Source organism: Passer domesticus, chromosome 16 (genome assembly GCF_036417665.1).
Source record: "Passer domesticus isolate bPasDom1 chromosome 16, bPasDom1.hap1, whole genome shotgun sequence".
In the NCBI taxonomy this organism is placed as follows: Eukaryota; Metazoa; Chordata; class Aves; order Passeriformes; family Passeridae; genus Passer; species Passer domesticus.
The window spans coordinates 2,684,139-2,826,820 of record NC_087489.1 but is presented as its reverse complement, the minus strand read 5'-3'; the positions used below and the strand labels follow the sequence as shown (position 1 = coordinate 2,826,820).

The following is a 142,682-nucleotide window of genomic DNA, read 5'->3' as shown; positions in this document are numbered from 1 at the left end:
CTGGATCCAATCTGAGCCTGGAACAGCACAGCAGCCTTTGCCCCCTGCATTCCCAGAGGAGCAGCTTTCTCCTGCCCTGCATTGCCAGAGGGAGAGCAGGCCCATCTCCAGCAGCCCTGGGGCTGCAGAGGAAAACTGCAGCCTTGTGCAGGATCCCTGCTCCAGCAGAAGCACAGCTGGCACTGCAGGAGGGCTGAGCCCCCATGGGATGGGACTGTGCCACCACCCTGACCCACAGGGGGACAGCGCCTCTGCTGACTCTGGCAGGGTTGTTTTGTATTACTGCATTTGTATTTTTAATTTTCCTAGTAAAGAACTGTTATTCGTACTCCCATATCTTTTCCTGGGAGCCCCTTAATTTCAAAATTATAAAAATTCAGAGGAAGGGGGTTTGCATTTTCCATTTAACGGGAGTCTCCTGCCTTCCTTAGCAGACACCTGTCTATTTAAACCAAGACAAGAAGAAAAGGAATTTTTTTGGCACACATCCATTTTTCTGTAGCTCATAATTCCCCTTCAGAAGGCACCGATGTCAGGAGATGCACAAGTTTGGAGGAGTTTTTAAAAGGGTACAGAAACTTACAGAATTTATAACTGAGTTATAAATTTCCAATACTCAGGGACACTCAGATTTAACTTGAAAGCTGCAGCTTCTGCTTCTGACCTTATCTAAGGTCCATGTGTGTGGAGGTGGGTCCTTTAAAGCAGGAATACCTGGGATAAATGATGCTGCCTCTTCCAAAAGCCTTCCCTTCACATCCTCCTGCCCAGAGTGATGGTGGCACTTGGGAGAACTTGGCAAACAAAGCTGAGTCCACATCATGCCCCAGGGATGCCAATGCCACTCTGCTGAGCTGCCCTGACCTGGCTCATCTGAGCCCAGGCAGGACTTGAGGCAGCAGCTGCCAGCTCCTGGGGTGATGGATGGAGCCTGAGGGACACGTGGATTGTCACAGCTTCCTTCCACCACTGTTTTGGGAGGGCTGCTGAGGTTACACTGAGCTGCATTCAGGAGCTGCCCACACAGAAAGGAGCCTCCTCGAAATCTGCAGCCTGGTTTGGTCATTCCATGGTTGTCTGTTGAAGAATTATTTTTTTCGTGTCAAGTAGAGATGCTGGAGATGGGAATGGCAAAATCTTGGATCTGGGGCTGCTTCATAAGGCTCTTGAGATAATTGAAATGTTGGTCTACAAAAAATAGCAGGGAATGAGCAATGGGAAATAGGATAACCAAATTATTATCTCCAGGTTCAGGATGCTGTTTGACTCATTGAAGACTAGAGAGATGGAAAGAGGTTTCAAAAAACCCCAAAAAAGCCAAAAATCCTATGATAAATGGCTTTCAATGAATGATCCCACCTCTTTGTAGAGCTTTTCTTTGCTATTTTAGAAGATGGAAATCATATATTGGGATTAATTTAACCACTGAGTCAGGTTTGGTGACTTAAATCACTGGCTCCCCCCTCCTCTATCATTTCTGCAAACTCAATTCTTCTTTTTCTGTTCGTGAATCATCCCTGGTTTCCAGAATTCCATCCCTCACTCTCAGCTGTTGAATGAACAGAGTGAATGGATGTGTTTTCTCCTCTGCACTGACTCACTGCTCTTTTTTCAGGAAAGGCAGCCTGACCATAAGGCTTGAGCTGCTGGCAGGGGGGTTTAAAGAGGAGCTGAGCCTGTGCAGTGGGTCACTGAGGCCTGTGCCCAGCTGATGTGCACACACCCTGTTCCTCCTGTTCCAGCTGCAGGGATTTCACCAGAGCCACCCCGGCAGCTCTCTGGGGTTGCAGTGATGCTTTCAGCCATTAATGCCACTCCATGGAGAGCTTGGCTGTAAATTTCTGTTATTTTCCACTTCACAGGTAGGGAACTAAGACCAAGGGAGAGTTTCTGACACACAGGAGGGCTGGGTAACCCCAAATATCATGGCAGGATGTTTGGGCACCAACTGAGCCCTGTGTTCTGGCACAGCTGGGGGATGTTCGTGCCTGACCCCACAAAGAGCTTGGCATGGATGTGCAGGGATTTGTGTTGGGGACTGAGATGGGGACAGGGACACACAGAAAGCTCTGCTGCTGTTCAGGAGGAGGGCTGGCAGTCCCCTTGGCTTGAAACTCCAATCTCCCCATGCCCAGGGGCACCAGGAAGGCTGCACTGGATGGCTGAGGAAATATATGGAGATGTTTGTTGGCTCAGAAAATCACAGAAACCCCAAATCCTACTCCTATTTGCTAAGACTCTTGTCTATAGGCTCTGCCTAAACTGGGAACACTTCCCAGTGTGCTGGGAATGTGCATGTGAGGCTCCTTTTGTGCTGCTGTGAGGAGAACAACTCCAAAATTAACATAAAGGTGTACATTTAATTGTGATATGTATATAGAAATATTAGAGACATATAGATTATAGAGCTGATATAGATATTTATATAGGTGTAGATTATATAGATGTAGATACACATACAGCTACTGAAAAAGATATAGATAAAGATATAGATATATAGATATAGATATAGCTATAGCTATAGCTATAGCTATAGATATAGATACAGATATAGATTAAATACAGATACAGATAGAAAAGCCTCCCTCCAGGGTTGCTGGGCATGTTTCCCCCCCATGGAGAGCCCCTGTCTCCAAACACCTCAGCAGGAATCCTCCTTTCATTCCTCAAACCCGGTGGCTTTCAGCACCAGAGGGAGGAGCTGGGCACATCCATCCCTGGAATATCCTTTCCTCCCTGGCATGGAAAGCTCTGTCACAGTAGCAGAGGTTACTGCCAAGTGCCAGCCCCTGGGTTCCTGGGATCACTCCATGATGCCAGCTCTAATATTTAATGAAGGGTAACTCGTTTGCCTCTTATTGCAGAGATAAGTTGAAAAATGCAGGTTGTGGGTATTGAAAGGGTCCAGAGCGCTGGAGGCAAATAAACAGATTTTAACCATTTTTTATTTTAAACCTCATGGTTTTTTTAAAGCCAGCTCCACCCTACAGCCCTGCCCTGAACATGGCTGGGTGTCCAGTTCATCTCTGCATCACTCCACAGCTGTGCTGGGATAACTCTGCTGAAGCCCCCAGGCCTACATGGCTTTAAATCATGGAGTCCTGGAATTGCTAAGGCTGGAAAAGACCTTTAAGTTCATCCAGTCCAACCATAAACCCAGTAGCACCACGTTTACCACTAACCCACGTCAAGTGCTGCATCCTCAAGTTTTTCAAGCACCTCCAGGGATGGGGACTCCACCACTGCCCTGGGCTGGACACCCCTTTCCATGAAGAAATATTCCCTAGTATCCAGTCTAAACCTCCCCTGCAACAACTCAAGGCCATTTCTTCTTGTGCTGTCCCTGTTCCCCGGGAGCAGAGCCCAATTCCCCCGGCTGTCCCCTCCTGTCAGGAGCTGTGCAGAGCCACAAGGTCCCCCCTGAGCCTCCTTTTCTCCAGGCTGAGCTCCTTTCCAAATCCCTCAACCAGACCCTTCCCCAGCTCTGTTCCCATCTCTGGACACTCCAGCCCTCAGAGCAGCATTTCTTTCTGCCCTGTAAACCCTCTTCCCTTTTATTCCATCCTGGATGGCTTTTCCCAGCTTCTGCCAGCCCTCAAATATCCCAGAAAATAACTTCTCCACAGTATCCCTCCAGATGCTCTCTGGGTCCCCCTTTATGCAATTTCAGAGGGCTGGAGAGCTTGCCATGCTACATTGCCCTCAGAAATGGAATTCTCCTAAAACACAGCTTTGAGCAGCACGTACAGCAGTGCCTGGAATTATGCTAAGCACTGCTCATCAGAATTATTATATTAACTGGAAAGGGGGAGCACACACAATTTAACAGGGGAGAAAGAGAAACAAATCTAAGAAGAAAAATCGGTGTTTTACAGAGAGAAGAAGGCCAGGAAAGCAGTGACTGTAAAAGCTTTGCTGCAATTAAGGGTCCTTTTATTGTGGGGATTTAAAAGCTTTTGCTTTTCAGGGTACACATTATGGAAGGCAATCCAGGGATCTGCTGGGCACAAGGGTGTTGGCAGATGCCCAGGCACCAGGGCTGACAGCAAAACCTGGCTTTTATTACAGCAGGCTTTGGTAGACCTCAGAGCTATGTCAGACATCAGCAGGACAATTACTGGCTGCAGCCTGCCTGAGGAAGAGGCATGAGTGGCAGCAGGAGAAGGATCTGCTGGATTAGGGATTTCTCCTTCTCCCAGCCACCTGAGGTTGGGCTCAGCTTTGTCCAGGGATGAGTTTATCCTGGACTCAGCTTTGTCCTGGGCACAGTTCTCTCCTGGGCTCAGCTTTGTCCTGGGCACATTTCTGTCCTGGGCACAGTTCTGTCCTGGGCACATTTCTGTCCTGGGCACAGTTCTGTTCTGTGCTCAGCTTTGTCCTGGGCACAGTTCTGTCCTGGGCACAGTTCTGTCCTGGGCACTCTGTCACCCTTGGGGCTGCTCCTGGCACAGACCAAAGCTGTCCCAGCTCTGCTGCCAGGGGTGCCCGTGCAAGAGAAGCCTCACTAAAACATCCCCGGCCAGGGGGCAGGAATGGCATTAAAATATTTATCTGCAAAGAGTTAGTGACTCCTGTGGCTGTTCGTTCAGCAGGGGAGAGGTGTGCTGGGATCAAAACATAGAGAAAGGGAATCAGGAATCCTTGCCTGGTTCTCCCCTCAGCTCGTTCCTTTGCAGTGGGAAATGGCATTTAACCATCTAAGAACTTTTCTTTCTCATCTGGAAACAGAAACAGATATGCAAATATGTATGTAGAGACAAATGCAAGCGTGTGTGAGCACAGGCATCTCTGGATGTGTTTATGAGCATATTTTACAGAGTGTTGGGAGTCAAATAATGAACATTTTGGAGTGTTTGCAGCTCTGTTGCTGACAGCAGCTGAAGCAATGCAAAGCATCATTCAATGTTTCAGAGCTGCTCCTGCAGTACATGCAAGGAATTCAACTGGGGGAAACAGAGTAACACATTGTGTTATGTTGTATTGTGAGGAAACTTCATTTGTTTGATGGTTTTGCTTTGAATATAAAAAAGACCAGTAAAGGAAATGTTTTGTTATTACTGCAGAGCATATTGGCTGAGATCTCAGAAGCAGTGGGAGGTTTATTTATCATGGACCAGCTGCAGGAAGAGTTAATATGGACATAAACCTCCCCAGACCCAAAGCAGACTTGAGGAAAGAGTCCCAAAAAGACTCTGAGAAGACAATACTAACTCATAAAGTATTGGTTTCTTATTATATTGATTATATTGCCATGATAAAATATAAATTTGGTGTATCCAGCAATGACAGTTTTACTGCCTTATTGTGCTGATTATTACAGAAAACATAAATTGGGTCATAATTCTGAAGAGTCATTGAAAGCCTGAGCCATGTGCAGCTCTGAGTTATTCATTTGAAATGAGGCTTAGGAGGCCTTCAGGAGAAGATCAATACATCAGTGAGTGTGTTGGTACACACACACCCTGGGTTATCTCCACTGCTCACCTGGACAGCCCTGTCTCACCCAGACCCACGGGCAGCTCGTGCTCCTGATCTCCCCCGCCCCATGGGTGCCTTAACACCTCTGCTGCAGGGGAATGCTGAGGGAATTGGGGTGTCCAGCCTGCAGAAGAGAAGGTTTTGGGGTCACCTGATTCATTTCCTGAAGGGAAGCTATCAGAAGGATGGGGAGTCACTTGGGACAAGGGGTTGGTGTGCCAGGATACAGGGAATGGCTTCAAACTGCCAGAGGGCAGGGATGGATGAGATACTAGGAAGGGATTGTTCCCTGTGAGGGTGGGCAGGCCCTGGCACAGGGTGCCCAGAGCAGCTGGGGCTGCCCCTGGATCCCCAGCAGTGCCCAAGGCCAGGCTGGACAGGGCTGGGAGCACCCTGGGAAAGAGGAAGATGTCCCTGCCATGGCAGGGGGTGGAATTAGATGATTTTTAAGGTTTTTTCCAACCCAAACCATTCTGTGATTCCATGATTGATGAGCAACTGAGGGCAGCAGCCCAGTGCTGTTTGCAGAGGTGATTAATCACAATAATCAGCATTTATCTCCCCTCACTTTTGATACAATCTCAGAATTTGGTAAAATGTGCCCCACGAGCTGAAGGGACTGAGGAGAGCACAGGGCCCAGGCCTGTCACAGAGCACTGGCACCTCACACCTCCAGCTGTGAATCCTGGCGTGTGCCCTGGAGTGTCCCTGGATCCCACCTGAGAAATCCATGCTGGAGAGGGAAAGCCATCCTGCTCAGTCCATGGCTGGGCAGACATGACCCCGTCCCTCTGAGGAGCAGCCTTGCACAGAGCATTTTGGCCTCCTTTCCCTAAGTGCTAAGCAAACAACCACTCATCTCCTCCACGGGCTGGTTTCACAGAATTCCTGGGAAAAGCCATCCCAGCTCAGGTCCCAGCCAGCCCAGGGCCCTTCTGTGCATCTCCAGAGTGTGGCCAGTTGAGATGCTCTGCCATAAGGCCAAGCTACAAGCCCGCCACAACTTGGCCCAGCCTGTTTGATTTTCCCAGAAGCCAGAGCTGGTTTTGAGAACACAACATTGCCAGGAACATCTCCCAGTCCTGCCCTCCCAGGGGAGCAGGGGCTGTGGGTCATGTTCTTCTCCCAGCAGCCACCCAAGGGGCAATGCCAACAGCCTGGTGTTCAGTCTCACAAATCCCAGCATGGTTTGGGTGGAAAAGACCTTAAAGCTCATCCCATGCCACCCCCTCGCATAGGCAGGGACATCTTCACTGTCCCAGGTTGCTCCAAGTCCTGCCCAACCTGGACAATATCCCTTGGGAGGTTTGATTGCAGTGAATAATTGGTCACTTTGAGCCTCAGAAAGAATGTAATTGTCTCCAAGTGCAAATACAATAAATCTGGTGAAGTTAAAGGTACCACGAGATCAGGTAAGAGCTTCTCAAGCTGAAATGGAATATGGAGTCCTCTCTCTTCCATTGTATTTTATCAATTAACCTTCAGCAAGCACAAAGGTTTCCCTGGATCTGGTGCTCCTGCTGGCATCTGGAGGAAAAGATACAAACTGTACAGAATTCTCTTTTTTGAGGAGAACACCTTTAATAACCAAAAATGTTTCTGCACTTGGAATAATGAGAGTGGCTTTTCTCTTTCAAATGCTAAATTATTTCAAGCTGAGCTGTTGGGAACCATTAATAATTCAAGGAACTCTGCTTTCGGTAAGAACAACATCTGTTGGAAGGTGTTAAGGCATAGGAATAACCTGACTTTCAAAGTTATTTTACCATTTCTTTATTCTCTTTGTGAGGATAAAAAGGGCTACTTTGGTAAATTATAGGAAGGAGCTGCTAAAGTTCCACTTGTGAAACAAGGAGGGCTGGATGTCTGCAGTGCCAGGGGCACCAGCTCTGCTCTGCTTTGCCTTCCTTCCCCGGAGCACCAGCTTCTCAGAGATGTGGCCTTCATCCTCTTCTCATCTGCAGACCCCAAAATGTTCCTCACGATTATTTTTTATTTTTATCAGCCCCTCATGATTATTTTTAACAAATGTATTATTTATCAGCTTTTTGACATGAGACCTCATTTCCCAGCTCCTTTTCCCTCGCTCTTTAGAAGTTGTTCACAGATTATTAGCAGACCACAATCATCTTAGAGGGTGGCTGAGGTCAGGAAAGAGCTTTGAGACTCTCAAGTTCAACCATCAACCCACCACCACCATGTTCACTGCTAACCCATGTCCCCAAGTGCCACATCCACAAGTTTTTTGGTCACTTCCAGTGATTCCATCACTTCCCTGGACAGCCTGACCCAATGCTTTCCATGAAAACATTTTCCTAATGTCCAATCTAAACCTCTCCTGGTGCAGCTTGAGCCATTTCCTCAGAATGAAGGAAAAGACTTCCCCAGTTCTTCTTGCCAAAGAGGAATGAGAGAGATGAAAAACATGCATGGATCTCTGGAGGGCAACCCATCCCGTAAGTGTAGGATCCTATGGATCACACTGTGGAGGTGCCACCCTCTGGCTCTTTCACAGACACTTGGGAGAAGTTAGATGACTTAATGAGACCCAAAACCTAATTTGTGAGGGTAAACCTGAGAAATGTTTTGTCCTCCTTCCAGAAATGAGTCAAATAACCAATGTACTTAAAAGATTAACAGAATTTAGAAGGCAGACCAACGTGCAGATTGGTATTTCAAGGTCTCCACATGTGTGGAGATGGGAATTTGAGGCAGCTTATTGACAAAGCTGCTTTTCCCAGACTCAGTCCACAGGCAGGGTTGGAATTCTGTGTCTCTGCAAAGTTCAGCTTTGGAATTTTGTGTGGTATTTATGTTCAACCAGAACTTTCCTCATCCTGTAAAATTCCTCTGCCAGCCCAGCTGAAGTAGGAGCAGTCGTAGTGACTTTTCTCGTGGGTTACATAGAGATGTTGCAACCCAGGTAGGAGTCTCCCAAAACAGAGCTGTGATGTTACATCTCTCCCTATTCCCTCACCAAATATTCCTCCCAATTTCCATGACTTTCCAAAGTCTTTCTTGAATTCTCAGCTCTTGGAAAGAGTGCATATCAGAGAAGGGGGTTAATTTTTTCACTGTTGAAAACTGAATGAAGAGACTCCAGAATCAAAGAGGAAATTTTCATTATCAATCTATCCCTTGCAGCTGGGAAGGCATCTCTGATCCACTGTCCAGCCCAGATTAAGGAAGTGATCCCTTGGTGGCCTGCAGGTGAAATTGTTTTTTAAAAACATGTCCTGGCATTGTTGAGGACCCATCTCAAATTCTGTGGCCAGTTTTTAAGTACTCATGACAGGAAGGAAATTGAGGGGCTGGAGTGTCCAGGGAAGAGAAGGGAGCTGGGAAGGGAATGGAGCACCAGGAGGGGCTGAGGGAGCTGGGAAAGGGCTCAGCCTGGAGAAAAGGAGGCTCAGGGGGCCCTTGTGGCTCTGCACAGCTCCTGACAGGAGGGGACAGCCGGGGGGTCGGGCTGTGCTCCAGGGAACAGGGACAGGAGGAGAGGGAACGGCCCCAGGCTGGGCCAGGGGAGGGTCAGGTTGGATATTAGGGAACATTTCTTACTGGAAAGGGTTATACAGCCTTGGCACAGCTGCTCAGGGCATGGTGGAGTCCCCACCCCTGGAGTGATTTAAAAGCTGTGTGGATGTGGCACTTGGGGACATGGGTCAGTGGTGGCCTTGGCAGTGCTGGGTTAACAATTGAACTTAGTCATCCTGGAGGTCTGTCCCAACCTAAACCACTCTTGGGTTCTGTGATTCTATGATTTCCAAATAATTTTGTCCTTTCTTAGGAAAATCCATCCCAGTTCTCTGCAAATGATAGCTGTTCTGCTGGAAATCAAAGGGCCAGCTTTTTTGTGCTTGAGCCTCCTTAATCCCAGTTTCAGAAATGTGGTGTTTGTCTAGGCCAAGTAAGTTTAAAGGCTAAGCCAAGTCCAAGCTTCTGCAGCCTCCAAATTTGGGGATGGAGTTTGATTGGAAGGGTTTGGATCTGAGCTCAGATTAAAGTCCCGTGCTGTGGTGATTTGACAGCAACATTACACAGCTCATGTTATTCATGGAACCTCATTAATTTAAGCTTAGGGTTTAAGAAGCTGCTGGAAGGGGAGTTGTTGTAGGGGTCATTCCTGTGTTAAACTTGTCAATGTGAAGGGCTCCTGTGAGAGGAGATCTGAAGGAGATGTTAAAAAAGCACACTGAGCAGCTAAGGCAGCCATCCATGCTCCATGCTGGGCTTCTCTTTATACTTCTGTGCAATCCTCAGCTGGGATAAATATTGATAATTCTGGGGTGCTGTGGGCATTGTGAACAATCTAATAGGGTTTAGAGCACCTCATTCTGGTGCTGATGGAGCTGCTAATTCAGGAGGCTGCTCATTGCTTGTGACACTTGGTGTCAGCAGAGGTGGCTGTTCAGCCACGGGGATGGCAGGGGACTCTTGTCATGTCTTATGGCTCTGCCCACCTCCTAGAGAGGAAGCCAAGCGAATTACCTCAGAGAAAATAAAATCTTGGAAAGAAATTAAGGTTTAAAGCACCTCAAAAAAGTTTCTGGTGGATGAGAGGCTGCAAAAGCACAACCTTTAAAGGAAACACTACGGGACAGACATATCCCTCATTACAAGGAGACTTTCCTTCCAGCCCAGAATCCACTGATGTATAAAACCCTGGTGGAGAGTTGGGAGATCACTTTGGGAAAGGCTGAGATGTGTCCCCTGCTTGTGGTATAAACACCCTTGAAGCACCTGTGGGCCCTCATGGCACCAGGGAGAGAAATCCCTGCACTGGCATTGAAGCATCATAAAGGTCTTCCATGTGGACTGAAGGAAATTCTTCTAAGGCTGAAATTATCAAAGGATGGAAGAGATCCCTGCTCCTCGGTCCTGCCCTCCTCAAAATGGGGAGGGCAGAGAGGACCCAAAGTGCTGAAGGGCTGCAAGTCCCACCACCCCTGAGCAGGGGAAGAGCCACTCCTGAGCTGCTGAGCTCCAGGCCCATTGAGCTCCTGCTAGTGAGGTTTGGTTACTGAGGCTTTTGGGAAGTGTCCTTCTCCACCAGAAACCTGGAAGGATGAAGGATTGGCTTTTGTTGAACAAAATATATTTGTGCAACAAAAAACTGTTAAGAGCAGATCTTTCCTGTGTTCTCCCTCCTGTTTTACTGGTCTACATTCCATCTTCCCAGTTTATAATCTCCTATATTTAAAGCCTGTTCTAAACCCTCAAGTTTTATGTTGGACTGAAGAATCAGCTCGTCTGTCATACCCTGCACTTCCTTACCTTCCCCTTTCCCTCTTATTTTGTAGGACTCTGGAGCAATAACCAAGTCAAGAAGTAAGTTAGCCAATAAAAACCTTTTGGAGGATGAGCATTGATTTTCCTGAAACAATTTGGAACTCATTAGCATTTTCTGTTGCAGTGTTACATCACCCTTTCTATCAGGTGAGCTGCCTTGGACTGTTTTTTAAGAGGTTCTGTCCAGAGAGCATGTGGACTGTGGGGTGAAATCCAAAGTAAAATTCCCAAGTAAAGCCTAGCAGTGGAGTTATGAGTGATAGAAATTAAAGGCACAGGGACAGCCCTTCTTGATGCTCTGCAGATGAAAGTTGCTGAGAGCTCTGTCTTGTACCATACCAAGGTGTCCTGGTGCAGTTCCCAGTCTCTATCACCACCAGGAATCCTGGCAGAGGCAGCCTTTGGCCATGGGCTGTGCCTTTCCAGCACCTTCCTCACAGCCCCTGGGAGCTGGCAGAGCAGGAATATGAAGTGTGGGATGGGAGGGGAGCTCAGACACAGCCTGAGAGACAGGCAGTAATCCTGGGAATTCCATCCATGCAGGCACAGCCACCTGGACTTCTCCATGCCTGCTGGAGGGGACAGGGCCTTCAGAAACAGCAGGGAACCACCTTTGCCTGCAGCACCCGAGTCCTGTTTTCATTTCACAGGATTCAGTGGCTGAGAAAGAGGGGAATCTCCTTTCATCAGCCTGGCTCAGTGCCTTAGGTTGGAAATGGAGCTCTGCATTCTATTTTCCATCAGTCAGAGCTGGGGCAGTTCTCTGCTGTTCATGGGCAGTTTTCTTCATCTCTCCCACAGCCAATCCTCCCTCCAGCAGATCTCTGCTGTCCATGGCCAGGGAGTGTCCCTGCAGGGCTGATCAAATTCCAGCATCCCATGGGGAGATGCTGCGCCCAGGGCAGGAGCCAAGCATTCCTACCTGGATCCAATCTGAGCCTGGAACAGCACAGCAGCCTTTGCCCCCTGCATTCCCAGAGGAGCAGCTTTCTCCTGCCCTGCATTCCCAGAGGAAGAGCAGGCCCATCTCCAGCAGCCCTGGAGCTGCAGAGGAAAACTGCAGCCTTGTGCAGGATCCCTGCTCCAGCAGAAGCACAGCTGGCACTGCAGGAGGGCTGAGTCCCCATGGGATGGGACTGTGCCACCACCCTGACACACAGGGGGACAGGACATGTTCTGACTCTGGCAGGGTTGTTTTGTATTACTGCATTTGTATTTTTAATTTTCCTAGTAAAGAACTATTATTCCTCCTCACATATATTTGCCTGAGAACCTTTTCATTTCAGAATTATAATAATTCAGAGGGAGGGTGTTTACATTTTCCATTTCAAGGGAAGCTCCTGCCTTTCTCAGCAGACACCTGTCTTTTCAAACCAAGACAGTCAGACATAGCAAAAAGGCAAAGATTAATGCCATTAAAACATAAGCAATTGGTACTTAAATGCAACATGGCAGATTTACTCTGAGCACATTCCAAAGTGTGGAGTTTTAACAGTGGTAATAAAGCATTAAGGAGACATTGAAGCTTGAATGAACAGCAGAGAAACAGTTGTGTGTGGTGGGAGCAGGAATGAATCCCATTCCATGTGCAGCCTGTATGGAAATGGCCTTTGAGCCTAACGGGAGAAGGAACCATTTATTCCCTGGGAGCTCTTATAACAACTCCAACTGCTGAGCAATTTAAAACCTATGCATTTTTATAAGTGTCCATTTTTTACATTGGATGAAAAGAACCCTTTGGCATTGGTTAAATGATAAATAAGGCAAACAGGGGGATGCACCGCCAGCATACCTGTGGGACAGCGGGGAGGCACCAGAAACACTGCAATATACAGTCAGTTTGCCTTAGGAGTAGGAACACACCTGTGGCAAGGTGATTTCATGGGAAAAGTCCCTCACCAGCAGGCCTGGAGCTGTACAGCCCTGTGGGAAAGCCTGGCAAGCCAGGGAAGTGCAGTGATGTGGGGAGGGGTCTGCAGAAGGGGAGAGGGGCACTTGCAGGAGGGCACATCCCTGAGCTGGGTGCCCAGCCGGTGGCTCCTTCCTGCTGGAATTGTGTGCTTGGATTCACTGTGATCTCAATGCCTTTTCCCCCTCCCTGCCTGGTGCAATCAAAGCACATAAATAAGAAGAGCAAAAACTCTTTACACCTCCTGGTTGCAATGCAGATTCCATCACCTCTTCCCTGCTTCCTAATCCACCTCCCAGGAACTCATTCCAGCACTCAGAACCCCCCAGGAGCTGAGCTCTCTCCTGCTGCACAGGCTGTGAGTGGCCCTGATTCACATAGGGGTGTGTGTGCCCACCCTAGGGGTGTGTGTGCCCACTCCAGGGGTGTGTGTGCCCACTCCAGGGGTGTGTGTGCCCACTCTAGAGACATGTGTACCCACCCTAGGGATGTGTGTGCCCACTCCAGGGGTGTGTGTGCCCTCCTGGATGCTGCTCCTTCCCTCCTGTGTGCCCCAGCCTGCAGCTCATCCAGCCCGGCTAGAACAAGATGCCATCACCCATTTTCCTGGTGTGGGACTTCAAAGTCCATGGGAACACCAGCAGAGAGCTGGGCCCCTTCTCCCAGACCCCAAAGTAGTGCTGGAGCTGGGGGCTCAAAGGCAGCACAGTCACATCTTTGCTGGTGTGAGAAACACTTTGGTTATCACACTGAACACTCACCTTCACCATTTTAAAAGATAATTGGGTTAGGTGGAATATTGGGAAGAATTCCTTCCTCGTCAGGGTGGGCATGCCCTGGCACAGGTGCCCAGAGCAGCTGTGGCTGCCCCTGGATCCCTGGCAGTGCCCAAGGCCAGGCTGGACAGGGCTTGGAGCAGCCTGGGGCAGTGGAAGGTGTCCCTGCCCATGGCAGGGATGGCACTGGGCTTTAAGGTCCCATCCAACCCAAACCACTCTGGGATTCTGTGATATTTGTGTGACACAAAGCGCATGAGAGACAACACAGACACGCTTGAAGCTGAGAAGCCAGCTCAGCTATCAGGGCTGAGTAGTACATGGATGGATATTTTCCAGAGAGATACACACAGCAAAGGCAGAATTTAATCCAATTTTATGACCCAAAAAAATGACAAGAGAAAATTCAGATACTTTTAAAAATTTCAGCCAAGAAGCACTGAGGAAGCAAGATAAGCACCTCTGAATAAGCCCTCTCTTGGTATCATGTTTGCACTTACCACAGGTGGTGAGCAGCCCTGGAACACTTCAGAACTCAGATTTTTTATACCCAGAGTTCAGTAAATACAACCTTCAACCTGGAATTTTAATTTTTGGTCATTCCCAAAAAGGTTGACTTTGAATGGCTGAAAAGCTTCACAGAGGAGGTGCTTTAAGAATTGACAAATATATAGAAAAAATAAAGAGGGGTTTTTGTTTGGGGGTTTTTTTTAATTTTTTTTTTTTTAATTTTTAAGGCTTTTCCATCAATCTGCCAGGGTGTGAGCAAGCTGTCAGTGCTGTCTGCATGGCCAACCCAGAGGTGCTCCATCACTTGTCCCCAAGCCAGTCCTGCTATCCTCAGGGGTGCTCTGTCCTGCCAGGGACTCCTGGATGAGGAATGGGGTAGGCTGTGACTCCCAGAACTGTTTTGGCCCCAGTCACCCACTGTCCTGTCCCCTTTAGGTGGGGGACACTACCTGGGGACCAGTGGCAGCAGCCATGGGGCAGCCTGGGCTGTGCTGCTCCCCAGGGCCACCAGGCTGGGCAGGGAGCAAACACCTCCCAAGGGCCAGAGGGGCTCAGGGAGATATTCCTGTGCCAGGAATGTTCCTCCTCTCCCCTGTGGGAAGTGAAGGAGTCCCAGCCCATCACAGGCTGTGCTCTGCCCCAGCCCAGGCTGAGGGGCCAGCAGGAGCTCAGCACATTTTGGGCTTTCTGCTGCACCTCCAGAGGGAGGTTCTGTGGCAGCAGCTCTCTGGTCACAGAGAGAAACACAACTTTCCCAGAACAATGCCTGGGAAAGGCTGGGAGAAGATCAGAGAGAAGAGTGAGAAACAATTCTTATCTTAACCTGCTGCACCTGATGTTGTGCACACGTGGAATGTGTTATGGAGATTTGTTCACCAAAGGGTGGTTTCTTAATTAGCCAGTGGTGATGGTGTTTTAATTAAAGGACCAGTTAGGTCAACCTGTATCGTAACTGTTTGTAAAAGCAATGGGTTTCTTAATAATGATATATAATATCATTATATCTTTATATATAATAAAGAGGTAGATCAGCCTTTGTGAATCATGGAGCCAATGCTAATTATTACCCATCTGGGGCCCATTGCAGTGACAGAGCTTCTGCTGCTCCCACCCCTGCAGCCCCTGGGGATGCCCTGCCAGCCTGTGTGGTGAGCTGCAGCCCATCAGGAGCCTCCAGGGGTGCATTTGTGCTCCGTGGGTGCTCTCTCTGTTGTTTGTCAGCACCTAAAGGTTGTTCCATTCTAAATGTAAAATAAAGACAGACAAATTGCTCTGCTGGTCTCAGCCTGACTAACAAGGACTTTAAAAATTTATTTACTCCTTTTGAGTTGCCCAGTTGCACTATTTAAAGTTTAATCTCTGTCCTCACTGGCTGTACAAACTGCTCCTCCTCATTCCCTCTGTCCCAGTGTGGTGGACAATCCTGGAGACACCCAGTGAGGCAGAACAGGACCCCCCAACACCTGGGAATGCTGAAGGTTCTGCCCAGCCTTTGCCAGGACTGTGTTTGCACCTTGTTGTCCTGAGGATCCCTCAGATCCACTGGGGTGCCCAGCCTGGAGAACAGAAACTCCAGGGAGAGCTCAGAGCCTAAAGGGGCTCCAGGGGGCTCCAGGAGAGCTGGAGAGGGACTGGGGACAAGGGATTGAGGGACAGGGTAAGGGGGAATGGCCTGAAGCTGAAAGAGAGTTAGTTTAGACAGGATATTGGGAAGGAATTCTCCCCTGTGTGGGAGCTGAGGCCCTGGCACAGGGTGCCCAGAGCAGCTGGGGCTGCTCCTGGATCCCTGGCAGTGCCCAAGGCCAGGCTGGACAGGGCTTGGAGCAACCTGGGGTAGTGGAAGGTGTCCCTGCCATGGCAGGGGGGTGCATCCTCTTTAAGGTCTCTTCCAACCAAACCATCCAGTGAGCCTTTGCTTCTCTGATCCCTTCCTCTTCCCATCTTTTTGTTTTCCCATCTAATTTCACACTCTCCCTCTCCCACTGCCAGTGTGTCCCTTCAGACCTGACTGGGTCTGGCTGTGGGCACTGGCACTGGGGAATCTCATACAGACCAAGACTGATAAAAGCAACATCATTCACTGAAATGCAGAATAATGTTAATTAGCCACTGCAGTACCTGGTACAAGTAAGGGTGTTCCTGTGAAAGTCAAGCCCTGGTGCAGTACCAGAGGTACCCAGATTCTGACACCCAGGGGTGTCAAAATACCTCATTCCAACATCAAATGCATGCATTTTGCTGCTTAAAATAGACATTCTAGGCAGGCACTCTGCACATTTGAAAAGACACAGCTCATCCTCCTTCTCCTTCCCTGAGCTGGGAGTCCGTGGGGAGATTGTTTCATCCACACCAGCAACTTCCAGAGCCTGGGGATTCAAGGAATGTCCTGAGCTGGGAGGAATCACCCAGCCCAGCCCCAGCCCTGCACAGACCCCCCAACAACCCCACCCTGGGCACCCCTGGCAGCGCTGTCCCAACGCTCCTGGAGCTCTGGCAGCCTCGGGACTGTGCCCATTCCAATCCTACAGGAATGCCACTCCTGCCCTCTGAGCCAGGCAAGGCTCCTGGGCTCTCTTCCCCAGGGTTGCACCCTTCAACCTCAGCCCATCTCTTTCTTTTCCTGCTCTCATTCTGCTGGAGACAAGGGTGGTTTCTCCTTTAACTCGTTCTCCAGCTTCCCTAGGGAATCTTGGGAATCAGTTAAAAATCTTGAAAAAAAAATTGAAAAACTTGAAAAAATTTTGCTGAGAAAGTGCAAAAACTGGGGGAAAGGAAAGGAAAGAGGGTTTGTCCAGGTCTGAAAAGGAGGGAAAGCAAGGTTCTGCTAGATTTTAGTAATCAGAAATTAATTCCTTATTTGTCCTGTGGAACCTGGAGGAAACCCTTGTGGATGCAAGGGAGAAGCAGGCAGGAAAAGCAGCCTCAATGTGAGGGATGAGTGACTGCATTTAAAAAATACAATTTAAAATTCCTTCATGTTCCCTGCGTGCTGTGCAGCCCCGGGGCTGAGCAGAGTTGGGAGCCCAAACTCACAGGGGATTTCAGCATCCTCCAGCTTGGCTTCATTCCCAATCAGAGCAGAACAAGAAGCCTTTGAAATGATCTGCTGTGACAAGGGCACATCACTGTTGTTTGTTCCCATTTTGCTGTGATGTTTTGCTGGGAATTCAAGATTCCCTGGGTGTGGTGCTGAGCCAGGAACTGGCTGGGAGAAGGTGCTGCAGGAGCAGGAAGAGAAAGAGATGGGCTGAGGCTGGAGGGTGCAACCCTGGGGAACAGAGCCCAGGAGCCTTGCCTGGCTCAGAGGGCAGGAGTGGCATTCCTGTAGGATTGGAATGGGCACGGCCCCGAGGCTGCCAGAGCTCCAGGAGCGTTGGGACAGCGCTGCCAGGGGTGCCCAGGGTGGGGTTGTTGGGGGGTCTGTGCAGGGCTGGGGCTGGGCTGGGTGATCCTGGGGGTCCCTTCCAGCCCAGGACATTCCCTGAATCCCCAGGCTCTGGAAGTTGCTGGTGTGGATGAAACAATCTCCCCACGGACTCCCAGCTCAGGGAAGGAGAAGGAGGATGAGCTGTGTCTTTTCAAATGTGCAGAGTGCCTGCCTAGAATGTCTATTTTAAGCAGCAAAATGCATGCATTTGATGTTGGAATGAGTTATTTTGACACCCCTGCAGCTGGAATCCATTCCCACAAATTAAGAGGAACATGGAAAAATCTGGAACAAGCATGAGGGCTGCAAGGCTGAACAGCTCCTGCAGGTGTGGGGCTGCTCCTGCTCTGGGAGCTGGGCTGTGGCTTGTGCTGGATTTTAGGAATTGCTCCCCAGTTTTTCTGTGTGGGCTCAGGTGTGAGTTTGGCTCCCAGCACCTCCACTGCTCCCATCAGCTCCCTGCAGGGAAGGCTGAGAGCCCAGCAGTGCTGGCTGCAGGATTCATTATTCAGGCTGGATTTGCTTTGAGGGAAGGGCAGCAAGGGCAGCTGAAGGCTTTGAACTTTGTTTTTACCTGGATCCTGCAGTTCCCCCCAGGACCCAAGGCAGCTGCTCTAATGGAACTCTGAACAACTTCTTCCAGCACAGCTTTCCTTGGGTCTCACGGTTTGCATGAGGGATGTGGCTGTCCAGGATTCAGCTGGGGAGAAAAGCAGCTTCTCTCACAAGCCCCTTGCAGGGACCAAAAGAAAACATTTAGGTCTCAAGCCAGTTTTTTAGTGGAAAATAAAGTGTTTTCAGTGCTTTTCCGCTCGAAGCAGAAACCCCAGATGGTGAAGTTCTCCATCTTTCATAACAAGTTTTCATCACCTACACCTTTCTGCAGAGCATCCACAATCTCACTGGGCATCACCACCCTCTTATGTGGTAAAAACTGAATTTTTCAGGTAAGAAATTGAGATGTGATGGATTAGCCATCAACCTCCTCTCCTCTCTGCAGGCTGCTCCCTGGCAGGGTGTTGGAGGCAGATGGAATCCCTGGGAACAGAGGGAGCTGGGAGGCTCAGGGAGCATGTGCAGGTCTGTCCCACACTGCCCATGGAGGTAATTCAGCAGCAGACACTGAACAGACCCAAGGGATGCACTAAACGCAGATTGGGATATCTAATTATGAGCAGTTGCTTACTGGAAGCAGGATTTAAAGCAGAGAATGTTTAGTGCCTTTAAATATTTTAGAGAAATCCACAATATTTGCCATTAAAGACATTCTTATGTGATCCAGTGTCACTTGCACTGCTTAAGAGATCCATTATGCAATATACACTCTAGCACCAAAACACATCTTTGACATGTTTGAAGTGGCACTGGAGACAATTTCTGTGTTAGTCATGAAAGGATTATGGCAAAATTCTCACATTTTTTATTAAAAAAGAAAAGAAAAGCTAGTTATTGAATCTTGTTAGAGTGTCATCATTAAATAATCATGATGAAATTCTCAGCTGGAATGAAATAGAAAATATTTATGGTAATGGTAAAAAGAGAAAAGCAACTCCTTAGGCATCTAAATCATCCTTCTCCAGGGACTTCTACTCATCTTTAATTACTGGGGATGTAGGATTCGTCCCTTCTTTTCATTTTGGGTTTGTCATGATCCAGAGCTGGAACTACATTCAATTAGTCATTGCTTATGTTTGGGAACAAGCCTGTGAGCATCTCCTTGGGAAGAGACCAAGCTGCAGAGCACACCATTTCCCACTGGCTTCATCTGAAGGGCAGCAGAGCCTTTGGGCAGGGAATGGGGCCCTGCAGCCATCCCCACACCCCGGGCAAGCTGGGAGTGCTCCCATGGGACAGCCAGGAGCAGCTCATTCCCTGCACAAACCAGGGAATGGGACAGATGAGGCTGCAAGAGCTGGAGAGTTGGAGCAGAGGAGCCCCAGGACTGGAACTGGCTCACTGGGGAAGAAAGTCCCAGCTGGGTCCCTCTGCACAGCTCAGAGGGGTCTGGAGGATCCCTGCTCAGGATTGCAGCTGGAAGGGAGGGCACAAGGACCAAGGTGCCACAGCAGAGATCCCCTCAGTGAAACCAAGGATTAGCCTGATGCAGAGAGGAACAAAACACTGTAAAATGAAAACTGGCTTTCTCTGGGTGTTTTCTGCCCTTTGCAGGTCATTTATCCTCGGTAGGTGTGGTCTGAGCCCAACCCCCGGGGCGGTGAGGGCTGTGATGGCAGGAGGGTGCCAGAAGCATTCAGGTGTGTAAATCTCTGGCAGTACACACAGAAATACCTTCAAAACTATTGCTCTGGAAAACCCGGCTGCCAGTCACACATTCCCCAGAGAGGTACAAGTACAGGGACATTTTTTCCAGGAGAGGAGCTGGCAGTGCTGCCTGTGCCCTCCCTCCCCAGGCAGGCTCCCTGTGGTACCCCACACATTATTTCCAATACAGAGCCATTAACATGCTACTGAAGAATTCCCTGGACCTGCTATTTTTTCGTGCTTCTGTCACTCTTTGAGTTTGAATCAAAAGGGGAACACAAAGTCCTTTGTTTCTCCCTCCCCTGAGACCAAGGGATGGCAATTATCCTTCAAACACAGCAGAAACTTTCTGAAAACTCTGGGGGGAAACTGGCTAATGAATCCAACTTCAGCAGCAGCACAGAACTCGCACACAACTCCTCTTCAGATCACATCATGTCAGCCCTGAGCACAGGAAAGCTTGGCCATTTGGCTGGGTCCCCTCTGGGACAGAGAAATTAAATGAGTGAAAACAGATGCTCCAAAGTTATTCTGAAACTGGGAGATGTCAAGTACCTTGTAATTCTCTCACTGAAGCCACATGAATTTAACATTGTGAGCAAGAAATCTCTCCTAGGGATGAGTGTCCTTCTAGGGAAATTTAGGGTAATAAAATTCAGTGTGTGATCTTAGGGCAATATTTGGTTTGATGCACTTTTACACTCACAGGCTCGCCAGCACCAAGACGCATTTATCCAAGTGCAGGGACCAAGGTGACACATGTGACACAGAGAACAAGGAGTTCTGGTTCTCTGGGTGCCTCTGAAACTGCCTTGAACCGGCATCAAAAAATGTGGGCACGACATCTCTCCTAATCCTCCTACAGTGCAGGTTTCAGTGTGTGTCTTGGTTTGAAAGGACAGGTGTCTGCTAAGGAAGGCAGAAGCCTCCCGTGAAGTGGAAAATGTAAACCCCCCTCCCTCCAAATTGTCATAATTTTGAAATAAAGGGGCTCTCAGTCAATGATATGGGAGGAGGAATAACAGCTCTTTATTAGGAAATTAAAAGTACAAATGCAAGAGTAAAAAAAAAACAAAAAAAACCACCAAAACAAAAACAACAACAACAACCAAAAAAAAAAAAACCCAAACAAAAAAACCCCAACCAACCAACCAACCAACCAAAAAAACCCCCAAAAAACCCAAAAAACAAAACAAAAAAAACACAAACAAAAAAAAACCCAACAAAACACCACAAAAACACTGCCAGAGTCAGCAGAGGCGCTGTCCCCCTGTGGGTCAGGGTGGTGGCACAGTCCCATCCCATGGGGGCTCAGCCCTCCTGCAGTGCCAGCTGTGCTTCTGCTGGAGCAGGGATCCTGCACAAGGCTGCAGTTTTCCTCTGCAGCTCCAGGGCTGCTGGAGATGGGCCTGCTCTCCCTCTGGCAGTGCAGGGCAGGAGAAAGCTGCTCCTCTGGGAATGCAGGGGGCAAAGGCTGCTGTGCTGTTCCAGGCTCAGATTGGATCCAGGTAGGAATGCTTGGCTCCTGCCCTGGGCGCAGCATCTCCCCATGGGATGCTGGAATTTGATCAGCCCTGCAGGGACACTCCCTGGCCATGGACAGCAGAGATCTGCTGGAGGGAGGATTGGCTGTGGGAGAGATGAAGAAAACTGCCCCATGAACAGCAGAGAACTGCCCAGCTCTGACAGATGGGGACAGAGTGCACAGCCCAGCCACATCTTACAACCCAGGACAGGGACCCATCTGCTCCAGCTGGGATCTGGAAGTGCTGCTCCAGGGAAACCAGGGGGTGCTGAATTCACCCAGGTTAGGTTCAGTCCCTGGAGCATCTCAGCTGCAGCACCAGCCCTGTCTGCAGGGAACCACAAAACTGCTGGTGCCAAACCCCTCAGAGCAGCTCCCTGTGCTGCAGGATGTCCCTGCACAGCCAGGGGACACCCCTGAGAGCCAGGAGCTGCCAGGGCAGGAGGATGGGAAGGACACCTGGCCATCAGGGAGCTGGGCTGGAGCCACCTCCTCATTTCACACAAGCTCTGAAGAGCCATCAGCCAGTGATGCCTGCCCATGGCACTGACCTGGACAGGCTGGGGCCTGGAACTGAAACACTCCACAGCCCTTGGCCAGCCCTCTTCCACCCCCTCTCTTTATTGTGCTCCTTCATCAAGTCCCACACCACTCCTATCCACGAGCTGGGATGTGCTTTGTGTTCAAACCACAGTAACTGCTGAGACACGCTGCTGCCACTGCAAAGCCAGAACACTTTATTGTTCTGGAATAAATTAGGGATTTCTGGGAGCCATTTAAATATTTACAGCACTTTGCATCCTTTACCACAATCCCTGTTGTCTCTCTGTGACCTTTCCCAGACCTTGCAGGAGAAAATTAATTAGTTTTCTGCATTTTGCATCACTCCAATTACACTCACCTTGCTCCTCACTCATTATAATTTTGCTTTGAGAAACTTGACTTATTAAAATGACTCCCTCATAGAGTTTGAAGTGTGGTTGTTTGCTGCCTTAGAGTGTGGATGCTCACTCGTGTTTCTGTTACTGGAAATGCAGATGAAGAGCAGCCTGGAACTGGCAATAACAACAAGGTTTGTCATTTATGTGGCATTGAGGCTTAAAATTGAAGGCTGTGAGGACCCTTCTCCACCAGGCCCTACACAAGTACCCAAAGCACTCAGTCTGCAATGGGTAAATGCTGCCTTATTAATACAATTTTGCAGAGTCACAAAGGAGACAAGAGATTAGTGATGCTTTTGCCAGTCCTGAGCATCCAAAAATCACAAATCAGTTCATTCTCCCCTTCAAATGATAAGTGATTTAAAAATTAAAATACGCTTTGGGTCCTTCTTAGCATCCATTGGCAGTTAGGTTTTTAGGTTTTTATTTGCCTACTCTCCTCCTAAGCTCCATTTCAAGCATTCTGTGCAATGACAGACAGTAAAATATTACCAAAATGAAAACTGAGACATTCACTTGACTCCGGGTGATGTGACTTCAAACAGAGTGATAAGTAGAGAAAGACTGCAGAGTAATAACTCCCTTGCCTGTGAGTGTGGAAGGAGCCAGGAGTTAAATCTCTCCAGTTACATTCTAGTGCAGGGGCTCTGTATTCAATGCCCAAATCTTTCAGAGTGAAGAAAATTCATAAAAATATCTTTATTTCCTGTCATTCTTTTTATCCCCTGGCTCAGCACAGCTCTAACTTGTATCACCAGGGTCTGACACACAACAGCAAAATCTCTCCCCATGTTCAGAGCTGACTCTCTCCAGAAGGAGACTGTTCCTCAGATAAATACCCTGACAGGATTTGGGATTCCCCACTGTGAGCCAGGCACCGTGCTGGGCCCATTTTGGTAAAGCTGAAAAAGAAACCAGAGCTGGACTTGGCTCTGCAGCTCGTGCCTGAGATGCCTCTTCACTTCAACTTCAGAACAAAGCAGGAAATAATAATTTCCTTTTGGTTCTTGATTAAGGATCTTTAATTCCACGTGGCATATGGCTACATCAAAGAGCCTTTTCAGCTTTGGATAAACAAACAACAGTCACAAAACCACTTTAGAAGTTGGTCCTTGGAGCAGGCACAAGAAGTAGCTTCCCTTGCAGTGTGACTGTAACCTGTCCATGTCTGTTAACGACTCCAGGCTCATCAGCTGGAGCAGCAGCTCTGTCCATTGGGACAACCTCTCGTTCCAGGCTGCTTCAGGGAACAATATTGTAGTGGTTTTGGTTTGTTCATTTGAGATTTTGCCAATTTTGAGATTTTTTGGTTAATGTACCAATGAGTGTGATGGGTTTTAGTGTTGGTTAGTTATTAGTGGATTAATTTTTGCTGTGAGGTAGGATTAGGAGAAAGGCAAAGTAGGTTTAAAACTTTAAAAGGGTATAAAGAAAGGTTCATTAATAGTAACTAAAGAAAGAGTAATAAGCATCAGAATGAAACCTTTAGAATACTTCTCATCCTTGTTGGCATATACGACTTCCCAATAGTTCAACAGACTAGCAATTACACAGAAGTTTTTACATCACTTCCCTAAACATGTCCCATACAAAACCAGCACAAACACCACCAGCAGAACCGTGGAAGGTTCAGACACAGCCAGTGGCATTGATAGAGCACAGCCTGGCTGATCTCCTGGGCAAGAATCGCTGTCACCAGGCTGGGTTTGGTGGTGGATGATGGCACTGGGAGTCCAGCATGGCTTGGGCTGGAAAGGACCCACGGGCAGGGACACCTTCCACTGTCCCAGGGTGCTCCAAGCCCTGCCCAGCCTGGCCTTGGGCACTGCCAGGGATCCAGGGACAGCCACAGCTGCTCTGGGCACCTCAGTGAACCTTTGGGAAGAAATAACCCAGTGTTGCTTTAGGAACAGGGGCCTCCATCCAAACAGAGCCTCTGCTCATTGAAATGGCTGTATCCTCCTTTTTCTCTCACATCTAACAAATTAGAATAAAGTTTCTCCCTGCCTGTTAATGTTTTCCAGTTCTTTAAAGATCTGACACATTTGAAGTTGAAAGTCCTGTTGAGATGAAAGGCCCATTCCATGACAAGTGGTATCTACAGAAGACAAAAGCAAGGAGGGAGGCTTTGGGGGTTCTTGCTAACAGCCTAAAAAGAGAGTTTGCACTGGCTGCAAAGCACCAGTCTGTCTGACTGTTGATTATTTATGTTGGTTCCTCACCAGAGAAGTGGGAAAACAAACGAAAGTGGAGCCAGGCACAGTGTCTGGGTGGAGAAGGGATGGATCAGCCTGGAAGCAGTCTGTCCATCCCAGCCCATGTGGCTCCAGCACATCCGTGGGTCTGAGGGGTCAAGCTCTGGGCTTGAGGAAGAAGGGCCACCTTGGAACTTTAGATTCAGTGTGACAAATGCTGTGACAGCAACTCTGTTACACACCTAAGCCAAGCAATAATCTCATTTCAGTTTCTATACATTCCCTTCTCTGCCACTAATATGAATACTATAATAAAAATGGCATTTTAAAAGCTTTTTTTTAATAAATATTCAAATTTTGAATTCTTCTAGCCCAGAAACAAAATTATTTTGTTTCTGAAAATCACTGTGAATATCTTTGGGAGCTTCTGCTTTCCCTTCTCAGCCACACTTGGGCCTTCCAGCAGTTCCAACGGGGTGTCTGGAGGAAAGGCTCACGTTGAGCTTGGGGCAGTGGCTGCTCCCAGGGCCCAGCCAGGTCTGCAGTCTCTTCCCCACTGCTGCTGGTCTGGGTGCCAAGGACAGCTCCAGGCTGGCACAGCTGGAACCTGGGCTCAGCTCAGTGGGTACCACCCTGTCTCATCACAAGATTTACAAGGAGAAGTAAATGAGTGGGAATCTTGGCATCTCCCTATGTCTGTCTTCTCTAATTACTGTAAGAATATTTGCCATTTAAAACACCAAGTACCTCTTTCAAAAACAGTTGCTTCAAGCTAACATCAGGAATAAATGAAACTGCATTGGCAAAATTCCATCTGCTCCCTAAACCTGCTGTGGCACAATCAGCACCCCATTGCTCTGTCCCCTCTCCAAGCCACTCATGCTCATCGTGGTGGCCATTGCCACCTTTGCCCAGGCCACTTTGGCTCAGCTGCAGCAGCCATTGCCCTCAATCAGAATTTTGGGTGTGGCAACGCTTGCTGGTGCTCAGAGTGCCCCAGGCAGCTGCAGTTTGTGGGGATGAGCCCCAGTGGGGAAGGGGGCACAAGGCAGGCTCCCCCAGCCCTGCCCAGAGCCCGCACTCCTGTGTGGCATGGGCTCACACCCCTGTGCCCACGGGGTGGACAGAGCGATGGAGAGAGGCCTGAGGGAGGAGCAGGAACCCCCTGAGGTTTCTCCTTTGTCAGCTGAAATCACCCAGGATCAGCAGGAGAGCCGGGCTGTCTCCAAGGACAGGACCCTGAGCAGCCAGGGTCACTCTCGGCAGCTTTCACAGGCTGGCTCTAGCCACACCAAAAAACCTCTGGTGACTTTTCCACCTCACCTGTGCTTCCAGCCCTCAGGATGGGCCTCCTGCAGCAGCACCAGCTGGAGCAGCCATCCCACCCTGCCTGTCCTGCTCCCTCCCGGGTCCCCTCTGCAGGGCTTTCCACTGCTCCCAGTGCTGAGCTCACATCTGCTGCTCTTGTTTCTCCTGGTGCTGGTGTCTCTCATACACAGGAGCTGACAGGTGAGGCCAAGCCATCCCTTCTGGCCTCCCAGGAGTCGGGTGAGGACCAACCCTCCTCCCTGGGAGAAAGACCTTCCTTCCTTCCTTCCTTCCTTCCTTCCTTCCTTCCTTCCTTCCTTCCTTCCTTCCTTCCTTCCTTCCTTCCTTCCTTCCTTCCTTCCTTCCTTCCTTCCTTCCTTCCTTCCTTCCTTCCTTCCTTCCTTCCTTCCTTCCTTCCTTCCTTCCTTCCTTCCTTCCTTCCTTCCTTCCTTCCTTCCTTCCTTCCTTCCTTCCTTCCTTCCTTCCTTCCTTCCTTCCTTCCTTCCTTCCTTCCTTCCTTCCTTCCTTCCTTCCTTCCTTCCTTCCTTCCTTCCTTCCTTCCTTCCTTCCTTCCTTCCTTCCTTCCTTCCTTCCTTCCTTCCTTCCTTCCTTCCTTCCTTCCTTCCTTCCTTCCTTCCTTCCTTCCTTCCTTCCTTCCTTCCTTCCTTCCTTCCTTCCTTCCTTCCTTCCTTCCTTCCTTCCTTCCTTCCTTCCTTCCTTCCTTCCTTCCTTCCTTCCTTCCTTCCTTCCTTCCTTCCTTCCTTCCTTCCTTCCTTCCTTCCTTCCTTCCTTCCTTCCTTCCTTCCTTCCTTCCTTCCTTCCTTCCTTCCTTCCTTCCTTCCTTCCTTCCTTCCTTCCTTCCTTCCTTCCTTCCTTCCTTCCTTCCTTCCTTCCTTCCTTCCTTCCTTCCTTCCTTCCTTCCTTCCTTCCTTCCTTCCTTCCTTCCTTCCCTCCCTCCCTCCCTCCCTCCCTCCCTCCTTCCCTCCCTCCCTCCCTCCCAGGGGCTGTTATGAGGTTTTCATTGCATGGCAGTCATGGGTTCCCCCTGGTGTCCCTGCTCACAGTCACCACTAAAAGAGGTTCTGATGGAGCCAGGGCAAAAAGTGTTTCCTGAGCTCCCTGTGCTGGGAGGGATGTGTGTGAAACCCTGTGCTACAAGGAAAGGAAGAGAGATCAAGATAAAGGCCAGCTGCCTGGGGAGAGGCTCCAAATTGATCTGCTCTTCAGCAGAGGACAATTAATTGTCAGGGCCCCAGAGGCCTCTGTATCACATCATCTCACTCCTGCTGTTTGTGGCAGAAACAGCTCAGGGAGCAGAAGCTGCTGCCTGGAAAGGCTCAGCTGCTGCTTGGGAGTGCTTAAAATGTAAGGGCTGCTCACTTAAAGGTCGTGGTGATGGTGGTGGTGGTGAGGGGAGACCTCCCCAGGGTCTGCAGCTTCCCCCTGAGGGGCCATGGAGGGACAGCCCTGATCTCTGGGACAGGGACAGGAGCCAGGGAATGGCTGGAGCTGTGCCAGGGAGGGTCAGGCTGGAGATCAGGGAAAGGTTCTTCCTTCCCCAGAGGTGCTGGCACTGCCCAGGCTCCCCAGGGAATGGGCACGGCCCCGAGGCTGCCAGAGCTCCAGGAGCGTTGGGACAGCGCTGCCAGGGGTGCCCAGGGTGGGGTTGGTGGGGGGTCTGTGCAGGGCTGGGGCTGGGCTGGGTGATCCTGGGGGTCCTTTCCAGCCCAGGATATTCTTTAATTCTGTGATTTTCTCACTGGTGCACAAACAGGCACTGGGGACTTTGGGAGTCCTCTGCAGAAGAGCAAAATTTTAACCTGTCCACAGTTGCCTTTCTGCTGTTTACCCAGACACTGGAACAGTGAAATTGAGCAGAAAAGGAACATTCCTCGGTGCCCCAGAATGGGGAGATCATCCCAAACCCTCATCTCTGGACCCCCTCTGCCACAGTCAGTGCCCCGAGCAGTGGGTGCAGAGGTTGTCACAACCTTTCCCTGCCTCAGCCATCCTTGTCTGTGCTCCATGAGGGAAAAATCCTGTCCTGGGCCTGCTCATGTGTCACTAAGCCTAAACACAAGCTCAGTGCGACCAGGATTTGCTGGGTGAGGACTCAGAAGGGCCCACGCTCGTGCTGAAGGCAATAACCACAGGAACCCTGTGCTTTAGGGTCAGGGTGTGCATCACCAAAGTGTCCTGTGCCCATAATGGAAAGGCTGGTAAAAGAAAGGAGAAGCTGTGCAAAATTATTGTTAGCCCATTACAGCAGCCCCTGAGAAGCTGTCTCACTTACTTTTGTGCATGGATTAAATATATTGTTAATTAAAAAATGCAATTATCCTGAAAATACCAACTTAGAGCCATGCTCTCCTCCACTTGGAATCCTGCACTTGCAGGGGAGGACTCTGGGCTAAGACACTCTCCAGAAATATTTAGCTCCAGAACCTGTTTTTTCAGCCACTTAAGATTCCATGAATTGTTAATGAGCATTTAAATGCAATAATAAAGGATGTATCTACACCATTACAGAGGGGAAAAAAAGTGATTTGGCTCTGCAAAACTGGTGCCAGGAAATAGTTCAAGGCCTGGTTATTTTGTGGGCAAATAAATGATTGTCAAGATGAGCTGGAAAGAGCAATTTCAAAGCAAATAAGAGAAATATACAGCAGCTCATGTACAGTAACTGTGGCATCAAAATTACAGCCATAAATAAGAGACAAAAGGAATAGCTGGGAGAGGCAGATGGATGGAACTGGGGAGAAAGCTCTGCAAATGGCATTTTCTGCTGCATGCAGAAGGCATTAAAGCTCCTGATGAGCTCCCCACCTCCACAGGCTGGCACAGCATTCCAGGCATCCCATTAAATGTGGGATTAGGTTTTGGATAGATACCCTATCAATTAGAAAATATCAGGTCTGTCCTTTGTCCTGACCGAGGCCTGTGGTGATAAATCTCTGCCAGGGTGGGTGGGAGAATGACACAAGCTCCAGCTTTTCCTGATGAACTGCAGCCTTGCTCTGGCTCTGCCGAGGGACTCCTGTTTCCATGGGATTTTTGCTTCCCGAGGCAGCTGGGGCCAGGCAGCTCCAGGGCCCGGGGGTTAACAGCCTAATAAAGTGGTTTTTAATCAGTGTAAAGCAAACAGAACAACTGCAGGGTGTCAACTGGTGTTTTTATGTGCCCTCGGACGAGCAGGCTGTGTGGGGAGGGGGAGAGTGAGGGAGAAATGCCAGCTGGAAGCAGAGAGCAGGCAATTCCAGCTGCTGGGGGAAGTGGGAGCTGGCAGGGCAGGGCAGAGGGGATCACTGAAACCTCTGGAAACACAGGGGGTCTTTGCACATGTGCCATCCCAGGGTATCACCTCCTTCCTGGCATCAAAGTGTCATGGGAAGAGCTGGTATCTCAGTGTTCTCCTCCTTATGGAGAGTGGAGACCAGTTAATATGGATATCAATCAAAGGGGTGAAAGCTGAAAACAACCGGAAAAAAAGCTCAAGTTGAGGGGGTTTCCACAAAGATTTTATTGAAGTATCTTTAAAAATAAATAACCCAAGATACCAAAATGTAGCATTCACATTCTCCAGAAAAATTCCTTCACCCAGGATTTTTCTCCTGGGAAGCTGAGAAGCCTCTGAAAAAGGAAAACAATTCTGATCTCATTTGCTTCTCCTGTGTTGTGCTCATGTGGAATGTGTTTGGAGATTGTTTAACCACAGGTGATTGTTTCATTGGGTTCTGCTGTGAGTTGTTTTCACTCTTTGGCCAATCAGGGCCAAGCTGTGTCAGGACTCTGGAGAGAGTCACCAGTTTTCATTATTATCTTTTTAGCCTTCTGTAAATATCCTTTCTGTATTCTTTAGTATAGTGTTCTTTAATATAACATAGTATCATAAAGTAATAAATTAGCCTTCTGAGAACATGGACTCAGATGCATCATTCCTCCCTGCCACGAGGGTCCCCACAAATACAATCCCAAAAGCCTTTTGTCCCCCCTCCTTCCCAAAGTGCAGAGCAGGCTGGGACAGTGCATCCGGATTTCCAGTTTTAGGAGGCCCCTGGCAGCCCCGCTCAGCTCTGCTTTGAACAATCCCCACATCACACAGATTTTCAGGAATGGCTCCAGGAGCCCCCCTGAGTCTCTGCCATCCATCAGCAAATCAGGTCAGGGAACTACCAAATTTCAGGGAATTCTGCCCTTGTTTACCTGACCAGGTTTCTAAGCAGAAGTTTGGACATTTATTTTTGCATCGGCCTCCTTTCCTTCTGGATTCCTGGATAATGCTTCAGCTTCCCAGGTGCTGGCAGGGGACAGCAGCCAGGTGACATCAGGTGACACACACTGATGGGAGCTGATGGCTGCACCCTCCTCCCACCTGGGACATTTCCAGCTGGGAACTGGCAGCTCTCTTCAGAGGAAAGCAGCACTGTGATACCTCCCCCGGAATAATCACCTCTCCCCCTGTGAATAGCAGCTTTTAACCCTTCCCTTCCCTTTGTGCCCCTGCTGCTCTGCCTTTGAGCCACACCTGGGGAGGGCCAGGCATGCCAGAACAATCTGGATTTTCCAAACTGCCACACTGAGTAAATTGCTGATCACTTCAAAAAGCTCAAGTGTCTGAGTGCAAGCCAGTGCAAGAGGGATGTTTTTCAGAACAATTTCAACAAAACAAGGGCATTGTAAAAGAAACATAGTGGGGATGTTTTGCAAGCCATTCAGAGTTATCAGTTCTCAGGTGTTATCAGCAGAGTTCAGCTTTGCTGTGCATCCACCCTGGCCCCTGACACTGACAGAAAACACAGCCTAAATAGGTTATAAAAATAAAATTAAGGGCTTTATTGGGAAGCAAGGAGTAGCACTATAATTAAAGCATTTTGTGGCATATAAAGCCCTGGCACAGGGTGCCCAGAGAAGCTGTGGCTGCTCCTGGATCCTTGGAAGTGTCCAAGGCCAGGCTGGATGGGGTCTGGAGCACCCTGGATTACTGGAAGGTGTCCCTGCCTATGGCAGGGGATGGGATGAGGTGATCTTGAAGGTCCCATCCAACCCAATCCATTCTGTGATTCCATGATACACTGAATTTCAGTGTAGGAGGTGCAGAACTGACAATGGGGAAAACATTTATAGAAGTTTGGACTTCATGTTCTTGAAGGTCTTTTCCAACCCTGGTGAATTCTGTGACTCAGTTTTCAGCAGGAGGGTGGTGTGGTTTCAGAACAGGTCAGCACAGAAGAAATATCCATCCCGGGAGGGCTGCAAGGTTTAGCTAAATAAAATCAGAACCAATCTAACGTCGGTCAGGTCGGATGTCACAGGGGGTCATGCTTAAAACGTGGCTGAAACATTTTCTTTTGTGTGTTTTCAGAAGCGCAGAAGGTCTCTCCCTCTGAGGTGGCTGAATTGCAGTGCTGAGCCCCTGCACAGGATTCACTCCAGCTTTATTCTTCCCATTTGTCAGCCACTTCTCACTTTTGTTCTTTCAGCTGGAGAGCTGGGAACTGCACAGCATAATCAGTGATCTTTAGCCTGTCAGCAGCAAACAAGGGCTCTGAAATCCTCGGGAAGCCTCTTTTGAAAGCCATGATTATGCACTGACCTCCTCATTTACTGCATGTGCCCTAATTCTTGGCAGTTTCTCCAAGTTTGTCAGGAAATCGATGATCATTTGCATTGAGAAACTCTTTCTCACAGCAAAGCTCGCCGTGGCTGCTGCCTGAGCTGTGTTTAGGACTGACCCTCGGGGTATTTGCTGCTCAGATCTCACAATGCTGCACCATCCTGGCATGATTAGGAGGGCTCTTGAGTGATGTGGCAATTTCTAGTGCAGGATTTAGGGGCTGCATTCTACAGGGTAGGGACCCATGGAGTGCCACCCCCTCCTGCCTCCCATTTCTCTTTAAGCTGGCGATGCTCCACTAATTCAGCCACATGTGGGGAAAGAGTTTTTCCTTTTCCCCCTTTTTTTCCCTATTCCCCTTTTTTCCTCACATTTTCCTTTTTTTCTCTTCCCCCCCCCATTTTTTCTTTTTTCTCTTTCTTTCCATTTTCCCTTTTTTCCTTCTTTCTTTCTTTCTTTTTTTTTTTTTTTTCATTCTGTGGACTGATCAAAAACTCTTCACCCACTCAGGCATTGGTTGTTCTCCAGCATATTCAGATTCCATGCAAACATTGAGCCTTTTTGGTTTAATGGTGCAGTTAAACAGCACAGTGGGTTGTACTCCCTACTCCCCATCAGAATAAGGAAAAACGTCCTATTTTTTCCCTGTCCGTTCCACCATTGGAACATGTTCTAGTTTCCCTGTGCTGGTGGCCGGATTATTAACATGTTATTAAACAGCCCATTTCCCCCCAGATTTATCCGATATTCTGAAAGGGGAAAAGAGAAGGTGCTGCATGGGACTAAGAGGAATGAGGGATTTGTCTTTCCAAACAAGCTGTGGGTCTGCTGGTAGATAAAACCAGCACTGGGAGATTAAAGAAACAATGGGAAGGATTCCACTGACTGATGAATGGAAAAAGATATTTGCTTTTACAAATAAACTGTAGATTGCTGATAAATGAAACTGGACATTGAAAGATTAAAGAAACATTGGGGAAAAACCCTAAATTCCATAAGAATCAACAATCAAAAGGGAGGGTTATACATTAGAGGAGAATCTCTGGTATCAGGTGTTTTGGGAAGTCTGAACCTCTCAAGTACCTCAGCCAATGGGGAAAGAGAGAAGGGAAATGTGTCTGGGAAATTGGGATAAACAGGGGGCTGCATCCTCCAAAACTTGGAGAGAGCCCAGGGGAATGCCCCATGGCCTCTCCCTTTATTGGAATAAAGTCAAAGGACTCCTCTGTCTCCTTTTTGGACATAAACCTCTGGTGTTTGTGGATTAATTTTCCTGACAGGACTGTGCTGCAGAGAATCACAGAATCATTAAGGTTGGAAAAGGACTTCAGTCATTAACCCAGCACTCCCTCTCTCAATTCCTGCCTTTCCCAATGGCTTTGGAGCTCACTGGCTCTGTGTAGGGAAGTTGGAGGAGGATGAGTGTGGGCTGGGAGGAGGCAGCAGTGCAAAGACAGCAATCCTTGGGAAAACTGCTCCTTTTCCTGGCTGGGCTCCAGCTGGAAGCTCCCCCAGCCCCAGCAGCTCCCCCAGGGGTTCCTGCTGGTTTGGTCTCTGTTGGAAGAAGAAACATGACTTGCTAGAGAAGGTCCTTCCTCCTCCTCCTCCTCCTCACCTGACAGCCACCACAAACACCTGATTATTCACAACCCAGAGAGCCTGCAGCTCCATGGAGTTTCTCCACCTGCTTTATACTTCCAAGAATATCCTGCACTCCCTAAACGCCACCACCCACCCTGCTCCTGCTGGAATCACCTCATTATTTTCCAGAAAAGCTTCATAACCACGTCCAAACAAAGCAAAAAAATCCTGGCATGACAACCTACCACCAAAAAAACCATTTTCCTGGGATCCTTCTCTTGTTCTTCTACTGTCTGGGAGGAGAGGCACTGACAGCAAGCACAACTGGGAATAAAGCTGTATTTTTATGAAGCAAAGTGCCTTTGAGTTTATTTAAGCATCATGGGTGTTCCACAGGTTGCCAGTGAGCCCCTGCATGTTGACTTCAAGACTGGAATGATGTCTGGAACCACACATGAGCCTCCAAATGGAGCTTGCTGGCATTCTGTGAGTTGCTCCATTATGCTGGCTGGCCAGGCAATAGCTGTGGCTATTGGAGTTTTTGCTGGAATGACAAGACTGGAGGGTGTTTGAGGGTTTTCTGAAGCAAATCATTGCTCATATTCCGTTCTTTCGCCCATTCCCTGTTTTGCACTCCCAGGCCTTTTACAGCCTATAAAGAAGTTGCCAAGGTACCCTTGGGGAGACAAGTCCATGGTCTCAAGCCATCAGTTTGCTGTGCTATCATTGATATTCTTCTCACCTGAATTCGGGATCAGCTTCATGAATTTGTTATCACACACCTACAGGATTAGGGAGACCTCTGGTCTCCTTCTGAATTCCCCACTCCACTTCCCTGTGTCTGTTGGATTAATGAAATGGACAGCGTTTTATGGATGAATTATCAGATCCAGCAATCTGGGAGCAAAGAGGGAGTGAAAAAATAACAGATTAGTCAGTGAGTGATATTGGGCAAGGCAAATATTGAACCAATTTCTCCTTTATTACAGATACAGGGTAACAAGTTAATAAGAGAAGCAGCAGAATGTGGGTAATGGCCATCACACTGCTGGGATGAATTATATGAGAGTATAAAATCTTATATGCACTGCATACATTTTTTAAAGTTATATTGAGCTGTACTGGAAAACATGGGGAAATGCCTGGTGGAATTTAAGTATTAGGAGTCAGTGGCACTTTTGTCTTGTCTGCAGCTACTAAAACTACTCTGTTCATTGGCTTGTGCAGGACAGTCCCTCTATTCCCTAAAGGGGAAGCTCACACCTCCAGGAGTCACAACCCAAAACACAAGATGGGTTTTGGGAGCCCTTACTGAATTTTGAGGGATAACCATCTTAAGCACAGCACCTGCACATCCCTCCTGCCTCCTGGGGCCAGAATCAGAGCTCAGATGTGAAACACATGTGAGGATGTCTGCAAAAACATTTGGGTTTTCACCTCAAGGAGGGAAAAAACAAAAAATATTTTACTGTACAATACAGGAGAACACAGATTGATGCATTTTCATTGCAATCCTTGCTCTGAATTTAAGGCAGGGAGGAAGACGGGTTTGGTATCATTTGAATTCTCCTCTGTTTCTAAGCACTCCAGGCACTGATGAGACTTAATTATCTCCTGAACAATTTTAGTAAAAAAAAATTAAGACAACTAAAACTAATAAAATATTAATAACAGGTTTTTGCTCATAGGCTGGGGCTGACCTTTTGCTGACATCAGTTAATGTCTCGCTGATATTGAAATACCAGGTGAGTCTCATCTCTTTGAAGCTGGAGCTGCCTCCTGGGCAATGCCAGCCTCAGTGGAGCAGTGAGCAGAGACTCTTGCTAACCCTTAATTATAAGATCTCCCATTGGCAAAAAAAACTGTCTGGATCGTTGGTGACACGTTATAAAACACACTCCAGCTTCATGAGACACACGAAACTTTGATCTGTTTGCAGGTGGTCATTTGCATCTGAAATGTCCGTGGTGAATTTTACTCCTTTCTCTTCTCGCCCCTTGCCTGGCTGAGAGCAGCACTGACAACTCCAACCACTCGAAAATGAAAATCAGGGTATGGGTCTAAAAAGCACAAGCAGAGTGGCTGGAAAATCACCGTGCTTCTAAAAATAGGGCAGGTGGGGGCTGTTGGGCTTGCTGTGTGAGGCCCAGCAGGATGGAGGTGACTAATGGGCGCTCATTTGCATGGAGAGGCTCAAAGCTCAGCTTTAATCACATCACCTCCCCGGCTGCAGTCTGCTTCTCTGAGCAGCTCTGCACCGTGCCAGGGCTGTGCAGGGGCACCAAACTCCTGATCACACACAGGATGGGTGACCCTTGGGTAAGGTACGCCCAGCCCAGGAGCCCTCCTGAATGGCTGCTGGCCACCAGCTCTGACCAGCCCCTGGGGAGAGGAATGACACTTCTGTCTTTACAAACAAGCTGTGGGTCTGCTGGTAGATAAAACCAGCACTGGGAGATTAAAGAAACAATGGGAAGGATTCCACTGACTGATGAATGGAAAAAGATACTTGCTTTTACAAATAAACTGTAGGTTTGCTGATAAATGAAATTAAACATTGAAAGATGAAAGAAACAATGGGGAAAACCCCTAAATTCCATAAGAATTAACAATCAAAAGGGAGGGTTATACATTAGAGGGGAATCTCTGGTATCAGGTGTTTTGGGAAGTCTGAACCTCTCAAGTACCTCAGCCAATGGGGAAAGAGAGAAGGGAAATGTGTCTGGGAAATTGGGATAAACAGGGGGCTGCATCCTCCAAAACTTGGAGAGAGCCCAGGGGAATGCCCCATGGCCTCTCCCTTTATTGGAATAAAGTCAAAGGACTCCTCTGTCTCCTTTTTGGACATAAACCTCTGGTGTTTGTGGATTAATCTTCCTGACACTGGAAAGCCCAGAGGGAAGGAGCAGAGGTGACTCGTGACCAAAATTTCCACAGAGGCTCTGGTCCCTGGTCCATATCTGGCCCAACCTGCTCCACTGCTCCACCAATGTCCCTGTGAGATGTTGTCACCTGTGGGTGTGAAACCTCTAAGAAAGGTGACAGGGCAATGGAGCTGGGAAGGGGCTGCAGCCCCAGGAGTGGCTGAGGGGCTGGGAAAGGGGCTCAGCCTGGAGCAAAGGAGGCTCAGGGGGGACCTTGTGGCTCTGCACAGCTCCTGACAGGAGGGGACAGCCGGGGGGATCAGGGTCTGCTCCAGGCAACCAGTGAAAGGACCTCAAGCTGTGCCAGGGGAGGTTCAGGTTGGACATCAGGAAGAATTTCTTCCCTGGAAGGGTGCTGAGGGCTTGGCAGGGGCTGCCCAGGGAGGTTTGGAGTCCCTGTCCCTGGAGGTGTCCAAGGAAGGGCTGGAGGAGGCACTGAGGGCTCTGGGCTGGGGACAAGGTAGGGACCAGGCACAGCCTGGACTCGATGGTCCTGGAGCTGCACCTGAGGGTCTGTCCCTTGTGAAGCTCTCAGTGAGCAGCTCGTGGCTCAGCCTTGTAGGACTGGTCCTGGCAGACCCCAGGGGAGCTGGGCATGGCAGCAGGGCTGCTGGAGCAACAAAGGGCACAGCCTTGACCAGGTGAGCACATTGCTGCCAGAGAGGTGCCAATCCCATCTCCCAGCAGGGAGGGGTGTCCACGGTTTATGATTCTGTGAACAGTTGGACCCGTGGGCACAGGAAGACCCAGGGCTGGGCATGGCCAGGTTCTGTCTGGCCCTCAGGGGCTGGGGCTGGTGCCAGGCCAGGACCCAAATCTCTGACAGAGTCAGGGAAATGCTCAGTGATTCTTTTACCAAGTGCAGAGATTTGCAGCACAGAAAAAGAACATTGCACAAATTGTCCACAAACAACCCCTGTGCTCCAAAACCTCCAGCAGGGGCTGAGAACAAATCTTTGATGCCCTCAGGGGCGAGACATTAAACACAGAGGTCACGGGTGAATGGTAGCAGTGCTGCTGTGGCTTTCCTCTCATGTCTGTCACCAGAGCCAGCCCAGACAGCAGCCAGCTGTCCCCAGGGTCCCAGGCAGCTGTCAGGGCTGAGGGAACACAGCACACTGACACACGTGCTACCAGAATTTTGCAAGCTCAATCAGCTCCTGGCTGAACAGGACGCCTGGAAGACTTTGTGGAGGTTTCTCCAGGTCAGGTGCACAAGTGTGAAAAGCAGTGCTGGTACAACTCTGTCGGAACCCAGGACATTCCTCTGACTGCCCCAGAGGACTCGAGACCTCTGGCAAGGGGCTCAGAGACCTTGGCACCTGTGCCTTTGCTTTTAGTCCATGGAAAAAATTACCAACTTGTTGTGAAGATTTACAAGCCACAAGAGTTTGAGTAGAATGATAGTTAATTTGTCACAGGGTGAAAAAGCAGAATTTTGGGGGTTTTAGAATGGGGGTTCAAGAGGCAAGATGGAGGAATCTGGGCATGTCCCGTCCTTCTTCTTCCCCTCCATCTTCTGCTGTGATGGTGACACTTCTTGATTGGTTTAAAGTAGAGACAGACTGTCCAACATAGGTGATAGGTATTGGAAAATTATTGTAAATAAAGTACACACAATTTTTAGCATAAAATGTTAACACTGCCCCAAGGGCAGGCACTGTCTCACAGCCAGACCTGCTGGACAGATCTCAGCAGGTCAGAGAAAGAATGTAATAGATAAGGAAAAATAAACAACCTTGAAAAGCAGAACCGATGCATCTCGACTTCTTCTGTCGTGGGGCTGGGAAAAAAGCAACTTTCTAACACCTCAGGGATTATCTCAACCACAGAAACCTGAGACAACCCCAGCACTTTGCAGTTCCCAGGTGGCTCAGGTGTGTTTTCCTGCTGCCCATGGCTGTTGTACAGCTGGGAGCCAGGCATCCTCCAGCATCTCCAACACCTGAGACAGTGCAAATAGCTGAGACAATGCTTTTGGACTGTCCTGAGCAAGACTGAGATTCACCTTATGTTACATTGAATTAAATCCCACGTTTGTGCCTGGGATTGCTCCTCCTTAGGTACAGGACTTGGCACTTGTCATTGAGCTCCATGATGTTCCTGCCAGCCTCTTCCCAGCCTGCCCAGGTCCCTCTGGGTGGCAGCGTGACCCTCTGAGGCAGCTGCCACTCCTCCCCGCCTATGTGATCTGCAAATTTGCTTTAATGAAGGTGTTAAAGAAAGCTGGACCCAGCATTCACCCCTGGAGCCTTCCTGGGCACCCGTCCCACCTCACACCCTGCCTGTGACTGTTCCCAGCCCTTCTCCTGTCTCCCTGTGAAAGGTGGGATGGATCCCCTGACAGCCCAAACACTCCATTCTGTCACTCTCAGAAACCTGGAGACAGCACTAATCTAAACAGTGTGTAGGTAACAAGAGCTAAAATAGCAAACAAGCAAGAAAAAAAATCAAAAAGATGTGAATTCAAACAAATATTGTCTGTGCTGCTTCAGGAGAGCACTGTCTGGAGTGTAATTCTGTCAGCATGCATCCAAACAAGGGAGGTGAAACATGGTCACAAAGAGACATTTAAGCCTGGCACAAAATCTCTAAGCCTGGCTTTCCACCTCCAGTAAAAGTGGCTTCACATGGTTTCTTGTGTAGTTTTTAATTTCTCTGAAGCTTTTAAGGAGTGCAAAACAGACCCTTTGCCTTGTGCCATCAGCTTTGATCTTCTCAAGCTTATTAATAGGGCAGGGCTGGGGCCATCCCCTGGATATCTGCCCTGGGGCTCTGAAGAACAGAATGACCAACAGCAACAGCAGGGGCTCAGGCCCTCTCCGCCTAAAAAAACCTGGAAAAACAATCCCTGTCCCTGGGGCAGCTCTGGAGATGAGCAAGTTCAAACTGTGGGGTGTCTCTGCCCTGTTCTGCCTCTCTGCCATGCTGGGCTCTGCCTTTTGTAGTTTACAGAGAAACTTAGGTTAAAATGAACCTTTGGAGATCTCTGACCCCAAACTGAGCTGAATTGGGATGAGGTAGATCAGGTTTATGAAGGTCTTATTTTTGTCTCTCCACACTGAGACCCTGCTCTAATATTTGACTGATCTCAGAGGAGAACAGGTCTGGTGCTCAAAACCTTGTGCCTGTGGTTTAAACGTTGCTGAAGAACAACAGGTAATGAGCAATGTATGGAATCAGAGCCAGGCTGTGCCTGATGTGTTGCAGAGCTGTCTGGAGGGGTCTGGCAGGGTTCAATGGTCACCTTTAATCCTGCCTGGCTGCAATCCCTGAGCACATTGTGCAGAAGGAGCTGCTGGCAGCAGCAGGAGGCAGAATCTTCCTGCCCAATGAACAAATAACCCCCAGCAGGTCAAACTCTGAGCCTGAGCTGGGCCAGCTCTGTGTGCCCCCCACGGGGACAGCAGCTCAGCCGGACATTTCCAGCCACCCCTGCTCTGCATTTCAGGCACAGAGTGTCCCCCCAGCCTGGCTCAGCTGCTTGTCCCTTCTTCACCTTACCCCACCTTGATCTGTTCCTCAGCTGAGAGGGACACCTGGCCTGGCCTGGCCATGGCAGGGCACACCTGAGACAGGTGGGAGAGGCTGCAGAGAAAATCCCAGGTGCTGGGGAGGCGCTGGAGCCTCCAGCCCTGCCCACTCAGCCCGGGGGAGCTGTCCCCACTCCACAGCACTTGCACTCACAGCCTGCCCTCTCCATCCTCCCCAGCAAACCAAGGCCTTCTTCCCAGCATGCAGCCCCTCCCAACCCTGCCTGGGTCACTCTGGTGGAGTACCACGGCCTGGGAACAACTCCTGAGCTGTTTTTTTCTGATGGGCTCCTCAGGGTGAGGGGTGGGACTGGCAGCTGCCTGCCCCAGGGCTGGGTGTGCCATGTAGCACAGGGACAGACACCCTGAGCTGCCTCAGACCTGTCCCTCTGCACCATGCAGACCCGATCCAGAACTGCAGATCCTAAAGAAACATGAGGAATGGATGTCTGATCTAATTAAATATCTGCCAGGTACCTTCCTACAACTTCCACTTCACATTATCCGTAATGCAAGGTTCTGTTCCCTGAGATCCCGGGAGCAGCACGTCCATCCTTCATCATTACCCTGCCCACACTGTCCTGATGGGCTGGGAAGTGAATTATGGAGGAGACATTACCCTGCAAAGAGCTGACCTTGTCCTTAACCTCAGCACATTCTTCAATTAATGCCCCACAAGACAAATTAATTCTATTAATCCACAGAGGCCTCTAAGCAGATGAATTGGGATTTCTGCCTTTCTCCCTAAGCCCACTTCTTCCTTCCCCTCCCTAATGAACCTGTGCTTGCAATCAATAGTTAAAGGTTTGGCACTGTTTGAAAGCAAAAATAAGCAGAGTTGTGCTTTACAGCCTGGCTGCCTCCTAAACCCTGCTGTGAAGGAGAAAGGATTCTGAAAGCTGATATATATTTCATTTTCCTGTCCCCAACAGGCTCAGCAGCTTTTTCTCACACGGTTGGTGCTGCAAAAGCCAACCTTAGCAGGAGGAAGAGTCACTTCCAGATCAGCTCAAATTTGCTCCCTCTGCCTGCACTGCAAGCAACAGACTTTGCTGAACACGAGGGAAATGGAAAGGATGGTTCTGTAATGGTTTTGGGGTGGAAAAGGCCAAGATCCATGTTTTGGGGATTTCCCAGTGAGATTCTCCAGGGAAATGCCCTTTAACCCCCATTCAGTGCAGAAGAACATCTGGGCAGGCTGTGTCTGTGGGGCCTCTCTGGAGCATGTGGAGATAGCTTGGGGTCTGGTCCTAAAGACCCCAAAATACCAGGATGGTTGTGCTGGAGGGTTCTGGAGATCCTGAGGGGGCCAAGCTGGAGGTGAAAAACTTCCAGTGCTCAAGGCAAAGGTTTCAGGGGTGAGAAAAAGGCCACAGGAACTCCCCATGGGGCCAACCACAGACAGCCCCACGCTGTCTCCTGACTCCTTCCTGGCTCCCAAACCTTCTGAACCCTCCTGGGCTCTTCCCAGAGCATTCCTGCAGGTACAGCCCGTGCTGGGAATGCTGCTTCCCTCTGGCTGGCTGCTGGCACCTGAGCAGGGTCAGCAGTGCACTCAGACAGGCTACAGGAATACTCAGCTTTGGGAACAGCAGGAAGGGCTTTGGGTGCTTGCTCAGACTGAGCCTGACCTCAAAAAACACCAGAGGGAACCCAAACTTCACCTGGAGCCCTCTGACCCCTGGTTTGCAGCCAAGCAAGTCCCTGCATTGTGCCTTGGCTCCTAAATCATCCTTCAGACAGTTGGCCCTTGGGAAAAGAGGGGTGCTTGGACATGGGGTGTCCAGCTGAGACCTCCTGGGCTGCAATTCCCAGTCCAGGGGCTGCATCAAGGGACTGGTTTAAGGGTTTTTCCAAAACTTGGCCTGACCGGCATCACCAGTAACACTCTGAGCACTTGTCCACTTTGCAACCTCAGTTTTATTTTATTTTATTTTATTTTATTTTATTTTATTTTATTTTATTTTATTTTATGACAGCTGTGAATACTGTCTGTACCTAAGACATGCCCGTGGTAATGTAGACCATTTCTTATGGCATTAATAACCATAATTATATCCCATCCCATAAGGATGGGATTTTTCAAAAGCAATCAGGAAGTCAATAAGAGTCCGTAAGAAGTGGGTGCCTCATTTCCTCGAGGTGCTTTTGCAAATCCTACCCTAAAACATTGATATTTCATGTGGGCACATCTAAGTCTGTGTGGGAGAAGCCTCAAATCCTTTTTGAAAAGTGCTATGCATACTGTAATTGGAACAGATTAATATGAATCTCTGTGGCTGCTTAACCTTTTATTCTCCTTATTTCAAAACTCACTGAGTATTTCAGTCACAAGCAACTGTATCCTGCAGTTAATGAGGGGCCAGATCCAGCCGTGTCACTGCCCTGACTGCAGCAGAACAATCCTCATCCACCCCAGCCGGGGATCAGGGGCTAAGAAGCAACCAGAGTCATGTTATCAAGCTGCAAATATATGCAGAGAAGTGAGTGTTATCCAGTGCTCAGCATACTTAATGTCTCTGCAGGCAGCCGGCATCCAGCCTGGAAATGGGGCACAGCCGGGGCAATTCCTGCTGGGGCAGCTTCACCTGGGCAGCGGGATCTTCTCCATAGGGTGGAATTCCCAGGCAGGGATGGAGATCCATTGGAAAGAGATGCTCCAGGGCACACAAACAGGGTGCTGAGTGCAGGGATCACGCCGGGTTTGAGTAAAAGAGGAGTTTGGAGCCGATTATCAAGGCAGGCTCACCATGGGAGCTGGATGTTCTTGTTGGGTGTAAATCCTGCAGCTGCCCGGGACACGAGTGGATGTTCCCTCTCCTCTGCAGGCACTCATCGCATGCCTCACTTCATTTGGTGCCTTTGATCAAACTCTGAGCGCCAAAAAGCCCCGTGCAGAAGAGCCTCAAACTCTGAGCCCCAAAAAGCCCCGTGCTCACCTGGTGTCACAGCAGGGCTGGGACACCAAGCCCTGTTCATCTGCTCCATGTTTAAACTCATGGAATGGCTTGGGAGGGTTCACTACTGCCTCTCTCCATCCACATCACCAGTGAACCCCGGCTTGCACCAGAACCTCAGCCCAAACCCCTTTCCTACCAATGTTTGGGGGGGGGTTGACTCTTCACCACCTACGAAAGCAAAGACTCCTATACAAGCGGGTGCCACACGACCCACCAGTAAAGAGGAGGAGGTGGGAAAGCACAGAGGAGAAGGAGGTGTTTGGGCTGATTAACGAACACTGGGTGGCAATTAATTTCCATTTGAATGCTGACAGACAGCGATAACCTCTGCATTCCAGAGGGCAGCGCCTCGTCAGATGCTCCTCAGGTACTCCGGGCTGGATTTATGCAGCAGGCAGTAATCCAGCTCAAAATGGAAGTGAAACAGGGTGGAAAGTAAATCACCGACTTGCCCTGAGTAAATAGAAACTCTGCGTTATGGCTGGCAAAATGGGGAGGGCAGGGTGTGCAAGGGGTTGGCTGATCCCTGGGGCTGAGGGGCTGGAGCAGAGCAGGGTGACCCTGCGGAGTGGGAGGGAGGGAAAGGTGGCAGCAGGAAAGTTCAGGTATTGCTGCAGGGCCCAGGCACAGCTCCCTGAGGGGTTCCAGCCTCTCTCAGGGTGGTGGGGCATGGCCAAGTGTTGTCCTCTGGGGCACTGTGTGGGCTGGGCCACCCCGAGCTGCTCCGTGCCACTGTCCTGTCCCTGCTGGTGGCCCCTGCCAGGGCAGCCCCCAGAGCTGGGCAGGCACAGCTCGATGCTGCACCAAAACAATTCTGGGGCTCTCCCTGCAGCAGGGCCAGTCCTTCTGGGCAGTCACTCCTTCCTGGGCTCCAGGAAAAGCAAAGTGTTCCCTTCACCACCCTGTGCTCAGCTGAGCCACTCCTGAGGCACTGAACATTGATCCACCTTGGAGCTGCACCAGCTGGTGGTCCTGGTGTGAGAAATGATACTCACTTCAAAATTTAAAAGGTTTATTAAAACCTTATCAAAAATACAACAGAACACTGAATAGAAAAAATATTACAGTGCTGGAGCAGAGGATTTTCCCCACCATGTGCTCACCCACACCATGGAGGTTTCACCTTTTAACCCTTTAGCCCCTCCCAAGATTCTGTCCATTATCTCCTTCTTCACTGTCCAGTGCTGGAGTTCACTGCCTGACACCTTGATTGGAGCTCAGGTGCTGCCATAGGGACAAACTGACCCTCCAAATGTCCCAAACCCAGGCCAGCCCTGATAACAACACAAGGGGGTAAAACATAACTAGAAATCTATAAAACTCCTCTTTACACACACACACACACACACACACACACACACACACACACACACACACACACACACACACACACGATATTTACCTTTTATTTGTGAGAGCAAACCATCTCATTACTCATCCATAACACTGGTGTGGCTCAGCTTTGTCCCTTTCCTTACCTGGGCCTCCCTGCACAGCCAAGCTCCCCCAAACCCCACTGTGTCCAAAGACTCTGGGGATCAAACTTGCCAGCTGCAGCTGCCCCCTCATGCCAAACCTTCCTCCTCCCCACATCTTTGAGCCAGCTGCCTGGCCCTGGATCCCTCACAGGATCCATCTCTACTTCCCCCTCTCCCAGGTGTGTTCTTCTAGACCTCCCAAACACTCTGAGCCAGACCACAGCCTCCTGACCAGGCTCCTGCTGCCACCAGCCCCAGGTTAAAGCCACCAGGACTCTGGGGACAGATAGGTCCAGTGGAACACCATCCATGGATTCCATTCCTCTGCAGCACAGCACAGCCCTGGATCAGAAACTGCTGGAGCAAAAGCCGACAGCACCTACTGAGAAGAAAAAAAAAGAGTTAAAAAGCATGTCCTGGACTGTGCAGGGCCAGAGACTGAATGTGTCCTCTCCATGCAAGCACCATGAGAGGCAGCAGAGAGTCAGGTGTGACCTAAGTCTCAGCAATCTTGCAGGAAAAAATGAGACTGATCCTTCCTCTGCTTTTGGATCAGGCTGAGCTCTGGGTTGTGATTTACTCCAGCATGAGGGAGAACAGAGCTGGGCCAAGAGCTTCATGTCTCCTCCTGGTTTTGCCTCTCTATCTCCTCCTGGTTTTGTCATTCTTTGAAATATTTGGGGGCTGTGAGAACAGCTCCCATTAAGTGTATCACTGGCTTTTCCTCTTGGTATTTATGATTTAATAATTCCTCAATCTGTCACAATCAGTATTGAAAGAGCGTGGCTGGGTATAATGGAATAATTTGAAAGGGAATGCTGGAGTGCAGGAACAGCCTGAGCTCTTTTCAGCAGATGCAAAAGTGAATAATATTTAGGGAGGTGTTTATAAATCAGCACACCCTTTAATTAAGCAAAACATTTTGCTAAGGAAGAATCAATTAGCAATTCATGGCACTAGGCCTGGCCTATTATCAAAGAGCTTGTACATGATAAAGCACAACTGCTTGTGTGTCTTTCCAGCTAATTATCAGTAACTTGTTTTAGTTGTCTTTCAAAGCTCTGTGTTAAGAGACAAGATAAAGATCTACATGGGCAGGGGGGGCTGGTGCTTTGCCTTTCCCTCCAATCTCTTTGTGTCTGTACTAAATGCCAGGAGTGGAAAGTGGATGGTGTGAAGTCCTGGGATGGAGGGGTAGGGCATGGAACGCCACTCTAGTCCAGCAAGGGGAAAGATGGGATCAGGCTCATCCCTGATCCCCTCCCATTCATTTCAATGTCTCATTTGCTCATTTTACAGCCAGGCCAGCAGCACTGCTGCCCTGGTGGGGATTTGCTGAGGGGGAACAGTGAGATTTGAGGAGGGGCAGAACCATGGGATGGTCCCTGCTATGGATCAATAGATGAGAGACAGTGTGGGACTGAGAGTCTGGGGGTTCTCAGTTTGGCTCCCCAGCCTGCAGAGCCCAAAGCACAGCAGGGGATCACTCTGGGCTGAAGGAAGGGAGACAGCACCCCCTTCCATCAGAAATCCACAGAAATGGCAAGAGGGCTCAGATCCTGTCTGGGATCAGGGAACATTGCAGCAAAACCTACACATTTCTGTGTCTCTTGGGCACGTGCCAACTCAAGAGCTTAAACACACCATGCTGGCACAAGTGACAGGATTATGAGCAGTTTCAATCTGATGCAGATGGTCTTCCCATTTGCTTCCTTGTTTAAACAGCAATTTGGCAAGTTTGTCATTCATAAAGCTTTTATAGTGCTCCATGCGCTCCTCCCCGGGGCACAGGGATGTTTGTGGCTGCCTGCAGCACACGTTCCTCTGTGCTGAGGGTGTGTTGGTACACCCTTGTGTCTCCTTCAGTCCAAGGAGCCTTGGGACTTCCACTCTTGTCCTGGTTTGAAAAGACAGGGGTCTGTTCAGGAAGGCAGGAGCCTTCCTTGAAATGGAAAATGCAAACCCCCTCCCTCTCAATTATCATAATTCTTAAATTAAGGGGCTCTCAGGCAAAGATATGGGAATAGGAATAACAGTTCTTTATTAGGAAAATTAAAAATACAAATGCAGTAATACAAAACAACCCTGCCAGAGTCAGAGGAGGCGCTGTCCCCCTGTGGGTCAGGGTGGTGGCACAGTCCCATCCCATGGGGGCTCAGCCCTCCTGCAGTGCCAGCTGTGCTTCTGCTGGAGCAGGGATCCTGCACAAGGCTGCAGTTTTCCTCTGCAGCTCCAGGGCTGCTGGAGATGGGCCTGCTCTCCCTCTGGCAATGCAGGGCAGGAGAAAGCTGCTCCTCTGGGAATGCAGTGGGCAAAGGCTGCTGTGCTGTTCCAGGCTCAGATTGGATCCAGGTAGGAATGCTTGGCTCCTGCCCTGGGCACAGCATCTCCCCATGGGATGCTGGAATTTGATCAGCCCTGCAGGGACACTCCCTGGCCATGGACAGCAGAGATCTCCTGGAGGAGGATTGGCTGTGGGAGAGATGAAGCAAACTGCCCCATGAACAGCAGAGAACTGCCCAGCTCTGACAGATGGGGACAGAATGCACAGCCCCATTTCTAACCTAAGACAACTCTTTGGAACAGATGTCAACTTAAAAACTCCCTCAGCCAAGCCAGGTGTCACAGCCACCTCATAGGAGGATGGAGTGCCCTGAGATGTGCCAGGGGCTGAGGAAAAGCTGCAGGCTGCTGCTCAGATCCAAGTGGGAGGTGGGCAAAGGCAGGGCCATGAGGCTGCTCTGCAATGAGCCTGCAGGGAAGGAGAGGTTGGAAAGTGTCACCATTTGTGGTGATCAGGGATCTTGGTCATCTCTTCAGGGTGCTGGGAGAGAGAAGGGTCCAGAGAGGCCTTAGAGCCCCTTCCAGTAACTAAGGGGCTCCAAGAGAGCTGGAGAAGGACTAGGGACAAGGGATTGAAGGACAGACCAAGGGGAATGGCTTCCCACTGCCAGAGGGCAGAGTTAGATAGGATATTGGGAAGGGATTGTTCCCTGTGAGGATGGGCAAGCCCTGGCACAGGGTGCCCAGAGCAGCTGGGGCTGCCCCTGGATCCCTGGCAGTGCCCAAGGCCAGGCTGGACAGGGCTTGGAGCAGCCTGGGACAGTGGAAGGTGTCCCTGCCCACGGCAGGGGGTGGGACTGGATGGGCTTTATGGTCCCTTCCAACCCAAACCATGGTGAGGTTCTGTGATTTGAGGAGGAGGATTTGATTTGAGGAGAGGTTGACAAACCAGATCTGGGCATTATGTAGTCCAGTTTCTCAAACCCTGGATAAAACACCCTGTAGTGAACCAGGCAGATGGACTGTAGGAGTAGAAAGGGCTTTGTTTGCCCACAAGTATCCAAGCACAGCACAATGAAAGTTTAATCAATTAACAGCTTCCATGTGGTTTTGCTGAGTGTAAAACAAGGAGGCATCATGGCTTGCATTGGCATTAGCTGCTCACATCTTAAGACAAGTAAATATTTAGCCAATAATTCTGATTTTTTTTGGCAACACAAGGCATCTTTGTTCTTCATCTGTTTACTTGTGGTTTTATTGTGGCTAATACGCATCAGGGCATTGGATGTTAATTTAACCTTCTCTCTAAGGGGATATCCAGAGTCTTTGCAGGAGCTGAGGAGAGAGTTAGGGGTGCTCTCAGGTTCCTGGGCAGTGATTAATTAGTGTGTAATTATCACCTCTAGAGCTGCCTGTGCTCATACACACTCATGGTCCTTATTGCTGTGAGCAGGACCTGCTGCCACAGTCAGCTTTATAGACAAGGACTCCTCATTTCTTCTTCAGTCCCCTCAGAGGAAGCCCATCCTGTTCCACTCTAGATCAGGGTTATCTCCAGGCTTCATTCCTTGATAAACATGGAAATATTAACCCTTTTCTTATCTGAATGCACTAATTTAAAAAAGATTATTTCATGGGGCTTGCAAAAAGTGTGAAATCAAAGAAGTGGAGTGGGAAGACAGCTGGGGAGAGGACAGACTGAACTGGCTGTGGGACCCCAGACAACTCATTTAACCCTTCTGATTCTCAGTGTGTGGTGAGACAACAAAACAGCCCAGCCAGGAGTGGGGTAGGAGGCCTAAGAGCAATTAGCTGATGACACCCAGGTGATGAGGTGCAGTGAGGGAGGATGGTGGCATAATCTGGGCTCATGACAGGGGGAGTTGAGCCAAGCTTTGCCTCTGGACTCTCTTTGGGAAGGAAGCACCAGGCAGGCCATGGGGAGGCTCTGCAAGGAAATGAGAAGTGCTGTGAGGGGTCAAAGGTTCCTCTGATGTCCTGGAGGCTCCATCCAGAGCCATCACCAGAGGAAGGACATGGGGACAAGGGTGGGACACACTGTACTCCCAAGCAGTTTCAGGCCAGGGTCTGCCTGAGCTGGGGCTGAGGAAGCTCCTGGGCCACCTGAGCATGAGAGAGAGATAATTCCATTCTGCCCAGCCTGAGAGCTGGGACAAGCTGTGTGTGGTGTCCTGTTTTGGGGGGCAGGTGCCCAGGAGAGGGGTGCAGCCCTGAGGGATGGGCACAGTCTGGCAGAGGCACTGGTTTTAACTCGGGAGCAGCAGCTCTGCCCTGAGTGGTTTCTGCACTGAGAGGATAAAAAGGATTGGGAAAGCAACTTTTTCCCCCTGGCATACACAGCTCCTCCTGAATTCCTGTCAAGGCTCTGGGTGCTGCTGCCATACAAATGCCTCTCTTTCTCTGCTCTTTGTGCAGCTCCCAGGGAATGCATTATCAGGAGGATGAATTGTGACATTTCTCTGTACCACATTCCAGAGCATCTCCCTGACAATGGATTTCCCTCACGTGCAGCTCCTGTTATTAGTGCCCTTCCCAGGGAGATGTTCTCAGGAGTGATGGCTTTGGAAAGCAGTGACAACATCTGGGTTATAAAAGGGGACAAGAGGTTATGCAGCAGTCCTAATGGATTTCAGTGGAGACAGGGTTGACATCTCTATTATGGGGAAAACACAGCCCCAGAATTCAGACTTGGTCTGGGCACTTTCAGTTTATTTATTAATTTTTTAACATGCTGTTTCTTCTCTGAAAGCAGATTTGGTTACGAGGGAGAACTGGTCAGGATCTTTCCATTTTATGTTTGATTTTCTCCCAAATAAAAGGAATTCATTTCATTTCTTAAAGTACCATGGGAAAGTCATGCACACACCAGCTCTGGAAGGAAAGCTGCTACAAATGCCTTGATTGTACTTCTTGATTGTAAGTACAAAGAGAGATGGAAAATATCTTCACTTTCATGCAATTCTGATCAAATTTCCCATTAGAACTTGGCTTGGGACATTGCCTTGTGTTGGTGGGCATCAGGATGTGTTTTTACAAGTGCTTTAAGGCATGAAGAAAAAAAATAATCTTAAACATCCATGGAAAATTGGATTATTGAGCCCAATGTGGCTCAGAAAATGCAGCCCCCTTTGGCTGGAGCTCACCCACAAGACTAAGGCAGGAGCTGATTTAGTTCTTTGTGTTGACTGCAGCATCCTGGCTCCTGTTTTGGAGGGCAAAAGGGCTGAATGGCGCCTGTATTTACCATCCACCCCTGCAAGGGTTCTTAAAAATGCTGGGCTCCAGATTTTCAGGTGGTTGGCTGTACCTGCAGAGGTGTTTGAGCTGGGCGGGTGAAGACTTCCCAAAATTGAAGGCTAAAAAATATTAGTTCCAAAAGTTTAGGGCTGCTGGAAAACCATGGTGTTAAAGTGGTTTGCTATTTGAATTTCTTAATTTCAAAGGTGATTGTGGAAAAGCAATGATTATTGACTGGGGGAGGTGAGGAGACAGGAAAGAGTTCCTTGGGATTATTTAGAGGGATGAGGGCACAGACTGCTGAGTGGGAGCAGAGGGAACACAAGACAAAGGCTGGACACCATTCCAGCCTTGCTTCATTTTCTCTACAACCACCACAGCCACGAGCTCCTTATTGCTAATTGAAATGTAAGATGCAAGCAGGGAGAAAAATTTAAAAATAACTGAAAAAAGGCATATAAAAGCAAGGCCAAGAGCTGAGGATTCTGAAAATCACCCAGTAATGAGAAACAAAGCAAATGCATCCAGGATGAGGGAGGGGAAGCATCTGCAGCACTGCTCAGGAGAGCCAGGCTCCCTGCCCTGCCCCATTCAGCTGCTGAACACCTGGTTTTTGTCAGTGCTGCCTGTTTGTCCCACCTTGGGGACAATGGCTGGGTGAAGAGAGGAGGGATTTTGTCATATTGGAATTCAGTTTCCTTTGCATTGCCATGGCAATGCAGGCAAGATTTTGATCACTGGCTGAGACATTTCAGTAGATATTAATACAGCTTTTGCCAAGGAGGGAGCTGAATGACAGCTCTGTTTGTAAGGCTGATTTGAACCTTCTGCTTTTTAGGCTGGATCAAAAGCCATGCACCCAGAGAAAGTGGAAAGCGGGGAGAAAAGGGGATCTTACTTAGGGCAACTTATGAAAAACGCCTGAAGTTGAGAGAATACATTTAATTCCTACTAAATTGGCATCAACATCTTTGGCTGACTGCAAGGCAAGAAAGTGCAAACTCCCTTGAGGCAGCAAGTTCTAAAATAACCTTCTACTGCAGCACTCTGCTGTCAGAAGTTCTAACTCGTGTTTCCACTCCTCTGTCTCCTGAACGTCTCCTTGCTCACGGAGCTGATATTTTATCCCTTATTTGTATAAGGTGTGACATAATAAGAGCACCAGACTCATGTCTGAGACCCCTCAGGTCAGGAGAAGCACTCACAGCCCCAATTTGTGCTTCTGAAGAAATTAATTTTCCCTATTCCTACTCTTTCATAACTATGAGAATGTTAATTATGTCCCTAATGAATGTTTTAAGCCTGAGTAGAGGATGCCCAGCAGCAGCCAGGGGAGGGTGGCAGGAAACCAGGTGAGGTGGCTCCTCTGAGCACTACACTCAGAAACAAAGGGGCAAAACCTGGTCCCTGCATGGGCAAACTCAGTTTCAGCTGCCTCCTACAAGCACTGGTGACCACCACGAGCAGCCAAGGGGCTCCAAGTGTCTCCCAATCCCAGCTGGAGCTGAGGAAACCTCCCACACAGCACAGGGTTTTGTTGCTTTTGTTGTTTTTCTGGAATAATTACAGCTGGCTCGACCACTGGAGGCAAAACAACTCTGAGGGTGAAATAATGGCTCCTGAAAGGTTTGGACAGCTCCAGAATAGGCTGAGCCCAGCCATGCAGGTTGACAGCAGTGTGGGATACAAGGTCCATCCCCTTTGGTAGGAGAGCCTGGACTGACACGGCAGCTGTGACAGAGCTTCTGCCAAAAGTCTCTAAATGCTGGGAACTGGAGCCTTTTGAAGGAGCTCCTGGCATGGAAATGTGCTCCCTGTTCCCTGTCAGATCCCATCGCTCACCACCCCACCTCCTGCCGACACTTTGGGCTCTCCAGGCAGGGCCCCTCACGAGGAACACGCCGGATCTGCAGCCTGGATCTCTCAGCTGGAACAAAGCCACAGCCTGTCCAGCCCATGGCTCAGAGCTGTGACAGTGCCTGAGAGCCAGAGTGACATCCCTCCCACTCAGATACACATCCCTGTCAGCTCAGGGAACCTTGGGATGCTGGGGATCTTTGCACTGCTGATCTGCTGCCTGCAGACTCCCCAGCATTTCTGCACAAGTGCATTTTGTTCTCCAGATCGTTCTTTTTTCCCCACTTAGCACTTTATCCCAACAGGAAATGTTCTGTAAGGCCACCAGCCTAATTAAAAAGTTCTCATGTCGAGGCTGTTCTGAAATGTGCACATTTAGAGCTCACTGCACATGCAGAACAGGAACGTATGCATATGGATATCTGCAACCATCTTCCTATTTTTGGCTGAGTGAGCATATTTTCTGGGATCACATTCTGATCTCTGACTAATTAGTGTGCAGGATTAATATTTTTCAAGGGTGTTTAGCTGTGAAAAAACACGTGTTTGGCTGCATGTTCAATTTGCAAGTGTGCTCCCTGCACTGCCACGGACTGATCAGGAATTGTGTGGGGAAAAACAAGGTCTTTGTCCATTTGCATCAGTGGTTTTTGCTTTACCAGCACAAGGAGACAGGTGGTTGAATTTAGATTTTGTGAATGCTTGTTCATAGCCAAATCCCTTGGAAAATCTAGGTCAAACCCTGCAGACAACATTTGGGCTGGCTTCTGTTTCCACACACTCTTTGCTCTGCAAGGAATTGATTCTAAGCACATCAGAGAAGGGAAGTGACAGCAGAAAGTTCTGCTCAAGCCACGCGGATTTGAATCACGCAGTCTCCCCCAAACTCAGGTATTGAGACTTCCTCAATTCTTCCCATCCTGTTCCAGTCCATTGAAATGGAATCCAGCAGTGCCACCACTGTGCTCACTAACAAAGCTCTGTAATCTGACCACGTCCTGCTGCTTCCCTTGGAGTTCAGACTGGGTACTGAGCTTCCCTGGGGATTGATCCAGTGCCTGGCTACCAATTCCTTCAATTCCAGCTGGCTTCTGCCCTTCACTCTCTGGAAACCCCCTCAGATTTACTTGGTGGGAAAACAAACACACCTGGTGGAGCTGAAGCATCACCTCGTGATCTGAGTATTTGTCAAAGCTCAACCTGAACCATTTTGGTGGGGGGGAACAAAAACCCCAAAACCTTCTCTTCTCTTACCTGCCTGTACCAGTTTGGGGTTTTTGATAAAATGACACCTCCAAACATTTCATTTTGCTGAGCCCATCACACACCTCAGCATCATCCCAGGAATTTGTAAGGCAGTTTGATGAACACACAGGCAGAAGCTGTTTGAAACAGGGAGATGGTTCATAGACAGCTCTGGCTTAGGGTAAGTGGGTGATGTCTAGAAGAGAAACAATGTTCTCCAGCCTTCATGTTCGTGTGACAGTGATCACTGTCAATCACAGTTAAAATGACTTCAGCTTCACAGTGACAGGACCCTGCTGTCACTGCACTTATCTCTGAATAATGTAAAAAAAGCTGAGAACCACAAACAGAAAGATTGAGCCTGTGGAGACAGGGATTGACAGGCTTGGAAAGAGCCACCAGGGTACAGCAATCCCAGGCAATCATGGCATTGACCACCACTCCCATCGGCTCCAGGGGTATTTCCCTCTGAACATTCCCACCAGGCTATAAAACATCCTTCAGGAATCTCAGGGGTGTCACTGAACAGAGCAGTGACAGAATTCCCTGAAACAAAGAGCCCTGAGTACATCTCACCCTGTGGGGAGGACCCAGAGAGCTTCCTGCTGTCTGTGCTTCCTGTGTCCCACAGTCCCTGCAAGTGCCAGGAACGAGCAGGAAGGAGCAGGACTGGGATGTATTTGTCCAGTGGTTATTTCTGATGGCACAGGGAACGTTATCTTGCTGTCACTGAAAACAACGCACTGGTGAACACATCACAGAAGATCTGAACCCTGTGTTCTCTTGGGCTGTATTTCCATGAAAGCACAGCAAAGACATGGCTGTCCAAAGGGAAGAGCAGTGACAAATGGGAGTTTTCAGCAGCTCCTTGAAGGTGTCCCTGCCTCGTGTTCACCAGTGCAAAGCTGGTGTGTGAAAGGTCACTGAGCACAGCAGGAGAGCCAGGAGCTGTGGGGAGGGCAGGAGCCAGCAGAGGTAAGGAAAGAGCAGGGGAAAGAGCTGGTTCTGTGGCACAGGAGAAGGGCTCCTCTCACAGAAATACCAGCTCTGAAGTGTCCTGAAAGAGCACACTGAGTGACAGCTGAGCCCTGAGCTAAATTATACATAGGTATTAATGGTGTGGTTGATTTGTGACTTGGACTCAAGTTTTCAAAAAAGGATTCAAAAAGGAATCTTGTTTCTTTCTTCCCAGATGTCTTGGGTTGGAAATGCAAGATGTGGCTGGGAGTGTGTATTCTATTGCCATCTGTCAGAAGTTCTTTCCCATTCATGGGGCAGTTTTCTTCATCTCTCCCACAGCCAATCCTCCCTCCAGGAGATCTCTGCTGTTCATGGCCAGGGAGTGTCCCTGCAGGGCTGATCAAATTCCAGCATCCCATGGGGAGATGCTGTGCCCAGGGCAGGAGCCAAGCATTCCTACCTGGATCCAATCTGAGCCTGGAACAGCACAGCAGCCTTTGCCCCCTGCATTCCCAGAGGAGCAGCTTTCTCCTGCCCTGCATTGCCAGAGGGAGAGCAGGCCCATCTCCAGCAGCCCTGGAGCTGCAGAGGAAAACTGCAGCCTTGTGCAGGATCCCTGCTCCAGCAGAAGCACAGCTGGCACTGCAGGAGGGCTGAGCCCCCATGGGATGGGACTGTGCCACCACCCTGACCCACAGGGCTCAGCTCCTGCTCTGACTCTGGCAGGGTTGTTTTCTATTACTGCATGGTTTTTTTCCCCTAATAAAGAACTGTTATTCATATTCCCATATCTTTGCCTGAGAGGCCCTTAATTTCAAAATTATAATAATTCAGAGGGAGGAGGTTTTCATTTTCCATTTCAAGGGAGGTACCTGCCTTCCTTAGCAGACACCTGTCTGTTCAAACCAGGACAACAGTCGGATCCAGCCATGAGGAATTTGGGGTCTGCACGCAGCCGCAGAGCTGTGACCTCAGAGATCAGAGGGACCTGGTGGGGTGGCTCCCAGGAGGGATGTGCTGCCAGGGATGGATACAGGTTTGTTAGAAAGCACATGTGGAGGACAAGGTGAGACAGGGACAGCATTAGCAGAGCTCTGCTGGTTGCAGAGGGACAGTCTGGCCTCCAGACCCAAGCCACAGAGGTTTGGAGTGCTGAGGAAGAAGGGAGAAATCCCTGCAACCACACTGAGATTTTCAGGTGAAGATCCCATGGGTCACACCATCCTGCCCATACAATGCCCACAGTTTCCATCACAAAGTTCCCCTTGGAGCCACTCACTGTCCCCTTGAAGTCACCTTCTCCAACAACTCAAAGAGCCCAAGAAATGAGCCTGGAGGTGGCAAAACCAATATTTACTCAAAGACTGGTCCTTGCCTTGTCCCACTCTCAGATCCAGCCCAGGGCAGGGTAGGAGCCTGCAGGGATAACTCACAGACCTCTGTCTGCAAGTCTCTTGTTCCTGCAATAAACCCCACACTGGCAATAAATCAGGTAGCAAGCAAATGTGATAGCAGGCAAATAGATCCTGCCAAGTCATTTTAAACTGCAATTGCTGGGGCTTTTTTTGTAACATTCTGATGTACATATTTGGCCCATTAGAAAAACAACTTCATTTTCAGCCACAGTTTCTGTAATGGAGCAATTCCCTGCTTCAGTGCAGATCTCTCCAGAGAGTTAGGGTGAAAAGCACATGGTGCTTGGCTCAGGGTGGAGGTGTAAACCAGCTGGCAGTGCACAAAATCCATTTCTGCTGGCCAGACAGTTCAGCCCCCTCTGAAGGGCAGCAGTCACAAGGGTTGGGAAGTGGAGACAGCAAATGCAGCAGCATGATCAGCCCTGACCTCCTGGAGTGTGGATCCAGGTTTCTGGGAGAGCAGAGCCAGCCCAAGCAGGCAGGGATGGCGCAGAGGGATGCAGGACACACACGAGGGCAGCTCCAGGCAGCTCCCCTGCAGTGCTCACTGGGATTCTGTGCTGGAGGAATCTCCAGAAGGATTTTATGGCTGCATTCACCCTGTCACAACCCCCCAGCACAGACAGCTCTGTGCATAAAGCTCCGAGCACACTCTGTGAGACCATGGATACAGCAGCAGGTCTTGGGGCTGCACAAGCAAACAAACTCTCCCCTGGAAGGAAATCTGCTGGCAGAGTCAGGGATCAGCCCTGCCCTCCCTCATTTCTCTTCACAGCCCTTCTGAGATTGTCCTTCCCCAGCTCAGGGGGCCAGACCCAGCCTAGAGCTGTGGATGGCCCCTGTGGGGGGCTGCAGGGCCTGACTGACCACCTGGAGTGGGTGAGACACAGAATCATGGAATGGTTTGGATTGGAGGGACCTTAAAGCTCATCCCATTCCACCCCTATCATGGCAGGGACACTTCCACTATCCCAGGGTGCTCCAAGCACTGTCCAGCCTGGCCTTGGGCACTGCCAGGGATCCAGGGGCAGCCACAGCTGCTCTGGGCACCCTGTGCCAGGGCATGCCCACCCTCACAGGGAAGAATTCCTTCCCAATATCCCATCTATCCCTGCCCTCCTTCACCCTAAGGCCATTCCCCCCTGTCCTTTCACTCCATGGCCCTGTGCAAAGTCCAGCATGTCACTCCAGCCTCGGGAGAGACTCCAGCACCCCTGAGCCCAGGATCCACCCAGCATAACCACCCACCTCACAAGAGCAGTGTGGACATAAAAATAAGAATAACACCGAAAACTTCAGAGGCAAAACTGAAGAAGTATCCCAGCAGTGAGCCCAGGCACAGCCCCTGGGGCTGGGAGCCCCCTCAGTGAAATGCAATCGCTCCCCTTCCCTTCCAGCCTCTCTAGCGTGGCCTTGGAAGATGCTGCTTAACATTTTTCAAGCCTAGGACAAGGCAAAGAATCATTTGGTTGAAAAATGGCCTTTAGTAGAACATGAAAGATTTTATGAAAAACTATTGGCTTTTTAGAAGTGTTTCCCCCTTTTTGATTTTTTTTGGTGACATCCTCTATTCGTCTTTTTTACTGCAGCCTGCAATGTAAACCAGCCTTTGCTTTCTCTTCTGGAATTATTCTATGTTAAGATACTTTTTCAATCAAAAAAACTATCAAAATAATTCATGTACAGAAAATCTGCTGTGGGGAAGAAGCAGCAGTTTGAATTTTCTGGAGGGTGACCCATGGAGGACAGGCATGGAATCCTGGAGGAATTCCAGGAATCATTCCCTCCTGGAGCAGAGGAACAGGTCAGGCTGCTCCCACCCTGCCCCTACACCTCTGCACAGCCCTACCCAGACCCTCGTTTTCCTGCTGCCCATTGCAAACTGCCCTTCTGATTTCCCCAGCCAAATTCCCTGTTCTTGCTCTGCTTTATGAATTCCTGATGCAGAAGCAGAAGCTTGCTCTTCTCCAATTGCTCCCCTCACCCCAAGCCTCCCTTTCCCCAGAGCTTTGGGGAAAGCAAAGCCAGTGTGGGGCAGAGAGCTGCAGCACAAAAGGGGTCTTTGTGTTCATTTCATCGAGTGCTGCGAGCTGAGATTTTGGGAGCAATATCTGAACAGAGATTTGAAGAAGTGCTTATGTGATGGTTTTGTTAACAGCACTGAGAACATGCACAGGGCAGCTGATCGATCCCTTTATTGGGCAAAATTTGCTTCCTAGAATTCCGAGCTGGAGATGGGCTGTGACTGAAATGCCAAACTAGTGGGAGGTGCCTGCGTGGAGGAGCCAGCCCCATCCCTCTGCTGAGGCACAAGTGCATCCTGACCCCTCCCAAGGCTCAGGAGAGGAGCAAGGGGAGAAGAAAACCAAAAGGAGAGCAGCAGGAGAAGGTTTGTGGCAGATATCTGTGGCATTTTCTGTATGGGGGAAGACCCTCCCTGGGAAAGCTGCCCTGCTGTCCCAGTGACCCTGGGAGAGTTGCTGCTGCTGAGGGCATCCCACAGATGGATCTGCAGAGCTCTATGGAGACAGGGAAAGCTGGGCCCACAGCCAGGCATTTTCAGACACACAACCCTTTCCCACCCTCACTCTTCCTTTTAAACTTAGATCAGATGCAAAACTGAGGTGCAGCTTCTGGTTCAGCAGGTTTGGAACTCTGAGTGCTCAGCAGACAGGAGCTGCCCTTGGGTGGGATGAGATACCCTCCCCTCAGCCTGCTCAGAGGTGCCTAAATAAAAACTGGGAATTGTGGGGGCAGGTGTAATGACACAGACAAGGAGGGAAATGGGGTGTGTGGAAGGGATGGGTGAAGAATGAACGAGACTCTTGGAGCTGAGTCAGCAGCAAGTGCTGGAAGGAAGAGGGGGAGAATCACAGTCAGCCCTTGGTGTTATCCCCAGAAACCACAAAACTCCTCATCTCCCTCTCCTGGAAGTGTTCCAGGCCACTGGATGGGACTTGGAGCAACCTGGTCTGGTGGAAGGTGTCCCTGCCCATGGCAGGGGCTGGAACTGGGGGATCTTTAAGATCCTTTCCAACCCAGCCATTCTGTAATTCTGTCACCATCACAGACTCATGTTAAAAATCTCTCCAAATCTGTTGTTTTCTCATCCTGCAGACTCCACACAAATCCCTGGGTCTGTGGTTTAGCCCCTGCCCCACTTCTCCAGGAGCTCAGCATGGGGTTACACATCTGGGAGCAGCCCGTGGCCCCTGCCCCAGCACACACCTGGACTCCTCTGTTGGGTGTTTCAGGGCTGTTTTTCCCATATTTTGCAGCTCCTGGCCCCTCACAGAGGAGGGTTTCAAGTGCCCCAAAAGTGAGAAAGGGCAGGATGCTGCATCCTCCCTTCCTGCTGGCTCCAAAGCACATTCCCACACGGCTCAGCCCTACGCCCTGCTCCACCTGGACAGGTGTAGCCCAGGCTGTGCCTCCCTTTCCCAGCAGCTCATCCCTGCTCCTCAGGACACCCCGTGTCCCTCCTCTGCTCCATGGCCAAAGATAAGCTCTTTCTGCAGGAGGGATAAGGACATCCCCTCCCAAGTTACCACTCCCCTCCTGCCGACAGGGCTGGAATTTCTGTGAATTTACACATCTTTCTGTTAACTCCTTGATGAGTGAGCATCCTGGGATAACATGGCTGGGGAGCTGAAAAAGTGGATAATTTGATAACAGCCTCCCACTGGTGCTGCTTCCCCAGCTGTCCTGCATGGGAAACCTCACCAGCACCTTAGAACTCATTCAGTGGGGTTTTTTCCTTTAATAAATTGTTGGTGTTGAGGGCAATTGATGGTGTTGAAAGGGAATTGTTGGTGTTGAAGGGCAATTGGTGGTGTCAAGGGCTCACTCCAGCACCTGGAGCAGAGGGAAATGCTCTGAAAAAGGATATTTGATTGCCATATTTTCTCTGGAAAGGTGAATGTGTAGCACAACTCAAAAAGCTCCCCAAAGCAATTCCACAGGATAAACCCAAAAGGGAAGTGTGTGTTTGTCTGTTCCTATGCAATAGTTGATTTGTTTGCTCCAGCTTCTCTCTGTTCCTCCACAGCAGAGTAAAACATCTAGATAACACTGTAGAAGCAAAATAATTTTTAAAGAAGAAAATTCAATTAAAAAATTTAATTTAAGAACATAAAACACCTCACCATGATATTATAGGCGTGCTCTGACTTTACATTTCTTGCACAGTACTTCTAATTTAATCCCTTCAAAGTTAGTTAAAACTGTGTTAATTTTTAACTGATCCATTTCAAGGTAAGAATTATTTCTGAGCTTGTAAACACCCCCCGGGCTAGAGGTGGAAAGCCAAGGAACACAAGGCCAAGAATGAAAACTGAACTCATGGGTTTGCTCCTCTCTGCATTCTCAGTGTCTGTGCTCCCAGCAGCCAAGAGTAAATTAGTGAAAGGTGAAAATAGAAACAAAACTCACTGTGACTTCTTTGAAACTCCCTTTGCTTAATGTGTAGGAATAAATATCACCATAATTCTGTGCCCCAATAATGGGAATGTACAGAGGACTTACAGTCCTTAAAAATCTGGATGTGACACATTTCTTTATTTTCCTTGCACTTAAATTAATTCCTGAGTTTCTGATGCTTATTTCATGGAATCACAGAATGGATTGGGTTGGAGGGACCTTAAAGCCCATCCAGTTCCAACCCCAAACCTTCCACTGTCCCAGGCTGCTCCAAGCCCTGTCCAGCCTAGCCCTGGACACTTCCAGGGATTCAGGGGCAGCCACAGCTGCTCTGGGCACCCTGTGCCAGGGAACAATTCCTTCACAGGGAACAATTCCTTCCAAACATCAGATTCTCTTTTAGTTTAAAAACCCTCTCCCCTTGTCCTATCACTGTCTGCCCATCTAAGAAGTTCATGGAATCATGGAATGGTTTGAGTAGGAAGGGACCTTAAAGCCCATTTAATTCCAACCCCAAAGTTGCTCCATTGCTCCATTGCCTGAGGTGCTTTAACTTGAGTTACAGATCTGAGCTTCCATCCTTCCCTTCCCTGTGGTGTTTGTGCAGAAACAAACCCAGCTCTTGGCCCAGCACTGTCCTGGCCCTGCCAGCTCCCTTTGCACAGATGCTCTTCACTCTCACTCTGCTGCCTCATCTGCACTGCAGTTGTTCCAAATGCTTTCTAGCTGGGGGTTACATCTTTTAGGAAGGTAATATCTTAGAGGAAAATATGAATTTAGCACCTTTTTTGCTCCTGAAGGAGCCACACCAACTCCCCTCTGTGTTTTCATGTCCCCACACAGAGGGCAGGGCCCCAGCCCTCACCCTCATCCTGCTGCAGAGGCACGTCAGCCCCAGGGTGTTACAAACAATAATTTGTCACCATCAACCATTGCCCAGCTGTCACTGGGATGCTGTCACAGGGGAGGCCACACAGCTCTAATGGCACCTCAGCTGGCATTGATCTGCCTCCAGCACTGGCTCAGCAGCTTTGCTTTCTCCAGAACATCTGGATGGAGACATTTGAAGCACAGGTGCCAATGTCCCGAACACAGAGCATCTGAAAGTGCAGCTTATCACCACACACCCCCCTGTTGCAGTCTGATCAGGCCACATTCCTGGTGGAATTCTGGATATCCTGCAGTGGCCCCAGGCCCATCTGCCAAATGCATGTTAGAAACTATTTAATTATAATTCCTCAGAGGGCTCAGTTTGTGTTGTGTCTGGACCATGCCAGGCACTGAGCCACAGGACAGGGACATTTCCACAAACTCTGTGGAGGGAAAAGCCAGCAGCTGCCAGGCACTGCAGCAGGAGATGTCATCAGAATGTTCCTGCTGTGCTGCAAACATGAATCTTTCCCTCAGATCCACCTCCAGAGCTCACACTCCATCCTTCAGGGTCACCCTGTGCCCCCCAGCACTGTAAAGCAGCAGTTACCAGGGTATGAAATATTTGCTGCTCTGGATAAAAGGACACCAGAGCCCTGGGAAGGTCCAGGCTGTGAAGGGAGCAGTGCAGAGCTGCCAGCTGAGTGCTGTGGTGTGGAACACCATGAAAAAACACCTCGGAGTTAGCTTTCCTCCAGATGTGCTCTTCGGGGTGTTTGAGTTTTGATGATTTTTAATTAATCAGCAGCTGCTGAGGTTCCTCCAGTGGAAGCAGACACAGGAACCACGATCATGTTATGTGATTCCCTGCAATAATATTGCCTCCTTTTCTCCAGATGAGCCCCAGCACGGAGCTGGGGAAGGCTCTGGAGCACAGGTCTGCTGAGGAGTGGCTGAGAGAGCTGTGGATGTTTAGTGCTTCAAAACCAACACTTGAACACTTCCTTAAAAAGAAAAAAAAAATTGCCCTATTCCTATTTTTTCTGCGAGAGAAAACAAGACACTTTCAGCCACATGGGAAATGTTCTCATTTGGGTCAGGCTGCTATTTTGAGTGCAGGGCTGCCAACCCTGCAATTATCCTGCCCAGACAATGGGATGAATGTTCCAATGCAGCCAGAAAGGGCAGGACACTCCAACAGCTCCCACTCATTAAAAGGAAGGAACAGCACCGGGATGTGGCACCAGTACCTCCAGCAGGATTGGCCCAATGGGCCCTGCTCACACGGGGCTGTGCAGGGAGGGGCTTCTGTCAAAGGGGAGGGGGGACAGTCACCAATCCCATCTCCATCGCATAAATACTGGGGGTCTGGGCTGCAGGATGCAGCTGCACATGGAGCACTGCAGTGCTCAGTGCTGTGTGCACAGCAGGCCCTGCTCCCACAGCCCTGGCACTGTGGGGCTGATACCTTGGGATTTGAGCTTTTCTACTTTCTATATATTTGTAACCCTGCAATTGTTCAGTGTACAGCTCTAAACCCCACACACAGTGTGAGCTGCTGCTTTCCCAGTTTGGGCAAACACAACAATTCCTCTCCAGGCTGGGAATCAAGGACACCTCACTGCCTCAGGGCCCAGAGATGGAAACAAAAGTGAGTTGGGGGGAAGCAAATTTGGGGTAAATTACCTGAAGCTGTAACTGGAAGATTAACCACCAACATGAAAATGGACCAAACTTCTAAAAGTGTGAAAACCAGTGACCTGTGGCCCATTTGGTTGTAGGCCCTGAGGGAGCTTTGTGTGCCTGAAATGTACCTGAAGGCCCTTCAAAAATATAACTGCTTCTTATTCCCTTAATTTTGTCCAGCCTCTGTTTTTAGCTAGCCCCAAAGGCATCATGGGTGCAGGACACCTCGGAGAGGGACCCAGCTCTCCTGGGTGAGGACATTTGAGTTCCCTGAGCTTTCCTGCCAGTCCAATGGACAGGGTATTTTAGTGTTTCCTTGTGCACACATAGCCCCAAAACACAGCCCTGGTCTCTGGGAAATCACAGGAGCCATATGGCCCCGTCCCACTGCGGTGACAGGGACACTGCCAGCAGCACAGATGGGCACGGGAGGGACCAGGGACTGGGGTGTGTGCCTTGGAGACTCCCTGTGACCAGGAACATGGAACTGATGGGGCTCACACTGAGCTGCCACGCCTGTCCTAAGAGAGAACGCTGGAAAATGTGTCCCAGCTCAGGGCAAAGGAAATTCCTGTCTATTTTCCACTTCTTCAAGGAACACTGCTGGGAATGGAGTTCCCTTCTGCATCATTTGCATCCCAGGACTCACAGTTATATACACTCACACAGACACATCACAGAATAGTGGAATATCCTGAGCTGGGAGGGACCCCCAGGATCACCAGCCCAGCCCCAGCCCTGCCCAGACCCCCCAACAGCCCCACCCTGGGCACCCCTGGCAGCGCTGTCCCAACGCTCCTGGAGCTCTGGCAGCCTCGGGGCCGTGCCCATTCCCTGGGGAGCCTGGGCAGTGCCAGCCCCTCTGGGGAAGAACCTTTCACTGATTTCCAACCCCAAATAAATAAATAAATAAATCCCAAAATACTAATATCCAACCTCCCAAACAAATAAGTATTTTAAAATTAGAAAATTATAAAAATATAGAAATATAAAACTAGAAAAATAGAAAAAAATTACACAAATATAAAAATACAAACTCACACATCTGTGCCCACCTCATATCCATATTTTTATTTTTCCTTGTACTCAGAAATGACGATCAGCCTCTTCACAGCACAGTTTTATTCCTTTAGGATCCCTCCAGCTTCCAAACACTGCAGGTGGAGCTGCCCTTGATGTGTCCAGGCATGCTGCACATGGAGATGCAGAGCTGGGCTGATGTGTGCACTGCACCCTTGCCTCAGTGTGACAAGCCAGGTGTTTGCTAAGGAAGGCAGGAGCCTCCCTTGAAATGGAAAATGAAAACCCCCTCCCCCAGAATTATTATAATTTTGAAATTAAAAGGTTCTCAGGCAAAGATATAGGAATAGGAATAACAGTTCTTTAACAGGCAAAAAACTAAAGAAATTATAAAAATTAAAATGCAATAATACAAAACAACCCTGCCAGAGTCAGCAGAGGCGCTGTCCCCCTGTGGGTCAGGGTGGTGGCACAGCCCCATCCCATGGGGGCTCAGCCCTCCTGCAGTGCCAGCTGTGCTTCTGCTGGAGCAGGGATCCTGCACAAGGCTGCAGTTTTCCTCTGCAGCTCCAGGGCTGCTGGAGATGGGCCTGCTCTCCCTCTGGCAATGCAGGGCAGGAGAAAGCTGCTCCTCTGGGAATGCAGGGGGCAAAGGCTGCTGTGCTGTTCCAGGCTCAGATTGGATCCAGGTAGGAATGCTTGGCTCCTGCCCTGGGCACAGCATCTCCCCATGGGATGCTGGAATTTGATCAGCCCTGCAGGGACACTCCCTGGCCATGGACAGCAGAGATCTGCTGGAGGGAGGATTGGCTGTGGGAGAGATGAAGCAAACTGCCCCATGAACAGCAGAGAACTGCCCCAGCTCTGACAGATGGGGACAGAATACACAGCCCAGCCACATCTTGTATTTCCAACCTAGGACACCCCTTTAACCACACGTGCAGGGCTTGCAGCCACAGCTGCAGTTCCTGCCCACTCTCCCCATCCATTCCAGCTGCTCACGGCCCCAAGGCCAAGCACACAGCCCTCAATTTACGTTGGGCTGTTAAAATTTTTAAACCTTTGTAAATGACCAGCAGTTTATCAATGGAACTGCTTTTGTCAGCTGTGGCTGGGGAGGGCAGGGAAATATTGGCAATTTTCCAATCACCATTCATTTTATGTTGGTTTTCTTCCCATTTAAAGCAGGAGTTGGGTAGAAACAATATCCATTATTAATATATAAATGTTTTATTAACAATATAAAGACCACAAAGATTTGTAACTTTAATAATAGTTTTGTGTTTTAAAATTCTGTGGCGTTATTATTTATTGAGCAGCTAGGGCTCTTTTCTTGCAGGGACACAGTTAGGCAGAACCATGGGAAAACAGATATCTTGGAGTTATCAGGGGAGAAATATTCCAGCTGACTTAAGTGATTCCTGGCAGGACTTCTTTTTTTTCATAATTTTTAAAATAAATTTGTCACTCTCTGTTTACAATGAGGCCTATAAAATCTCAAAGGAACATCATTTTTCCTGAACTTCACTTCTGGTGCTGCCCATGCTGGAACATCTGCAGAGCCCTGCTCTCATATTCTGCAAATTATTCAGGCTTCTGTGTTAAACCATTTTGGTTTTAGCTGTTGCTGTGCCAGAGCAGAGTGATAACTGCATTTCCTTCTCCCTGCAGGGGGATCTGTGGCTCTCAGGTGACTGAGGGAATTGAGAGGGGGAAAGGAACATAATTTCTGAGCTTTGTTTTGTCCTCCCTCCTTGGATTTCATTTCATGGGCTTTTTCCCCCCACCCCCCATCATCTTCTTCTCTTAGTAGATATTTCAAGGGCTGTGTGGATTTCCAAGAGTTAGGTCTGGTAGTTCAAAAAATACAAAATATTAAACAGAATCATTTGAATGACCTGATGTTTTATTTTTATCTTAATTTCAAAATAAAAAAAAAAATAATGCTTGTGTTTGAGATCTCTAAAACAGCAGAAGAGTTTTGCAAATAAATGAAGAAAAATAGTTAATAATAACAACAATAATAGCCATGCTAATAATAGCTGTAGTTGGCAAGAAATAATTTTTGTTACAAAAATCCAAAAACTTGCACTTTTTGTCTCCAGTGGACATTGTGAGGCTTTTTCAAAAAGCAAAGTTTCTGGGTTTTTAGAAATAAACTTTCTGCCTTTATCCAAATACTTTTAAGCCTGGACAAAATCAAAGTATCAGCCTGCATTAGTCAGGGTTCAACTGGTGACCAAACATCATCAAAGGCCCAAAACTTAAAAGATTTAAATTCTTTAGCTCTGTTCAGCCCAGAAAACTGAATAAAAAATCTCTAAATCCCACATTAAAGCTCTTAGCACAAAACACTTGGCAATTTCAGGCTCTTCCTCTCCTTGTTCATTTTGGATGTGAAATGTTCCTGCCGAGGTGAGCAGCTTTCAGAGAGAATATTCTGTCTCCTGGATCTGTACATTCCATACACACATTTCTGAATCTGGAAAGGAGCTACATTCAAAACTCAGATCACTGAGAAATTGTTGTTAAAAAATAGCAAGTTTCGCTTGGCCCTTTCTTGTAGAAATCTGATTGGATCCACCTGAAGCTTTTCCATGAAGTCTTTTCCACAGAGTAAATACCAGTTACTGAAACCAAAACTGTTCAGGGGAGAGGGACATAGTCAATTAGCTTCTTCAATCACACTAACCACAATATAAAATGAAATTAGAAAAAGAAGATTCCATTTCAATACTTTCTAAGCAAAAAACTCTGGTTTTCCTATATGAACATGAATTTTAAAAAGCCTCAATTACAAGAACTGTTTAAAGCCAGCTATTAAATCATTTATTAACCACTAACCACTTTTTAGCCACCTATTTCACCATTTCCCCATCTTTTTAAATATATTTCAACAGACCCAAGTAAAAAGGTCTTGTTCAAGCTTCAAATTGAAGAAAAGTTGGTGACCTGGGCTGTTATTTGTGAGTCAAAGAGGGCCATTTGCTGGTTTTGAGACTACAGAAAATCCCCCAGAATTACATGTCCCAGACAGCTCTGAGGGTTATTGTAAGGAACTTCAGATCTTCCAAAAACTGTATTTTGATATTTCCTCTTTCACATTTCTCTCCAACAAATAGAATCAATGGATGGCAGGGACATGCTCCAGCCCTGCCAGATGGAATCCCCATCCCTGGAAGTGACCAAGGCCTGGCTGGATGGGACTTGGAGCACCCAGTCATGGTGGAAGGTGTCCCTACCTATGGCCAGGGGTGGACTGAGGTGGTTTTTAAGGTCCCTTCCAACCCATCCCATTCCATCATTCCATGAGAATACAGCTATGGTTCCTTTTCCAACCACAGCCATTCCCTGGCTCTGGACACACATTACTCACATGCAACTCAACCTGCCAGGAAATGAGCTGAGATGGAGCAGCAGGGTTGGTTTTCACCTTACATATAGCTGAATACCAACTAAAAACTTTTCTGCCCAAAAAATCCTCCTTGGGCAGCGCCTGCAGTTGTGCTCAGAGGCTCTGGCATGTGGGCACAGATGTTTGGGCACAGCTGGAGTGCAGCACTAAAGGCTGATGGTGGCATATGGCAGCAGGTGGTGTTCAAAGAGTGCTTCCAGAAGAATCATCTTAATGATGATTCTCGGGGCACGGGCACGTCTGTGCTCACACCAGGTGATTTCAGCTCTTCTGGGATCCAGGCAATGCAGAAGGAGAGATGGGTCTTTGTGTGGGGCTCCAAGGGGAGCCCTTATTGAGGCTCTTCCTTGAAAGAGTCCAGGAACAAAAGACCCACTCAGCAGGGAAAGCAGAGTTTATTATGGGGATGTTGAGGGGCGGGGCAGAACACCAGGGCCAATGGGGTGAGGGCACAGGGGTGGAGTGAGGGGGAAGGGCCAATGGGATACACTGAATCTGCATGTCACAGCAAGGCATGCTGGGAGAAGCCTTTTTCCTCACCCTAACAACGGTGGTTATGGCTTGAAGGGTTTCCCTTCCAGAGGAGGTTTGTGGGTTTTTCCCTGTTGGCCCACCAGCCTCCACAGTGACATCCCCCACTTGTGTATACTCTGCCTTAAATGTGGAACTGGGTGTCCTAGACAAGCTTCAAAGCTCCTCCTTGAGACAAAATTTTCTGTGATCTTGAACCTATTTTGCAGAGCCAGGAGGCAAATCTTCCTGGATATTAGAAAGAAGTTTCTCACAGAAAGAGTGATAAAATATTGGAATGGCCTGCCTGTGCTTGTGGTGGAGTCACCATCCCTGGATGTGTTTAAAAACAGACAGAATGTGGCACTTGGTGCCATGGTTTAGTTAAGGTGTTTAGGGCATGGGCTGGACGTGATGATCTTGAAGGTCTCTTCCAACCAAGTGATTCTGTGATTCTGTGAAATTGTGTTTCTGTGAAACACAGCCTTGCAGGAGCACCTTCCCTGACCTGCCAGTGCCTGGCTGCTCTGGCCTGCAGAATTCCCTGCCAGGGACTTCTCCCTGCCTGGGCTGGGCTCTCCTGCTCTCCTCCCTGGCACAGCAGCAGCAGGATGTCTGTGTGGGCTCCAGGGAGGGAATTTTGATTTCACTCCAAGCCTGTCCTAGGAAAACAGCACTTGATAGCAGAGCTACAGGGGACAGAAACAGACCCTACCCTGGTTTTGAGGAGGAGAAGGAGCTGCCTGCTCTGCCTGGCATAGGAACAGGATTTGAGCAGCCGATAATATCAGGAAACTCAATGCATTTATAAAATTCTAGTGAAGAAATGCTTGAGAAATTAAAACAGTCAGCAGGTGAGGTGAATATAAAACCACAGCAGAAGTGGGGGTGGGGGGGTTCTCTGAGCTTTCTCTGGTGGCCCTGTGGCTCCACATTAAAAGCAAATGAACCAAGGAGGGAGCAGGCTGATGCTATGAGGGAAAAGAGCTGCACTGAGACCAGTAATAATAATAATAATGTTACTTCTGCCTCTTGTCTCCTGCAAGGAATAGCTGCCTTTTTCTATAACCATTTCTAAAATGTCAATCTAAGCAAAAATCTTGTTATTTAGACTCTCCATTTTGGACTGACCCAATATGGGGGATCTCTGTCTACCACCACTGCTACCAGTAAATGTTGAACATGCCACTGGTAAGTTCAGCCATGCTATCAAGTGGTGTCCAAGTGGGAATGCCTTGGGCTCAGGAGCTGCAGAATCCCACATCAGTCAGGGATTTCACTCTGAGGTTCCCAATCGCCTCTAAAAGCACTGGGAAAGCTGGTCAGGGTAAAGGAGGTAAAAAGGACCAAGGTGCGTTGAAGATGCTGCAGGTTTGTGCAGCATGTTCATAACCACAGCGAGTTATCTCATCATCTAAACAGGGCTCTGCAGGTAGAAGGATTTAACTCTATTGACAATGAAGGAGTCTTTCAAAACCTCAGGAGATGCTCCCAGCAATCCTAGTAAAGTTCAGGTACTGGGAGATGTCAGACAAATACTTCCTGCACCAAGCCAGCAAACAAAGAAAGGCAGCAGGAAACAAAGGTGAGGTCAGGGAAGAGTTTCTGGGGCTGCTGTGAAGACCAGCCAGGCTGCAGCAGGGAGTCCTCCCAGGCCAGTCCTACTGGTCACTGGAGTCTGTCACAGGGTGGCGGCCACTCAGCCCTGCAAGTGCTGAAGTCTTCCTGCCCAAGCAAGCCCCAGTACAAGAAAAATTCCACTTCTGCACACGGTCTGCAGAGGAAAGATGGAGAAACAAACACACAAAGGAAGGATGGAGTGGGTAAAACTTGCTTAGGTGTCATGAAGCAGAAGGAATGAGAGCCAGGGGTGAAAACAGGATGGTGCCAGGTTGATGCTGGCTGTGTGATTTATCTCTCCCTCCCTCCCTCCTTGCACCCCACAGCTGGTGTGAGGGGGAGGGATGCTCCAGTTCCCCTGTGCTGCCAGCCCCCGGTGTCCTCAGGGACAGCTGTCCCTCCTCAGCAGCCCCAGTGCAAAGCCCTTGCTGGGGCATGGGGATGAAGAGCTGCTATCCCCTGAGTCCTGACCTGGGGTCTGAAGAAGGAAACTCTACCAAAACAAACACGAAAATCCACATTAAAATCTCACCTTTGCCTGAGGAATCCAACAGCCTGAAAACAGCAGAGAGCTCATGGGTGGCAGGAGAATCAGGAGAATACTCCAAGACTTTTGGGCTGTCTAGGATCCTGGACTGCCAGGCATTGTTCCCTTCAGGGCCACCTCCCTAAGGTCCCTTTGTCCCTTGCTGTGCTTGCATCCAAAGCCAGATGCCATGGGAGATGTGGTCCTCCAGGACACAGGAGAACTCCAGGGTAACCCCTCAGGTTTCCAGCCGCTGACACAGCTAAGAGTCTTCCAGGTGTTCCTGCAAGTTTATGACTGGTAGTGTTGGAAATGATATAACATCCCTAATTAACTTCTAATTTGTTGTTTCAATTCATTGTAAGAATTACCCACTTTTAGCCACACTATTTAAATTTTTTCATAGACTCTTATTGATACTTTGATCATTAAATCATCGAAACCTTAAAGGTGTTAAAACTAACCCTGACAAGCTTCAATAAACAAAGCCAAAGGGATTTGAAGATTGGGTCTGTGGAATCTTAAATTTACGGTCCTTCAAAGCAGTTGGAGTAACCAGAAGATACAGAGGAGATTCAGGCTTGAAAAGCTGGAGCCTCCCCGTGTGAGAAAAAGATAACAAAAGGACCACAGAATGTGGACCAGATTAGCATAAAGAGCGAGACCACCAGAGAACAGAATACTAATTAATGAAGAGGATTATGTAATTTAGAACCAATTATTGTTAAAGATGTATAAATAAGTGAAATGTTTTGTATTGGTGTGGAGGCTGGAACTTTGTCAGCCACACACACAAACCTTGGTCAAGAATAATGGAATGCCTGACTCTGTAACACTTAAAAACAGAGTTAGAGGAGTCCTATTTATCCCCATGATTTTGGTGACAGCAGCACCAGTCAGAAATTTTCTCTTGTAGAATCCTTTTGGCAGATTCTCTGCATCCTGGAGTTACAAGAATTTGCATCCCCTCTTCCTGGCAGTCCCTTTTATTCCCTTTTCTGCTAATATCAGCAGGGTGGGATTCCAGCTGGTAACACCCATGGAGGATGAAGCAGGAAATCAGTATTTCAAGCTGAAACTTTGGAAAAAATGTGGTCCATCCTTAAGGCACCTCTTGGTGGTCATCAGATTAATTTCCATTTCAGCCCAAAGCAGAACTGCTTAGAGCCAAATCTTCCCCATTTCTGGATCTACAGGCCACCAGGGAGAAGGAAGGAGCAGTGGTTCTGCTGGGAGTGAGACACCCAGGCTGAGGCAGTGACACTTCATCCCCAACAGCTCATCAGCAGGGCTGGAGTGACTGGCACAGCCCCATGGGGCACGGGACATAAAGGGCATGAACAGGGTTTGTCGTGCTGAGCAAGTGCTGTAAAGGGTTTTACTGCCTCTTGTGGGGGAAGCGCCTCGCACCTGACAGTGATGGAGTCCTAAGCTGAAGTTATTTATCCACAGGGATAAATCAGGACTTGTTTTACTGAAGAGCTGATCTCAGAGCACAAAGGCACTGAGTGCTCCCAGGACTCCTCTCACGTCAGCCCTAAAACCCCCAGCACAAGGTGGGCAGCACAGTGGGGGAAGTGCTGCTGCCTGCAGGGCTGCAGGTCTGGAAGGGACAAAGGCTGGAGAAGTGCAGCTCACATCACACAGCAGCTTGCACCTCACTTTACTCACTGCTAATGCAAACACCCAGGAGCCCTGCCCTGGCCAAGAGGAACAGCTGCCCCTTGCACGCAGAGCTCAGGAACCACACCATCACTGCTTTGGGGTGCATTGAAGACCAGTGTGTTCCAGCCCCCCTCCAGGGAAGAGGAGTTTGGCTGGTCCCACCATGCCTGGTCAGTGCAAGCAAGCCAGGCTGGTCCCATCAAGTCTGGTCAGTCCCAAGGAACCAGAATGGCCCCACCAAGCCTTGCATAGTCCAACTGGGGCAGGCTGGTTGGTCCCACACAAATCCCTCTGCTCTTTAGACAAGGCTGGTTTAGGAATGAGATGGGAAATCAGGAAAGAGTGGTCTGAGGCTGCTTTTAGCCCAGTTACTCATTTACACACCTTCAGTGCAGGCCAGAGCAGGATCAGGCCCAGAGGAGCTCTGCCCTCCTCTCTCCCTTCCCCATTTTGGGGCTGACACCAAACTTGCTGAAAGGCAAGTGAAAAAAGCTCAAGTGCTGAGTTGCAGCTTGAAAAACGACAGAGAGTGATTATTGCTGTCCAGGAGACAAGGATTAATACATCAGCCCAACGTGGAACTCATACTTCTGGCAAAGTATTTTTATACAGGCAAAAATCTACATCATTTTCCTTAGCTGTTTGATTCAGGGGAAAACAGTGCTGAAGAATCAAGGCGGGGGTGGGGGGGAAGGAAAATAAAGGCTCAGAGCACACTTAATCAATTCTTGTATTAATGTACAGCAAGGTGCTGTTGGCAGGAGGAAGCTGGTTCTCAGGGCATGTTAACAAAAAGCATCAAGCTGAGGAAGGGGATCTGTTGCTTATTTTGTACCTCTACTCAGAGTGTCAGGAGAAGGGAGGGAGCCAGGCCAGCACTTTGCCTAACAGGAGCAGGGGAGGAAAGGTCTGTTAAAGGCTGGCTGCTGTGTTCTCCTCAGGCAGAGTGAGGGTGATGGATGGGGAGGTTGCTCAGCATCAGGCAGGGTGCAAAAGGGCCTCAGTAACATCTATTAAAGCCATCCATTTTCCCAAGCTCATCTGGCACTCACTCTTTGTCACCACACTTGTTACCTTTCCCTGATGGTAAATGCTGGGGAACGTCAAGGTATTTGAACAGTCAGAGACGACAAATCCCTGCAAAGAAGAAAGTGTAAAACAGCAGGAGAAACATGTTGGCTTCATCCTGAGCGAGCATTAAATACACTTCCCATTTGTCTGAGAAGACACTTAATGGGAAAACGGGCTCTTTAATTGAACAGCCCGAGAGCCTCATGCAGCTCAGATAACAAACGCTCAGCAGAAAGCCATTTTTCCAGGCAGGGATCCCAGCCTGGGTGAGGCAGGAGGAGCATTCTTCCCAGAGAAATGGCAGCACACACCGTGACTGCTGAGGACGATGCGACATGAGGCTGCACCCAACGTGGCGCTACGGAAGGGAGCAGAGGGAGGCTCGGCCCAGGCCGGCCTGAGGGGCTGGGTCTGAGGGTCTGTCCTGAGGGACTGGGGCTGAGGGGCTGGGGCTGAGGGGTTGGGGCTGAGGGACTGGGGCTGAGGGGCTGGGCTGAGGGACTGGGGTTGAGGGGCTGGGGCTGAGGGGTTGGGGATGAGGGGCTGGGGCTGAGGGGTTGGGGCTGAGGGGCTGGGGTTGAGGGTCTGTCCTGAGGGGTTGGGGCTGAGGGGCTGGGGCTGAGGGACTGGGGTTGAGGGGCTGGGGCTGAGGGGCTGGGGCTGAGAGGCTGGGGCTGAGGGGCTGGGCTGAGGGGCTGGGGCTGAGGGGCTGGGGTTGAGGGTCTGTCCTGAGGGGTTGGGGCTGAGGGGCTGGGGCTGAGGGGTTGGGGCTGAGGGGCTGGGGCTGAGGGGCTAGGGATGAGGGGCTGGGGCTGAGGGGCTGTCCTGAGGGACTGGGGCTGAGGGGCTAGGGGTGAGGGGCTGGGGCTGAGGGGCTGGGCTGAGGGGCTGGGGCTGAGGGGCTGGGCTGAGGCCAGAGCGAGCCCAGGGCTGTTCCTGCTGTGTTCTGCAGCCAGCCCCAGCCCGGGGCTGCCCGCTGCCCTGTGCCACTCTCTGGACATCGCGGGCTCTGGGGATGCTCTCTGCAGGGCTCGCTGGCAGCTTCATGCACCAGGGCACTGCTGTGTCACTGGCCCTTGTGTCACTGCCACCACGCTGGTGGCACTGCTGTGTCACTGCCCCTGCTGTGTCACTGCCCATGCTCTGGTGGCACTGCTGCACCTTCTGCCAGGACAAGAGGCTCTCACTGGATTTCATGATCCCTCTCACGCAGAGCTCAGGATTGCAGGGCACCGCTTGGCCCCTCTGTGCTGGCAGCTGGACCCTGCGGAGACAGCACTGGGAATCCCAGAATCCCAGACTGGGTTGGGGTGGAAGGACCTTAAAGCTCATCCCATCCCACCCAGACACTTTCCACTAGCACAGGGTGCTTCAAGACACATCCAGCCTGGCCTTAGACACTTCCAGGGATCCAGGGGCAGCCACAGCTTCTCTGGGCACCCTGTGCCAGGGCCTCACCACACTCACAGCACAGAACTTCCCCCCCATATCCCACCCAACCCTGCTGTCTTTTGCTTTGAAGCTATTCCCCCTTGTCCTGTCTCTCCAGGCCCTTGTTAATAATTCCCCTCCATCTTTCTTGTCAGCTCCCCTCAGGTATTTCCCACCAACCTCCAAGGTATGAGGTACTGACATGTGCCAGACAGAGTAGCCCAAAAATTACTCAAAATCCCTTAATGATAAAATTATCATTATAAAATGAACTTTCCCTGACAGAGGATGCCTGCTGCACATGTCCATCTGCAGTACATCAACCTTCCCATCTCCCCTCAAATATTCCATCCCCATCCATGATCCTTCAAACTCCCCCTGCAGCAGCACAGCTCCTTCCCAGTCTAAGAGTGTTTGAGATCCTGGGATTGGCCTGAACATAATTTTTCTTTATTTATTTGAAGTGTTGTTCAGCACGGAATTTAGCAATCTCTGGCCTCTTTAGGGTGTGCAGCTGAGGGTGGTGGGGCACAGCCAGGGCAGGCACCTGCTTTCACTGTCATCGTGCTAATTAATAACATACTAATTAAATAAAGAAAGCTGTTAGCAGAGTATCAAGGGAAGGGCAGAGATAAGAATGTAGTGAGAGAGGGGCTGAAGGAGTCTCCTCTATTGTCAAGTCCTCTTCCCTGTGATTCCCATCACACCAGCTTATTAAACCCTGCCTTGAAAGCTGTGGCTTTTCCTGAGCTCCCCAGGGGAGGCTGTTAAAGAACTTCCCTTATCATGTATCAAGGAATCTCCTCACTTGCAATTAAAACCTACACTTAACCAGTTTGTTCTTGATCTGTGGTTTAAATCACCCTCCTCCACGGGGTTTATCTCCCCCCTGAACAGCAACCTCTCCTCTTCTCCACAAGAATTTATGGCTAAACAGGCTGCATGAGCATCCCCTCTTTTTATTCACATCCTTGTTTCTCTTCTCCTGTGAACCCAACTCCCTCAGTCTGTGCAGAATCCAGCAGTGACAGGCACTTTCCCAGGTGGTGAGGACAGGAGGCACTGCTGGGGACAGCCAGGGGTTGGTGGGGTGTGGGAAATAGATTTGTAGAGAATTTTTAGATAAGATTTTAAGGTTTTAAGATAAACCAAAAAACATGTATAATATATTGCAATTAGGAAATAATTAACTTCTAATTGTAATACCATAAACTATAACATCTGTACTATCTCATCTTTCACATGAAACTAAAAACAGAATAAAAGTTTTTAAACCACCTCTCAGTTACCCCATCTTTAAGTCAGAAAAAACCTTAATCCAGCAGTGGGGCTCAGCCCAGGAGCTGGGGTAGCAGTATTCAAACAGTCCCTCCAGGTCCTTTGTCTTAAAGGTGAGGTTTTTTGGAGCTCCCTGCAGCTGCCTGTGGACAGGAGGCAGGAGGCAGCACCACACCTGAGTGCCAAAGTGACACTGTGGTCACTCTGACAGGATTTAGGAGCCTTCTCCACACCAATCCTGCCTCAGCTCCTCTGTGCCATGCAGGACAGCCTTGCAGGGGCAGTGTCTCCTAATGCTGGTGACACAGGCCTTTTGTCCATCTCTTCTATTTTTTTCTTCCTTTTCCCCACCTCCTCCTCTCCCTTTGGTTTATGTGCAACCCAGGCACATCCTCAGCTGTCCCCACCCAGCAGCAGGAAGGCAGCTGAAGGGTTTTCTCTCACCTCAGGGGTCTGCATCACTGATTCCCAGAGCAGCAGCACAAACAGGAACCCTCATCAATACCAGGACACTCTCACTGTGTGTTAATTAAGTGCATTTAGTTACCAAAAGAGCAGACAAATGCAGCAGGGCTGAGGCCTGAAAGGCCACACACAGGGAGCTTCCTTCCTGGCTTGCCTGGCTGTTATAGATACATACTATAATATTGGCTTTTTGCAAATATTAAAATGGATTTTACATGTGTGGTATTAAAGTAACTTTGTTATAAGGATATAGTTTTTATTTCTGTTGTTAATTAAGCTTAGACATAGTAGTGAAATAGCTGATAATGTATGCTTGTGTTAAAATACCTGCTTGAATGTGATAACATCCAGTGAACACAGGATGAGGACACTTGTGATAGATGTGCCAACTATCAGCACTCTCCATCTGAAGACAGTGTGGACCAAAGCCCAAACAGGAGGTGATAACAAGGGCAGACTAAAACCACAGCCACAAAATGCACATGCTCTGAAAAGGTGGACCAGAGGAGGAGTCATGCTAAACAATTCTTGGAACATATAAACTAGTTTTGGGAAAAGTTTACTATGCATAATTCTTTTTGAATATGTAACAGGCTGATGCAATAGAAATTATATATAAAGGGTGTTTCCAAATAGCAGGTGTGCTCCTGGCTGAGTGCCAAGACACACCCAGCCATAATCTTTGCTTTATTCTCTTTGTCTCCTATTGTCCTTTATTAAACTTCTTAAATTTTCACAGGAGAGTGAACGTGTTTTTCACACTGGCCCTGTTCACTGTGTTACCCCAACAACTGCTGAACCTACAGAGGTTCCATGGGTGTCCCAGTTTGAACCAATGCTGCCCCAGGCTCCAACAGGACCAGCAGATCTCGTGGGAAAACCCTGGGTTGGCAGACTGGGGGCATGGATGTACTCAGAGGAGCCCTGACTGCTCACAGACTTTTGATCAAATGCTTCAGGGTGCTTGATATTCCTTTCTTATCCCAGAACTGAATTGGAAAATCAATTCCAGCCACAAGCAATGACTGACCAAGGACCAGGCCTCCCAGGCTTCCATGCATCCAAGGAGAAGGCTCAAGCTGCTGGCCTGGAATGGGGGGAATCCTTTGGTAGAGAAGTAGAAAAAGAAGTCATTGCCATGAGAAGAGGAGCTGGTGCTTTAATTCCTGCTGTGATCCCACTCTGGCTGACCCAGAGCAGCTCAGATTTTCCCAGTGGGGTGTGAGGAGTTTTCTGGGTGTCCATGAAACTTCAGGCAAGGCCAGCCTGGGGAAGGGCTGTGTCTGTCAGGGACATGCCCACAGCCCAGCTGGCCACATCTGTGTAAGGACAGACAGATGAGCTCACAAAATGTGCTCTGTCATGTCCTGCCTCAAGGACTTCAGGCTCTTAATTCCCATCAAAAGGCAGAAAAATGACAGAGAACTTGGCATAGGCATTCAGTAAGTCTGTTCTGCTTCTTTAACATAAAGCTGGGCACATTGTTCCCACTAACAGAGGAAGAACAATTAGCCTCAGAGAGCATTACCAGTGCACTGTAATAGGGATTTGTAGGGCAAATCGCCTTAGGAGACTCCAGTGAAGTGAGACTGGGTTTTCCAAGGAATTTGCAATGCTAATCCTGGCAGTGCCAGGTCTCCAGTGATGCTGCATGGCAAGGAGGGCTGTGGGTGCCATGTAAACCAGAGCAGGGAGAGTTATTAAACATGATATCAGCCACACAGCAAATGAGTCACTCACAAATGTGAGGTAAAGGCTGAGGAAATGAAGAAAAGAGTTTCTTAAAGGGTGAGCTGCTCTCCTGGGCACATAGCCCTGACCTCTCTGACTTATCTTGTTTCTGCTCAGTCAGAGGAGCTGTGAGTTTGATAATAAGCTGACAGGATTTGCCTGTTAGAAGATGTGATATTAATAAGAAGGAATATTAAATGTGTGTCGTGTTGCTTTTGCTGTTGAGGGAATAAAATCCTTCCCTGAGAACCATCCTGTGCCTGTTTGGAAGGATGGACCTCGTTAAGGAACAGGTATTTAAATATCCCATCTTTACTCACCAGGTCATCCTCGACCACTGCCAAACCATGGAGCCAACAACTCCAAAATTCACTGGTTTCAGTGTTTAGGGATTTATGTGCAACCTGCCAGAGCTATGTCCACACCACACAGTTCCCAATAAAGCCCAGCAGTGGGGATGGAGCCACAAGCCAGGGAAGGCTTGGGGAAGCTCCATAGTGCTGCTTGTGGTGAGCAGAATTTGGGAATTTCTGAGCTAGCTGGGAATTCTCCAACAGATCTGATTTCAGCAGAAAAAAAAAATACTTCAACACTGAAGGAGATTATCACATTCTCAGGGAAAACTGCCAGATTCTCTGTTTTGGAGACCTGGAGGGGAGCACACACTGCCCTTTAGAAATCCTTCATTTTCTAGTGACACAGAAGTTCAGATCTCCTTGGCAGACCATGCTCATCCCTGGAAGACTGTGGGCCCTGGGATACCTGGCTCCAAGCACCAATTTCTGGACCCAGACCTCCACTTTGTCCAGCACTGGGCAGTCTCAGGAGAATCCAGTCCTAGGGCTGTGCTGGAGCCCTGGATGCTGAGAATTTCAGAGTTTCTGTGCTGCCAGGCATTGATCCCCAAGAGAACACTGCATTTGACCTGAGGCTGTAGAGAAGGCTTCCAAAATGGAATGATAGCACTGGGATTGTGGGTGTGGAGTTTGAATAGAAGTGTGTGATATCACAGGGTGGAAAACTCAGAGTTTAAGGGTTTAGAATATAGTAATATATATAAAGCAAGATGGAGGTTTTAGGGGTGAGGCTGGTCCTATTTCTTCACCTTCTTCTCCATGGGTTTGGGTGGTTTTGTGTAATTGGATAAAAAAGTCCCCATTGCGGGCACGGGTGGGTGGTTATTGGGTTAAAAGTGAAAATAATTTAGGTGTCATTTCTTAAATGGACAGCTTATCCTTAAAAGGCCTTGTAGAGAGAGAGATAGGGCTCCACTTTTAGTTTGTTAGAGTGAAGTGCTGTAGAACTCACACTTTGTGAGACTGTGACATAGATAAGAGCTAATAAACATCTGAATCCCAACAAGAAATACCTTCCCACGCATTTAATCCCAGCCTTAGCAAAAAAAAGGCACAGAATCAACAGGGCTGGATTTACCACATCCTTTAAGTTCAGCAGGATGTCAGAAACTCTGGATGGTGGAAACCCTGGCTTCTCCTCCCAGATCACTTCCTCCACTCCCCTCACAAGAGCCTGGGCTCCAGGAATGTTGGGGAGCCTTGAGAAAAGATTTTACAACATAAAAAATGAAATGGCTGGTTTAATATTTATAAAGCCACCTTGCAAGAGGTTTGTCCCTCCTTAGGAAGCAGCAGTTTTCTTTCCGTTTTATAGTACAGAAATATTTTAAGTTATTTCCAGAAAGGAGTTCCCATCTCTGGCCAGCCATAGTGGCTGTAAAAATGTCAGTTGTGAAATGTGTAATTTTGATCTTTGGTGATGTGGTTTACTGACACTGACAAAATGGGGAAAACTTTCCAAATGAAAATTATTTAAGAAATGCAAAGATGTCAGTCTTGATGGGCTTTCCCTGGCAATTTTAACCAGCAATAGTTTCCAGAAATCAATTCAAACCCCTTTGAAATCAATTGGCATTCACTTTAATGTCATTTTGATTCTTCCTTAAAGAGCAAATTAAGTTTTACAATTACCAGGAAAAGCTGTCCTCTTCCACCCCACTGTTTGCTTCTCTCTTGTCCTTCCACACACAGCACTGGAGCCATCCAGGCAATGCTAATTATTTGGTTTATGTATTCGTTAATTATTTGGTTTATGTATTCCCCCATCCCTCCTCTGCGTTAGCAGGGAATTGTATTTAAATGGCATTTGCTGCAGCACTGTTATCACAACTGTGCTGGGAAGCAATTTGGCTTCCAGAGGTGTCCTGAGAAGCAATTTCTGGCTCCACACCAGTGGCTGGTGCCTTGGCTCTGCTCGTTCTTTACCCCACTAATGTCTGCAGCTGAAATAGGAACGAGCCTGTGCCCACAGACGTCCCCAGCTGCTCACTGGAGATTCATGAACCAGGAAATGCTCCCAGTTTGCCAAGCAGATGAATTGGAATGGGCACACAGGAGTTCACCCCATAAATTGGGTAATAACTGAGCTGGTAATTGTGCTCCCTGCAGTAAATGCCCCCAGTCTGCTGCCACATGGAAACAGCTCCAGCCTCTCAGAATGGGGTGAGCTCCAGGCACTGGGGGCACAGGAGGGCTGGTCTGGGTGGCAACTCCAATGGCCACTTGTGCTGGTCCTTTCAAAGCCCTGTCATTTGTGGGGGCTCTTTAATCAGAGCAGCAGCTCAACCTCCTCTGTGCCAACCCCACTCCCCATCAGCCCAGGATCTCCAGCTGAGATAAAAACACGCGTAATGGTGCTCACAGTTTCAGTTGCCATCCATTTTTGGAAGTCTTCTCCTTGTGTGGGAGGTCAAATCAGAAATTTGGGCTCTCTGAGTGTCCTTCTCCACAAAGGAGCAGTGCGGGCAGTGTCTGAACGCAGCTGATAACCTTGTGATCCTTCCTCTCCTTTTAGAACAGAAAATATTTGTCGATCCCAAACCACTGCGTAGGAAGACAGAATAGAGCTAAGAGCTGTAATTTTCAAGGACGTGCTCTCTAAAGCTGTGCAATACAGCCACCCATCAGAATCTCCCTGGGAAGGAAGGAGGCACCAAAACTCGTGGCTTTTTTCCTTTCTGTTTTCCTCCAGCTTGCAGTGGAGCATCACACAGCTGAGAACAGTGGGTGGCACTGGCCTGGCCTCACATCTCAGGCTTGGCAGCGTGTCCTAGATGAGCTCCATGCAGAAATGTGGCCAGACACCACTTGGAATCAGAAAAAAAATAGTCCACGAAATTGCCTTTGAAAATGGTCTTCAGTGCTGCAGAATTTCAGCTCCCCCTGATTCATGAAGCAAGCAGCCCTGGCTCACTGCTGTCTCCCCATTAAAACCTGGCTGGGTTCAGGCAGCTGTGGGGCAGGAGAAACACAAAGCAAAGCACAGAAGAGGGAAATAAATCCAGGCAGATCCACCTTAGCCCTGCTCTCAGCTTTGCTCGCTCTCATCCATCATACATTGCACCAGGCAGACTGGACTGTAGAGCACTGAGCCAAAGCCATGTTTCACTGGGAATTCCTGCTCCTAAAATCTGGGAGGTGAGAGATAAATACTGGTCATTGGAAAGCCAAGGCAGAGACACAGCAGGAGGGAGTGGGGGAGAGTATGGCTTGGGGTGTGAGGGAAAAATGGGTGAAGAAAAAGTTTTCTTTTCCCAAATAAGAAGTGGTAGAGTTTTGAACCAGTAATTTTCTCCTTCTCACTGGTAACTCTGCTTGTTAACAAAGCTTAATTTCCTGATTACTGATGTGGTTTCTCACACTGGAAGTTGAGTTGAGGGCACCAAGAAAGAAAATCAGGAATGAGGGTGGTGTTGGACGGAGCACTCAGATTGTGGGAGGTTGTGTACATCACATTGTCCCTGATCACCCCTGAGCTGCTCCTCCTGAATCAAGAGTTTAAAGAAACTGAGAGAGTTAAAAGTCCAGCTAGATTTAGTTAGGGGGACAGAAACAATTAAGAGTATAGCAAGAAGAGTAGAGATAATAAGGGATAGATAATTATTAGCAGATGGAATAGGTAAGATATCAATCAGGTATTTATCTTTGCTGTGTTTAAAGAAGCAGGATGGGATGTGGATCTGATTGTGAAAAAGAACAGACCCGTGGCTGCACCTGGGCCCTGAACCTTGAGCTACAGCCAAGGGGTCCAAAGCTGCCAACAAGGCAAAGGTAAAGGGTCACTGTGACCTCAGGAGACCAAAGACCCATTTCACCATTTCAGACCCACAGACCCATTTCAGAGAGCCACCAACTCATTTCAGAGACCCACTGATCCATTTGAGGTGAAGAACTGCACAAGTGTGAACGAACTTTGGACTCTATTTAAATACATTTGAATACAAAGCAGGGGTAGGCGGGGTTAGGTAATGAATATGTATTAGACGCTTTGGGAATTATATGAATGTGTAAGACATTTTTAGATAAATAGAGAGCCACGGCCTGCAATTCTTCATGTGTGCCTTTGGAAATGATTTCTCTTGTGTCCGGCGTTGTCAATAAACACACCCCTTTCTAAGTTGAACTAGTTGGAGAGTTCTGTTCTGTGCCTCACTCCTACCTTGGCAGCCACTCAAAGGTGGGCAAAATCCCACAAGGACCTTCCTAACATCACCAGGGAGATGAGTTTTCCAAATCATCTGGATGAGGACAGGGTAGGTGTGCACACCTTTCCATGGGTGCACAGCAAACATCAACCTCTGCCCTGTCCTGAGGGCACCTCACTGCCCGAAAGGGTCAGAACAGGTCATAAGTGACCCTGCTGTGGTCTGGACATGCCAGGTGCCTGAGCAGGGCTGTGAGGGACACCAGCAGAGCTCTCTGCTTGAGCTGTCTTTCCACAGCTCTGGCAGTTCAGTCCAACGAGCTTTATTTAAATAAGATTTCATTTAATCTGCAAGGAAATGTGTAATTTTGATGGGGGGTACTGACACTGATGAAATCAGGGAAACTTTCCAAATGAATATGATTTTAAAAATGCAAAATCTCCAATCTTTGAACACACAAGAAGGACATTGTCACCCATTGTCACCCTGGGAGATTTCCCTCATTCCAATTTATTTTCCTTCTAATACTTCTCTTATAAAGCCAGGACTTAACTCACAGAATATTTCAGTATTGCCAAATATGAATTCTTTGTCAGGAAAAGGTTTTTAATCAAGAAGGAGGGGCTCTTCAGGTGGGATATCCTGGTCTCCTGCAATGTTTCCTGGCAAAGCAGCTCCCTTGCTCCTGCTGAACACACTTCTGACTGCAACATATGCTGAAAACCTCCCCCCTCAAGCTCCTTGGATGTCACCACCTCCAGACAGCGCGAGGTGATGTTGGAGGTGAAATCCTGGTTCCCTGCACTCAGTCAGAAGCAAGCTGGGTAATACATCCACGCTTTCACTATTTCTCCCACCACAAAGGTACACAAGAATCAGAGCTTTCCTTTTAAAAATAAATAGTTAAATAAAAATATGTTTCTAGGCCAGTTGAGAAGCTCTAAAGAACATTTTTCAACAAAACAAGCGTTGTGTCATCTAACACCAAGGCCACGTATTTTTTACAGGGCCTCTCAGGAATTTTTCCAAGGTTGGCTCAGTATCCTCTTTACACAAGAGAACAAGAGCAGCCCCCTGCAGCTCATCCCCAGGAAATGAGGGCAGTGGTAAGAAATGAGGGAAATAGCTGAAAAGCCAGGGGGAAATGTAGCGACAAGCTGGTGACTTTGAAAATGGGCTTTCCCTTCTGGAAAACCTTTCTTATGTTGTACCCTGCATATTAATTAATCCTTTAGGAATGACTTGATTATTTGCCATCAGACTTTAGGCTGGTGGCTCCAAAGGGCTCTGCACATGAACTGCACAGTGACCTTTATAATGAGCTTCAAATCTTGGTATTTCAAACGTCTACCACCAAAAAACCCCAACCCTGAACACACAGATTCATGAAATGGTTTGGGTTGGAAGGAACCTTAAAGCTTATCCCATTCCACCCCTGCCATGGGCAGAGACACCTTCCACTATCCCAAGGTGCTCCAAGCCCCATCCAGCTTGGCCTGGGACAGTGCTCAGGGCTGGTGCAGCCACACCTCGAGTGTGGGAACAGTTTTGGATGCCACAATATGAAAAAAAGAGAAGATCTAAAGGTATTAGAGAGTGTCCAAAGGGGGACATGAAGATTGGGAAGGGTCTGGAGGGGAAGCCCAGGAGGAGCAGCTGAGGACACTTGGTCTGTTCAGCTGGAGGAGACTGAGGGGAGAGCTCATTGTACTTACAGCTTCCTTGTGAGGGGAAGAGAAGAGGAAGAGGCTGATGTCTGTGACCAGTGACAGGATTCCAGGGAACAGCTGGCACTGCCCAGGCTCCCCAGGGAATGGGCACGGCCCTGAGGCTGCCAGAGCTCCAGGAGCGTTGGGACAGCGCTGCCAGGGGTGCCCAGGGTGGGGCTGTTGGGGGGTCTGTGCAGGGCTGGGGCTGGGCTGGTGATCCTGGGGGTCCCTCCCAGCTCAGGATATTCCATGGTTCTACTTCCCAGGGATGGGGCATCCACAGTTTCCCTGGACACCTCCACTGATATCCCTGCTGCACTCCAGGCCCATCACACCACTCTAAACCCCACTTTAATTTGTGAATTAGAAGATTACACATGGAAATTCCTGTCCTGGGCTGAACCCTTGGCAAATGTTTCATTATACTCCAAGTCCTGCCCCTTGTGTAATCCTCATGGTCACTGTCATTTGGTACAGCTTCCTTTCCTGTTTTCTGCCCATGGGAAGAACTCTCCCAAAGGAGAACCTGTTCCCTTTCCAAGCAGAATGCTGCCTTTGTACAGCAGGTACATTTTCACTATTATCCATCATTTGCAGCAAACATCATTTTTATAAAAGCTCGACAACACTATAAATGTGCAGGGGGCACAAATACAGATGCACCATTATTGAAATTGTTCCTCCTTGCAGTTCTCATGCCTGCCTAGTTCCATTTCCAAAGTTGCTATTTGCTTTCTTTTCTTTGGCATATTTTCCAACTATGCCAGCTTGAACCCAGAACCTCAAAAATAGCCAAAAAAATTATCAATAATTTTGGATGAGAAAGGGAAAGAAAAAGAAACCACACAGAAAGTTTGAACTTTGGTGAAAATGCAGTGTTTTTCTGGTTTTATGAAAATAATTTTTGACATGGCTAATTTAAAGGAATTTGATATTCAGGCTTCAAAAGCTTTTCATGGGATCACGGAATAGTGGGTGGGGGTTTGTTGGAAGATGCTTTGCTCCATGCAGAGTAATATTCCAGGTAAACTGTATCACCTGCTGCTGGCATTGTGCCCACCATGGGACACCTGAGGTGACTTTGCACCACATTCCCCAGCAGCTGCTTCATCCCATTTCAGTGGCTGCTGGGCCTTTGTTGAAAATCCATGGAAGTAAAAGCACGAGTGTTCCTGCGGAGATAAGGCTGCTTTATTCCCCCTGAAATTAACACCTGGATCCCTCTCCCACATTTTTTCTGCCTGGAGTTCCCTTTTTTCCAGCTGCTCCTGGCACAGCTGGATCTGAGAGCAAGCAAGACTGGGCATTCCAGCAGATCCAGGTGTGTGCTCCACCACCCCTGTCTGCCCCATCCATGACCATCAGCACCTCATGGAATCACAGCAGCAGCCACCCTCAGGCTCTGAAATGCATCCATAAGAATAAATTCATAGTAAGAATAAATCCATAATAAGGATAAATGTAATTTTCTCCAGGAAATGGCAGCAGAGCTGGGCATTGCCAGGGGTAAACATCCCAGTCACACCTACACACACAGGTTCAGGTGTCCTTAGAGTGATGCATGCGCCAGCCTAAGGCTGTTGGAAGGAGGCACCTGGCTCCTGAAAAGGAACATCAACCCTCACTCTGACCACCATCACTGAAATCCAACCTAAAGAAAACTCTTCCCTAAATAAAGGGTGTACACCAAGTGCTTTCAGTTACACAGGAAAAAAAAAAAAAAAAAAAGGAAAGAAATTGTGACTATAAAAAACACACACAGAAAAAGAAAAAAAACCCAAAACAAAAAAGCAAACTGAAAACCAAAACCCGTTAAAAAGCAGCAAAATGCACCATGGCCTGAAGTTGCCAAGTGGCCACAGCCATCATTCCAGGCCCCAGGGGCTGGCTGGGGAGCAGGGAAATTCCAATTCAGCCAGGCCTGAATTCTCCTGGCTGGGTGAGGGGACAGCACAGCCACATGTGCCACCCGTGCTGCTGTACCTGTGGACACACCTGGGTGAGAGTCCCCTGCAGCTCAGATCAAACAGCTCTGCAGAATCAGCATGGCACCTGTTTTGGAGGGGAGATCTTGGAACAGAAGGGTGTGACCCCAGCAGTGTGTCCATTCCACGGGAGATCCAACCTGCAATGGCTCTGGATGGATCGAGGGCAGGAAAGCACTGGAATGTTGCATTACAGCAGGAGGAATTTGGGAATCAAATCACCACCCACCCTACTGCCTGGTCTTATCTCAAAGGCCTTTCTGGTTCCATCTGAGGGCTGCAGGCTCAGAAATCAAACGCTGTGCCACACGCACCTCCCTGCCACTCAACTGTAATTAATGGATGTGGGATTTGGATAAGTCCCTGCCTTTTGCCAGGCCTCTGGCAGAAGGCAGGAGCTTTATTGAAGTGCCCAGCACCCCAAAACCCACTCTGGTTCACAAGTTCTTTAATAATGGCTGATTCTGTCTGTTATAGGATGAATTATTTATTTAACAGACACAAGACTTAAAACCAACTAGGACCACACAGGAATAAGGACAAAAAGAAACTACTAGAAGGTAAATACAGTGCAGGGTTAAAAGTACCATTAATTTTGCAGTTAGAGAATAAATAACATAATTTAGGATCCAGTGTTTCTTACCAACCAATTTGTGCTGGAGCAGTCATCAAGATCCTCTCCCTCAATCCCCAGGGAAGTAACCACAGATTTGTGTCCATACTCTGGGGAAAAGTCTCAAACACTTTCAGGGTGTGTGTAAGAGGCTTCTAGCTCTGTGATAAATTTTGTCTCTTTTATAGCATGTAAAACAGTGTCTCTCAGTCAGAAATATTTCTTTTCTCTCTTCCTACATCTGCTCTCCAGACTAAGATGCTGATTCTTAGCTGGGGCCTGAGCCCTTTTGGCACCAGAGATGACCCTGCTGGGCCTTTAACCCTGAGTTATCCCTTCCATATCTGCACCAACATCTGTCCTTCAGCCAGCCTGGGCACAGAGCTGGCTCTGGGACTCTGGAAGATATTTGTTCCAACTCCTCCAAGCCGTTGTTTCCTGACACCCTGGTCTCATGGAGTGTCATGGTGCACGGTGTCCAGAGTGCCCTGACCTTCCCAAAAAAGCATCTTGGAAAAGATGCCTTGGGGCACAGGGACATCTATGCTCACGCCAGGTGATCTCAGCTCTTCTGGGATCTGGGTGTGCTCATGTGGGGTTCCTTTATTAAATTACTTCCTCAAAGAAATCCAAGAACAAAGAGCCACCCACATAGGGAAAGCAGGGTTTATATGGGGATCTCAAGGGGCAGGGCAGAACACCAGGGCCAATGGGGTGAGGGCACAGGGGTGGAGTGAGGGGGGAGGGCCAATGTGATACACTAAATCTGCATGTCACAGCAAGGCATGCTGGGAGAAGCCTTTTTCCTCACCCTAACAACGGTGGTTGTGGCTTGAACGGTTTTTGCCGGGTTGTGGATCTGTTCCCTGTTGTCCCACCAGCCTCTGCAGAGGAGCACTGTGGAGATGCTCCTCTCCTGCAGGAGCAGCCACCCCACAGCAGCCTCTGAGCATAGCCCCAGGCACAGCCTGAGTGCCAGGGGCCACTTGAGGCATTCAAATTCCTCATAAACAGTCATTTCAGGGCTCTCTGTGCACCAATGCTTCGTTTTCTGTTGCTTGAACATAATTGAATTATTGAATTCATAATCCAAGGCACCCACAAGCCAAGCAACCTCACTGAGCGGCACAAAACCAACACTGAACTGAGCAGCTGTGCTGAATTCCCTTGGTAGCAAGACGTTGCAGGAAAAAAAATCACCAGAGCATTGGCAAGGTGACATTAGGATAATAGGAAATTCTTTCGTTACATTAGCAAATTATTGTAATTGTGCCTGGCATACTTTTAAATAAAGCTTGTACAGCAGCTTTATATATCAATAAATAATAATAAGCATCTGCAGGCATTAATGGACACAGCCCACTTTATTGAAAAGTGGCAATAGCTGCCTAATTTAACCCTAATAATCTCTCATTTTACAGCAGAAAAATCAGCATCAAGAGCAGCCAGTCACACTTGGTCTGTCACAGGGATTTTTCTTTGTTTCATAATAAGGGTTTCTTCCATCTTCTCCACCTCCCTCAGTTTTTTGCCTCTCTTTTCTCCATTAGACACTTGCAGAAGCTTCCGTCCATGAAGGGAATCCCACCAGGGTTTCTTGCAGTCAGTGAAGACAAACTGATAATTTAGTGTAGGAACCTGGGCCTCCTGTCCCACCCTCCAGAGCAGCCCATGCTCTCCAGCCCCCAAGGTGAGCCTGAACTGCTGGAACTGCATTTCCCAGGAGCTGGGCTCAAGAACTGAGTGGGGAGAGCTGTGGAAAAACCCTCCTTGCTTGGAGAGGAACCACAGGCTGGAGCACTGGGCAGGAGCCGAGGTCCAGCCACAAGGGACCCTGGGGCGAAGCTCTGAAACCTCAGGGAGCAAGTGACAGGATGAGAGGAAATTGCCCCAAGTTGCAACAGTGATGGTTTAGGCTGGATTTTAGGGAGAACCTTCTTCACTGAAAGGGTTGTCCAACCCTGGCACAGCTGCCCAGGGCAGTGGTGGAGCCCCCATCCCTGGAGGGATTTAAAAGCAGCATGGATGAGACACCTGGGGACATCAGTCAGAGGTGAATACAGTGGTGATGCTGGTTGATGTTGAACTTGATGACCAGAGAGGCCTTTTCCAGCCTGAGGACTCTATTCCATGGATTCATTCCCCTGGAGGTGTCCTGGTCAGCTTCAGGAGCTGTTGGTTTCTGTTCTCACCTCATGTTTCACAAGACACAGGTGAGACCAAAGCTGTGTTCTCCCTGCAGCCCCCAAGGCCAAACAGAACCACAGAGTCACTTAGGGTGGAAAAGAGCTCCAAGACCATCAGTTCATCCATAACCCCCTGAGGTGGGCAGGGCAGCGAGGAGGTGCAGCCCTGGCATCTCACCCATCCCTGTAAGGGCCACAGGCTCGTTCCCTGCCTGGTGCCCACAGCTCATTCCCTCCCTGGCCTTTCTGCCCACAGGGTGACAGTGCTCTCCATGTCCCCAGCTCCTTTCACCCAGGCCCCCAAACAGCTGGCCGAGGGTTTGAGGGGGGTTTCAGACACTGCTGAGCAGAGTTCCAGCTCCATCACCACAGCGGGGACACCTCACCAGCCTGAGGACAGCCAAAACAACCTCTGGAAGCTGTGCATGACACCAGGTGGGAAAACACAGCCAAGAAAGGAAAATCTCAGCAAAAACCTGGCAGAGCAAATAAAACAGAGCATTTCTGCAAAGTAAATGTTCTGCTTCTCTTTATCAGCACCTTAAAATAGGCATCAGTGTTGTTCAGCTCAGGGGTTGGGCTGTTGGGATTTTTAAAGGATGCAATCAGCCTTATTTAAATTGGTTTGGTCTTTTGCCTCATGGCATCACCTGGAAACTTGCTCTGTAATGTGGGGGATGATTTTATGGGAGATGTATGGGCAGACACCTTGGATTCTTTTGGTTTTCATTAATTTGATTCCTTCCAGGCAAGAAAAGGCTGTAATAATGTGATAAAATGAGGAAACTGGTGACATTTAATATAATAAAAGAGCACAGAGGGGGGCTTGGTGTTTTTAAGTGTCACCAGCACATTTTCAGAGATGGCCCAGCCCTGAGAATCAGGGCTCTGAAATAATTTAATCCATGCATGATAAAAGAAACTGCTAGAAATAATTCACTCCTTGTCTTATTGCGTATAGACTGGTTTGGGAGCTCATTATTTATTTGGCAAGTATTTAGCATAACAAATCAATTTCTAGTGACACCTCAGATGAGGTAATTTATACTGAAAGTCAAAAGAAGATGAAAAAAGGGAAGATTAAACTTTGTTATTTTAGAAGGAGCCTGGGTGCTGGTATCTATCCAGGCAGGACAGGGGGTGGCAGTGTCCCTGCCCAGCTCTGTCTACCCCCCCCCCAGAACAGGGACAGGCAGCTCAGCTGTGCTCCAGGGGGCTGGGGAGAGGCCTGGCTGGCAGAAACAGCAATGAGAGGACCTGTACATTCCCATGGAAATCCTGGGTTCCTGTTTGGACACCCTCTGGTTTCCCCTGCTGCCACAGACACCCTGGACAGGACCCTCTGGACACACCTGCCAGGGAAGGAGCACAAACATTGGCTGGGAAGATGAACATTCCCTCAACCTGCAGCATTTGCCATGTCCTGTCCTATTATAGCAAAGGCATCCCAGACGAAGTGGAGAGAATGATGCATCTGACTCCATCTTATCAGAAGGCTAATTAATTCATTCATTATACTATAGTATATTACATACATCTAGACTGAATCTGCCATGCACTCACTCTGCACACAACCACACAGAACTGCACTCATCTTTGATTCTCTCGTGACTGTCTTGTGACAGTCCCAACACACACACACTTGGCCCTAAAAGGCCAAGGGAACAAAACATCCTCACTTTGGGTAAACAATCTCCATATTGCATTCTACTTTGACACAACAGGCACAGCAAGTGATAAGAATTGTGTTCTCCCTTTCTTTGATGTTCAGCAAATGTGAATCTCAGAAATCCTTGGGAAGAACTGTGCCTTGTTTTTCTCTGTGAAGAGAAATGTGGCAACACTGTCCTGCTCCTGGTGGTTGGAATTCAGATGAGCAAAAATGCCCTTCCACAAGAATAAGGTCGGTTCCAGAAAAGTTTAAAGGAGACTAAAAGGTTCTGCACAAAGCAAAATTCAGATGTTTTTTGTGTTTGGCCCAGCAGGGCAGGAGAGCGTCATTTCTCAAGCACAGATCCCAAGCAGACTTTTGTATAAGCTTGGCAGAGCCATGGCACAGGGAGGTGAGAGGTTGATCCAGAGACTTCCCTGGAGTGCTCAGCCTGGAGAAAAGGAGGGTAAGGGGGGCTCTTCTGGCTCTGCACAGCTCCTGACAGGAGGGAACAGCCAGGGAGTCGGGCTGTGCTCCAGGGAATGGGACAGGAGGAGAGGGAACGGCCTCAGGCTGGGCCAGGGGAGCCTCAGCGTGGATATTGGTAAAAATTTCTTGATGGAGAGTAGTTAAACATTGGCACAGGCTGCCAAGGGCAGTGGTGGGGTCACCACCCCTGGAAATGTTCAAGAAACAAGTAGATGTGGCACTTGACAATATGGTTTAATTGACAAGGTGGTGATCAGTCAAGGGTTGGACTTTATGATCCTGGAGACTTTTCCAACCCTAATGATTCTCTGATTTAAAGGCAGCAGCAAATGCATTTGAGTTTCACTGGCTTCTGCTGCTGCTTCCAGACCAAAATCTTGAAAACGAGAACTTTTCTAGTGGAAATTTATTTTTGCTTTGGTTGATGTATTCAGATTTAAAACAGGAACATTCCAAAGATGAAATTTCTTATGAAGAAATAAGCTGGTGCCAAAAAAATGCTTTTCCAAAGCAAGTGGCAGCTGTTTAAGTTTGAATCACTGAAAGAAACAGGATCATTTTCTGGTTTTCTTTGCTCTAAGTTTTCTTTTCTCTTATGTTTCAGTTTCAAAGAAGGAAAGAAAAAAAAACAAAAACCAACAGTGTCTGTCTGGCTTCAGGCACATCTGGGAATTCACGGCTGACTGCAAGGTGCCCTTTGCCCAAAGATATTTATGGAATAATATTGCTGGGGAGCCAAGAGCACAGGGCATGGCCCTTCTCTCTGCCCCCACCTCCTGCTCTGCACCACCAGGGGATGACACCTTACCAACCACCTGGAGGTGTTCAGCCATGGAAAACCTCCACATTGATTTCCTTGGCCTGTTTGGAGCCCCACAGCATCAACAGCCCTTTGCAGTACACTGTTCACAGAATTCACAGAATCACTGGGTTGGAAGAGATCTTAAAGGTCATCGAGTCCAACCCAGCCCCAACCCCTCAACTAAACCCTGGCACCCAGTGCCACATCCAGGCTTTGTTAAACACACCCAGGGATGGGGACTGCACCACCTCCCCAGCAGCCATTCCAATGTTACAGCATTAAAAATTCCAATGTTACAGCATTAAAAATGCAGCTTACTGTCTCCCCCTGACAGAGCACCCAAATCCAGGGTGAGAGCAGCCCAAAGTGGGCAGATGAAGCAGAAAAGGAGCTATTTTTGTGTAAATACACTGTTTAGTCTGCTGGGTCCCACTGAAGTAAGTGGAAGAATACCTTGGTCTGCTAGAACTGGGGGGTAAGTCCTGAACTTTATGGCTCTAACTGGGATATAATTGGTGCTAGTTTTGCCAGAAAAGTTGATTTTAAAAGTGAAAGGGGCACCAAGAGGCATCTGGCACCTACTCCTTCTTGTGGGTTAACCTGCCTTGGAGAGCATCCATTGTTCCCTCCAAAATCCAGGAACACTTTTTGTTTTGCTGGAATACCCCAAGGTATCACAGACATTATTTTCTGAGGTTTTTGGGTTTTTTCATTGTGAAGTCTCAGAGTGATGCACTGCAGTATGTCCAAACCACGCCAGAGAGACACATTTGGTGTAACCCAAGGCAGTGTTGATTTTATTCTCTCTCTGTAAAGGACACCTACAACTATTTCCAAACTGAGATCAAATCTCAATGTGAACAGCTCTGAATCTGGATGAACTTCATTCCTGCAACAGACATTGCTTTTGGCCCTTCATTATCAGATTAAATTGCTCCCCCTGCTTAATTAAGCCCTGAACCCCATACAGACATAACTTGACTCTGCCTCGATTCCCAGAACATTTTAGGACTCTGGGGCAGAAATTTGCACACATTATAGAATCCTGGAATGGTTTGGGTGGGAAGGGACCCTGAAGCTCTTCTCATTCCACCCCCTGCCATGGGCAGGGACATCTTCCACGGTCCCAGGGTGCTCAGCCTGGCCTGGGACACTTCCAGAGAATGAAAATCCATTTTCCAGATCCAGATGTCACTGGGTGTCTTGGTGGACTACAGAACCATATACCCCAAAAGGAACAGCCCCCCCAGCCCAGGGGAACAAGCTCCTCAGGGCAGGCAGTCACCACCAGCTGGCAGTGGGGACATTTCCAGGTCCTGTAGGATACCAGGGAGGGGGGATTGTGTGCACCCAAAATGTGTGTGTCCTCACCTTCTCCATATTTGCATCCAGCAGTTAATTAACAGCCATTAAAGCTCTGCAAACATTTAAACAGACTTTAAATAGCCATGAAAACACAATTGCCATGGAAAGCATGCCCATGGAATTAATGTAATTAAGTGCCAATTCCAGAGTCTATGCAGGCACACACGCAGCTCCCCCAGCCCCTCCTGCCTGCACAAACTCACTCCAGAATCCCTCACTCCTGAATCCCTCACTCCTGAATTCTTCACTCCAGAATCCCTTACTCCAGAATCCCTCACTCCTGAATTCCTCACTCCTGAATTCCTCACTCCAGAATTCTTCACTCTAGAATTCTTCACTCCTGAATTCCTTACTCCTGAATCCCTCACTCCAGAATTCTTCACTCTAGAATTCTTCACTCCTGAATTCCTCACTCCAGAATCCCTCACTCCTGAATCCCTCACTCCTGAATCCCTCACTCCAGAATTCTTCACTCTAGAATTCTTCACTCCAGAATTCTTCACTCCAGAATTTCTCATTCCAGAATCCCTCCTTCCACAGTTCTGGAGGGATGGCTCAGTGGTGGCAGCCAGCCCAGGCTGGGGGCAGTGGGGTCACCACAGCAGCAGTTCCCTGTTGGATCCCTCATGGATCAGGGTCAGGGATGTGCCTCCTCTCCCACTCCCACTGGCTGCCACCCTCCCTGGTTCCCACTCCTTTCCCCTGTGTTGCTTCCTCCTCAGTCAGGAGTTGGTGATTCCTGCTCCTCTCCTCCTTGCTGAGGACTCCAGGATGCTTCACAGGGTTTCAAAGCCCCAAATCCTGGGAAAACACCTGCCTGGCTTAGTGGTCTCTCTTTAAATGAGGGTGGCTTATTGATGCCTCCAATACCTGCATCACAGAAGGGGAAGACTCCAGATTTTTCCAACAAATCTCAGGCAAAACACACTCCACAGTTTTTTTTAGAAGAGATTCTCCAAGCCAGAGAAATGCAGACCTGGGACTGGAGCATTCCCAATGCTGTACACAGAGAGAAAACCCGGACAGTAACACAGTGACACGTGTTTAACCTCACAACAGGTGGTGTCACCTGGACTATTCTTTCCAAAGGCAAAAATCCAGGAGAAAAAGCAAATGCAGGGAAATGCTGGTGTGACTGTGCCTCGGGGGACAGCCCCAAGGCAGAGAAACACCAAGGGCAGCAGGAAAAGCTTTTCCAGCAGCACATCCTGTGTGGGGAGGGCTGACCCCATTGCTCCTGTCCCTGCAGGTGCACTCAGGGCTCCTGCTTGTCCAACTTTCCAAAATCCCTTTGTGCAAGGTCGCTGAACATCCCCCAGCAGGAGAAACTTGTGCTCATCACTAACTTGGCTTAAGTTCAGACACAGAACCCGGGGGACAACAGCATCAGCTTTAACTAGCTTGAGTGAAATAAATTCAAGCCTAAATCTCATTGTTAGTCATCTGGATCATCCAATTCCCCTCAGCTCTGCAGATGAATCAATCTCCCAAAGCCCACGTAACCTCTGGCAGGGAGGGTAAGAAGGTCTGGAGAGCTCTCCCGTGCCATTATCCCTTTGAATCTGTCTGGGATTAAAGGAACCTCTCCAATAATACTTCTGAGCACTCTGTCTCTGCATTAAGCCCTCTGCTATTTTCTCACACACGTGTTTATTTGTTTAGTCCTCTAAATTCAGAACACAAACTTCTGCCTTGGCTCATCCTGTGTCCCCATCCCTGGGACATGGCCATGACAGAGTCCTGCAGGGGAGCAGAGCCAGGAGCTCTGCTGGGGCTCCATCCTGCACCTCTGACAGATTGCTGGGCTCAAAACAAGACCCAACCCAGCCCTGCAGAGCAGCCCCTGTGCCCAGGGTGCCACATTTCCTGATTAAGACAAGAAATGCCTGCAAGCAGACAGTTCCAATGCCAGAATTTCTCTTTTTGGTTTTTTTTTCATGGAGCATGTGGGAGCCCCCAGCCCTGCCCTTCCCACCCTCCCTCCCCAGTGCCTCTGCCTGGGCAGGTGGCCCAGGGTGGCTGCAGGGCACCAGGGTCTGCCTGGAGCAGGCAGAGGAGAGCCAGGCCATGGAGCTGAGCCAGAGAGGAGCCTCAGCTGGACAGTCATTAGCCTGTGTGTACATCCTAATTAATCATACCAGGTGTGAATAATTAATAACGGCTAATGGTGTGTCTCCCAGCAGAGGAGCCTGTACATTCCCTGGATCTGACCATGCCTCCCCCACACTCCAGCTGGTACCCAGTGTTATTCCAGAATAATCTGAGTCTTCCCAACACACCAGACAGGCACTCTGGTTTCCATCCCCCAGCTGGTCATGGGCTTCCATCCAAATCTGGATAAATCTGTCCTGTAGCAACAGGACAAGAGTTCTAAACAAAACCAGCGTTGATTTAGACAAGGAAGAAGAATGTTTTTGCAGTGAGGGTGGTGAGGCCTGGCACAGGTTACCCAGACAAGCAGTGGATTCCCCATCCTTGGGAACACTCAAGGCCAGGTTGCTCTGAGCAACCTCACAAATTGAATTTAGCTCTGCTCACTGCAAGGGGCTGGGAAATAACGGCACTAAAGGTCCCTCCCAAACCATTCCGTTTCCTGCATTTCTTGCTGGATGGGGATGCAGCACAAGTGTGACTTGTCCCCACTCAGCCCTTGTCCTTCCTCTGGAGAATCCTGGCAGCCCTCACTGGGGCCACAGGAATAATCCCACCCTCCCAAGGTTAATTAGGTAAAAGAACAACATGCAGAGGGTTATTTTGTTACAACATCATTTGTGTAATTAATAATGGAAAATGACACCTCATTAGCTTTTGAGGTGGGGAAAGGTGCAGAAATCTGTTGAAGGCACACAACAAGGAGCAGCAGCCTTTCAAAAGGCAGCAGTGTTTAGCACAATCCATTTGAAGCTGAGCTATCTGAGATGTGCAATGTTGTTTTACAAAACTCCAAATGAGCATTCCTGCCATTGTAAAACACATCAGGATCTTTGTTCTGCCTTTAATCTGTCAGTTCACCTTCACGAATTTAATGAACTCGTCTAGGTTACAAAATGTTTTATTCAAGACAAAGGCTGATATTATCATTTAAGATGGAAATCCTAAACTAATAGAAGCTGAAGTTGATAATAAAACAGCAATTAATCCACGTTCAGAGTAACAAAAATTAACAAACTGCTGTTCAAATATTTATAGCAGGAAAGTTCTGCTCCTTGCTCGTTGATGTTGGCTGACTTTGAAAGTACAACCCCAGCTCCTGTCAGGAGCTGCCTGGCATTGGCTGTGACAGAAACAGCCCCGGTGACAGCAGCACCCACTTCCAGGGGGAATCCTGGAATGTCCTGAGCTGAGAGGGACCCCAGGATCACCCAGCCCAGCCCTGCACAGACCCCCCAACAACCCCACCCTGGGCACCCCTGGCAGCGCTGTCCCAACGCTCCTGGAGCTCTGGCAGCCTTTCCATTGACCATTCCCTGGGGAGCTTTCATTTCCAATGGACTCAGTTTTCCTCCTGCTGTTTGCTGCCCTGAATATTTCACCTCTTCTCCATTACAGCTGGAGAGCTGGGGCAGGAGGGGCAGGGAGAGGATTCCTGAAGAACTGTAACTCTGCAGCTGGTGGGCTCCACATCCACCTCACTGCACTTGCCTGGCCTGATTTAAACATTTGCTGTGCAATGCACTCAGAGCAACTTCATAACCCTGAGGACAGACTCCTGTGTCTTGAGTTTTGCAGACTCAGGGCAAAGAAAACCAGGAGGGAAGGAAGTGTCTGTACAGCCAGGAGCTGACCCTGGAACTCAGCCTCATTCTGCTGTTGAAGGAGAGGCGTCAGAAACAGGTGCAGATATTGAAGAAATTGAATTATATGAAGAACTCCACGAACTGGGAGGGTTAAAAAAGGTCCAGTTTCCATCTGCAAGGCAGAACCCAGGAAGAACCTTCCTGTCCAGAGCAGCTCCTCTGTTCACCCCAGGAGCAGTTTCTTCCAGAAGCACTGGAGACACAGAGCTGGGAAGAGCTCCTTGGGTGCAGAGGTGGCTTCTGATGGCTCACAGCACCAGCAACAGAGAGGGGAGAGGGGAGGCCATGGCTCCCAAAACCCTCCCCACCAAACCACCAGCCTCAGCTGCTCCCTTCATTCCTTTGTGCCTCCTCCTGGATTATGGACCGCTCAATCCAAATCTCCAAGGCTTTTAAAATTCATCTGTGCACTCCCAGCCCCTTCCCCAAACCCTCTGTGGGATCAGAAACGTGGAAAAAAAAATGAGAGAGGAGGAAAAGAAGGTGACTGCAAACATTTGCAGTGGCTGCTCACCAAGGCATGCAGTCATTTCACCCCCACCACTGCTCCCAAGCCAAAGTTAAAATTAAAGCTGGCATGTCACTCTGCAGCCAGATGTGTTTCATAATGCATGGGCAGGGTATATTTTATTAATTCTGGTTTTTTTTGTAGATCTCTGTTTGCATAAGTTTCATCCTCCTATGAAGCTGCCTGGCTCTGTGTGTTGTGTGTTGTTTTTTTAATTTATATTTTTTCTTCCTGCGGGATGCTCTTTCAGGCCACTGGGGTGATCTGAGCAGGTCCCACAGTGGGAGAGAGGGGAGAGAGTCCCAACAATCAGGCAGGGAATGTTGTTCTTGACATTGTGTGACATCTAAGCACAGTCACCTCTGCCAGCCAGCAGTTTACAGCCTTCCCTCGACACCACCCTAAACCTGAACCAGAACATTTAATATTTTCCTTCAATAAGGCTTTTGGGAGTGTCATTTGCTTATGGGATCTAACTGGTGAAGGGGAAACAAAAAGCAGGGAACTTTTTATTTCCCCTTCACCAGTTGGATCACAAACAATATTGAATCCACTTGTCAAATGGGTCCCATAAAGAGTCTCTCATATTTTTTAAAGGGGCAAACCCCCATCTTTTACCCAGGGAGCTTTCAGTGCTCTCCATGTTGGAAGGGGTGTGATAAAACACCAATTCCCAGGGGTGGCTCTGCCCTCCCCATCCCTCTGTGGAACACATCCACCACCCAGACAGCCTTGGGGACAGGAGAGGCAGCCAGGAGGGACTGGAAAACCTGCTGGGGTCAAGGGAGAGAACTTGGGTGATGCTCCAGCCCCACGTGCCCCACCCCTGCTGCTCCAGCCCCTGTGGTGCCAAGGTGAGAACTCCCATGGAGAATCCCAGCTGTCCCCAGGGAAGCTCCACATGCTCCTGGCTGTTCTCACAGGTTTTCCCTGGCTCCTTCAAGCAGTCCCCACCACTCCAATTTACCATCAGCCTTCTCACAGCCCAGGGAAGCTGTGGCTGGGTTCCTGAAGTGTCCAGGGCCAGGCTGGACAGGGCTTGGAGGTGCCTGGGACAGTGGAAGGTGTCCCTGCCATGGCAGGGGTGGCACTGGATGATGCTTAAGATCCCTTCCAACCCAAACCAGTGCAGAATTCTGTGAATTCTGCTTTTTAAGTCTTGGTGAGAAAGATGGGAAAGTGTGCAAATTGGAAAAACAGAAACTTCCACAGACACTGAAGGGTTTGATTTGCAGCCTTGGAAGGAGCTTGGATTGATGTAAAAATAAAATACACAGAGATGAAGTAGAAGAATCATAAACTTATGTTTCTATAATTGCAAGTAAGAATATGCCTTGAGTAAGTGAGAAGCTGTATGGATAAGATGGTGAAGGGTTTCTAATGTAGGGGTGTGTTTGTATGGAATCAGTTAAGAGTTTAGAAGTTATAATAGAAGCACATGTGTGTACATGTGATAATAGCCCATTGGACAAAAGTATCCTCAGAGCAGCAGAAGTGAGTAAAGGTGATAAGTCAGTCTCAGGTTTCTGTGTTGAGATGACCCCAAGGTAGTAGAAAGTCTCTTTCTTTCCAGCCCCGCGATAGAATAAGAAGTCAAGATTCATTGGTTCTTCTTTTCAAGGTTGTTTATTTTTCCTTATCTATAACATTCTTTCTCTGACCTGCTGAGATCTGTCCTGCAGGCCAGGTTGTGGCACAGCGCCTGCCCTTGGAGTGGTGTTAACTTTTTCTACTAAGAACTACGTGTATTTTATTTACAATGATTTTCCAATACCTATCACCTATGTTAGACAGTCTGTCTCTACTCTAAACCAATCAAGAAGTGTCACCATCACAGCAGAAGATGGAGGACAAGAAGAAGGAGAAGAAGGACAGGACACACCCAGATTCCTCCATCTTGTCTCTTCCACTCCCATTCTAAAACCCCCAAAATTCTGCTTTTTCACCCTGTGACAAATTAACTCTCGTTCCACTCAAACTCTTGTGGCTTGTAAATCTTCACAACAAGTTGGTAATTTTTCAATGGACTAAAAGCAAAGGCACAGGTGTTTTTGACTCCGTGTCGAGGTCTCTGAGCCCCCTGCCACGGTCTCGAGTCCTCCAGGGCAGTCAGAGGAATGTCCTGGGTCCCAACAGGCCAGAAAAGTGAAATAAACCTTGTGGTGACTGTCCATTGGACTAGAAAGTTATTTACTGTCCTGTAACAAAGAAACTTGTGGCTACTCTTGAGCCGTGGCCAACTGCTTGCTCCTCTAAAATCTCACAGCCTCTAAGACTGATGTTTATCTGAGCAAGAAATCATTCTTAGCCCACTGTGGTCCCATCCCTTCATTAAATAGTGGTGATAATTATAGGAAAGTACCTCGAGATATCTGATTCACCACAAATCTCCTTTCTGGCATTGAATGACATGGATATAAAATATGTGGGAAAATGGAAAAGGAAAAAAGCAGTGATTACAAAGGAATGATAAATGAATGAGGCAGCACAAGCAGAAAGTTCATACAGAAATACATGTATTTTTTTCTTCTGTGGAAGTCTGTAGATAGAAGAAGGGTTGAAAATAGAGTTTCTGAAATGAGCTGTTTACAAAATTCAGTTTTTCCTGCTCAAACCAACTTCTCAGGGAATGTTCTGGATGGCACATATTGCTGAGGAGCACGATGGCTGCAATACTGCAGATTTAACCACATTCCTACACTCTCTCAAACTCAAGTGCAGCGAGTCAGGAGCACCAACAACCCAATGCCAATGCCAGGAATAAATAAAACAGACTGAACATAAGATTAATTAAACCTCCAGACTAGTTCATGCAGTGAAATCAATGTCTGCTGCACAGATAAACTCCAGCTGAGCAAGAAATAGTGGGGTGAAGTGACAACAGGTTCCAGAAATCCATAACCCCCCCGGGGCCATCCTGTCCCTTCCCAAAAAATCCTCATGGTGGATGGAAAAAATGAAAATACAGCTGTACCTGCCTTCACCCCTGCGTGAGTCAGGGTGGGAAATGTCCCTTTCTGTCACAATACCATCAAATTCTGGCCCTGAGCAGTCACAGGCTGCTCTAATATTTGTTTTGCCAGCATTTCTGGAAGATTTTTAATGTCATATTTTAAATGCTGCTGAAATATCCAGGCAGCAAGACAAGGCAAAGGAAAACATCATCATTCACTGCTGTGAGCAGCACACACTCTTCAACGTGCTCATTTTCAAGGCTGAACAGACATTTTTCCTGATGTTTTTTAAATGCAAAAAGCTATTAACTATGCTGCTATTTCACATTTAATATCAAAGAGCGAGTCTCACTCAAGCCAAGATTGTTTCAGATTCCCAGTGCTGGCTGCTCTCTGTATTCCTTCACTTAACAAATTTCTGATGGAAAATGCACAGGTAACCAAATACATTTATTATCAAGAATTATTTCTGAGGAAAAACAAACAAAAAATTCACGATAGAATTCTGATTTTTAAAGGGTAAATTAATATTCAAGATTCCTGGGGGGGAAAAAAGTGAAGGAAAAAAAGCGCCCTGCTTCTGCACAGGTCCATGGAAGAAAACTTGTCAAGAAAAGAGATTTGTTCAGAATTCAGCCATTTTTTGCTATCACATCCTGTACAAATAAATACTGGGTTTGAAAATCCATGTTCTGACAAATCCTGCAAGAAGATCATTCCCAAAGGCTGACTCACCCCATCCAGCCACTGGAATTTCACTTCTAGGTTTAAATAAAACCTTCCCTGGACTCTGTAGTGCCCCAGCATTCTTCACATGGGGCATTTTCAGTGCCCTGGTATTCAAAGTCCTTTTTATTGTTACCTGCTCCCAAAGGTGACCTTATCCCATGGGAACTCCGTGGGAATGGAAACATCCCCTTGTCCAGACAGCCTCACCTGCCCTGCCAGCCATTTAAAAATTAAAATTAAAATTAATTAATTTAAATTAAATTTAAATTAATTTAAACATTAAAATCACCCAGGTTTCATTTGCTGCCAGGGCTCCTTGGGAAGGGGGAGCAGGAATGAGCCAGTTCCACAGGGCTATTTATGTGCTGATAAATGAGGAATATTGATCCCTGTGGGGTTCCCTTGTGGATGTGACAGCCTGGTCAGAGAGAGAGAAAGCTGGATAAGTTTTCCCATAAATTGGTCAGGGAAGCTTTAGGGAGCTGGAGATAAATAATGATAGTCAAATATTAAAACAATCTGCAGGTGGTGTTTTTAAACAAGTTGTTTTGCTGTTATTCTCATAAGGTTGTTTACAAATGGGTGTCTTGTTAATTAGGCAATCATGTGAAATGTATTGATTAAATGACCAATCAGGTACACCTGTAGTTAACCAAGGTACAAAAAGGAGAGGATTGACTAAAGGAGCTGCTTGTAGCCCTTTGCCTTCTGATCTGAGTCTGTGTTGTTCCTGACTCAGTGGTGACATCCCCTCTCCAGGTGTTTTTCCTGGTCTTGTTAAACCTCCATGGCTGTGAGCACTCAGCTGGGCTCTGGAGGGTGCTCTGAGGATTCCAAGAGGAAAATGAACACAGAATGACAGAATAGTGCAAGTGGGATGGACCTTGAGGGATCAGCCACACCCTGAGTGGATGGGACATGCAGACCCATCTCAGGGTCACCTCCTGCTGCTCCCTGTGCTCTGCTCTCTCTGTGCTCCCTGCAGAGCACAGCCTTGTCCCCCGTCACTGCTGCTGGCTGGGCACAGGGAATGGGTGTGCAGGAGAGGCAGGACTCCCCTTACACCCCTCTGCAATGCAACCACAGAATCCCACAAGGCTCTGGGTGGCCTCAAGGCTGATCCAGTGCCACCCACCCAGGGGCAGGGACACCTTCCACCCCCCAGGCTGCTCCAAGCTAGCCTAGAGGCTCTGGCTCCAGTCAGAGCTCCCATTCCCAGCTAACCCCTCCTGCCTGGCTCACCCAAGTTAAACAGTGTGCAGTCAGCCTTTGGTGGGCATTGGCTGAAGGAGATTTTAGCAGCACACAAACAACAGCATCTCCTTGCCCTCACTTTGAGCAGTTTTCCTCGCTGGGCAACTGCTGGGAGGGAGGACAACCTTCCCCAGCCCACTCACTCTTCTTTTCTGATGACAGCAATTGAATCCAGTCAGCTTCATGCTCAATTTGGCATTATTTAAATGACTACCAGAGGAATAAAATGCTTGGAAATACAAATTTCCATGCACTCATGTGCTAACACACCGTGCAGATCTGACTGCTGCAAACAAAAGGCACATCTAAGTGGCAAGTGTTTATTACAGAAGTTCAACCTTCAGAATCATCTTTGCTTATTTCCAGTCCCTTTAATTTAATTGCTTTATTCCAGTTTATCCATCAGCAAAGCTGCTGAAAAGCAGTTTTGTCTTTAATCTACAGCTCATGTATTTCTTGATTGTCCCTTTAAATCTGTGCCCCTTCCTATAATCTCCAGGGTTTTCTTGCCTGGAAAAGCAAAGGAGGTGATGTGAATTCACCTAATAACTGCAAGAACAAGTTACACACCCACGTGGGGGTTTGTGCAGAGCAGTTAGGGCACTTTCCTGCTCAATTACACTAATTACCTGCACTGAATTAAAGAGCATCTTCATGTATAACTGGTTTAGGATGGGGGCCCTCTGCACATCTCCTTCAGTTTCTATCTCCAGATATTTCCCTGGAAAGCCTCCACTGGTATTTGGTGCAGGGTTTGGGGAACTGAAGCATCCTGCAGAGGATTTTCAACATTCACCTTAGAAAAAAGGACTTGCCTGAAATGTTCTTTTCCTGTAGAAGAGCTGCTCTTGGTCTTTTACAGCAGGTCCCTGTGCTGGTGAGATGAGAGCAACAAAATATGGTTAAAGCAATGAGAATGTCCTGCACCATCAGAGAATGCTGGGATCCCTGAGGTGGGAAAAACCTTCTGAGAGTCCAGCCCCTAACCCAGCACTGCCAGGACCTCCCCTAAACCTTGTCCCCAAGTGCCACATCCATGTTTTTGGAACACTTCCAAGGACAGTGACTTCACCACTGCCCTGGGCAGCTGTGTCAGTGCCTGACCAGCCTTTCAGGGAAAAAAAATTCCTTATAGCCAGTCTAAACCTTCACTGGTCAAGTTTGAGGCCGTTCCCTCTCCTCCTGTCCCATTCCCTGGAGCACAGCCCGACCCCCTGGCTGTCCCCTCCTGGCAGGAGCTGTGCAGAGCCACAAGGGCCCCCCTGAGCCTCCTTTTCTCCAGGCTGAGCCCTTTCCCAGCTCCCTCAGCTGCTCCCCATCCCAGCTGTGCTCCAGCTGTGCTTCTGTTCAGTGTTCTGTTCAGCTTTGGGAGCACAGGAATGGGAACCCATTTTCTCACACTGAGACATGGAGCCAGAAGTGCTTCAAAGAAAAACACAACAGCTCATCCTGTCAGGGTCTTTCTTGCTGAAAAACTGGAAACTTGTGGCTGCCCCTGGATCTCTGGCAGTGTCCAAGGCCAGGCTGGATGGAGCTCTGAGCACCCTGGGATACTGGAAGGTGTGGAAGGAGTGGAATGGGATGAGCTTTAAGGTTCTTCCCTACCCAGACCATTCTGGGATCCGTCACTGATCCTATGAACCTCAGAGAGTGTTTCCTCGTTTGCTGTCTCCTGACTCATTCCAAGGAGGGCTTCTACACAAAAAGAGCCAGCACCAAATGAAATCAATGCCCAACCTCCCCCTCATCCCAGCAGGAGCCTCTGGGTGTGGAGGGTCCTAATGAGGACACTTGATGAGAACCACACCAGTTCCCAAGAGCAGGGGGAGAAAATCAGAGCCTGAGAAGCACAGGAATACAAAGGACTTGGAATAAGAGCTTTGTGCACGCAGGGGAAAAACCTCTGAAAGGTTTTTCAGTGCCTTGGCATTTATCCTAACCCTAACTCTAACCCAGCTCACACACCTCTGCAAGGGGAGGTGTGAGCTGGGAGGATGTTGAACTCTCCAGGTCACACATCTCCTCCCAGAGCTAAAATAAGGACCTGCAAGCAGGGCTGCCAGAACTGGCCCAGGGCGTGAGGAGCAGCCACAAACCCATGGCCCAGCCAGGAGACCTCACTGTCCTGTGGGGTTTGGTTCACTTAAACTGGGAGGGGAGGTGACAGCAGAGCACTAAAGCCCAGCCTGGCTCAGCAGCCACCCCTAGGAGGTGACACTACCCAGTGCCTGCTTCTCATGTAGGTGCTGGGCTTTGTGATCTGTTTCTCTGCTTCCCTCCACTCTTCACCTTTGCATAGAAAGCCTCATTTGGTTCTTGTGAAAAGGAGAAAATGTATCCAATGAACACAGGAAAATTAGGGACACTTTGCCAACTTCCAGGGTAGGTGTGTGGGAACTCAGTCCTCATTAAGAGCTATTAAATCCTAAATAAAACCCCCCCAGGGTCATCCAGTGCCCAGACTTGTCATTGACCTCCCTTCCCCCTCAGTCCACATTTCACCTCTTTGTTTCCTAACATCTGAAACACAGCATGACGAGAACTCACACACATTTATTTCTTTCTTCCCCAGAGTTAGAGCTCGTCCTGCAAGCCAAAGGAAACTCAGAGCACACCCAAACATCCAATGGTAAGGACACGCCCTGGAATTGGAACTTTTTTCCCCCATTCACCAGCAAATAAAAGAATTGTGGGATGTGGGAAGATGAAACTTTGGCTTTTCAGAGAGGCCTCCCCTGGATGCCTCCTGTGACCAAAGCATCACCCTCAGCTGCACTCCAGGCTGGGTGGCAGAGTTTGAGCCTTGCCTAAGGATTTTGAGGCTGCTGACCCCTGGCACTGAAAAGCTGCTTGCACCAAAGATTTCCCAAGTAATCAAAGCTTTGGATAATCTCTCACTCCCACACTGGGGAAGTTTGGTGCCCAGCTGGCACAGGGCTGCAGCAAGGGCAATACCCAGATCCAGGAAAAGGCATCCCTGTGATCCCAGGTGGCTCTGGAGTGTGGCTGGGAATGCAGGGTAGAAACCAGCCTGACCAGGGCTCTGCAGGTATTTGGGATTTTCCTCCAGAAGGGCAGTGAGCAGAAAAGCCAGGATGAGTTCCTGATCCCTGGGGAAGCTGGAGGTACTAAATGCAGTGCCAGAAGCAGAGCTGGGACCTGTCCCAGCTTGCAGCAGCTCCTCAGAACTGTTTTGGCTGTGAGCTGCCAGCGAGGCAAAGCACTTTTTTTCTACAGGATTCCTAAAAAAAAAAAAAAAAAAAAAAAAAAAAAAAAAAAAAGAGAGAGAGAGAGAGAGAGAAGAGAAAAAAGGCAAAAGGCAATTTCCATGACAACACGGTGGGATGAGAGAGGAAATCCTCATTTTCATGGAGAATGGTGCACAGAAAAAAATTAGGATAATATAATAAGAAAGGCCCTATTCAAACCCAAATCCCCTTTCAGCAGGAGCAGAGAGGGGTGAACTCAGCAATTCTGTCTCCAGTCATTCACACGATGAGCCCCAGCTCCTCCTCTGCAGAAACATGATTAGCCCATATATCCACAGGCACAAAGCCCTGCAATGAATGAGGGTCTCGTGGCTACACATGGAACAATTCATTCCTCCCACAAACAAGGAGAATTTCACCTCATTGCTGAGACACTTTTTGGCCTGGCTGCAATAAAGCTGTAACAATTGTAATGGCACGGGCACACAAATTATCCTTTGTGGAATTACAAACTTTTGAGGAATTGGGCATTTCGCTGCATAAATCTGCCTGATTTTTATTTCAGGGACATGGACTGTGACCCAGGACAGGCAGCACACACAGCCCAAGGGAAAGCAGCTGCATTTGCCAGAGGAACTGACTCAGTGGGAAAAGGGACCCTGGCCACAATTCAGGGTTTATCAGTGGACTTGTCAATCTTTCCACACAGAGAAAGATTTGTGATAAGGTTAAAGATACCTCAGACTGTTCTTCCCTTCCACTCACACAGATTTACAAGCCCAAGGACACCTGTTAGGACGAGTGGAGATAAGAAAGGACAGTCATATTTCCTTATCTGGAGCTCTCTGCTTTATAGCCCTTCAGCCTTACAGGGCAGGAGTGGTTTTATTCCCAAAGTCCCTGGGAACATCATAAACTGCTTTCTAAACACTCAAAGCCTCCTGAGGAGGCAGCAGCTGGATCCACACCTGAAATAAAGACACAGACAGAAATCCATGGGGGTTTATCCAGCCCAGCTCCTCCTCCAGCCAGGGGGTCCCCATCCCATCAGGCTTGCTTTGATGCCATCCAAACCCAGATTGCCCACTCTGTGCTGGAGGCACTGGGACACTGAGCATCAAGATTTTGGCTGAGGTTCAGCAATCAGACCCTCTCCCTGCATTAAATTAAGGTAACGTGAGAAACATCCCCAGAGAGCACAAAGCCACAGGAGTCTCAGCATCCTCTGCCACCTCCTCATCTGGATTTTGAAACAGCTCCTGTTTGACACTGTGCTTAATCTACTGTTAATACATTCTTTCATTATAACAGTACTTTATGAATAAATTCTTCTATAAACCTTACAATGATGCAATCCAGCCCGAAGTTCCTCTGATTTTGCTAAATTTGGGCTTGGGATGCAACCTAGAATTAGTACTTAGGCAAGGTTTGAGAAATGCTGGAACTTTAAAATTAGATGGCAGAAAAGCTCCATTTGTGAGGACAACATCAAAGTCAAAACACGGGAAATGCTGAGATTGTATTCAAACCTTCGTAAAGATTATTATTCCACGCAAGGAATTTCTCTTTCCTTTCAACAATAGGCCCATAATTAGAATTGCCTCCTGTGCTGAGCAGCACACGGCTCAGTGCCCAGGCAGCACGCCCTGCTCTCACAGCAGCATGTGCCAGGGGATTTGTCCTTGTCCACAGGGAAAATTAAAGCCTTCAGGAGGCAGTCGAGATTCTGGGTGGACTCTCCATGACCCACTAGAGAAACTTTCCTGTGCAGGGACTGTGGCAGATGCTGGAGATGGCTCCACTGATGTCTCAGGGGAATGACTTGCTAGAAGGAGCTGAGCAGTCCCATTTAGCTGATGAAATCTTGGTGAGACCACTCCTGCCCTGTGGCAGCAGCTCTCTGGCCACAGAGAGAAAACACAACTTTCCCAGGCACTGTCCTGGGGAAGGCTGTGAGAACATCAGAGAAAAGAGTGAGAAACAATTCTTATCTTAACCTGCTGCACCTGGTGTTGTGCAAATGTGGAAGGTGTTATGGAGATTTGTTTACCAAAGGGTGATTTCTTAGTTGTCCAATGGTGATGGTGTTTGGATTTCAAGGACCAGTTAGGTCCTTGTATTGTAACTGTGTACAATAACTGTAACTGTCTATAAAAGCAATGGGTTTGTTAATAATGATAAAATAATAAAGAGATTGATCTGCCTTCTGTGAATCATGGAGTCAATGCTAATTATTACCAGTTCAGGGATGTGCTGCTGCAACACTGCCCTGAGGTGACTTGTGCACATTTCTCAGGCTCCTGGTCCATCCCTGCAGCTCTTGGCCGTGTTGGGCAGGATTCATCTGCTGGAACATCCCCTTGAGCTCAGCCAACAGCTCTGCTGAGAGGCCAGGCCTCAGGAGATGTGGAAATCCAATTCCAGGATTGGATTTCCACATCTCAGGAATTGTCACAGTGCTGTGTGTGCAGGCAAAGGTTCTCACAATGCCTTTGGGAATCATGGAGTTGTTCAGGTGGGAAAAGAATTCTAAGAGCATCGAGCCCAGCCATTGTCCCAGCACTGCCAAGGCCACCATTAACCCATGTTCCCAAGTGCCACATCCACACAGCTCCTCAATTCCTCCCAGGATGGGGACTCCACCACCTCTCTGGGCAGCTGTTCCAGGGATGGATACCCCTTTCCATGAAGAGGTTCCCTAATATCCAGTCTAAACCTCCCCTGGCCCAGCCCAGAGCCCTGAGTGCCACATCCAGTCCTTCCTTGGACACCTCCAGGGATGGGGACTCCACTACCTCCCTTCCAGTGCCTGGCCACCCTTTCCATGAAGAAATCCTTCCAGAAATCCAACCTGAATGTCCCCTGGCCCAGCCTGAGGCCGTTCCCTCTCCTCCTGTCCCATTCCCTGGAGCACAGCCCGACCCCCCGGCTGTCCCCTCCTGTCAGGAGCTGTGCAGAGCCACAAGGGCCCCCTGAGCCTCCTTTTCTCCAGGCTGAGCCCCTTCCCAGCTCCCTCAGCTGCTCCTGGTGCTCCAACCCCTTCCCTGACCACACTCCATCCCTTCAAGGTCTTCATTCTTTTCCTGAGGGCCCCAAAACCAGCCCGGCCTGGAGGTGCCCCAGCCGTGCCAGCACAGTGTCCAGCCCTGCCAGACACCCCGGAGCTGATCCAGGCCAGCAGGAGCTCTTGTCCAGGGCTGTTAAAGACATCCAGACACGGATTCCCACTGTGCAGCCTTGGGCACCCCCTGTGCTGGCTGACCCTCCACCCCTGCACAGGTGAAGCACGGACAGAGGAGTCTTCAGCTAATTCAAGTTGAAAAGTGGAATGTTTATTACAGCATGGGCACAAATGGAATCATTTCCAAAGGCATGTGCAAAGAGTCACAGGTTCAAACTCTCTATTTATCTAAAAAAGTCTTACATATAATTCCCAAAATGCCTAATACATATTCATTACCTAACCCCACCCACTCCTGTTTCATATTCAAATGTATTTAAATAGAGTCCAAAGTTCCTCCACACTTGTGCAGTTCTTCACCTCAAATGGGTCTGAAATGGGTCTGTGGGTCTGAAATGGTGAAATGGGTCTTTGGTCTCCTGAGGTCACAGTGACCCTTTACCTTTGCCTTGGTGGCAGCTTTGGCCCCTTGGCTGTAGCTCAAGGTTCATTCCCCAGGTGCAGCCACAGGCCTCTTCTTTTTCACAATCAGATCCACCTCCCATCCTGCTTCTTTAAACACAGTAATGGCAAATATCTGATTTATATCTTAGCCTTAACTAGTCCATCTGCTAATAATTAACTCTCCCTTACTATCTCTACTCTTCTTGCTATACTCTTAATTGTTTCTATCCCCCCTAACTAAATCTAGCTGGACTTTTAACTCTCTCAGTTTCTTTAAACCCTTGATTCCCAGGCCCTGGGCCAGGCTCACCCCACGCAGCCCAAGCACTTTCAGCTCAGCCTTGCTCCAGGCCAGGCTGGATTTGGAATGGGGAACAGGAGGGGGGAGAAGGAAGGCAAGAGATAAAGGGGAAATCTCTGCTATTTGATCTGCTGAAATGAAAATGTCTAAGAGCCCTTCCTTGAAGAGCACGAGGATGAAAGGAGCAGGATCGCAGCTCCATGTGCTTGTGCATGCATTTGAGAATAATATGCACTCAAAAAAGAAAACTCCTTCCTCCTCATTTTATCTGAGGACAGAATGCAGACAGCGGAGTTTGTGTTTACCTCTCATTTGGATTCAACAAATGTGTCCTGTGACTACATTTTTAGAAACTATTTTTCTTCAGGAATACATTTTTTATTAGCTGTTATTGCTCAATTTGTGCTGGTTTCTAAAGAACTCGTGTGCCTTGTAGGGACAGATGAAGACGAATGATTCATGACTCACTGCAAAGATCACAGGTTTTATGGAGCCTCATCAGTCAGGCATTTCACACACAGGGTTTCAGCCCAGGTGAACACACTGGAGCAGTTGTGGCCTCTCTGGAAAGGCACCAGGAGTAGGCACAGGGACACAGATCCAGGTTTTTCCCAAGGAGAGCCACGCTGGAGGCTGACAGAGATCGCAAACACATCCATGGCTTTTCAAATCCTTTCCTTCAAGCCCCAAACCTCCCCTGCTCCTCTATTCCCCCTCCTCTCCCACCCCTGTAGCTTACAGGACAAATTTAATCTGGTTGGGATTTTACTTCTGTATTCACAGCATCGTTTGAGTGACTACACCATTTTTTTTCAACAGCAGAACAAGTTTTCCCATGAACATCCAAAGGACAAGGCCAAACTGGGAACACAAGAGGGAAAAAAGCCTAGAAAATGTGTTCTGGTGCCTGGTGCAGCAGGGCCAGGACGTTTCAGGCTGCACAGGATCCCTGAACTCCTCCTGCAGTGATAACAACACCTTCACACTGATGCATAAGTCGATGCTCAGCAATGCATATTCCCCATACAAATATGTTTTCTGGGTAGGGATATATGTGGAAAATATTCCATACGTGGGAAATACATCTCTCTCCATCTGAAGATACCATTTGGGATCCCAGACCCATTTCTTTGGTGATGCTGAATGACTTACCACTGAAATCAATCTTCAGCTAACAAAAATCCATTCTCTTCTCCCATTACCCACTGGAGGAAAGAAAAACGAGTGAATAGAAGAACTGAAAGGGAACAGAATATAACTCCTGCTCTACCTACTCCTACCTCACCACCTGGAGGCTGGAGGACCTTCCCAGGTATTTTGTGGCACCCTCCCAGAGGGGGGAGGTCACACGTGTGCTCCAGCAGCCCCAGGAGTGGGGCTGAGTTAAGTGTGAGGGTCCATCAGGGGGGATGGCAGGCTGTGAAGGGCGTGAGGACAGCACAGATTGCAGCCAGCTGCCCTTCCCACACAGGGAGGCTGGGGCAGGGAAAGCCTGAGGATCACTGCTATTTCTCCCAGCCTCTGAATTACGAGAAAAACACCTTTTATTTCCTTATTTCTTCCTTCTGAAATAATCACCCAAGCCTAGAGAGACACTCTAACAATAATTCGTGTCCTAAATTTCTTCCCTTTCCTGGTCAGCTTACTTGGAAAGTATCCCAAAAATTGCAGCCCAGGAATGTTCTTTTGTTCTCCTTTGAATTAGCTGGTACAGAGGTGTAAAACAGGAGAGGTTTATAATGAATATTAGGAAGGGATTCATCCCTGTGAGGGTGGGCAGGCCCTGGCACAGCTGGGGCTGCCCCTGGATCCCTGGCAGTGCCCAAGGCCAGGCTGCACAGGGCTTGGAACAACCTGGGAGAGTGGAAGGTGTCCCTGCCATGGCAGGGGTGGAATGAAATGAGCTCTAAGGTCCCTTCCAACCCAAACCATTCTGGTTCTTTTATGAGATGTCTTCTCATCCTTTTCTGGAGGAAAACCTAAACAAAAAGAGCATTTAGGAAACTATAAACTTGCGCAACACAAAACGTTCTACATGAGGAAAACTGCAAAAGAGTAATTAAAAAATATAACAGGGAAGATGTGGCCTTTTGCAGAATTCAGTAATCAAGAAGTTCATCTGCTTAGCACAAACCAAATTATATTCTTGGTAGAAATTTCTAAAGTGGTATTGTATTTAAGGAGCTGGCAGAAGTAGCTACACATTTTAATTGCTAGGAAAATAAATTAAAGGCAACCACAGTGCACTGAGCTGGCTGATGAAATTGGGGTGGAAGGGTGTAATTACATTATTTTGTAATAGTTATATTATTTCAGAGAAGGTATGATATAAAAACCAGCTGGTGAATGTGACAAAGGCTGATTTTTCTGAGCAGACACAGTCCTGCAAGGAATGAGGAGTGGGTAGGGAAGGAGGAGTGTGTGAGGATGAGGAGTGTGTGAGGATGAGAAGTGTGAGGATGAGGAGTGTGTAAGGAGGAGGAGTGTGTGAGGATGAGGAGTGTGAGGATGAAGCTGAGCAGGAGCAGTGCTGGGCAGGTGCAGGAGGCTGGGCCAGTGCCCACACCCCATTCCCAGTCACCCCTCTGCCATGTCCCCTGCCCTTTGGGGAGCCTGCTGAAGCAGAACTCCCCCGTTCTCCCACACCCACAAATGCAGAAGTTGGTTTTATTTGATCAGCTCAGCGATCCTCCAGTCAGTTCCTGTGGGGATCCATGGGAGTTTCCTCCTGTAGTCACTGCAAACACACTGAGAATTTCTCAGGAGTGACAAGAGCACTCTTCAGCAGCAATGTCACCAGCAAAACAAGCTGAGAAACAGATAAATATTGTGACACTGTCACTTCATCCACACGATGAAGACAAGAAACCTGCTCCAGGAGGAGCATTTCAGAGAACACTGCTGTGTTTTACAAAATGTTTTTGATTTAATGAAGTGTCCATCACGGGAGAAAATTTCTAATTCAAGCTTTGAAGCAACTATACCCTGGAGGAGTTTAAAAGCCCTGTGGATATGGCACTTGGGGACATGATTTAGTGGCTTTGCAGGAATGGGGGAATGGTTTGGACTCTGTGGTCTTGAAGGTCCTGTCCAACCTAAACAATTCTCAAGAATCTGAAGGCAGAAGGGCCCTGCATCTTCCTCCTGGACTCTCAGAATGCTGGGGGGGAACCATAAATCCATAAATCATCAAGGCTTCATTGAAGCCAAGGGAAATAGGAGACTACAGCACTCACAGACCTGCCCTCCCATGTTCAGCTCTTGGTGAGAGCAAGTAAAAAATCTGAAATTCCTTTCCCCTGAGATCTGGAAAGGACCAGAGGGAATTTCACTCTGAACACTGTCCCTGTGATGAGGTGCATGAGCAAAGCTCCCCGAGGTGGGGTAAGAGCAGGTAACTTCTGAAATGCTCTGCACCAGCAATGGCAGGAGAGGGGGCTGTCACCTGGGAACAAAGGACATCAAAATCTGCAGGTAAAACTGCTTTTATTCTGGTTCCCTCAAATGTGTTGGATTTGATGCCAGACTTGGCAGTGCCACCTATTTATAGCTGTTGGCCAACGACAAGAACAAGATTTGAAAATCAAATGCAGAGCATCCCAACCCTTTGGGAACAGCTTTCCCCGCACCTTGGGCTCCTTAAATAAAGCTGACTGGGAGGATAAACTGAGCTCTGTAAAGCAGGGAGGGAAATGATGGTCTCTCATAGTCTGTCATTCACTTCTCTCCAAAAATACATGAGAAGTCACAGCAAATCAGGAGGAGCAGCCCATCGAGGGTGAGGGGGATGCAAAGCCATCCTGGCGTCCCCAGTGTCACACTCCAGCTCCTCACCAAGGAGCTCATCACTGCTCATCTCCAGCCTGGGGAGAGATCAGGGTCTGCAGCTTCTGTTAGACATGAAATCACTCAGCAGGGATTCCTTTGGTACCCCCAGTGTGGGCTAGGAAGTGATCCTGAAAGGTGCCATGGCTGACTGTTCCTTTCCCTGGTGACTAAAGCCAAGCAGGAGGCTCACAGGGATTGCCACAGCTCTGCTGGGGCTGTGATTTTCCCCATGGATGCTTTCCTCCACCCATGCACAGCTCTGCCTGTCCTCAGGCTCTGTCAAAGGCCAAGCCTGCCCACACCTTGCATTTGTGTTCTCTTTGTGTCTTATCCTCTTAGGATCTTTTTGTGACTCTCTGGGGCCTGGCAGGGCTTTATTGGGAGCTGAAAGGGACCTGTTCCCTGACGTTCTCCTGGAAATGCCCTGAACAAGGCAAGCTCAGTTCATTTCTCTTTCTGCCCCATTTCATGTGCAGGATGCTCCTGCTCTGGGATGGTGGATGCTTTAAGGAGTGCTGCCCATGTCTGAGGTTGGCAGATGTGGCTGGGCTGTGCATTCTGTCCCCATCTGTCAGAGCTGGGCAGTTCTCTGCTGTTCATGGGGCAGTTTGCTTCATCTCTCCCACAGCCAATCCTCCCTCCAGCAGATCTCTGCTGTCCATGGCCAGGGAGTGTCCCTGCAGGGCTGATCAAATTCCAGCATCCCATGGGGAGATGCTGTGCCCAGGGCAGGAGCCAAGCATTCCTACCTGGATCCAATCTGAGCCTGGAACAGCACAGCAGCCTTTGCCCCCTGCATTCCCAGAGGAGCAGCTTTCTCCTGCCCTGCATTGCCAGAGGAAGAGCAGGCCCATCTCCAGCAGCCCTGGAGCTGCAGAGGAAAACTGCAGCCTTGTGCAGGATCCCTGCTCCAGCAGAAGCACAGCTGGCACTGCAGGAGGGCTGAGCCCCCATGGGATGGGGCTGTGCCACCACCCTGACCCACAGGGGGACAGCGCCTCTGCTGACTCTGGCAGAGACTCTGGTTTGTTTTGTACTATTGTGTTTGTATTTTTAATTTTCCTAGTAAAGAACTGTTATTCCTGTTCTTATATGTTTGCCCGAGAGCCCCTTAATTTCAAAATTATAATTCAGAGGGAGGGGGTTTGCATTTTCCATTTCAGGGGAGGCTCCTGCCTTCCTTATCAGACACCTGGCTTTTCAAACCAAGACAGCATGGCAAGGGGCTGGAACCTCAGGATTTGGAAGGGCCCTTCCAGCTCAAACCATTCTGGATTCCCTGATTCCCTGATTCTATGCTCTTGGATAATTCTCCAGGACAAAGCTCATACCTGTGTGGTCTCAAAGTGCCTCTCCAGAACCACTGACTCTTTAATTGCAACTTTGGTGTCCACTGAACCCCACATTTTATACCAGTGTCCCATGATCATAACTCCCAGCTGAGGGTCCCTGCCCAGGGGATTTGGGATTTCTGGGAAACCTCACAGAAGCTTTTGGTACAGGGTTATAAATCCTTGTGCCAGCTCTGGCCTTCCTTTCCTGATGCCAGATGGGCACAGCCAGGGTAGCAGAGGGTCAGGGGCAGCACAAACACACAGAGATGGTCCCAGAGCAGCTCCAGCAGGGGGAACACCAGGAGAAGCCATCTCCAGCCTCCTGAGGGTGTTCCAGACACGGGGATGGGCAGCTCCCCCAGCACACAGGGACAGGGGGGCTGCAGGGCTCTGCACAAGCCCAGCCCAGCCCCTGTGTGGTTCCCAGGCAGCCTCACAGGGAGAGGGGCTCCCAGCAGTGCTCTGCTCCTCCTGATGACATGTGATGTCCCAGAAGCTCCTGACTCATTTTCTGATGTTTCCCCACCCTCGTGCCCTTCAGGCCACATCCTCTGAGATGCTTTCCTTACTTTAATTTTGCTCTGAGACCTGGCAAACTGAGAAGCCAAGGCGAGCCCTGCTGCTCCAAAGAAATGACAGAGCGAGGATGTTTTAAAGCACAGAAGTTAGAGTGAAGCACAACCAGAGTAGAGTTTAATTTTCCATAAGGAAGCTGCTGAGAAATGTTTCTGGAAAGATGGAGGGGATGAAGGATTTATAAAGTCACATTTTTTCTGCTTCAGCTGCTGGATGCCTCCCCAGCAGCCTCTCCCTCGCTCTCCCCTGGGCCCAGCTCTCCAGCTTTACCAGGTTAGCTCTGAGTTAACATCTCTGATGTGCAGCAGCAGAGAAGAACAGGGGTTTAACAAGATAGAGCAGGAAAATAAATACATTTACTACAGTTAGTGGCACTGCTGGTTTAAGTGGATGGACAGAAGTGCTGTGCAGGGTGAGTTTAAAACCACCCTGCTCTGTGCTGAATGTATTTCAGGAGTCACCAAACAACACAGAGAGCTCAGTGTCCAGCCAGCCAAAATGTCTCACATGGAGTTAGAGAATTCCTGCCCATTTATCCCTGCAGTAGTTGCCAAGGATAACCCAGAACCATGACCCTGTCCTTCAGGGACACACAATGCCTTTTTGGGTCCCTTTTTGGTTCATTGCAGTGAATTTTCTTCCATAGGTGCAGATACTGCACCAAAGATTGGTAGAAAGGTTCTCCTGGCAGGAACCTGAGCTGCTGTGGATCCACTGGCATGAAGGGGAGTTCTTGGGGAGCATCCACAGGACATTGGGTTTCACTCAGATTGAGGCTGAATCAAAGAACAGCAGCACAAGCCTAAAGCCAGGGGTACTTTAAAACAAAGGAAATTAACACAAAATAAAGAAAATACAAATTAAAGCCTCTTCTAAAGCACTGCATTTTCAGAAAAAGAGATGCAGAGATGATCTTTCCAGCCAGTTCCAGGTGACAGATTTCATTGTGAATCCTCTCTCAAGCCTTCTTGTCCCCTCCCCATTGCTCTAAAAGATCATCCAGGCTATTCCTACAACTTTTCCCTGTGTTCCTTCCATTGTCACTGGGCTCACAGTCAAGGCTATTGTTCATTTCAGATTTTCCATGCTCTGCTTTGGGTCATTCACCACAATTAACAGCGTGTCCCACTGTGCTCCCTTCCAGCTGCCAGCTCTCCTCACTCCCTGATACAAGCTGGGGTTTCATCCCTCAGGTTCCTTCCTTCAGGGACAGGAACAAGCACAGCTGCAAGGAACTCTTCATGGAGAGAGGTGAAAACAAAGGGTCTGGAAATTGCATTCCCACCTTTCCTTCTGCAGTATTTCCATATCCCCTGTTGTGTTAAGCTATGGACTCTCCATTTTATTGGTTTGGAGTTTTTTCCTTTCACACATCCCAATTTTCTTTAATTGGTTATCACACTTTCCTTGGTTAATTTTTTTATTCCATGGAAATTATTCAATTTCTGTGCTATGCAGAAGAGGAAACCCCACTCATTTCATGTTGAATAATGAAATAACATGCTTGTGCAGTTAATCAGATCACCATCACTCACTATGGTGTCATCCCAAATTCCACACCCAGATCTGTCCTGGCCCATCTTCACTGGAAAATTGCCCCTTCCTGAGCCCTCAGACCTGGTGTTTGAAGCATTCCCACTGCAAGTGCCCTGCCCAGCCTCCAGCAGGGATTCACCCCCTCGGCTCTGGAGGCAGGGACCCCACTTCCTCCCCAGGAGGGGACACAGCAGGGCAGGGACAGCTCAGTGACTCCACTCCATCCCTTCAGTAGGTCACAGCCTCGCCTAAAAGCACTTTTTGGCCCACATCCCACCTCCCCTGGGCAGGGCAGCTGATCCAGCACAGGCAGCTCTGCTGATGCTGGAGCAGGAGCAGGTAAAGCCCAGTGGGGCATCCAGGGCTGGCAGAAAGTAACTCCATCTGACTGCTGAGCAGCTCTGCTCCCCCTGCCTCACTCTTCTTATCCTTAAATGCCTCCCTCTCTCCTCTCCCACACAGAGAGCATTTCCAGGAGAACTGAACTCCTGTGGTGGCTCCTTGCAGCTTCCAGAGCAGCTTGGAATTTCAACACATCCCTCAGAGAACCAGAAGGAAAAGTCACCAGGAGTGGACTTCCCTCACTTTTTTAACTAATAATTTCTTGTTTTTTTAGTTTTCAAAGCCAAGGCCTTATCACTAAAAAAAAAAAAAAAAAGGCAGAGAAAGCATCAAAGTTTCCATCAGATGAGTCCTGAAACCTCAGAATTTTATTATAAATAAAAAGAAATCATTTCTCCTTTATTGAATGTGCAGATTTAAGAGACTGAATAAACATTTTGGCTTTTAATAAAACATCCCTTTTCTAGTCTTATGGTAGCACAGAGAATTTGAAATCATAGACAAATTCAAAGCAGGCAACTTCAAGGTTGGACCAGGTCAGCGAGAGCCTTGTCCGTCTGTGTTCTGAAACCCTCCTGGAATGTTCATCCCTCATATTCATGGACAACCTGTTCTGGTGCCTCACAACTCCAGGAGCTCAACAGCTTCACCCAAGGCTCTATAAAAGGTTCAAAACCTGCAGGGAACTAAACGAAAATGGCAGAATAAATTGCTTTACACAACCCGTATGATTAAGGCAGCCTTCATGAGAATGCAGATGAAAAGAGACGTGGCAAACCCGGTCAGGCTGGTCTGCCTCCCTCTGCTTGTGGTCTGTCAGGAAGAACTCCAAAGGGATAAATATCTGGCTGCCTCACCAGTTAAAGTGCTTTGACAGTTGGTTCTCCTTCGGTGTTTCATTTTCTTCTCAGCCCATCTCGCCACAGCTGGTTTAAATGGACACATCTCCATGAGAGCCTTCTGGGATCCCTCAAGTGCTTTCTCACTTTGCAAGAAGCACAGGGAATACAATGAGGGCCCAGCTTTGCTCTGAGAGGTCCCTGCCTGCCCAGCCACCACCACAGGGACTCTGCAGAGGCTCCTGCCCAAAGGGATCTGCTGGGAATCTCTGCTGCTGTCTTGGTTTGAAAAGAGAGGTGTCTGCTAAGGAAGGCAGGAGCCTCCCCTGAAATGGAAAATGCAAACAACACCTTCCTCCGAATTATAATTTTGAAATTAAGGGCATCTCAGGCAAACATATAGGAACAGGAATAACAGTTCTTTACTAGGAAAAATAAAAATACAAATGCAATAGTACAAAAAAAAGAAAACAAACCACTGCCAGAGTCAGTTTAGGAGCTGTCCCCCTGTGTGTCAGGGTGGTGGCACAGTCCCATCCCATGGGGGCTCAGCCCTCCTGCAGTGCCAGCTGTGCTTCTGCTGGAGCAGGGATCCTGCACAAGGCTGCAGTTTTCCTCTGCAGCTCCAGGGCTGCTGGAGATGGGCCTGCTCTCCCTCTGGCAATGCAGGGCAGGAGAAAGCTGCTCCTCTGGGAATGCAGGGGGCAAAGGCTGCTGTGCTGTTCCAGGCTCAGATTGGATCCAGGTAGGAATGCTTGGCTCCTGCCCTGGGCACAGCATCTCCCCATGGGATGCTGGAATTTGATCAGCCCTGCAGGGACACTCCCTGGCCATGGACAGCAGAGATCTGCTGGAGGGAGGATTGGCTGTGGGGGAGATGAAGCAAACTGCCCCATGAACAGCAGAGAACTGCCCAGCTCTGACAGATGGGGACAGAATGCACAGCCCCAAACCATATCTTACAACCCAGGACAGCTGCCCTGGGAGATCCCTGGAAAACCCACCATGGATCCCACCATGCTGCATCCATTCCCTGGTGCAGCTCCATGCTCCAGAGCCTGTTTAGATACTCTTATTAACGGCTTTGTTCTCTCACTTCTCAAGCTGACAGTTTATTTTCCCTCCTCCAGGTTGCTGCCATCACACCAGGGAATATTTACAGCCGTCTATACCCCCTGGCCATGCATTTTCCAGACAACTGGCTCATGGGATATGCACTCTTCCTGAAAGCAGAGGTAGGGAACTCTAAATAGAACTGAGGATGAGCTTCTCGGGGTGCACAGGCTCCTTGTGGCTCCCTTAATTTCCTCCCAAGCTCCCCAGCATATGGAAAATTAAGAACCCGCATTAAAAGAGTTCAAAAGTTGTCTCTAAAAACCACCCCACAAGGTGGGGAGGGAATTATGGGGGAATTTCTTCATGGAAAGGGTTGTTAATCATTGGAAGGGCTGCCCAGGGAGGTGGTGGAGTCTCCATCTCTGGAGGTGTCCAAGGAATGACTGGACAAGAGCTCTGAACTGGAAACAAGGTGGGGGTCAGGCACAGGGTGGACTCAATGGTCTGGGAGTTCTTTTCCAGAATGATTCTGGGATTCTGGGATTTTGAGCCAGCTCTGGTGCAGCTGTATCCTGCTTTTGGGCTGTTGGGAAAGAGCTGGGAGGGCCCTTGCTGGAGCTACCTGCTGTGCTCCCATCCTGGCCTGACCACAGCTAAGCCTGGGCTTGGCCTTGCTGATCCCAGCCTGGCTTCCCAGCTGGATCCAGGATCTGTCACCATGAGCCCAAGACTGGCTGAGCCCAGTGTGGCTGCTGGACCCTCTGCTCTCAGTGGGCCCTGGGGGTGCAGCAGGACATCACTCCTGCCTCACTGCTCCCACTCCTGCCTCGTGTTCCCCTTGGAACAGCCCTCTGCTTCTCCTGCCAATTTATATCCGACTGAACTTGTTGGAAAACACAGTGCAGCAAGGCAGGGAGACGTGGGAGAGCATCTTCCTTCCTCTTGTTATAAAACACAGCCGAGTTGTTTCTGCGTCTGCAGAGCTTGTTGCTGATATTTTCCTTCCTGTGCTTTTCCCTTAGGCACCTCTGCCCACCAAAAGAAAGAATTCCCACCATTTGATTGGAAAGGAGCCAGCTGCTGGGTGAGTCATTCCTGTGGGTTCACACTTAGGGCTGTCTGTCACTCTGCTGTTGGCCTTCTCAGTCGGTAATTGGGATGTGCTGTTCCCAGTGCCAGGCAATCCTGGGAAAGGCCAGTTCCTCTGGGAGCTGGGACACCACACAGCTCTCCATCCTCAGGACACTCAGCCCTCGTCCCAACCTCTGTGCTGCTGCAGATAGGGAGCCTGAATGGATGCTTTGTGCAAATAGAACATTAATTTTCCTGACAGTGTAATAATAAAGCCACTAAATCAGTAGCGGGGTTTTTTGCGTTACACACACTATTTAAATGACTTGTCATCCCTACAAATTGTGCACTGGATAAATGACTGCTCCAATGTTTACACATGTGACTTGCAATTGAGACTTTCTAGCCATGAAGTGGCATTAGTGAAGAAAAATGTGCTGGGCAGTGATAGTCCTCGAATAATTCACTCTTCCTGAACAGGAACTGTCTCTCCTGAAGTGCTTTAATGCTGAGATCAAAACATGACCTCCTGAGCCACTGTTTAATCTACATCAAAAAGTGAAAATTAGGGGATATTCTCCAGGATCCTGTTTCTTGTGGGTGCAGGTGCTCACAAAGCTCAGAGCACGCAGCATCCATGAGATGTGAGCTCCCTCTCTGCTCACCACCAAGTGTTAACCACAACCTGGGATTGCTCCGAGCAAGGTTCAGCCTCTGCTTCAGTGTGGATGGCATGGACAGGCTTGCCAAAAGCAGGATGTTCCAGGGAGAGGAGTTCTGCTATTAGGAGCTGCTCTCCAGGCTCCTGAAGCTGTTCTGACCTGGGGCTGGTGTGTGCTTTGCTCCAGAGCGTGTCCCTGGGAAGGCCCTGCCCTGTGGAGCACAGGCAGCACCTTCCATGCTGTGCTGTGGTCCTTGGGCACAGCCCAGTGTGCAAGGCAAGGACTCCTGAGTCACAGGGTCAGTGAAGCTGGAAAAGACCTTTGAGATCATTGAGTGATCCAACACTGCCTTGTCAACCAGACCATGGCACGTCCAGTCTTCCCTTCAAACCCTCCAGCCACAGTGAAACCACAGCATCCTGCAGGAGCAGCTCAGGGCAGGCTGACAGAACACACACACGAGGACTTTCCCCACACCTTTTGGCAAGGTCAGACTGGATTCTTTCATTTTATCTCCCTGTGGCCAAGTCTAAATTGTGAGCTGGTCTCCCTTGCACTGGAGGATCCCCAGGCATGATTTGGACACAGCAAACCAGCCAGTTTTGGGGGCTGATCCCACCCCATCCACAAGGAACTGCTGGTTTTCATAGGAACAGGTCCTTGTGGAGGACTGAAAAGAAAAATTCCCATTTCTCCCTGGAGCAGCAGCTCAGCTGAGTGACAGGGAGTTGTGGATGGACTGACATTTATACCTCCTAATCTCTGCAGCACTCACACAAAAGATCACACCCTGAGATCTCTCCTGGTGCATGGGGAGGGCATTGGATGAAAGATTTACAGGGACAACACAAAGTTCTTTTCCATTGAGTGGCTTTTCTGTCTATTTAGTGTTGGAGTCAAGTATTCCAGGAGGAGGTTTGAGCCTGAAAAAGAGCTGTTTCTTTCAAGCCTCCCATCTTAAGCCATAAGAGAGCAGCAAATGCAGTGAAAACAGTGCCCTGTCCCAGGAGCATGTGTCTGGTGACAAGGGCTGGAGTTCAAGTGGTTTTGGCAGGAAAGGACCGTGACCTGCAGCTGGCAGGTCCCTCTCACATCCTGCACAATCACTGTGATTTCCAGATCCTCTTGTGAATAACAGCAATTGCTCAGTTTGAAGCACTTAGAGCTGTCATGGGGCTGGAAGGAATCACTTCTGGGATCAGAAGCTGCCTGCAAAACCTTTGCTGGCTCTGCTGAAAGGAGATTCAGAGTGTGGGGCTGGGCAGGCTGGGGGGAGAAAGTCTGCTCTGGAAATTCCTGAAATTCAAGGCTTTGCTCCAAGGACATGTCAGAACTGGGACTCAGGTGGGCAGATCTGTGTGCCCAGGGCCAGGTGAGGCAGGAGGAACCTCTTCTTTTCCCCTTTCCCTCCCCATCCTCCTCACTGGAAGCAACCTGCTGCCCTTGGGACAGCCCCATGGTGTGAAGTCCCCTTGAGCTTTCTGCTTTGCTCTGCATATAAAAAAACAACCTAAACACATCAAGATCAGTAAAGAAAAAAATCAAGTCCCAGATAAGAAAGGTAAAGAGATACCTTAATCTTACAACAGAAATCCTCTTGTAAAACTGTAGAGGAAGACTTTTTTTCCCTATAACACATGAAAGTATAGGGAAATGAAAGTGTTGAAATTGTAAGTATTGAGCAAACACTTCTGGGCCACACTTCTCTGTGTGTGGCCATGGAACAGTCACTGTCCTTCCCTGCACCTTCAGATGCCCTTTCCCACCCAGCCTGTGCAGTATTCACTCATGGACCAGGAGTGCCTCAGATTTACAGCCCCATGGGGAACAGTCTTAGCAGGTCCAGTCCTTGACTGAGCCCAGGCAAATCATCCCTGTGGGAACCACTTCAGCACGCTTCTCCTTGCCACTTGAGAAATTCCTTTGGCAAATGAAGAAATCCTTACTCAGCTGCCCCTTAGGAGGGGGAGGCAGCCATGAAAGTGAGTAATGCTGTGACTTCACCCGGGCCCTGCCCCTCAGACCCTGCTGTTTTGCTCAAACCTTGTCTCTATATTAAGCTGCACATCTTTGATTCCCCAGCCTGCCTGGGAAGCTTCCAAGGCTTCTTGCTTCGAGGCTCGTGCTGTGGCACTGTTCCTATTACCAGCCAGAAAAGTTTGGGAGTTCAGAACAAGGTAAAGTTACACAACCTCGATTAAAATAACACCACAGCAAAGAGCTCTGCTCTCCCCATCTCAGTAACAACCACTCTGTTCTCCTCCAAGGGAAAGTCTTGCTGAAGTCTGCTGCCTGCACGAGCCTGAGCCCCTGGTGTTAATCCCCAGCCCTCTCCAGCCCTGGATTTCAGCTCCTTGCCATGCCTGGCAGCTCAGTCAGGCAGCAATGATTTTTCAGTACCATTCACCCACTGTGCTCAAGTTCCCTGGAAAGGTCTGACTGACTGGGATGTGAGCCTTTACTCCTTTACATGACTGTGTCCCCTCCAGAACGGGCTGTGGGGTGGTGGCAGGGACAAACCCTGCTCTGGGGTGGCCGTGCAGCACAACAGGGACAGGCTGGCTCCGAGGGGGACACTCTGCTCCCAGCAAACCACAAGGAAGCTCCTTCAGTGCCAAAACATCACAATTAAAAGAAGCAGATTTATCCCATTGCTGTGCCACAAAACCAATGCTGCCTCTGCACTGCCCAGCCAGGAGCAGCCCCTGTGCTGGACAAGAGATCACAGAATGTCCTGAGCTGGGAGGGACCCCCAGGATCACCCAGCCCAGCCCCAGCCCTGCACAGACCCCCCAACAGCCCCACCCTGGGCACTCCTGGCAGCGCTGTCCCAACGCTCCTGGAGCTCTGGCAGCCTCGGGGCCGTGCCCATTCCCTGGGGAGCCTGGGCAGTGCCAGCCCCTCTGGGGAAGAACCTTTCCCTGATCTCCAGCCTGACCCTCCCTGGCACAGCTCCAGCTGTTTCTGTCCCTTCGACTGCCTCTTTTTTTTTTTTTTTTTTTTTCCTTGTTTTTCCTCTCTTGCGTGCAGCTGCTTCCCTTGAACAAACCCTGCACATCCCGTGCCTTCCAAAGCCCCATCTCAGCGCTGGGTGGGATTCCTGAGCCCTCGCTCTGTGCCAGCTGCTCGCAGAGCACACACCAGCACATTCCCGGGCCGCAGGAGGAGCCGGGCTGTTGCTGGCCGAGCATCGGGTTACAGGCATTTGCAAAGGGCCACTGGCATCTCAGCTGTCGCCGGCTTAAAATAAGCAGAGTTGCTGGGTCTGGTGGCTCTGCAGCTCGTTGTGACAGTGCTGTGTTAAACACAAGGTCCCAACAAGGTTTTGGTTCTGCTCTCAGCAAGATGCTGCAGAAGAGCTAAGCTCAGACATCATTTAATCACAGCTTTATAGACCTCTTAAAGCACCATGAAAGAAATATGTTCCTCAGCCCAGGCAGTGCGTTTTATTATGCTCATCCAACAGCATAACCTTAGTTTAACTCCAGGTTAATGAAACTTAGGGTAGCACTGAAAGAATAAAAAGTGCCAGGGAGAAACACGAATCCTAAATCTACATTTTTCAGTGGTACAACCTTAGATTTGACCTCGGGAGCAGACTTGCAAAAGTGAAAGGCATCTGAATTAAAGTTTTACTGGAGACTCCAAAATCAGGCTGAATTCTGTGGGGGTTCTTGAGCATGGACTTGTCTTTGAATCTGTGATGAAGGGTTCCCAATGAGTGTTTCCTCTCTTTCCATCCCAGTGGTGGGCAACAACTGCCTGCCAGGCTTGGAGCAGCTTTCTAGTGCACCACTTCAAATAAATACACTGACTCCTTCCCCATTAAAATATGCTGGAGAGCCTTTCCATGAGAAATGCTTCCATGGGCACTTTTTAAACGAGCAAAGCTCATGGGAGCCATAAATTGCTGCAGCAGTGCAGTAAGGGCTGGGAGAAACCTGCCTGCTCTTGCCTGGCCAGGGGTGATCTGAGGGCTTTTGGGGTGATCTAAAGGTGTGAAAGCACCCGGCTTCACATCCTCCCTGAGGCTCTCTCAGCACTGCCCCTGCTCAGGAGCAGCACCTGTGCCAGAATTCCCAGGGCTGCTGAGCTCCCAGCAGAGCAGAGGCACACAGCACAGGGAAAGCTCCTTGTCCTCGTGCTGTGTCCTGAGGCACGGGGTGTCCCCAGGGTGTCCCCAGGGTGTCCCCAGGGTGTCCCTCCTCTGGCAGGCTTTGGGTCAGGAGGGACCTCAACCAGCCCAAGGACAGGGATGCCACCCGCTGGGTCAGGAGGCTGCAGTGCCCATCCAACCAGTGCCAGGGCTCAGTTGAGGTTGGTTTAAGGTCAACCTGGTCATTCTGTGGTTCTGTGAACCTGGCCTCCCTAATTTCTGCCTGCCCCCTGTAAATCCTCACACCTCTCCATCCCAGCCCTTCCTTCTCCCTCCCCTCAGAGATTCCAAGCTCCAGAGCCCGGAGCTACCCCTTGCTCCAGTCCCACATAATCCTCTCCTTGGCTACTGAGGAGCCCCAAATTTGTTATCCAGATCTCCTCAGATCCATCCCAGAGTTCCCAAATCTGTACCTGACCCAGTGGAGCCCCAGCCCAGCGTGGGGCAGAGCCCCAGCCCAGCTCCACAGCTGCCCTGTCCCCCTGGGAGCAGCACTGAGGGGTTTGCTGGCCTTGAGTGACAAGGGGACTTGGGTTGTGACCCACTTGGCGTGTGAGGATGTCCCCAGCCCTGAGCTCGCTGGGAATGAGGGGAATTGGCTGACATTTCCATGCAGGAATGCACAGCACATCCCTGGGTTCAGCTGCACTCAGGCTGTGCAGGAGGTGAGGATAGGGGCTGCATTGTGGATTCCTGCAGGAGATGCAGAGTGAGGAGAGACAGGAGCTCCTGCCCTCCAGATCCTGCAGGCAGAGCTGCAAACAGCCCCACCTTGGAAAACTGCCATGGAGCAGGAGAGGAACCAGCCCTGACATGAGAGATGCTGTGCTGGCTCTGCCTAAGGAGGCAAAAGCCTTTTGCAGAGCAGGGAATGCCTGCAGGAATCCTGCTTTGTGCTGAAGTCATACTGTTCTGCCTGGAGAGGAACAGGCTCTGGGGGACTTCACTGAGGTCTTCCAGTCCCTGCAGGGACCTATAAAAGAGGGAGAGCCCCTTTGTGCATGGGCTGGTAGGGGTAGGACAAGGGGGAGCTGAAAGAGGAGAGATTCAGCTTGGACTGAAGATTAGGAAGAAATTCCTCCCTGTGAAGGTGGGCAGGCCCTGGCACAGGGTGCCCAGAGCAGCTGGGGCTGCCCCTGGATCCCTGGCAATGCCCAAGGCCAGGCTGGATGGAGCTTGGAGCAGCCTGGGACAGTGGAAGATGTCCCTCCCATGGCAGGGGGTGGAATGAGATGACTTTGAAGGTCCATCCAACCCAAACCATGCTGGAATTCTGTGATTCCACAATAATATCCCTGTTATTTCACCACCAGTGCAACTCCTGCATTCAGGCTAGCCCAGCCTATCTTTGGGTGGTTTTATTTTTGCAGTGGATAAATATGAGCCATCCAAGCCCTTCTGTTCTGCATTCCCACCCATGAGCAGCAGAGAATTTGGAAGGATGGTGCTTGCCACAGCTGAGTTCCTGTATCTGCAGGGTGCTTACGGGTTCTGTTTGCCTTGAACCTCCAGGATGCCAATCCAAATCAGGGCTCTGCTCTGCTCCCAGCCACGAACAAACCCTGTCATGCAGAGTTTGCAGCCAATAAAGAAGAGGCAGTACATTTCCCATGTTATAGACTAGAAACACAGACCTAAGGAGCCTATTTAAAGTATATTTAAACTCCAGAAAAAATTCCCCTTGACCTCCCCAGGTTTTGGATCCCACTCAGGGAAATTAATCAAGTTGCCAAAATTCACACAGTCAGTTTGTAGAAGAGCCAGAACCCAAAGCTGGATTTGCCAAGGCCCAGCACTCATGCTCCAGCCAGCCCGATGCTGGAGGTGCTGGAATGGCAACAACAATCTGCTCGAGTGTGAAATCCTCGCTGCCAGCCTGGCAGTGCTCTCAGCTCCCTGACCTGCTCCATTGCTCACATCCAGGATGTTCCTTGAGCAGGCAGGGATTACAGAGCAGAGTTAGCACGGCCAGTTCCGTGGTAATTCACTGGCCTCAGGGAAAAGGGAAAGGGGCTCTTCTTCAGTGCCCTAGGTTAGAAATGGGGCTGTGCATTCTGTCCCCATCTGTCAGAGCTGGGCAGTTCTCTGCTGTTCATGGGGCAGTTTTCTTCATCTCTCCCACAGCCAATCCTCCCTCCAGCAGATCTCTGCTGTCCATGGCCAGGGAGTGTCCCTGCAGGGCTGATCAAATTCCAGCATCCCATGGGGAGATGCTGTGCCCAGGGCAGGAGCCAAGCATTCCTACCTGGATCCAATCTGAGCCTGGAACAGCACAGCAGCCTTTGCCCCCTGCATTCCCAGAGGAGCAGCTTTCTCCTGCCCTGCATTGCCAGAGGAAGAGCAGGCCCATCTCCAGCAGCCCTGGAGCTGCAGAGGAAAACTGCAGCCTTGTGCAGGATCCCTGCTCCAGCAGAAGCACAGCTGGCACTGCAGGAGGGCTGAGCCCCCATGGGATGGGACTGTGCCACCACCCTGACCCACAGGGGGACAGCGCCTCTGCTGACTCTGGCTGTGGTTTGTTTTCTTTTTTGTACAATTGCATTTGTATTTTTAGTTTTCCTAGTAAAGAACTGTTATTCATATTCCCATATCTTCGCCTGAGATCTCCTTAATTTCAAAATTATAATAATTCAGAGGAGGGGCTTTGCATTTTCCATTTCAGGGGAGGCTCCTGCCTTCCTTAGCAGACATCTCTCTCTTTTCAAACCAAGACATTCAGGGATTGAGATTCCTTGGTGTCCCCAGGGTGCCTCATGGTGCCCAAGGAGGCAGCTTTCCAGGCACCAGATTTCCAGGCTGTGATCTCTGTGATGGATTTGCCTCCCTGCAGGATGCATCCAGGGATGTTTGCTTTGCTGCAAGCCAAGCACAAGTCCTGAGGGTCAGCAGACACTGCCTGCTCCAGGGACCCTCTCCCTCAGTGTGAGGGGATGAGGTGGTGCACACTGCCCAGACCATGTATTCCTTTCACTCCACCAATTTAATCCTGGGGTTCCCCCCCTCTTTCATCCACAAGTGAGTTTGGCATTGTTTTATTTGTTTGTTAAGCTGCACATTGCAGCTAAGGGGCTTTCCCTAAAGAAAAATAGTTACTGCCTTGGACAATGGATTATTTGGAATCACTTCATCTATCAATAAAGTGCAGCCTTCTCTGCAGGGAAATGCAGCAGCAATTTAACAGCAGGGGCCAGGAATGGAGACAACTGCAAAGAATGAACAACTGCACCAAGGAAAACTGCAAAGGAAACTGAATGTACCTAGGCACAAACAGACATCTGATTTTGGCTAAGGTCTAACAGGCAATTGTTAGAAAAGCCTCACTAAAGCTCTTCTGACTAAGTGCCCTTTAGTTTTGGATCTGATAAAAGCATCTTCTGGAGAGAAGGTGAATCTATTTGAAGCAACCAATTTGAAAATCAAGTATTCTGAGGGGATTTATTTAAAGATCTTGCCACTGTTCTGAGTTCTGAAGCTCTATTTTTATGCCTTTGTTTTCATTTGAAAGAGAACACATTATTCCAACTGCCCTATGACTAGCAAAGATGATTATGAACAAGAAAAGAAATGTGCATTTCCTTCTTCTCCTAGCCAAGGAATTTGCATGTTAAAATAATGGATGTGAATTTAACAAAGCAGAAAGCCCAGACATCTGTGGTGGCACCATCCCCCAGCACTTTGTGTGGGGTTGGAGGAGATCAACAGGAGCCCTGAGAAAGGGCACAGATTTGGGGAGAGTGTGTGGAGATTGGAAGCAAGCAAAGGTCCAGGATCCCAGCCCTGCTGCATCATGGTGATGCCTCGGGTTTTAGCTTTTTTTTTTTTTTTTTTTCAGATTCTGTGCTGCTTTAGTGTGTGGGTCTGGGCTTCATATCAGGGGATGGTGAGCTCTCTTCACAGAGCAGGGAGAAAAAACAATTCCTGCTCTAGCTGGGGACCAAGGACAAATGATCCAAATCTCAGCCCCAAGAGCACAAACAACGTGGGCTGAAGAGAGAAAAACAAGCAGGATGGGGCTGCATGGGCTAAAGCTGGAATGGGACAATTAACTCCAATATGCAAAAACTGATCACAGTGACAGACCCCGTGAGCAATCGTGCATTTTGGGACCATTTTTGGTTCATCTTGGGTGTAGCCCTGGCTGGGCTCTTGTGCTGCCCAAGGCACATCCATTTTGGCCTTTTAATAAATCCCTACTTTATTCTTTAACTCTGTCCAGCCTCTGCTCTAGGTCAGCCTGCACAAAGCATCCATGGCAGTGCCTCGGTGCTGGTTTTATGAAGATCTGGGACACACTGTGGATTTCCTGCACTGCTCAGAGGGCTCTCAGTGCTTTGGTTTGCTTGGGGCTGCCCAGGGGAGATTCCTCTTTAACAGACAGCTTTAAAATCAGCCATTTGATGGTACAGAGGTGTTACAGCCCAATGGTGTATTACAAGTTGTCCTTGAAGATTTCATCCCTTGGCTGTGTGGCCCAGAGGAGCCTGGTGGGTGTGAGGAGCAGGAGGTGTCACTGAGCAGTGCAGGGCTCCTCAGCCCTGCCAGGACCTGCCTGCTGCCCACCCATGCCCACAACAGCTCACACCAGCCTGGCAAAAATGCACACAGCACTGATGTAAAGACTTTTTTTTCCCCCTCCTCCTACACAGAGAAAGAACAAACCCATGAATTTACCGCAGGAAAGGAATGAGCAGCAGGTTAATCAGAGTCCCGAGGGAGCAATGAAATGGAGAGCAAATACTTGTCTTTGCTGTTTTCCAACACTGGAACAAGTTACAAAAACCCCAGTGAAATACTGAGTGCTGAACTCAGGAGGAGAATATCCTGTCCCAAATTACAGCAGCTCTGTGGGAGTCTCAAACTCAGGATGTCCAAGGATTTGAACTCAAAACAAGACTTAATACTTTAATGAAATATAAATTCAGCTCTACAGAGATTTTTTAAAAGAATATTAAATCTTGTTTACAAGATGCAAACAGACCTCAGCCAGTAAAATGGAAGGTTGAGAACTCCATGAATTTGGTCAAACTTTCTTCATTTGCATAAGAAAAACAACAAAATGGAGGGAACCTCAGGAGTTTTTTTACCATTTCTGGCAAAACCAGGGAAGAGGTGGATGAGGTGATAAAACATGAAACTGCTGAGCAGAGTCAATTTTGAACCAGGGTGCAGCACCACAGTGGTGTGACTGCTTGATATCATCACAAGATGTCATTAAAGGTTGTTAGATTTGTTTCACAGGGAGTCAATTATTCTAATAAAGCATCTCACTGAAGAATTGAGAATATCTCAATGAGGAATCAATAGCCAGTAATGTGTGTCAGTGTGAGCTTGTCACCAACAGATTCAAGCAAAGAAGGAAGGTTAATATTTGGGAAGAAATAATATTCTCGCCAAACATGCAGCACTAGAGTAATCAAACCTACCTGCACCTCCACTGCACCAGCAACTGGTCCTGTAAGAAAAAGCAAAGAGGGGTGGATGGGTTAATGATGCATTTCAAGTTTTTCTAGATTAAACATTTTGATTTTCTCTAAAGTGGATCAAAAAGCATTCTTACATTTGACAGTCGGAGTCAGGATAAAAGCTCTGTATCAGCTCCAGTTTGAGATGTGTGCTGTCAGTGAGGGAAGGGAGGGACACATCCTGTTTGTCTCCTGATAAATACTCCAGCTGTGGGCCACGGAGTGAAAACACCAGGATCTCCACAGAAACAGGGATAAAGGAGTGGCTGGGGAGGGTCCTCAGAAGAGTTGAACACTTAGAATCAGTGGATCATTGAATGGATTGGGTTGGAAAGGATTTTAAAGCTCATCCCCTTCCACCTCCCACTATCCCAGGTTGCTCCAAGCCCTACCCAACCTGGCCTGGCTCTTATTCCCAGTGTTTCCTTGGAGAGAGGATCATCTCTGGGCAGTGCTTGTAGGCACACAGAGAACAGCTGGGTAGGTTTTTATTTACAGAAATGCTTGAAAAAAGCGGAATTCCCCATCCTACTTCACACCTCCCTCCAGCCTTGCTTGTGCCTTCCACAGGAATTCTGCAAGCACAGAGTATCTGTCCCTCCCAGCCAAGACATCTGTTTTGGTTTGAAAGGACAGGTGTCTGCTCAGGAAGGCAGGAGCCTCCCCTGAAATGGAAAATGCAAACCCCCTCCCTCTGAATTATTATAATTTTGAAATTAAGGAGATCTCAGGCAATGATACAGGACCAGGAATAACAGTTCTTTAACAGGATATTTAAAAATACAAATGCAATAGTACAAAAAAAGAAAACAAACCACTGCCAGAGTCAGAAGAGGGCCTGTCCCCCTGTGGGTCAGGGTGGTGGCACAGCCCCATCCCATGGGGGCTCAGCCCTCCTGCAGTGCCAGCTGTGCTTCTGCTGGAGCAGGGATCCTGCACAAGGCTGCAGTTTTCCTCTGCAGCTCCAGGGCTGCTGGAGATGGGCCTGCTCTCCCTCTGGGAATGCAGGGCAGGAGAAAGCTGCTCCTCTGGGAATGCAGGGGGCAAAGGCTGCTGTGCTGTTCCAGGCTCAGATTGGATCCAGGTAGGAATGCTTGGCTCCTGCCCTGGGCACAGCATCTCCCCATGGGATGCTGGAATTTGATCAGCCCTGCAGGGACACTCCCTGGCCATGAACAGCAGAGATCTGCTGGAGGGAGGATTGGCTGTGGGAGATCCAATCCAATCAGATCCCAGCTGGATCTGATGTCCCAGCAGAAACCAGAGCTCCAGGCAGAAATGGCATTGGGATGGTGAAAGAACTCCATCTACACAAAATCCAGGAAGGAAAATGTATTTCCAGAGGAGCAAGGAACCCTCTCAGGGAAGAAGAAACAGGGAGGCATTTAATAAATTGCATCAATCAGGTGCAGAGCAGGAAGGAGCCAGAGCAGAATGTCAGAGCAAGAGGAGCAGCAGAGGCAGCTCTGGGGACTCAGAGATCCTCCTCCCTCCTGGAGCAGCTCAGACCCCTCAGGGAATGAATTCCTGAGCCCCAGACACTCCTGCCCTGCCCCTTCAGCCACAGCTCCTCAGGGCTGGGACAAGGCAGCAAAATCCAGTGGCTCCAGGAATCTGCCATGTCCTTGGACACACAGAGCTCTCGTCTCATTTCATGCATGCAAGTGTCACCCTGGCTCAAAACAGGGGCAGGATCCAGGGAACAATAAAACACCTGGAAAATGCTCATAAAGGTGAACCAGAAAGAACTGGATTAGTGCTCAAAAAGAGACATAAGCAACGTAACTGGAAATATTTTTGTCTAAAGCAATGAATGTGGCAGTGCTTTAGGAAAATTGAGGGGTTCTGCTGATTAATATCCAGAAAAGAGAACAGTCCAGGAGGACAAAGGTGGTGATTCTAAAGGATGAAAAAGGAACCCCCAGTCTCTGTCTCCACTCCTTGTCCCAGGTGAGTTCAAGCACAATCAAGGCTCAGCAAGACAGGAGAAATCTGAGGATTTGAAAGCATTTACATTAATATAGAGCACTTAGAGGTATCAATTACACCAACAGAAATGGGTTCTTTGTTCATCAGGCCTGAAACTGAATGTTAATTGTTAAAGATAGGGAAGATACAACATGTGGGCGAGCCCTTCCATTAAGTGCTCCTACTTTGCTCAGAAGAAGCAGCTATTTTAGTTTTAAATCACAACATAAACCTAAGCAAGAAGGGCCTGATCCAGCCTGACAGATCTTATGTTCCTCCATTGCTTGTATTAATTTGAAGGCCACCTTTCAAAGTTGTCTCCTTATCTCAGGATTAATCCTTTAGGTACAACCACTAAGCAAATTATTTATGGCCAGCCCTCTGTGAGAGGGTCAGCCCTTCAGATCTGCTCAGTGACACTGTGCTCTGCCCTTCTGCCAGAGAACACCTGATTTCAGAATTGCATTGTTTGATTTGAAGGGCAATCCCAAATGGGGAGTACAGAGATATTGGTGAGTGCTGCTCTGCTTGCCTTTAGTTTTCCCCCTTCCCAAGCATTTACCATTCTGTGGTGCCTGGTGAGTTGTTTGGGAGTGGGCTGGATTGCAGTGCCAGCCCAGAGGGGGTCTGGCAGAGCAGAGGGGTGCTGCTCAGCCCTGCAGAGCTCCTGTGCTTTGTGTGCACACCCAGGCAGCCCCTGCTCATGGCTACGGCAGGGCAACAACACCCGGGCACCTCCCCAGGCCCTCAGAGCCTCCTCAGGGCTGCAGAGGAGCCAGAAGGGTCCTGGGAGAGGAACAGTGCCCCAAGGAGCCAGGGCAGAGGGGGAACACGTCCTGAAGCACGGACAGAGGAGTCTTCAGCTAATTAAAGTTGGAAAGTGGAATGTTTATTACAGCACCCAGCACAAATGGAATAATTTCCAAAGGCATATGCAAAGAGAGAGAAAAGAGAGAAAGGGAGGGAGAAAGGGAGAAAGGAAGGAAGGAAGGAAGGAAGGAAGGAAGGAAGGAAGGAAGGAAGGAAGGAAGGAAGGAAGGAAGGAAGGAAGGAAGGAAGGAAGGAAGGAAGGAAGGAAGGAAGGAAGGAAGGAAGGAAGGAAGGAAGGAAGGAAGGAAGGAAGGAAGGAAGGAAGGAAGGAAGGAAGGAAGGAAGGAAGGAAGGAAGGAAGGAAGGAAGGAAGGAAGGAAGGAAGGAAGGAAGGAAGGAAGGAAGGAAGGAAGGAAGGAAGGAAGGAAGGAAGGAAGGAAGGAAGGAAGGAAGGAAGGAAGGAAGGAAGGAAGGAAGGAAGGAAGGAAGGAAGGAAGCTCCAGCTCTCTATTTATCAAAAAAAGTCTTACATATTCATATAATTCCCAAAACACCTGATACAAATTCATTACCTAACCCTGCCCACACCATTTCATATTAAAATGTATTTAAATGAGCCCAAAGTTCTTTCACACTTGTGAAGTCCTTCACCTCAAATGGGTCATTGGTGGGTGTGAAATGGGTCAGTGGGTCTGAAGTGGGTTGGTGGGTGTGAAATGGGTTGGTGGGTGTGAAATGGGTCTTTGGTCTCCTGAGGTCACAGTGACCCTTTACCTTTGCCTTGTTGGCAGCTTTGGCCCCTTGGCTGTAGCTCAAGGTTCATTCCCCAGATGCAGCCACGGGCCTGTTCTTTTTCACAATCAGATCCACATCCCATCCTGCTTCTTTAAGCACAGCAAAGACAAATACCTGATTTATATCTTAACTATTCCAATTATCTATCCGTTATTATCTCTACTCTTCTTGCTATACTCTTAATTGTTTCTATCCCCCCTAACTAAATCTAGGTGGACTTTTAACTCTTTCAGTTTCTTTAAACCCTTGATTCAGTTCAAGGGAGATGCCAGAATTATCTCAATGTGGGAAATAGATTTGTAAAGAGTTTTCAGGGCTTGACAAAAAGCTCACACAGTATGTATCTGTATATAAACTTTGAGATAAGAAATACTGATTTAGAAATGCTATAGAATAAGACAGATATTGTTGAGAGAGAAATAGAGCTAAAAAAAGTTCCAAAAGATGGTCTTAGAAATAAGACTAGATATTTTAGAAAAATACAACTATGAAAGATGCATTGTAGTAAGACCTGTGAGGGGTAGTTTGCATGATTAGATGATAATTTAGATTTAAACTTCCATACAGGGTTTAGAAATTTTAGTTTTAGACTATTAGCTTTAAGGTATCTACAGTATAGTGTGGTAAAAACTGATAAGCTAAAAAGCACTTACAGTGGGTTGTAATTAAGGAATAGTTATTTTCTTGAGGGGTAGTTTTAGATGATTGGCCTTAAGGCATCTACAGTATAGTGTGGTAAAAAACTGATAGGCCAAAAAGCACTTCTAGCGTGTTGTAATTAGGAAATAGTTGGCTTCTGGTTGTGATAGCATGAATTGTAACATCTTATTGTCTCACCCTTCTCATGAAACTAAAAATAGAATAAAATTTTTTGAAACACATCTCAGTTACCCCATCTCTAAATAAAAGGAAAAGTATTGTCTGACATCTCTGCACCAACAGTGAGCCAGACAAGCCCAGGACATGCCAGAAGCTCCCTAAAATGCCAGGGAATCACAGCTTTATCCCTCTGTTGCATAAATGACATTCAGAGCACGCAGAACTTCTCCAGAGATCAGTGCAAGGGCTTGTCGTGGTGTGACATCTGTCCCATCACATCCCCAGCACGTCACCCAGGAGAGCAGCTGGGGAGGGTGGCTGGGGAAGGGCTCCAGCTCTGCACTTCCTGACCTTTCCTCTGCACGTCTGCTGCCAGGAGAGGAGGGGAAAGTGCCCAGCAGAGCCACGAAAACAGAATCAGGAAAGATCTGTCTCACATTTGCTTCTTTTGAGCAGCCAGAGACAGCTGCAGGCTTTTCCATTCCTAAAAGCACAAGAACTACAACCTAGAGATTTTTTTTTTTCTGGTGATACAACAGAAAGGTTTCTGTTTGCTGTTTCAGCAGCAAATTTGATAGGAAAAAGCCAAACAAATCCCGTTGCCCAAGTTTTCAAGTTGAAAAAATCTCCCCATTTTCTAGTAAATCCCAGCTTTATCCTGTCAGGTGGCAACAAATCCCAGAATTATGGACACTGAGGAACACCTCCAAATGCTGCCCCTTCTCCCCAGTCTGACACATCCCCTGTGCTGCTGGATCCAGCACAGACAAGGCAGAGCTTCTTCAGGAGCTCCCATGGGACCACCAAGATCCCTGCTTGGTCTGCTGGGTTGTGAGAGGATAAAACAGTTTTTGGGAGGGTTATCCATATATCCATTTATCCAAATATATATGGATAATAATATATAAAATTTTGTCTTAATAAAAAATTAAATATTTTATTGGACACTAATGAAATAGTTAATTTAATTTAATTAATTCTAACATAAACTAATTTAATTGAATTAATTTGATTCATAATTAAATTACTTATTGGAGAATAATTTTATTTTATCCAAATAAAAGCTAAGGAGCAGCAAAGCCTGAGTTTGGAAAGCATCACCACCTGCTCTTCCACAGAGGTAAAACAACCAAACACTCTGGTCCCAAGGCCAGCCAGCCACAGTGACTACAGCAGGTTTTTGGTGTTCACCTGCTTGTGAGCACAGCTATTTTTAGCAGGTCATTTATTTGAGATCAGGCTCTGGGAATATCCATTCCCTACTCAGCTGAGCAAATTGGGCTGTGTTTGCTGCTTGCTGAGTTTCTGAACAGAAAATGCTCATCAAGGCTTGGGAAAACGTGGGTGAGGCAAAGGGAAGCAGCCCCAGGCTGGAGGGGTGGCACAGAGCTGCCACATCCTCACCTGACACCTCCAGGTGAGTTTGCATGGCCCGGGACAGCTCTTGTGTGTGGGCTGGAGCTGCACACCCTGGGGAGAGATTCAGGCAGCAGCTCCAGCTCCTCACCCAAAATCCACAGCTCATTGAGCCCAGATCCAAATCCTCAGCTGGGGGAAAATTCCAGACTCACAAATATCCAGCCCTGGATGCAGGAGGAGGCTCTGACCCAGCTCTGTGGGGAAAGCATTCCTGGTTTTCCTGATGCTCCCACTGAGCACAAGGCCAGGGGCTGTGCAGTCCTGGCCCTGCACACCCTGCAGCTCCTGCTGCTCCTGCCTCCTGCTCCCAAATCCATCCTCAGCCCCTGCTGGGCTGCCCCCAGGAAGGGACCAGCCACGGGATCCTTGGAATCTTGCAGGGCACAGGGAAAAATTGCCTGTTCTGTGGGCAGCTCTGACCAGAGCCAGGCTGGGCACGCTCTGGGCTCTGCTCTTTGGGCTGGTTTAACACCTGCCAAGCAGATCCCTGGCAGCCCCTTTGGTGAGGGGGAGCAGTTTGCCTCAGTTTCCTACCTGGATGCCACCAGGAATTACCCTGCCTGTTCTTTTGTTTAGGTTCTGATGGCACCCCATCCCTCCCTCCCTCCCTCCCTCCCTCCCTCCCTCCCTCCCTCCCTCCCTCCCTCCCTCCCTCCCTCCCTCCCTCCCTCCCTCCCTCCCTCCCCAAGCTGCTCTCTGCTGTCTGAATGCCCGCACACATCACCTTGCCCCATCTCCCCGGGTTCCAGTCCATGGGAAGGCAACCTCTCCATCCATCCCTTAATATTTCCTCCCTCAAACATATTTTGTCTTCTTCTCCGGGTCCTTCCCATGCACCCTGAGATTCTCATGAAGGACAATGAGCTCCCACACCTCAGGGATCCATCCCTGCCTCCCGGGGCTCTCACTCCTCTTCATCCAGCTGCACCAGGGCTATTTTCTGGGAGCTCCCCATAATCCCTGAGCACCAAAATCCCAGGGGACAGCTCAAGGGACTTGCTCCTGCTGAGCTTTCACTCCCCAGATTCCAGTTTTGCAGCTTATTAGTGTAGTTACTGAGATAACATTTGGTGCTGTTCTTCTGAATCTTCTGGGAGAAGAAAGAAAGGAACAAAGAGGGAGAAAGAGAGAGAAAGAGAGGAAGGGAGGAAGGAAGAAAGAAAGAAGAGAAAGGCCCAAATCTCAGCCATGGTCTCCTGATTCAATGCTGAAAGCACAGCAGTGTGGATGTAAAACTCAAGCCACACTGAGGTTCAATTTTCCATCTTACCCTGCTGGTTCTTCCTCCCCAAAACAATCCAGCTCTGAATTTAGCCACCCTGAGCTGCCTTTGCTGGGCACACACAAGCCCTGAATGCCACTGACACCTTTTGTCTCACAAGAGGTGTCAGTGTTATTTCTGCATTTGCTACATCACAATTAGGGAACAAAACCCTTTTCAAACTCAGCTGGTGGCAGGAGCTGGGAAGAGACAAAACCTCCCTGAGCCTTTCCAAGGCAGAGTCTGTCCTCAGACACCACAACTCTACAAAACCTCATGCTAAAGCCTCTGGGGTCAGTGGCATGTTGAAAACAGGGTCAGCTGCCACAGATGCCAAGTCCTGCCGCTGCCTGCAGACATTTCCCACCCTTACCCCAACAGAAAACACTTCAGGCAAGCTTTCAAACAGCCTGTTTGAGTGAAACTCAGTGATCCTCCTGGCTTTCAGCACTGCTCACTTTGTTCCTGGCTGTGTGGCACAGCTCAGCACCTTGATACTCACAGAGGAAGAGGCATCATCTGAGCCCAGCAGGCTAAGGGCTAACTGAGGAGAGATTTTATATATGTATATATATATATATATATATATGTATATATATTTCTATTTATATGAGCACCCAGGCAAAGAAAAGGATCCCTGCAGGCTGGGAAGGGACCCCAGGAGCACAACTCGAGGACAGCCTTTCCTGATTTTGGCACATGGGAGCATGCTATGAGTCCTTCCCTCAGGCACAGCACAGACAGAGACAGTGGTCCCACAGCCTTTATGGCCCAGAGGAGCACCAATAAATGCAGCAGCTCTTACCAGGAAAAGGTCCTTCCCCAGGGGGGCTGGCACTGCCCAGGCTCCCCAGGGAATGGGCACGGCCCCGAGGCTGCCAGAGCTCCAGGAGCGTTGGGACAGCGCTGCCAGGGGTGCCCAGGGTGGGGCTGTTGGGGGGTCTGGGCAGGGCTGGTGATCCTGGGGGTCCCTCCCAGCTCAGGACATTCCAGAATTCTCTGACCACCCCGTGCCAATGCTGTCCCACACATCAGCCAAGCTCACAAGTGACACAATGGAGATCCCTGTGCTCTCCCTCCATTCCTGAACCCCTGCACCTACACAACACACTGCAAACCCTTCCCAGCACATGTGGATCTAGTTTGTCCTTACAGACCCAACAGGAGGTTGGTGCTGAACCAGCAGCTCCTCTTTTATTAAAATCTTTTGATGAGGAAGGTGCTTTCCTGCAGCTGCCAGTCAGGACATCAGGCTCCTCGTTATGGTTTAAAACATGAAATAAAGGAATCCACTGAATTGTCAGGCAGCAGCCTCTCAGCCTGCCTGTTGCAAAAGAGTAAGTTTAAAATAATAATAAGCAATAATAAATCCCTGTCATCTCTGGAGTTCTCTCCCTTATGTGAGGCTGAACATGATAAAAACTTACAGAGAGGAAAGCCTGGTCAGAGACAGCAGGGCCCTACCAGAGCCTCTGGTGCTTTATCACAAAGGGACCTTTCAGCAGCCCTTTATCAGAGGGGCAGAGTGCAGAGAGCTCCCCTGCATCCCTGGGCCTTTGAGGATGTCACTTGAGCCCTTTGGGGATGTCACAGGCTGTTCTGGCTCCCTGGGCTGGCTCCAACCACCCTCCCAAACCCATGTCAGGTAATTCCAGAGCATGAGCAGCTGCCAGTGGCTGGGGGAGATAAAACTGTTGAAACTCCCAGGAGTGGAGATCAGGCTGCACAAGGTTTACAAATAGCCACACTAATTACCAGCCACTGGGACTGTAAATCAAGTTCACCAGCTCCATATTTCAGCATTTGTACCAATATAGGCCTGGCAAAAGCCCCTTTTCTTTGTGTTTATTCCCATTTAATGAGATGGAAGTCCAGCAGCAAGGCCTCAGGGCTTGATCCTATGCTGGACAAAAGAGCCCAGGGTGTTTTGCAGGGTTACTGAACCATCTGTGCTCTGGACATTTATTCATTTAGACCCCAGCCCTCCTTGCTTAGCCTCCGGAGGAATCAAGGTATTGGAGGTGGTGGGAGCAGATCTGAGCTAGCACAGGCACTTCAAGGGCTGTGAATTCAGCACATTAGTAAGGAATTCAAACCTCTAAATATCCTCAAATCGTTCAAATGATCAGAATGTTTAGATCAAACATCAAAACAGGCAGTGGAGACAATTTAACTTCTTTTACGCTTCATTTCAAAGCGCTGGGTTTTTGGAACTGATAAAATTTGACCATTAGAAATTTCAGCTTTGTGCAGTACAGCAGCAAAGCATGCCAATTAAAAGATGAAAAAAAAAAGGGGGGGGGGAATTGTTGTCATTTTTCTGAAGATATCAGAGTGGCAGCTTTCTAAGGAGAAGATGATTTGAAGCAAAAATATTGTCAGAACAGCACCGTGGCCAAGCTTCAGCAGAACAGCCTGTGGCCATGGAAGCAGCAGAGCTCCTGGGCAGCCCTGCTTTGGGAAGTTTGGACTTTTAGAGAAGTTCAGCTCCAGCCCAAAGCTCTGCAAGGCCAGATATGACTGACAGATCAGCTTCTCTTTTGAAGTGGATGTCAACATTCCCTGACTCAAGGTACACATTCACAAGCACGAACTTCAAATTCACCATCCAGCCCAAGGAGAAAGGGCTGCAAACAGAGCATGGAGTTACTGCTGTTAATCAGAGTTTGGTGTAAGTGGCATCTGGCACAGGAATGCCCCAGGTCTCCTGCCTTCAGTGGCAGATTCAGCCTTTAATTCAATACTTTATGAGAAAGAAAACCCAGAAAATCAGCAGGACAGGACAGTACTGCACAAGGCCAAGACAAGCCTGAAAACTGGTGAGATTTGGCCACACATCCCAATGGTGCAGGTACAGAGGAAGGCAGTGGCTGAAAAAAGAGGGGAAATACCAGCTTAAAATTGCTGAGATTTGCAGCACCACACCTGCAGCTGAAATAAAAAGAAGCACTGCTTGCTCCTGGAGTCATTTGAAAGTAGGAATCTGTCAGTGCAAGGAAACATCTCTTTCACTGGACTTATCTAGCACTGATTGGGCTTTAGCAAAAGGGGAAACATTTTCTTCCCCAATTGTACACATGTCCCATGATTTATATTCTTTACAGTGTTTTTATGAGCTTCTTTAGCACATCATCCAGTGTAATAACAGCATGGTAATTGTGTTGGCTGCATGTCCTGGCACTTAATTATAATCCTGTCATTGTCATTTCCCAGCTTGTCTAACAGAATAACCTTGCCACGTGGCTGACATCCAATTAAGGGAGAGGAGGGAGAAGGAGAGGAAAAATACACAAATATGATATCAATATAAGACAGTTGTTTGATGGCTTTGTGATAATGTCCTTGAGTTACAGCTCATGCCCACCTTCACCTGCAGGCTTCTCACATGGGATTCTGTGCACAAGGACCTCCTGCACTTCAACGTTTTCTTTAGGATGCCTCTTCTTCCTTTCCTTCTGCACCAGCACAAGTCAAGCTCCATCATAACTCTGGCAAATATTTGCTGTCCTCATGTGAATGGAGGTTTCTCCCTTCCCTGGGTACAGCCCAGCCCCAGCCTTGAAATCACTGCCTGAAAACACCAGTGGAAGATGCAGAAGGAGGAGATGGCTGGAGAACGAAGTGACACCTCAGAGAATGGCACAGTGAGGGTGGCTGTGACAAACCTCTCTGGGCCATGACTCCAGGGACTGAGGATGGCTGTGACAAACCTCTCTGGGCCCTGACTTCAGGGCAAAGGTGGTGAAAATTAAAAGGAGGATGTTCGATGGAGTTGCCCAAAAAGAACTTTAATGAAGGGTGAAAAACAATAAACGTGGAGTAATCAAGAACAGTACATGGGGCAAAATCCAAGGACCTGAAACAAAGGGGAAGCAACAATTAATACACTTGGGGTAGAACATTCCAGAACTATAACCATATAGGGGAAACAAGTACGCAATAGGGGAGCAGAACTTGGACAATTTAGCATAACACCACCAAAGGCTTATGAGGGAGCTCTCAGGCTCACCCTATGTTAAACAAATGATCCTGAAGCCTTGAAACTCACACCCAGGTCTTTTGGGGTGAAATTTGGCTGACTCTGAGTCACAGCTGGGCCAATTCCTACAAAAGAAGTTTAAAACTGAGTCAGAGGGCAGCAATGAGTTAATCCTTAATCCTCTGCCTTTTCTAGCTGAGGTTTCTGTTCCTCGTCTCCCCTGCTGGCTAGCACAGCTGATGGGGCTGGCACCCTCCTCCAGCCCATCCTTACTCAGCTCCCACCCAAAACCCAAATCTGGCAGGTCTGGAATAGCTCAGCTACCACCTCCAGGATGCTCAGTGTGTTCCAAACCAAATCACTCCTCGAGGCAGCGTCTCTTTATCAAAGCACTCAACACACAGGACTAAATTCACCTTGTTCATCCAGTCTGTCCCCCCCTGCAGAGGGGTTTTAAGGGAATTTGCTCTGGGATCACTCACACAGGCAAGTTCCAATTAATGGTGCATGGGCTGTGCTGCTACAACACCACAGTGTGTGTTGCCAGCTCACACAGGGGCTCACCACACTGCTGGTAAAGAGCTCATTTGTGCTTCCCATGCAGCTCCACAGAGCCAGGGTGGGCTCTCTGGCACAGATGGATGCAATTTTTTTATCATCATAGCCAGGTATTAGAAGTTCATCATTAAATGATCATTATCTGATCCCACAGCTCAGCATCCCAACTGAGAAGACACTGCAGCTGCTTGCCAGCTGTAGGAATTCCAGCCCTGGGAACTTCAGTGAATGCAAGATTGTTGTGTACTCACTGTCCTGTTCTGCAGTGATTATTTATGTAACCAGGACTAATAGGCAAAAAAAAAAAAAAAAAAGAGCTATTGAAAAATAACACACCTGTGAAACCTCAACCTGCAGTGCTGTAAGAGGTCCCTCAGCAGAAGTTTGCCCTGAGAAATTTCTGTAGCTTTCCAGGAGAAAATATCCTCTCCCACCCTTCTGTTCTGCCTTAACAAGAGGTGTGAGTAAGGAGGCTTTTCATGGGCTCCTCTTGCCTTGTCCCTGCCAGTTGCCAGCAGGGTAAAAGCCAGAGCAATGTGACTCTGCAGTCATGGCTTAAACATTTCCCAAGCTGTTGTGGCTGTGTTTATTGTTCCCTGACTGATCAAGAACAAAACCCTTGAAACCAAAGGAACACAGGAGTGAGAACTGTGGGGTTTGGGGAGGCTCACTCAGAGTGCCCGTCATGGCTGGCAGGTGGGAGCAGGAGCAAAGAAATGTCCTTTTTCCTTCTTCCCAGAGATGGTCATGGCTTTACGGTGAGTTTTGGAGCACTGGCTTCTCTCCCCAAGGAGCCTGAGAGGTCCCCCAGCCCAGGTGGGCTGAGAGGGAAACTCTGTGCAGGGAGGTTTCAGTTAATGGGGAGTGGCAGAGAAGAAAGGCTGGCTCCCCTTTCCACCCAGAAAATCTCACCAGGATAAAATCACTGAATCAAAGCTGGACTTACAAGGGACTTGAGGTGACAGCAGCAGGATTTGGGGAAGAAAGGCAACCTGCAGCTGGCTCTGCCAAGGCACAGCTGACATGGTCAGGGATTTACACCTGCTTCTACTTTTGGGGGATTACCATCATGGGATGCTTTGGGGCCCAACAGCTCCTGTCTGCTCCTGCTGTGCTGTGAGGCTCCCCTGGCTGGCCCAGTCCCTTCCCCAAAGGCAGGATTCCCTGATCCCCTTCCTGATCCCACATCCAGCTGCTGCAGCAGCAGCTCCACGAGAGAACAGCCCGTGCTGGAGCCCAGTCCTGCATCCCAGGGAGCCTCCAAAGGGTCACCAGGAATCATTTCCTCTCCATTCTTGTTTTTGTTTAAAAGGCAGTCTGCTGAAGTGCTGCTTTAATGTAAATTTTCCTACAACTTGCATTTAAATTGATTTATGAGCGCACACACCAAGGGCTGCACCAGCTTAACCAAGGCAATTAAAAGCCTGATGTTAGCTTAATTGGTTTGAGGTTTGCTACCAGCAAAGCTGAGCTGCTGAGCTGCCTGTCCAGGGGCACAGCACGCCTGCATTTCCTGGGGTTCCAAAGGCACACGTTCATCCTGATGTCCTTGGCTGCACATCACAGCAAATCGACCCCAACAAGACACCTTGGGAGTGTGGGAGCTGAGGCTCCCCCAGGGTGCTCAGGGGATGGGACACTGAATTCAAGTTTTTCCAGTGAGATCCACGTGCCCCAGTTGGAATCAGTTCACCTATAAAGTGACCCCAAGTGCCTGCCCTGTTCAAACCTCAGGGGCCTCCTCAAACACAAACCAGGACATGGTTAAGATCCAAGTTCAGGAATATCCTCAAACACAATGTACTGAGGCTCCAATAAAAGCTTTTGATTCAGCCCATCTTTCTTGGTAACCTAATAACCTCATTTTTTTGTTTTTAATCAATTCTTCCTGTCCTGCAAACAACTTTCCTGCCCCCAGTGTAACGTAAGCACCTCAATTAAAAGGCTCTGAAGCTGCTGGGAGGGGTGAGCACACCCAGCTGGGAGATCCCATCCCCTGCTCCACTGAGCTCATTTGCAGGTCTGAAAGGGAGCCAAGGCTTTCCCCAACACACCTTTGCTGCTGTTGTTCAGAAATTGCTGTTTAGCAGGACAC

The 142,682-nt window shown here is 48.8% G+C and overlaps 4 long non-coding RNA genes across 7 annotated transcripts; 2 read left to right on the top strand and 2 right to left on the bottom strand.

Moving 5' to 3' along the window:
- The first annotated feature begins 34,196 nt into the window (after positions 1-34,196).
- Positions 34,197-34,984, top strand: LOC135282170 (uncharacterized). The gene is made up of 3 exons (XR_010348468.1): positions 34,197-34,221; positions 34,507-34,563; positions 34,758-34,984. It is a non-coding gene; the product is annotated as an uncharacterized LOC135282170 (long non-coding RNA).
- A 4,402-nt stretch (positions 34,985-39,386) lies between these two features.
- On the top strand, positions 39,387-44,503 carry LOC135282117 (uncharacterized). Its single transcript, XR_010348441.1, has 3 exons — positions 39,387-39,748; positions 40,208-41,758; positions 43,893-44,503. It is a non-coding gene; the product is annotated as an uncharacterized LOC135282117 (long non-coding RNA).
- A 20,072-nt stretch (positions 44,504-64,575) lies between these two features.
- On the bottom strand, positions 64,576-129,201 carry LOC135282153 (uncharacterized). 4 transcript variants are annotated; one of them, XR_010348463.1, is made up of 7 exons: positions 129,074-129,201; positions 128,940-128,968; positions 109,269-109,321; positions 79,157-79,925; positions 71,515-71,599; positions 68,804-69,080; positions 64,576-68,425 (listed from the first exon to the last, which is right to left on the bottom strand). It is a non-coding gene; the product is annotated as an uncharacterized LOC135282153 (long non-coding RNA). The 4 variants fall into 4 exon arrangements; XR_010348461.1 differs by having other exon boundaries at positions 71,537-71,599; XR_010348464.1 differs by lacking the exon at positions 71,515-71,599.
- An 8,790-nt stretch (positions 129,202-137,991) lies between these two features.
- Positions 137,992-140,645, bottom strand: LOC135282196 (uncharacterized). Its single transcript, XR_010348491.1, has 4 exons — positions 140,512-140,645; positions 140,060-140,154; positions 139,761-139,906; positions 137,992-139,715 (listed from the first exon to the last, which is right to left on the bottom strand). It is a non-coding gene; the product is annotated as an uncharacterized LOC135282196 (long non-coding RNA).
- Positions 140,646-142,682: the final 2,037 nt, after the last annotated feature.